We start from the raw sequence: 106,070 nt of genomic DNA, 5'->3' as shown, positions 1-106,070 counted from the left end.
GACTGATGTCCTGGTGCAGCCAAGCCCGTGACAAAAACTCCTCCAGACCTCGGAGAGGCTGGATTTCCCTGGAAGTGTTCAACTTAAGCTTAGCAGGGAGAGGTGTAGGACAGCAGATGGCAAGGGACAACATGCTGATTGCATTGCTTTGCTGAATGAGAGCCACAAAAAGCTGAATGCTGACCACAGCTTCTCTTAAGAGAGCTCGAAGGACTTGCCTTGGCACCATGAGCAAAAGATGAACTCTTGTATTCTCAAGAGCCCACCAAAGTCACTCAATCAAGCGCTTCTTCAGCTGGACAGGGGAGAGAAAATTTAATGAAAGGCTCGTGGGTGGGATATCATCAGGGAGAGATCACTTGCCCATCACCATCATGGGCCAGAGTAGAAAAAGGAGAAGTAAAACTAAATCTTAAAAACACCTTCTCCCACCCTTCCCTTCTTCCCAGTCTTAATTGTATTTCTGATCCTCTAACAACTCCTTGCAGTGACACAGAGGGATGGGGAATAGGGATTATGGTCACTTCATCACATGTTTCTGCAGCTGCTTCCTGTTCTCATACCAGGATTAGGAATCATCTTCCTCTCACAGAAGCATTATGAATATGAAACTTCTAATCATGTAAGTACAAATACAGATGTCAGACATTCTCTGTATAAAGTGAACGTCAATGAGCACGTTTGGGGAACTGTGTGCCAGAAATAAATGTCATGCAGCTGTCACTGCATACAGCAAATGTTCTGAGTTTTGCAAACTATTCCCCTAGCAGCACTAGGTGGACGGGGAGCCTTCCCAATCACTTAAATTATGAGAGATTTGGAGTGATACCATTTTCTATACATAACAAAATTTTCATGTTTACCAGAATCTAAAAAAAACCTTTTAGTTTTAGAATTCCAGTTCTGTTACACTTGTAAATATCACAGAAACACTTCCCACTTGCAAAGTGAAAATGATAATGAAATGATAAATGAAAATACTAAAGAAGATCAATAGCTACTGTCTCCAGTGTGCTTTGTTTTGTGTATTCTTCTTGCTGCTACAATTAAGGATTTCTTGTCATTATCACTTTGTGTGTCACTATGGTTTTCTATAATTTATTGTGGAGAAAAGAGGGAAAGACATTTCATTCATTATTACAAATCTCTTTTAGGTGTGTTAATGTGCTTTATATGAAGTGATTATGCTGACAACATCAGCTTTTGGACCGTAACTTTTTATGCAGATAACTTGCTCTGCCTTAACTAGTATATGTCCTCTTGGGGCAGAATCAGAATTGCATTGCTTTGTCCAAACTTTCTGAAAGACCATGCCTGACATCTCAAGTGGCTGCAAATGAAACATTTTCCTTCTCTCACCTGCCTCCTTAACAGGTATTTGCTATGGAGCTGAAGAATGCAGACAGCATGTTCTTGTGTCTGATGGTGCTCCCATCCACAAATTTCTTGGCCAAGCTACCTCACTGAACTGTAAAAGACACCTGTGTTGAAGTCTGCAACTCAGGTCAACAGCAAGACCCTGGATTGTTTTTATCTGTCTGACATAATTTTGTACAGTATTGCTGTCACATTTCTACACTTGCAGCTAGCCACCACTGGTGTGCAAATACTGTAAAATTCTCAGAAACTTTACCAGTATTGTAAGCTATTTTAAAGGTATCCTTGTTTAAATTGGATCAGGGACACGGAGAGAGTGCTCTGACATGAAACTCTTCTCTACCCCTTAAGCAGTCTATGCTTATACTTTACCATAGCAAAACAGCAACCAATGACAGCAGTACTTTTTCCTTTGATTTTATGAAAATGGTAGCAGAAAATTCTAATTCACAAGCAAATAAGGTGGAGAGATATGTCAGTGCAATATGAGTAAATAATTTTCTCCCTGCAATGCAGAAATGCTCCGTATTATTACTTTAACATGACAAGCTTGCTTTTGTTAAAAACTGATGCACTTTATCTGAAAAAAGAATAAAAAAGAAAACCAATCTTCAATCACAACAATATAGATGTATTTATTTTTAGCTATGTCTTTGTCTTATATCCCTACTGAAATTTAAAGGAAAACTATTGAACCAAAGCACAAGTCAGTAGAATAAATCAATATGATAAATTAATTTTTATAAATCATTTTGTGCTTCTTCATGTGATGTCTTATTCAGACTCTAGATCCAAATAGAAACTGTGATTCCAAGGCCTAGAGAGAGTTTAGAAATTACTAACAATTAAAGTAGCTCACAGTGTATTGCTGACCATCCTGTCTCCTCAGATAGTTAATCTTTGATGCCTTGTGCAGAGCAGAAGATGAAGCAGCATGTTTCTTATCACATACAACTGCTCAAACACACATCAGTCCATAATGTTAGGTTCCTCATACACTTGGATGAAGTCAAAGCACAAAATTGCAACCAGGGAACTGCTAAAGCACTCATCTCAGGGAAGCACAGTCTTTTACAGTATGCTGCAGCTCTCTCTGGCAAAAATTCAAGTTAGAATCTGGCAATATCTGAAGCTCTGCTAGAACAATTACAGTGAATCCCACGTTCCTGCTATTAGAAAGCAAATCCTGCCTTCAGTTCCAATTTCAAAGTTCCCCTGCTTTTCACACTGCCTTATTCTTCTAGTTAAAGATGGCAAGGATAAGAAACAGAGAAGTTGTTTTTCATTCTTTTTTTTTCCTGCTTGCCTCTTGCTTAGTTTCCAAAAGGGATTTGCACAGTACATGGCCTTTACACATTCTCCTGTCCTCTCTAAATCTATTAACACAAATCTGCTGGGTTCCCCCCCCCCCCCCCTTTCTTCCTTTGCAAATCAATTTTTTGTGCACAACAGCCCTTTCTGAGGACTTGTTTGTGTGTGCCATCCATCTTTTCACCTTCCTTTATGTATTTCCTCTCTGGTCTCATGGCCTCTAAATTCTCACCCACATTAGATTTCCTAATTTACCAATACAGAAATAACTCCTTGACTCATAAGTAATGACATGCTCAAGTCCTTGAAAATCCTAACACTTTATATTTCCCATTCAAATCCTCTCCTCAGTTATTTATCTCTGGGCTTCTTACAGGCATCACAGTTTGGAAGATTTTGACATAAAGCCCTTTAATAAGGAGACCATCTGGTAACTAGCCTGATGCTGGTTTTCATTTATCTAAGAACCAGTCCCTAGCAGTTCCTACGTGACCCTTTTGTCTTCATCCCATATTCTGAGGGAGGTTCAGAGGGGGTTTCATTTAGAATTCATCAATGCCTCTCACCAAACTACCACAATGAGAGGATATATTTCCTCTGACCCAACTGTTGAGTATTAAGAATACATTAAAAAAGAAAAAAGTAATTATTTATCTTGATTTCTTCTTGAGTCTCAGGCTGTATCTGGCAAGGTTGTAAATTAGAAGGTATTCTGAAGTGAAAAACATTTGCACCAATTCCTTTTAATGAAGAAATGCTGATTATGCAGATGTAGCTTATCTGTATGCTTTAAATTAGAGGAATCACTGAGATTAATCTCTTTCTTTCTGTTGATATCTTGCAGATTAAATAAACACAATTGTGCAGTCTCTGGTGCTGTTCCCATTCTCTCTCATTTCTGTTACAAAACCTGAAAGACATGGAGCCAGCTTGCAGGCCACAGCTAGATTTATCACTCCGATATCCCTGGTAGGAGGTTTGTTAGGATGGCCAGAGTTCTTGCCTCACCTTTGTTCTTTCCAAATAATCCTCTCAGTTTCATCCTGTCTGAGTCAATCCACTTGTTCAGACTGACATGCCAAGTGGTCTCCTGGGAGAACAGGCAGGAGGAAACATAGAGTCTAAAATCACTTCTTGCCCATCTTCCCTGTATAAAAAGCACTTGGCTTTACAAGGCACAAAGACTTCATAATAAGACATTATTCCTGTGTGAACAATCCCTTTCTGAATCCACCCTCTTGGCAGGACACCCTGCAGGGATGTGTTTGTATCTTGCTTGTGTCAGCAGCTCCCTGAGATGCTTCTGAAAGGCAGGGTGAAGGCTTGAAACCACATCATGGGGAAATATTAAATGGAATTTGGCTATGGGACATACTATGGTCTCTCCCATTCTGAAACTTCTAGGACAGAAGAGCTTAAGAAGCACACTAAAAGAAATCCAGTGTCCTTCCACTTAGGGTCTCTTTTCCAGCTTGGTGGTATCCAGCATGGTGGCATATGCTTTGAGATATACTTGCTTAGTGCAGCCTGTGTGTTAGCATCAGCAGAGGCCTGGAGGGGCCTTTGTGCTTCAGAAGGTGAGTGGAAGACAAGCTGGTAGTGTCGCACTTGTCAGAGGGTTTCCTGTCAAGAACAGTGACAAAGACAGTGACTTGGGATGTCAGGCATATTACTCAGTATTTACAGCTATTTCTGGGTCAAGGGCTAAGACAAGAATTGGATATGAAATTGCCCTTCTCTCTAAATAGAGTAGTATAACACAAAGAAAAATGAAAAGCAATTTCAGGAATCGAGGGGTGAAAATTGGAGAGGAGTAAATTGTTCAAGTTGCTGCTGAAAGAGACAATTATGAACACTCTGTGTGGCAGTCAAATTCTCTGTACAATTATCATCACGGTGCTGTAGTGCCTTGGAGCCATTTCCATGGAGCAAGACCTCACTGGTGTCAACAATTTTTTCCCACAAGTGTTCACCTTTTCATAAGAAAAAGACATGCTCTCAACTATTTTTATTCTCCATATTGCAGTGAAAGGAGGAGACTCTCCTGCAATACTCCACATGTACAGTCCAGCTGGGACAGTTTCTGCAGGTCCCTTCAGTTTGCTGTGTGCTGCCCATGTGAGTGTGTGTTGGACTGAGCCACAGCACTGCAGGAGAAGATGACAAAGACAGCTCCAAGGTCTCAAGAGCAGCCAAAGGCTGTGGTTACTCTGTACAGTGTCTCCAACATCACTTTAAGGTATTGCTGCTCTTGCAACAAATGAGCTGATACAATTCTGTGGGACGAGGCTACAACGTGGCCTCTGGAGCTGGCCTACCTTTAATAGCAAAAAATGTGCTTTAATCTCACTTAAAACCAAAACCAACCCATTGCACTGAATTGAAAGTCTGTCTAAGAGTATTTTAGTTTCTATTGCACTGGTCGGATGGAGAGGGACTGATAAATGAAAGCCCAGGGCTTTGATCCCCTGCCCCAGCCAGATGATCTTGAGTCAGTATTTGTGTCTCACTTTTGAAGTAGCTGATCTGAAGCTCCCTGACATGTGCAGCTCCGGACCTCTCCAAGATGAGCAGGCACAAGAAGATGTAGTCATTTCTCCCCAAAGGTGTGTTACCAGTCTCAACAAATCACAGACAGGATGAGTGTTATCCTTGCTGTGAACTTCCTGTCTGATAAAACTCTTTTCAACTTCTCAAAAGAAAAAAAGCCAAACAAACAAAACATGTAAATGCTTCCCAAGAAATGAACTGAACAAGTTATTTCACATGTGTAGCAGCTACCTCACAAAATATTTATTAGTAGAAAAATAGAATTGTTTAGGTTGGACAAGGCCTCTAATCCAAGATCACCAAGTCCAACCACTAACCCAGAACTGCTAAATTGTCACTGGAGAATTTCCCAGACAAAGGATTCACTTTATTACAGTAATGAAACTTGGGTGGGGAGAGTGAAAATGGATGTTCTAAACCACACCCCCCTGGTCTGCTGAACTATGGCCGAAATTATAATCTCTTTTCAAAGAAGCTGAGGAAATTAACAAAATAACTATTGCTCAGGGGCAGACAACTCACAATTTGCTATTGAATATGGAACAAGGGGTGAATCATTGTTCGATCCACCACAGCCTCTTCATTTGTTCTCATTGCAAGCTGAGCTCTCTTTTCCAGTCGAGGCTGTCAGGAGCCTCAACGTCACTGGGGCTCTTTTGTTGCTGCCAGGAGCACTCTTCTTGATGGACAGCAGAAAATCGTCTGGTTTTTCACTTCAGGTGCTCACTGCACAATTGAGGCACTCACAGCACAATTCAGGCAAGAGCAGCTAATAACCTGGGCATTGCTGCTGCATTGATTTTTGGGTGAGGTGTTCTATCATTTCACGGCACTAAATATAGACACAGTTGCTTTAATTTTCTCCTGAGTAAACACAATGAAATTTCTATGAAAGAAATATGCTTTTCCCTGTAATTGCATCATTCTATGTTTGTTTGGTTTTTTTCTGCTGCAATTTCTCCGAGGACTGACATTTTTATTTAAGACAACGAAAATTCCCCGAGTCTAAGTAATGCCTCATAACTGAATGTAAAGGACTGCTCAATAGTCCCAATGGCAACTGAAAACTAGGTGGTTTTAAAAATTACCAGAATGAGAATTAACTGAAACTAAGTACATTTTGACTAGGGTGTGTCCCCTTTCTGTCTTCTTATCAGCATCTTACTGGACATTGTTTTGCTTTAGTATGAGAACTTCTTAATGTGTTGTTATAACTGAGGTGAGAAATTTTCTCCAGCATCACAGTGGAAAAAGACTTTGTATTCTCAGGAAAAAAAGAACATCTTTCCCCTTAGTGAAACCTTGCCTCTTGTTTAAAGAAAACTGCACAGGATCACACTGAGTGGAGAGGATTTAACCTTTTTGAAATAAAAATAAAACATCAAGCTGAGAGTTGAAGGCACGTAGTGAAAGTTAGAAGCATGGAGGTTTATAACACAAGTCAGTTGGAGAGCCACCCACCAGTTTCTTTCAGAGAAAATGTAAAATTCACCATTAAATGGAAAATAAAAACCTCACTATTAAAGGTCAGTTCTTCCCTAAAGTTCATCAAAAATCAGTATCTCCAAGGCATTACTGGTTTTTTAGCCTTTTCATTTTGGCACAGAGATTTAGACAACTGAGCAGAGGTGCCCAGCTGATCATTAAAAGTGGTATATCAAGAAGTAGTTCTCTAGGCTCACTGATGTTTTCTGAGCCTGTGAGGAGCTCTCAGACATACTAATATCTTGAAAGAAATAAGGGTAAACTTTAGTTTTTACCTGCTTCCTTTGAGGAAATACTTACCTTGAACAAGGAGAGGAAATGAAACTAAATTATGCCACCATTTCCCTAACCACTGACTTCAAAATTAAAGTCAGCTCTCAGATATAACTTTCTATGTTTTACTGTTCTTCAGTTTCTGAGATTCTAGAGCGTATTTGTGTCATAGATTCTTTCCTGAAACCGGGACTATTGGAAAATGGTTTTAAATTAAAATTTACAGAACCACCCTATTAATGACATGGAGGGTTACAGAATATGGTATGAAGAATAGCACATAACACTGCAAGAGCTCATCCCGTGCTTTGAATCCTCTTCTTTGTCTGTAACTTTCTGCTGTAGAAAATACATTCCCTGTTCTCACTCCCAAATTGTCCACATCTGTCACTATTCACGTTATGCCACAGTTTTCAGACTTTCTGTTCCCATTCTCAAATACTTCCTAAACTGATTCAGTCACAAGTAGTTGGCTCAGCTCATGGACTATCAATTTTCTGTTTAGATTTAATACACATCTATTAAGCCCATATGCCTGGCTGTGTGCTGAGCGAGTTAGAGAGCACCCACTTGAGATCCTCTGCTGCCTGCCTGGAACAAGTGGTAGCACTGGGATGGAAAGAAACCAATTTGTTGGTGAGAAGAGCACATCACAATCAGAGAAGAGGCTTTCCTTAATGGGGCAAACATGCTCTTTTCTTGCTTCTCCTCTCTCAAGCAGTGTACTTTGCTGCATATAGCCAAGGACTGGAAGTAGCATTAGTCAATCCTGCTGGAACATCTTCTGTATCCATCTGTTTGCTCTGTAAATGGCTCCCTGGAGAGGTTTCACATGCTGCTTTTCCAAATGGTGCCTATGAAAGTCTATCAGTTATCATTCTACTCCTAGTGGTGATCTACAACAGGGTTTTCTTGAGATGCTGTTAACGGTCAGCATAAATTGAACAAATATGCAAATTCAATTTACACATTTAATACCACCATGGAGATGATGATTAAATTACTGTTATCACTTTGAAAACATACTGTCCCATGCAAATAGCTAACAAATTACCCAAGATCTTCACTCAGACCTTGGCCTAAAGAACGTTATTACTTGGCAGCTGTGGACACACTTGGTGTCAGACACATTAATAATGCTCTGATCTCACCCCAAAGAAATTATTTCCCAGATAAACATTTGTTGCACCAGAGGCATAGAAGCCCTGTCAATACTGTTGGCCAACTGCAACTTTCAAGTGCTTGAGCACGTGTTTTTGAATTTCCCTCTGCTCATCCAGGCACATTCTGAGCAGCCAGCATGCTGACATTACGAAGGTCACAGTCTAGCATGGATGCACTGAAGTGGATGCAATTGGGCAAGAAAGTGCCTGGAAGATCACCTGGAGCTGTTCACAGCAGTGGGGAGCACTGGGCTCTGCATGGCTCTGGCGCCTGTGAGCATTTTTGGGCCACATTTCCTTGTTCACTCTCTTAATGCTGGTCTGGACATGCAGGCCTGGGTCTGTGCAAGGGAATTTCAGCCTGGCAGGAGGGATGAGCCTGGATCTCAGTATCCCCCATGTTGAGGATTACATTGAGTGCTCGGTGTGCAGCTGCAGGCTGAGCTCTGGGGAGAAGCCTGAGCCAAGATACTGGGAAACTCCCAAAGGGCACAGAGATGTGTGATTCCAGCCAGGTGCTCAGACACTCAGGGACAGGAAGGAGCCAAGGGTTCCAGACATGACTCTGCTTGGACTGTGAGGGTATAAGAGCCCTGAGGTTTCTTCATTTGGGGTCCTTCCTTGAAGGCACCCAGCTCAGACTGTTATTTTGTTGTGGCATTGTGATTTAAACTATTTTAAGGATTGAAATGTCAGAGACTTTGTTATGAGAAACCTGGGGTCCAGCCAGTAAGGAAACCTTGTCTGACCATGGAGTGTGGAGCTGCCAGAGCAGCTTGGGTGGTACGAGTGTGACTGCTGGAGTGGTTTCTGGGTGGGTGGGCAGGTAAGTTTCCTTAATGCCATTTGCAGGATTGTGTGGTCCTGTTGGTCAAGCAGCACAGGGTTCCAATAAGCTGCTGTGCCATGACATGGTATTTGCTGTGACCTCCACCTGTGAGGCTGGTGAGCTCTGAGAAAGGCGTGGGGAACCCACCTGGGTGCATGGGATGGGACAACCCTGGATGTGCAGACAGACTGGGGAATGAGAGGATGGAAAGCAGAACCACAGAAAGGGACCTGGGGGTCCTGGTCTGTGCCAAGTTGGACATGAGCCAGCAGTGCCCTGGCAGCCAGGAGGGCCAACCCTGTCCTGGGGGCATCAGGCACAGCACGGCCAGCTGGGCAAGGGAGGGGATTGTTCTGCTCTGCTCTGCTCTGGGGCAGCCTCACCTCCAGGGCTGGGGGCAGTTCTGGGTGCCACAATATGACAGATACAAAGCTGTTAGAGAGTGCCCAAAGGAGGGCAATGAAGATGGTGAGGGGACTGGAGAAGCCATCTGAGGAGTGGCTGAGGTCACTTGGTGTGTTCAGCCTGGAGGAGACGGAGGAGAGACCTCATCACGGTCTGCAGCTTCCTTGTGAGGGGAAGAGCAGTGGCAGGCACTGATCTGTTCTCTGCGGTGAGCAGTGACGGACCTGAGGGAACTGGCGTGCAGCTCAGTCAGGGGAGGTTTAAGTTAGATATTGAGGAAAGGTTCTTCACCCAGAGGGTGTTTGGGCACTGGAACAGGCTGCCCAGGGAATGGTCACAGCACCAGCCTGGCAGAGTTCAAGAAGTATTTGGACAATGCTCTGAGGAACATGGTATGATTCTTGGGGATGGTCCCGTGCAGGAGCTGGACATTGATGATTCCTGTGGGTCCCTTCCAACTCAGGATGTTCTATGATTCCACAACCCTGGCATGAGCCGAGTGCGTCGCGACGGACGCCGGCGAGAACAGAGGGGCTGAGGGACCGAGCCGGCACCAGAACCCGGCTCCGGGCAGGTGCCTGCCGTGCCCCGCTGTCTCCCCGTGTCCCGCGTCCCCAGCCGTCCCCGCTGTCCCCGCCGTGCCCGGCTGTCCCCACTGTCCCCGCCGTGGCCCGCAGCCCCGCCGGGAGGAGCCGCAGCCGCCCCCCACGCGCCACTCCCCGGGACGCCGTTCACGACAGTGTCGCGGCGGGGCTGCCGTACGGCCGCCGCGCGGTTTCCGGCAGGCCGTGCGGGTGGCGTACGGGCCGGAGGGCGAGCGGAGCCGGGAGCAGCGGGAGCGGGAGGCGCCGCTGGCACAGGTGGGGTCACCGGCCCGGCCCAGCCTTGCCCCGGGGCTGCTCAGCACACCCCCGTTCCCCGGGCTTGGGACTGGGTGCGCTGCGGGGTCGGTGCGCTCCTGAAGCTGCCCGGGCCGCGGCAGGCGGAGGCGGGGAAGCCGTGGGGAGAGAGAGCCCCTCCTGTGCCCGGGGGAGCTCGGCTGAGGCACCCACAGTGGCAGGACGCAGTCTGGAATTTCTGCGTGACAGCCACCTGATTTTACTGCTTGTGGTATTGATCCTCTTGGTGTTTCACTTATTATGTATTTCTGTGCTTACACCTTTGGAAAGAGCCGGAGTCTTTACGTTCTCTCTTCAGATTTTTTTATACATTTGTAAGATGACCCTACCCTCACTTCCCGGCCTTCTCTAGGCTGAACAGGCCCAGTCTCAGCCTTTCCTTAAATGAGCCATAAAAGGCGACTCCTTCTCCTTGTCGTGTGGCCTGTCTTTCTTTCAGAGCCTGTATCCCTCCATTGCAACCTTCTGGTCATGGAATGGTAACAACTTGAAGTTGTGTTAAGAAGTGGGAGCCTGACTTTGTAGGATCAATTACTTGCCTAATGATATGTTGCTGTACTGTAAGACAAGAATTAGGAGGCTCCCACTCAAAGGTGCTTTGGAAGAGATGCTGTGACTTGGAGAGCCGTGCTAATCGTGATGCATGTTGTTCAAAACCTGCCTGTTTTTGGTATTTGTGGTGATTCTTGTTGTGACTTGTAGGTAGAGTGAATGCTGAAGTTACAAACGGCGCATCACTTAAGTGACGTGGCTTGTTTTGGGGTTTAAGGGGGGATAACTAGAGAAGTGTAAGAGAAAGACAGAGTATGGAAAGAGAATGAGGTTGTGATGATGGGGTTTTGACAAAAGGAAGGCCAGGGTAAGCAGCAGCCAAATCTTCCTGTGCAAAGATAGTGCAAGAAAAAAAGTAGTGGGAAAATGGTCTGGATAGCCTGATGCTTACACAGCAGTGATGCCTTTTCTTTTTCTCAAGGCAAAGCAGAAGGACAGAGGATTTTATGTAATACATCATGTGGGCATCTCCTTTGTACAGTTATGGAACCATTTCTTGGCAATAAAAGTTTTCTTCTGTGATTTACCCCCTTTTGACAAGCAGTTGAAGAAAAATTCTTTCAGCTTAGTAATAGTGAATCACACTACCCTGCAAAAGTTTGTTGATGTTGTTAAGATGTCTGTTGCTCTAACTTGAACTGCTGTATGTGTCTAATAGTGCTCCTTTGCTCAGCTCAACCTCTTGGATGTCCAGAAAATACCCTTAGCAGCAAGCAAAGCTTTCGCGGGGCACTATTATCCTGTTTATCTTTCCATCTCAGCTGGTGCCACTTGTACAGCAAGCTGCCTGGGCCAGTGCCACTGGATTAGAATCCTAGAACAGCCCTGGCTGGAAAGATTTGAAGGATCACTTGGTCGAACCCCTTGTGGGAAAGGGAGCCTAGGTGAGATTATTTAGTCCTCTGTTCAGTCATGTCTTGAAAAACTCCAGTGATGGGGTTGAGGAAACTCTCCTGGCTGACCATTCAGGAAGCACAGTCTCCCACCTGGGATGCACTCCCACCACCCAAGGCTGTCACTGCTGGAACTGAAGCCCTTTGTGGAGGGCAACTCCAGTGTGGGCCAGCGTGTGCTCTGCTTGATTCCCTATACACAGCACTCACACTCAGTCAGACAAGTTTCCCTTACCAGCTGGACCCCAGGTTTTCCATGGAAGAGTCAGAGACATCTGAATCCTTACAACAATTAAATCATGGTGCAAAACACAAGGCCAGTTTGAGCTGGGTGCCTGCAGGGAGGGACCCTGAACAGCTGAATCCCTGAGCTGCTAGACCCTTGCAGTGTACGTGTGCCACAGTCTGGGCTGCTCCTGCTGAGTCCTTGGCTCCTGCAGTGTCTCTGGGTGCCTGCTCTCCTGGCTGGCCCCTGCGGTCTCTGCTGTGCACAGGGGCAGCACCACTTCACAGCCTTTTTGCCCAGGGCACAGCTTGTCTTTGGCACAGTTCCTGTAGTTGCTAGAAAGTTTGGTATCTTGGGCAGGGGGGGCTGCACTTCTGACTCCACTGTCAGGATATGTCTCAAAGAGTGCTGCACTTCAGCACCAGGCTATGCTGTTAGGATGTGTCTCAAAGAGTTCTTTGATGATATTGTAGCTTCATAGGCCCTAACTCTCAGTGTTAGTGTATTCCTGTAGGTTTAGATTCTGCTCATCAGCCTTGCTGAAGAATGTTAGAGAAAGTGATTTGGAGTTTTTAGAATGAAACAAAATTTGATATTTTTTCTTATTGCTAAGCTGTAGTGTATTAAAAGGTATGCATGTAGGATCTTTGTTGAATTCTGTAATTTTCTTTGTCTTGAGCAAGAAACAGACCATCATTGTATTGTTCAGCGTATTTTTAAAATGCCATGAATACAAGTTACTCCTACATGAACATCTTTAAAATGCATCTGCAATATTTGTGTAAAGAAAACCCAGTGCACAACCCTAATTTTGTGGAGTAAGGCAAACACATTTTCCTTGTACAGCAGTGGGCTCAGTGTTGGCTTTTACCATTCACAGCTTAGAACTGGGGAATAAATAGCTATATAAAGATGCTACATCTTTGCTTAGACAAAAGCTGATCAAATGTTAGAACCACTGTGAGATGAATAAAGAACAAAGAAAGTGGTTGCACAGGCTTGTTACCCATTTCTGTGCAATTAAAAATAGTTTATGCAGCCCTGGTCCCAGCATCTCAAGAAGAACCAAACAACCTTTTAGAAGGTGGGAAGAAAGGTGCAGAGATGATGATGGTGTGGACTGGCAAAGGACTCTAGAGGTTTTGAGACAAGGAAAGATAGGCTGAAAATAAAGTTAATACAAGAAAGTTCTGTAAAATTGTTAAATTATATGGAGAAGGGAATAGAAAGTGCTATCTGCTGGTTCTTTCAGGTTAAGAACTAGGTTGTACTAAGAATTTTGCAGGTAGCCAGCTTAAAGCAGACAAAAGAAGTGAACTTTCAGATGATGCACAGAGAAATTCTGGAGTCTCTTGTATGGTGTGTTGCAAATACCAGCACTGCACTTCATCCAGACAAGAATGGCCTAAAATGCAAAGTATATGTTGGAAGCTGTAGATTGAAAAGTTGTTGAGCCTCAAATTGCTGGAGGATGCAGGGATATTTTGGAGATGGCTCACTTTGAACTTAAGCCTGTATACATGTCAGCTTCCTTGGGCATTGCTGGACATTTTTTAGTTGGGATACTAGTTTAGATTCTTAGTTCTGAGAATGTCAGAGCGCTGAGAAATCCAGTACAGGTAAACAGAATGGAGTATAATTTGTGAAATACTAGCCAGCATGATTCTTCTAGTCCATTTTTTGTGGAGTGTAGGAATGGATCTGGAGACAGTGACATTGTTTTCTACAGAAGTTAACCATTAGAGATGCTTGATCCCTATATGGCTGATGAGAAACCTTCCTGATGGGACTTTTCAGCTTCTTACTGAAAGTCACAGTATGGAGTCTGTGTTATATTTCCACTTTGTTATGTTTTCACTTCCAAGCAACCTAAAGTGAAGTCAGATTCTTTGATTTTCAGATATTCTCTTGGGTGCATTGGGGTAATACTGAAACTTAAATTAATGATCAAATGGTTTTCTTTGCTGTTGCTTGTGGAATTGCTGTGTTCATCATCTTATGAATGTCCTTGAACTATTTATTTTCGTTCCAGTAAGATCAAAAAGTTGAAGTGAGGAGAGGAGATACTGAAGTTTGGGAGTTTCCCCCCACACCCCCTTTTCTATACCAAAGTTTTAGAATGTGCCAGCAAAAGTGTATCATAAGCATTTTATCCTATACAAGCCCATGTGGGCCAAAGGAAGCTGTAGAGATTCCTTTATTACTTATTTGGCTGATAGGGAAATTTAAGAATGAAAGTAGTTTTTTTTTTTAAACTCATTTAATGTTTCCTCTTCCCATTTATGGACCAAATAATCTAATATAGCTATGTAAAAGGGCAATATTTTTAAGACTTCCCCTGTAGATACTCTGTTATTTCTGTGAAAAGTCAATTTAGCATTTTATAATGTGAAAGCCTGAGGATGTCATAGTTGCCATGTCAATACTCTGCTGTCTGATTTTCAGAAATGGACTTGTTGCTGCCTGTGTGAGAGCGGATTAATGTCCTAAGTGTATTGACTTTCTCTGCCTTTCTTTGATTCTGGCTGGGCTGCCTGCTGCAGTGGCTGTTCAGGGAGGGGATTGTCCTGCTCTGCTCTGCTCTGCTCTGGGGCAGCCTCACCTCCAGTGCTGGGGGCAGTTCTGGGTGCCACCATATAGGAAAGACATTAAACTATGGGAGAGGGTCCAAAGGAGGGCAGAAAATACAGTGAAGGGCTTGGAGGATGCAGGCCTATGAGGACTGACTGAGGTCACTTGGCTGCTTCGCTGCAGAGGAGACTCGGGGGAGACCTTGTCATGGTCTGCAGCTTCCCTGTGAGGGGAAGAGGAGGGGCAGGCACTGATCTCTGCTCTATGATGAGGGAATGGCCTGGAGTTTTGTCAGGGGAAGTTTAGGTTGGATGTCAGGAAAAGGTTCTTCACCCAGAGGGTGTTTGGGCACTGGAACAGGCTGCCCAGGGAATGGTCACAGCACCAGCCTGACAGAGTTCTAGAAGCGTTCAAGAAGCTCTCAAGCTCATGGTGTGATTCTTGGGGTGTCCTTTGCAGGGGCAGGAGTTGGACATTGATGATCTCTGTGGGTCCCTTCCAACTCAGGATATTCCATGATTCTATGAATGGAACTGGGAGAAAACTATTGCGACACTTATTCTCAATGTGTTTTGTTTGTCTTAGAAAAGCAGCAAGAGATTATCAGGATTTAATCACAGCTGGCTATTGCAGTCAAGACAGTTACTTGGTGATTGTAATTCTGGAATCCTTTTACTTTGGGAAAGACACTTGGAAAGCTGTGTAGTCTTTGCTTCTGGTAATCTGAGGAATTTGCAGAAATAACTGTAGATCTGTTTCTGGAAAGATCAGATGTTCAGCCAACTCACCTTAAGGAGCTTTTTGTTATGAAACATGGAGCTTGCACTTGTTTCTATGAACCAAAATGCCACACAATTCTTTGATCAAGATTTCTCTTTTAAATATTGGAAATGTCTTCTTTTATTTGTGTAGTCTTTAATTTGTCTGTTTTCCAAACTGCACTGATAAAACCCAGTGGCTGATAGTGTTTATGATAATGATCAGTAATCAAATAATTAAGTGTTGACATGCAAATCATTAGAAAGCTCCAGAAACAGCATCTTGTTTTGATGAACATGATAGTTCATGGCACTGCTATTTTTGTTTAAAAGTTTACAGCAAGAAAATAGTCAGATGGGCGTTGTGGTAAGTGCAGAGATGTATATTTTCCTAGACATGAACACTTCTTATCAAGACTTCAAAATTTGGATTACTCTTGTATCTGTTTTTTCATATGGTATTTTTGTATTTTAGGGTTGCTCTTCTGTTACTTGAGGCTTTTTCCATGGACTTTGAGTCTTTCACTCTTTGGCCTCTGAGGGTGATGTGATTTGGCTATTCCTTGTGCAGAAAATCCTGCCTTTTAGTTTTTAAGGATTACTGACAGATTGGAAGTTGAGTGTAGATAAATAAGACCTCGGCCAAATAATGTATATTACTGAAACAATGAAAATAAATTGATAGCATAAACCAAGTTCATTGCATAAACAAGAAATTGTGTGTTTAGTTTTACTTATTTATATTTTTGAAAATACTTTATATTTCTGAAAAAATTGATTTGATATTTGCAAGCCATTATTTTTGGAAATATCTTATTTGATGTTTTTGATTAGACTTTTCCCTTTAATTTTTTGGTTTACATTTTTTGTTTTATTTTCTTAGGAAATACAACTTAAAATTAAAGAAAAGCAAACAACAAACAGTACGTAACAGTATCACTGAGTTCACAGTATTAGAGCTCTAAAGAAGCTGTGAAATCAGCAGGTTTTGCTGGTGAAGTACGATCAGGTATTTCCTCCTAAAAGCCTAACAGGTGGCTTTTTGCAGTGATCAGTATTTGCTGAGGTGATGGAGTGCTTGGCAGTATTTCACACTGCAGTTTTCAGTGGAAAATTACAGAAATCTCTCCTTAGGGAGAAATTAGGAGCAAAACATGTCTCTATTAGGGGTTATAGTTGCTTCTGTGCTGTAATAGTAAGCACCTCCTTTCTGTTCTTTCCCTTTTAAATCTTCGTGAAGTGTTAAATATCCAGCTCTATCTGCCAAAGAAAATAAACACTTCAGCACTTCAGTCTATGGTATTAGAAGAGTAATGGCACTGAGAAATGAATACTGCCTTTCACAAAAGATTTTTGGATTCTTGTCAGAGCACCTCCATGCATTTTTGCAAGCAACATCTTTGAACAGACTGGTCGTTTTTGAAGGTCAATGATGAAGACAGATATCACATTAACAAGAAATACCTATTTATGGTTTCCTAGCAGTAATAGCTTCTAGTTATCTGTTGTGTCTGCACGTGTACCAGCAGAGCCTCTGCTGCCTCCCAGATGTTTCTGACTGAAGGCTGACATCTTCTGTAGCCTGCTCTTTAAATCACATCTGACTTTTGATTATTGATCACAAGAAGCTTAAATGATTGAAGTGATAGTCGCTTCAGTGACCTTTATCTGTGCCTTTTGGCAGGTGAAGATGACAAGAGTGGTGACATTTCCAGTCGGCAAAGCTGTGTCTGGAGGAGGTGGTGACACAGGCAGCTCTCTGAATCAGTTGCAAGTTCCCAAGCTGGGCTGGAAGCTAAGCTCTTCCTTGTGTTTCCACTATTGTCCTCCTTGGGAGGTCTTTGTGGATGTAGCAATAATTGGAATATTGAGACTCAAAAAATAATCTAAGCATTCACCAAAATAAGTGTGTTATTCAGACAGAGTATAAATTGGTATAAAAGCATCAGAGCTGCAAAGAAGGGTATGTTCAAGTTCCCTGGAGGTAAGCACTCGTGTAACCAGGGCTCTCTGTCCCTGAGCTTTGGGGTGATGGAAAGTAATGGAGTGGTAATGCATGGCATAGCAACCTTTCTGATACTTGATTATCAAAACAGTTAAAATAGTGGGGTAGTTTGTATGACAGCATGGGAGATGATCCTGAAATGAGAAAGAAAAGCTCATTGTACATATTTTGAGTGCCTTATCTTGATGTCTGAAGGACTGGCTAGGTGTTAGATTTTTTGAACTTTCTTAACAGAAAGCTTTTGCTGAAAAGGAGTTTTTTCCACAATTCTTTTTCCCCAAGTGCACTTTGCCCCTTTGTTCCTTGAGCCTTGATGACCTTGCTAGAGGGGCAGCTTGTAAGCCTGTTCTGCAGGAAGCTGCACCGTCCTTTTGGTGGGATTTATTTTGTGTCAGGGTGGTCCTGGAAGTGGCTTTGCCTGAGACTGGAGTGCAGGAACAGGCCTGGGTGGGTAAAGTGGTGGGAACATGTGAGGGGCAGTGCAGAGAGGGGAGGTGTGGCATGGAGCCCTGCCCTTCAGTGGCAGGTGGCCAGGACAGCAGCTTAGCTGGTGCTCTCTATTGAATGTTTTTGTCAAACTGTAATGATCTGATCTGCTGTAGATTTTCTTCTGATTGCTTGTGGAGGAAAAGGGAGTCTTTCGTCTTTTGGATGAAGAAGTTGACTATTGAGTCTTGGGAATTATAATTTAAAGAACTAGAGGTTGACCACAGTTATAGGTGGAAAATTGCAAGGTTTTTGTAATGGTATGGAAAACTTTCTCTGGACTTCATGAGAGCTGAAACAGTAAATAGAGTTGAGGTCAGGAAGGAGTGTTGCTTAGGGTTTCTGTGAGCTGGGAAGGGAATTTTTACCTCATCCTTCCATCCCTTCTGGACATCCTTGAGGGACTGCTGTGCAACAAGCTGCATTTATTGTGTGACCTATAACTTGGCTGTTGGCAGTGCCTTTGATCATTTCTGCTTCTTCCTGGTGTTGCATGATGTAATTTTTATAGCTTTTGGGTTTTGCATCTGCAGTGTATTACAGGCTGCTTTGGAGCAAACTTTATTCATTTAGTAGATCATGTTGTCAGCTACTGGGCGGGCTGGCCTTAATGACCCGCTTGATGGAAACCAGAGAGCACTTTCCTTGAACTTGGTTTCCTCCCACATTCAGCTGGATCTGTGAAATTCAAACCCCTTTCGCCTACTTGTGGTAAAGTCTGTAAAATTTGGCTCTCTTCAACCATGGCAAGCATTGCTGACATAGTGCTGCAGAATAATTACTGTTTTTGTAATAACAGACCTTGCAGAGTTGCCTTGCCAGCCTTAGACTTCACCTTTTTTGTTGCAAAGGAGACCATGGGCAATATTATTAGGGTGTTGCAGAAGTGTGTAGTGTAGCATGATGCTTGTCCTTCTTTGACAGGTTGTTGCTTGTAAAGTGTGTACATGCACAGGCATTTGCATAATTAAAGCATTACTTTTGAAACAGAGGTAATTCAGAAGCACATCATCCACTATTTATGGGGAAAAAACTGAAAAATATTGCTGTGGTGACCTAAAATGTACCTCATTTGTAAAGGGGGAAATTATAAATTATTGGGTATTCCTGCGGTATTGTAAGTATTAATGAACCTTAATGTGAATTAAATGCTTGGACTCCTCTGGGTTGACAGATGTGAAACTATTAGAGTTGGTCCTCATAGGTAGAATGGTAAATCTGACAGAAGAATTAATTAGTTTTTCTTTCTTTTTTACATTTTATGACATGCTAGTAAGCCCTGCAGCTTTTGAAAAGAAAAGTAGAATATGAAGGTAAGTTTTGAAGCTAATAAAGTAGTGTAGGCAGATTTCCCGACTCACTTCTACTTGAAGTAATTGTGTGTGTGTGAGGGGAAAGTATAATGAACAATAAAAAATTGAGTATTATAATTTGAGGGAGCTAGATTGTAGAAACAAATATTTATAGGGTATTGCTGCTAACTTTCTAGTCTTAGAAATTTTAACTTCTTTCATAATTTTTAGATGTCTAGGCAATGTTCTTTTTTTTATTTTTTCTTTTTTTTCCTTCTTTCTTTTTATTTGATCTTGCATAAATATATTGTTAAGAATCTTCTATTTTGTATCCTTGTTTAGGAGACACAGACTTCCATCTGATGCTTTTGTTTCTGTCTTTCTCTTTTTAACAGCACGGTGGTCAATCAATAAGATGAATGTGCCACTACACATTCATCTTGCCCAATCCTGTTTAGTTTAGTATTCAGGAGACAGCAATCTGTAGTCTGATGATGATTTCTAGTCAATCTGTGTTCCAAATGAGTATTTGTGTACTGTAGCCAAAATGATGATCCACCTCTTTCATTAGAATGATGTATCTCAGTTACTTAAATACTCGCCTTCATTTATTCTGTTTATTTTTAGATCTAATAAAAAGTATAAAAGCTCAGTTTGTGCCTTACTTTATAACATTACCTCATTTTATTTGTAACTTCGGCAGCATGAAGAAAATACTAATGTTATTTAAAATATACTTGTTATTGTAGGAAATGATAAGAGGCTAAATCTTCCATGACAGACAGAGAACATCTACAATGAAGAAATGTTTACAAGCTGATCTTGAGTGGTCTTTATTGTGGCATTTATAGATTTATGGGCTGGAGAACTGCAAAAAGGGTGGAAGGGAGCTGTTGACTCCAGCTGCAGTTCTTTCTCAACCAAAAGTGAAATGGAATATGTAGGAAAAGCCTGCCTATTTTTTTCCAGTCTACATCTTGGCAACTAGTTTTGTGTTGCTTGTGGAGTGAACAAGCTTGGACTCAGGGGTTTTTTTTTTCCCATCTAGAACTACATGCAGCTTCCCTTTATCTCCAGTGTTTCATCTCTGTCCAGTTATAAGTTCAAGTTTGGAGTCTGTGGCTTGTAGACATTTTGTGAGTTGCAAAGCTGAGGTTATTTTCCTTTACTTGTCCAAAAATGTGGCATGTTTAGTTACTTTGTTTTAGTCAGATGAATATGTTTTTAAGACGAAAGAGCCATCATTGTCTACATGGACTAGAAGAGAATATGTCAGTCTGATATATTTCTGCATGAATTTTCAAGGGTCTTGTCCCAGATGTTGTAGGGTGGCCAGGGTTACCTCTCTGTATGATGTAGAAGTTGCAGGAAACACACCTGCATTTTTTGGATTCCTGGGTGGTTTTAGTGATGCTGTGTTGTACTTAACATCTATTTCACTCTCGCTGCATTGTAGTCCTGCTCATTCTTTTGTTATTTTGTTTACTTGTAAACTAGAAAATGTTTTGATGTTGGAACAGATGTCTGAATTCCTTTTAACTCCTTCTTTATGCCTGCCTTTTGAATTTTAAGAGGTAGTATTCACCTTTGTAGACTGTCAGCTTCATTCTAGAGATGGAAGTCTCAGTCTTGACCTCTTTTTTCAAGCTGATTTACACTATTTTGTGTTTGTTTTACAATATTCCCTTGTTTAAAATCAAGAAGTCTGGGTAGCAGCCGTGCTTTGCTTGCATTTAATTGCATTAGAAAGTTTATCATATGGATAAACTGCTAAGAAAGTAGGCAGTGAAAAGTTTAAAAGGGTGTTTTGTTTGGGCACAGATAAGAAGTGGGCTTTTTTTTTTTTTTAATTCATTGTGTTGTGCCACTTTGAAAAACACAGCAGCAATCTTGTCTTGTGAGTTAGCACTTTTTAAAAAATCCCCTTTTAGTCTTATTTTTTTAGCATGTATTTCTGTTCTTTTGAACCCTTATAGTGTATTTGTCATCTTCCTGCAAACATTGTTTTCTGTCAGGACAAAAGCTGCAGATTTTCTTCTTGGCTATATCAAAAAAGAGAAACTGCCCTGTGGTAGTGTGGTTAGTGTCTTGTGCAGTGCCCAGGCTTGGATGTGGAGAACTAATAGCTGGCCAGGAGGAAAAACCTCAATTGTTGTCCAATTTCCTGAGACTTTTTAATTTTTTTGCTTTTAATATTGGTCTTTCTTAAACTTGTCTGTGTTCTCTTGGCTTATGTTTGACAACACTTTCTGATAAAAGTTGGTGTTTTAAGATAAGAATTTCAAACTCTAGCTTTAGTTTTTGTTTTGATTTTAATTATTTTAAAAGAAAGTAGTCAAATAAGTAAAAACCCAAAAGCATGTTGAAATTTGCAAGACTTATCTAACACAAAATTAGGGCTGTAATAATGTAAAATCTTTCCTCCTGTTTAATCAGGGTAGGGTGATATATGGCATATATAAATAAAGATAAAGAATTTATATATTATAAAGATAAAGAATTTACTAAAGACAAGTTATACTTAAGTAAACTTCCTTCTGAAAGTCATGTTTGTGCTGAACATAACAGAGTGAACTTCAGAGGCTGAAAAAATAATTATTTTAACGATGTGGTTTGTAAAAATCCTTTTTAGGAATTGAAACTGTTTGCAGTGATGGTTATTTTTTCAGAAGATGTAGTAAAAGTATTTCTAGTTTTATCTCTGTAACTACAAAGGGAGTAACATTCTGAAACCTGAAATGCCTGAAATGCAGTTCTCAACATTGTGTGTGGAAAAGCTACTGAGCTCCACGTGATTATTTTTCTTCTCTGTTCATCTTAGGCCAAAATTAGTTCTGAGAAGAAGGAGAGCTGCAAGCTGCTAAAAGGTCTGTGAGGTGAAGATACATTGGTGCCTGCTGATGTGAATGAACATATGGAGCCACTGGAAAAGGTGATGAAATTGTAAATAATTAAATTGGGTTGTTGCCTTTACAGAATGTTTGTATGAGCAGAAGACTTGGTGGACTTTAAGACAATCTTTAAACACATCCCAATTTCTAATTTCTTTATGCTTTGATATTAGCTTTTTTTAAAGGAAGACATTATCTTTTATTTGCCAGGAGGAAAAAATTCTGTAATTCAATTTCAGCTTTAATTTCTACCAAAAGCAGAAAAGGAAGTGCTACCAGACAATAGTAGTCCCATGGGAAGAAGTCTGGAGGATTCAAGGCTTCATAGCAACCTCATTTGTGTTCATTCACAGGAGAAACCTTAATGGAGCCTGTGAATATCACATCCTTTTAATGTGCAGATATTTCAACAATGGAAAGATGTGTATTGATAATGTAGTGATACCTGAAGAAATAGGTTTGACCAAAGTAAATGTAGTGTAGTAGGTATTATCTGTTTAGTTGCAGTGAAAAAGATACTGAGAGGGAGAAGAAAAATTGATCATAGATGTGAAGTATGCCCTCCCTGCCCCGACCACTCCAGCCCTTCCCCCATAGAAGAGAGAGAGGGTAGTAAAAATGAAAGGTATTTATGTGTATTTCATCTTTTTTCAGTGAGGTTTGGTAAGTAGGTTTTGATTATTTTTATTGCATATGGATGATTTGGTTTACTGGATCTCATTTACAAACATTTACTTGTAGGAACATTCTGTGCAGAAAAAAAAGAAAAAGGATAAACATTCCAAAAAAGCTAAGAAGGAAAAGAAGAAAAGTAAGAAACAGAAATCTGAAAAGAAGGATGACTTACTTGATAGTTCTTCCGTAAGTAAAAAATTCTAAAATAGCTCAAATTACAGTCTTAAAACTTGAATCTTTTTAGTCCCTGTGTGCATGCATGGTTGGTAAAATTAAGGCTCATTCTTATCATTTTCTGTTGGGAAAAATTGCAACAAAATTTTTCTATTTTCATGTACTGAGTATTTAATCAACTTAAAATAGGCTGTTATGTGAGTGCTTGTGAATTTTATGGTATTAAATTCACTCATTAGGATCTAAGGGATTTGTAGCTTTTCAGCAGAGAGAAAATAAAAATCAAAATCCTCATTCTGATATGGAGAGGAAAAAATTTCATAGATACCCTGTAGTGTCTGGTATATGATAGAAAGATGTGTCTAAAATTGGAAATAATTGACTTTGATTTTAAGCATGAATTACCTCTGCCTTTTTCCACAGATGTTCAACCATGGACACTCCCAACAACATGGGAGTTGTACATGGGGCTGAAGGACTTGTACATTTGAATCTCTTTCTTCCATGTAAGGACATGCCTTCACATTGAAGGGCACTCTGGAAAACAGTTCAGAGACTGCATTTGAAATCTGGGTGCTGCCTTCTGGCCACATTGTGGAAAACATCTTCCCAGCATTTTTGGTACAAGTCAGGTGGCACTGTTGTAATTTTCAGAGTCGCTTTTATGGAGTGAAGGAACGTCCATTATAATGGGACTTATTTTTCAGAGATAAACAATAGTATCAGTGTGGGAAGTAACCAAAGGCACAAATGTCCCACATTCTCCATGGGTGTCACCAAAACCCTTCAGATCACAGCAGGGACTCCTAGGATGCAACACAGTCCCAGCTGTAACTTCCATCCAAAGTCTTTTACTCCTAAGACAGGTTCATGTGAATAGCAGAGAAACTCTGTTCACTGCAGCCCTATTGGATTCAAGTGAAAAATCTCTGCACGCTGTTTGCAAATGCAAGTGTAGGAAGTGGGATACAAAATAGCAGGCAATAGCATGTACCATGATTTAGATTGTGCTGTGTAACTGATCTAACTTTTTAAATGTAATGCATGTAGATTTTTTAAAAATTTTTTTTTTGTTATGTCCTAAACCCTATTGGTTTTGGTTTTGTTTTTATTCTGACTGTTTTACTTTTAGTAGAGTTATGCAAATAAGCTGCCAGTATGAGGTTGTGTTGCATGCTTATGAAGTGAAATATTTTGATCATGATGGAGCAATCTCCTATGGGAATATTAATATTCTGGTTTTATTCTCAGTATTTTTAAATATTAAACAATATCATGTTAGTAATGCTAATCAGCATTAATTTTGATTATTGATATAATTGCTAAGTATTGCATATTATCAAGTAGTGTGTTAAGCTATTATTTTTATTCTTTACATTAAACTCTCTTCTTAGGATTCTTCAGTTGAATGGGTTGAGTCAAATGTGTCACAGTCAGATGACACAGAAGAGGCTTGGAAGGTCAACAAGCAGCAAGATACTGCAAAAGAACCTTCCCTGCAGGTGGGCAGGCTCACATCTACTCCAGATATAAATTCAGCTTGTGAGACATGCTTCGATTTCTTGGGAGCTCTTTTGCAGAGTGTTGAGCAAAACCTGTTTTACAGACCAATGTCTTTGTTTAGCTGGGTGATGCTACTTTTCATTGATTAGAAGATTTCTCTACCTAATAGTTCTGAGTGTTTAATAAGGCACTACTCTTAATGTTGCCCAGTACCAACTCCTATGAGGATTTTTTGAAGCTCTTACAAGTTACTTTGATTTTCTTGAAGACATCATCTTAAAGGTCTTAACTAGACATGTTACTTTTTACTTCACAATTTTAGTGGCTGTTCTACAATTGAATAAATTGGCATGGACATTCACATTTGTTGATGCACATTGCTTGCTGATGTGGACATAGATATTATGGAATCACTTGGAGATAGATATTTTTTCAGTTCCTTCTCTTTCTTGAAAGAGATCTGAGAAATATAATGTTGAGTTTCACCTCTGAAATTCTCTGGCATGTTGTCTAACATAATTTTTAAATAAGAGACAAAGTGACATATGGCATCTGTTTGGACTGACAGCTGAGTCTTGAACTCTGTTGAAGATAGGAAGATTCTTCTGCAAGGCCATGTTTCAAAATAGATGTAATCTGGTCATTTTGGTTGCTACACCAGAATTACAGAAATGCCTGAAATACTTGCCTTTATAGAGTAATTGCTTACCATGTGTATGTCACTGCTTGCTTTTGAGGCTTCAGGTTTTAACCTGTATAAAGGTAGTGGATGTATCTAGGCTTTTAATATGATGCTTTTCTTTAGTCTAGTCCTCATTTTTAAAATCTCTTTGATCAGGCTTAGGTTCTGTAAATGCAGTTTTCTAGCTGTTATCATGGGTACAGTTCACAGAATTTAGATGTATAGCTGTTAAGTTTGAGGGTGCAGTTAGTGCCTGGATATCTGAGGTGTGAACTATGCTCAGATAATGATTGCAGATTTTGTATACACTAGAAGAGATGTAAGAGATCATGAGATTAGAGCTAGCTAAATGAGATGTACGGTATTTGTTTATTCTAATGATTAGCAGACTAAAAATATTAATGTTTACTAATGTCTTAAATGCCATTGTAAATATGTATTTCATGTTACAGGGAGACATGAAACTTGTTTAAATATTAAAAAATTTGAAGATTAGAGTTCTTAAAATCATATTTGCTTTTCATTGAAGTATTTAATATGTGTTTGTAGGACCTATACTGTTTATTGTCAACAACATTTGTCAGTAGCTGCACTGCTTTGGTTTGGCACATAAACCATGTTTTTGTTGGAATTATGAACACTGATTCTTTGTGTTTATTTTAAAGAGAGAAGAATGGATGAATTTAAACTTCATGTCATTGAAAACAACGTCAGTAGCAGCTGTCAAAGGTGAAAGACACAAAGAAAAAGTATTGGAACGGCAGAAAGCTCAAGAGCTTGAGCAGGTAGGAGGAATTAATATCTTAATCTTTTTCTGCCTTTTACTAAATTTTGTGTGATGAATAGAGTAATGAATTGGTTCAAATATGTAAGTCTTTATTGTTATTAAAACTAATGCCTTATGTGATAATGATCTTAATTAAATTGGTCTGTTTGGATGGAAAGCTTAATACATCAGGCTTGTGGAGAAAAGCCTTTTAACTTCTAGGTAAGGATAAAGCTACATTTGTTAGTACTAAGTTCTGTTAGTAACAATGACAGACTGTTGGTCTGGCCTTCTCCTTGGTGTGTGAAAGGGGCACCATTGTTTAGTGTTGTAAAAGCTTATTTAAGTTACTGTATTTAAGTGTAGGGTACAGAGGCTTGTTTTCTCCTAAAGAAAGAACTCGGAGCAGTTGTTGTGCCTTTCATGTCTCAGTTGTTGGTGAACACATGGGTGATTCAGGGTCTGGCTGGAGAAAGGGCTGCTGTCATTGAATTACCTCTTTTTACATACAGTTGATGGCTCCTTCATTTGTTCATTTACCTTGTTAAATGCTATGTAGTCTGATCTGAAAACATAGTGATGCATCACTAGCTAATATTTCTTTGTCCTCATGTCTCACAGCAGGCTCTTTCTTGCCATTAGGTTTCCCTGTTAGCTGTGTTGTGCTTGGGAACCAGACTGACCTGGATCACTGTTTTTGTGTAGTAGGCAGTGCCTTGGTTATTGTCTTTGGACAAGGGATAAATATTTAAATATTTTTCTCTACAATTTTTTTCCTGAACACTATTTCAGGAGGACCCTTTAGTGTGGACATCTTAAATCACTGGAATGTCAGCCTGTATTATATGGTTAACAACAATTGAGATGTATTCTTAGTCTTAGAACAGAATGATTTTTATAGACTCTCGCACCCAACTACTTGCTGTCCATGTAGGTTTATACTCCTCTGTTTTCTGTGCCTGAGTGTCTGCTTTTTCTTTGGTACACCAAACAGTGTGTACAACAGATGCTTAGACCATGAAAGTGGTGATGGTGGTGAATTGTGTGACTTCACATACAAGTCTCTCAAAATGTATAGATCTTCTATAAAATACAAACCATATGCTATGCAAACATTTAAATTATTTCTGTTTTAGGCCGTGTTGTCTGAGAGAGAGCTCAATCCCTATTGGAAAGATGGTGGTACAGGTTTGCCACCAGAGAAGGATGAAGAGGCTTCAGTTAAGAAAGGTTAAGAGCAACTCTTTTAGTAATAATCTTGAATTTCTTTCTCCAATTTCTGGGCTCTGTGTTGCTAACAAATTGCTCCTAATGTTGTTACTTCTGTTGTAACAGGATTATTAATAATATATATATTATTAATAATATAGGTAATAAAGTAAAATTTGGATGAAAATTCCATAGTGAATATTGGGTTAGTATCATAGAATATGTGTTTTGCAGAATTTCTGTTCACTGGGTTTTTATCTTGAGTGGTTTGACCTTCAATATCCTTACCAAATTCACCATTTTGAACTAATTAAAGAAAAGTATGATTTAACCAAGACAAGATAAATTGTTGTCAACTCATTTGGTTCCTTTCATTCCATTGCACAAATTACAGTTTTAAAGAATTCACCCACAGAAGTCTGAGTCACATCAAAATGAAGTACATTACAGATGCAGTTGGTGAAAAATAGTATTTCTGTAGTCTTTTCACTTTTTTCCTTACCCCAGGGCTATCCTGCTCATTTTCAGCAAACAGTAACAAAAACCTTTTTCATAATGTCATGAAACATTTATTATGTGGTGAGAATGATCCTTGTATTCTGTCAACAGAGAAGAGTGGTGTCTGCTTTTTGAGAGCCTTTCCCTGTGAACCATTAGCATGAAGGTAATGGTTTCTGGGACAGAAACTTCCAGGTTTCTGTCCCAGAACCATTAGCTTCATGCCCACTTTTAGGAGTCACAGATATCAGAGATCTGTAAGAGTTGGCAGGCATCAGTGAGTGTGTGTTTAGAATGTCAAGACCACTACTAGCTTCTCACATGGGAAGCAGTGGGTTACTCATTCAGTTTCTGAGAAAGGGAATTCACTTGTTTGCGTGTAAGGGGTATGCCCAAGAGTGGACACAGGATGTGAGAGTGACAGGAAGGTTCTTTAATGTCATAAAGAAACTCTACAGCTTCTCATATGTCACTCCTGTATTGGAAACTGCTTGTGATAAACTAGAGAAACTTAAACTAAATGAGTGGTATTGTTGAGGTATAACCAGCATTAACTTATGAAAATAGGTATTTGTATATGAATTCTGTTTTTCTTTTGCACTCCTTCAATTTTTACAATAAGTTTAGGTGAAGCTTTAATGTCACATACAGAATAAGGTCAAATAGGAATAATTACTTGAGATATTAAACTACAACCTCTTGTTGTTTTCTACTTTAGTTACAGTGGTAGAAGATGCTGGATTAAGTTGGCTGCGAAAATCATACCAAAGGATGAAGGAGCAGGCTGAGAGAGAGAAGCGAAATTTGGATGAAATTGTAGCTGAGAGATATGGGGTAAGGATCTTCAGTTAAATTTTCTTCATATTAATAGATGCTTGGAAAGGATTACTTTCATATGAAGGCGCAAGTACTTAATGTATAGAGTAAAACATGTGAAAAGAAGCAAGAAAAAACAGCCCCTGAAGGTTCTCTCAGGTGATAAAACCTTTTATATATTTTTCTTATTAAATGTTTTTAATATATGGGATCTTATAGCAAATTTGAAATACTTACACAATATCCCATTGCCTTAAAAGTGGTAAGACTTTTTTGTTTTTTCTTTTAGTCAGTGGAGGTATTTCAGTCACGATTAGAAGAAGCTGAAAAAGCTGCATCCAAAAAGGAAAATTATCATAGAAGTGGAAGATGGAAGAAGACTGACTATTCAGAAAGTGAGAAAGAGAAGCAAGACAAGAAAGAGCAGCGTATTGAAAAGGTGACACGAGATGAAGATGATAGAGACAGGCACATGTCTGGGAGCTATTCCAGGGAGGAGTATGGCAAGGGGTGGGCACAGGAAGACAGGGGTTACAGAAGAGATGTGTCAAGAGCAGACCAGGAATGTGGACACAGTAGCATGGACTCAGTCCCAAGGGGCTACAGCTCCAAAGCAGAAAAATACTCCAGTGAAAAACGAAATCAGGAGAGAAGTTCATCTCTAAGCAACTTGAAACACAAATTTTTGAAACCCTCTGAAGATGATTTAACGTCTTACAGTGCATCCAGAGACTCTAAGTTAAAGCAGTTCTCTTCCAAGGAGGACTCAGCTCATAGCTCTTTGAGCAGCCGTTTCCAGAAACCTGGTGAGGATACTGCACTGTGGACCAAAAGACACAGAGAAGATAGCAATGAGAAATTAAAATCTGATCAAAAATCATCAGGTACTAGGGAACAAATTGATGGCAAAAGTTGGAAAAGAGCTCCAAGTGATGAAAAAGAGAAGTTGCGACAGGAACACGCAAGTGATACCCCTGAGAAGAAACAGATTTTATCTGACAGTAAAACATCATCCTCTAGGTATTTTATGAACATCTTCACTTGGTTTTTATTTTCTGTATTTTCATGGCAAAATATAACGAAAGCTTTATCTCCTTTTTGACATGATAAGCACTGATTATATCAGATCTCTTTAGTTTCAAGGAGGGTCTTAGCCTCCAGCTAAGGCCAGCTAGAAGAAGTAAGTTCAGCAGAAGTAGTGAACATCCCCTACCTGATCTGTCTCCTCAGCACATTTGAGAATTGATAATGATAGGCTATTTTCTGCTTCTTTCTAATGTTAGTTCACACTGCGGTAAAATTGGCCTCTTAGGCAGAAAAACCTCCAAAGTATCTTAACGGTCATTGAATTTATAAAATACAAACTTAAAATGGTAGAAAATGCTGACTACAAACTGAGATAATTAATACAGCAGGGATAGGTTAGCCACTCATGAGATGATCTCATATGCTAAAGTAGAAGCATATGAAAAATAGTAGAAGCTGTTTAATAGAAGGTGTGTTTTCTGTGGTGAGGGGGAAGCATTAATAGGACTGGGAAAGGAAACACAAACTTGGCAGGCAGCAGGAATTTAGTTTTCCATGACTTGCTATTGTGAAAGACAATGGAGAGTAGTAAGGAGAGGTGGTCAGAATCAAAAGGTGTAGAGAACTGACCTCTTGCTCTGCTCGTGGCCTCCTGTTCTCCAGTATTAGCAGCTTGCCGGTTCTTCCAGTGATCTGACTAGTGTGGTTGTTACTATGAATCTTTTCTTTCAGATTGTTCCAGTAATTCACACGTGCATGCACGTGGATGAAAAGAGATATATAGGGATAGAAGTGTATAAATGTATAAATATATATATATATATATGTGAATATATAAAAAATGGCTATTAAGAGTTCCTCTTGAGTTCAGTGAAATACTTCAAGTGTATTGGAGTTCATCAGCAAGCAGGAGTTGAACCTCAAGGAGTGGAGGGTTTCAGCTTTCTCTGACAGTGCTCTAATCTTTGCAAACGGGGGAGTTGGTGAGTTCTGAGAGGGGTCCCACTCAGTGCAATGCTGGCACAGCCCTCTGTGGGCTAGGAGAGCTCAGGGGGCCTCACACAGCTCTGCTGTTGGGGGAGTCACAGTGTGCTGGGCTGCAGTCATCAGGAGATTTACATCCTGGCCACAGTCTGGCACAGTCACTGGAATTTTGAAAGTTCCAGTAGCAATGGTACAGTTCCACTGAGGCTGTGGTTCAGGTGAGTAATGATCAGAGGCTGCCAGCGGCTGACTGAGTGTTTCTGCCTTTGTTCCTCACTGTGGCAGGCACCAGGAGTTCTGGGTGCAGACAGTGTGCTCCTACCTTAGCCTGGCAAGAGTTCCTGCTGCAGTCAAGGGATACTTCATTGGTCCCCAAATGCCAAAGCATAATGGAAATTCCTGGGATTGCAGAATGGCCTGAGAAGGAGAGGGCTAGGCACAATGTGGAGGAAAATTCACCACCACATTACTGTGGAAAAAATAAATTCCATCCCATCGAGCCAGACCTAGAAGAACATTGCCTCAGTATTGTTTTCTTCAAAGAAGCAGCAGCTACTCCTTCCAGTCTTTTTTTTTTGTTTTTTGTTTTTTGTTTTTTTTGTGAAGGAATGGTGATTCACTTTTTTTAGCTGCAGGTACAAAAACAGTACCTTTTTTTAAACTGCAACATTTACTAAGTGCAATGGTAATTGTAACTGGACAAAGCTGCAAATTTTGGGAAATGAGATTGTGTACGGAAGTAGTTTACTTGCTCAAGTTCAAAGAATTCAATTATTATGATAAAAAAGATAGTTCTTTTCCTCACAGAAGAGAACTAGATGTAGAAACTGTTCAGCTGATATTTTCTTTTGCATGTGTTTTCCATTCTGGTGCTGTTAAACCCAATTGTCCATCTTTGATATTTTAATTATATTTCTTAGCCAATGCAATTACTAAGCTGACTCATTGGTAAACTGGGGATTACTTAGGCCTGCAGAACCATATAGCCTGTGCTTATTGACATAACTTATTTCCAAGTTCTTCTAAGATGACTTCTTAACTCTTGAGACTCTGTGTGTTTTGAAATAGTAAATAACCTGTCCTCCTGTTTTCAGCAGTCAGAAGTAATTTTTTTTGGTATTGTATTTCGTAGAAAATTCTGGCTTTTGGAACATTTCAGGTTTGGACTTGTGCAGCAGATACCTGTTGAGAGTAATTTATAAGCTGCTGCTTTCCTTTTCTTCTTAAAGTTTCAATTCTTGTAATACATGTACTCTTTTGGTAATGTTGTCAGTCACAAAAAGTAAATCTTTGAGGTGAAGGCTTGAATTAATAGGTGTTGCTGGTTCAGTTCCTCATCTTTCATGCTGAAAGTATGGCTTTTAAATTTTATCTTTTCTAAGGCACAGAGGAAGTCTCTTCAGCCTATAAATCAAAGTGTTTTGGACAGTTATGACACAGGTTAATTAAAAGTGCTGATTGGATGTCCAAGGGATCTCCCCAGAGGAAAAGTCCATCAGCTAGTGTTTGCTGGAAGTCACACTTAATAATGTGACTGCTTCAGAGTTTAATTTGAGACAAGATAAAAAGCAAATCAAAGCAATGTCTCAAGTCTCAGAAAGTTCAGACAGTGATTCAAGCACTAGCACCATTAAAAAAAGGATATATGAATTAATAAACACCTTTTGTTCGTTTTCTGAAGTAGTCTGCCTTGCTTTGAAGGATACAGCTAAGGAACAGTGGGAACCTAATCTTTGCATGCTTTGTTTCTGGTGAAATTAAAGTAAATTCTGCTGAATTTTGGGGGCTTGGATTGGGCATGTTGAAAATGAAGAATGAAAAGCAACTCTAGTAATTTTGTCAGGACTGGAGAGATCTGATGCTTAAAGAGGACACCATCTTCAAAGATTTCTCCCTCTTCAATTTCTACAGGGTTTAGCCATATCAATTTGTATTCTGAGAGTATTCTGTCTCTAACAGCAGGAACCGCTATCATAACTGTACTCTTATGTATCTTTTGTGTTAGGTATTTTACTTTTAGAGTTAATTGGTTTTAGTCTTTCCTAGGGTCAGAGAACAAGAGCCAAGCTTCCTTGATGCTTCTTTGCAGTATTTTTAGGAATCCGTACTTAATAAATATAATAAAAATAATAAGTCGTATAAAAATAAAAAGTTGTATGCTAAGTTTTTAATACCAACATTAGGGTACAATACTCTTTATTACCAGCTGTGGCTTCTCTAGAGGGACTTCTTATTTTTAAAAGGTACCTGTTAATTTTCTATGGCAACTCTTCTGTATCAGCTATAAAATATTCAGATGCAAAGATTGTACTGTGAGCAGATAAATATGGGAAAATAAGTAATCTTCAAGAGGTGGAAGGCCGTTTGACAAGCATAATAACTCAGAAATGGGTGATTTTGCAGAAGCTGAGAAGTAAAAGCATGGCCAAAGCTGGAAAGAAGAATTAGAATAGGTGAAAATAACACTTTCTTCTCTCTCTCTCCCTTGGTTTTTTTTCCTTCTTATACCTGCTCCTGACCCTTGACTGTTTTTTCATGCTGGGAGAATGTTCACAGATAGTGCTTTTCATTTGAGTTGTTCTCAAAAGTTAGAGGAAACAAGCCTCATAAAAATTTGATTCAAGGTCTTTGGTTTCAGAGTCCTTGGCAACTTCAGTCTGTATATACATTTTTATAATACATCGTTTTCAATTATTTTGCCAGTAGACACATATGTACAAGTACAGTAGCTTATCATACTGAATTACACAGGTGAATACTGCCCTGTTTTTCTGTGGCTTTAGTGCAGCTGCTGTTTTCCAGATCATCAAAGGATGAGCCGCCTCAGGTCCTCAGTGAGGAGGAGATGAACAGACTGGGAGCGAGGATTGTGAAAGCAGAACTCATGGGAGACACGGTAATGGCTCTGAAAAACTGTCATGATTTACTGCAGCTTTTCTTCAAAGCTCACAGCAATTTAATTGTTTGGGTGTGTTTTTTAAAAGGGTACTGATTCAAGCAAATAAAGACTTGCAAAATTTGGTAGGATTTGAAGGTACTGCTATTACAGTAATTTCTGCTTTAAATGCAGTATAGAGGATTCAGGACCCCAGGCTTTTTAGGATAAGCAGCATATCTAAACCAGTTGTTCTCTGCCCTTTTTATAGTATTTATTCTCTTTTCATAAAAAAAGGAGCAGGTGAAAACTACAGAGCTCCCTCTCTGTCTTTGTTATAAGGTAAACAGTGTCTGGAGCTTTGCTTTTTTCATCAGCTTTGTCTCACGTAGATGCTTGTGGTCCATAGCTCTGCTGTATAAGCGAGCTTATTAATTGTGATGTGGAAATTGTAAAACTGAAAGGAATAGCATATGCCATGGCAGCCAGCTCTGCACTGAGAACAGCTGTGGAATGCTTTGTGGTCCTGCTCTGATTGAGGTTGGTCTATGGAGCTGGGAGAAACAGCTGCATATTTATGTGTAAACATTTTATTTCAGCCAGCTACCTGAAGGAACAAGATTTTCACTCTTCAGCAACACAAAATTTGGAGGTTTTTGTATTTTATGTATTACATTAAACATGGCTATAATGAGTTAATTCCCTTCAGTAGTACTGTCTGGAAGCTTCAGTTATAACAAGGTCAGAGTCTGTTAGTTTTTAAGCTGTGTTTTTCAAGTGCTTGGCTCTGAATAGCTGCTCTTAAGGAACTATTTTCATATTTTTTAGAAGCAAATGCTATCACTGTGGGCTTTTGTATTTATTTTTTAAGATAAATTTTTACTGCACCTGTTTAGTTTGCCTCTTGTGACATAATATTTGCACCAATATTTGCATCTTTAAGAAATAATAAATAAATATTTATTTATAGTAATATATAAAACATGTTAAGTCTCCAAGTGGTAATTTAATATTTCTTTAGAGCTATTGATTCTTTGATTTGTGGAAAGTTTTAGTATGTTTTGTCATTATTGCTGGATTAGGACATGGTGTTGATCCTTGTTAAAGCCCCTATCAGATAATTCAGATTTTGTTAGGAGAAAGTGTCCATTTTACAAATATTTTCTTTTCCAACCAATTTTATGTTACGAATTATTTTCTCACAGGCTTTAGACATAGATGTGGGTATGTAGCTTTAAACATTTGAACAGCTGTACCTTACCTAGAAATTGTGTCCCTTTTAAGTGTTATTATCATCAAAAGGTGAATTAAAAGTTACTTAAAGCAATGTATTTCCTACTAAGGTACAGTGTGAATGATTTAAATAGATGTGTTCATATGTTAATCTCTAGATTTCTTAGTTAATACTAAAAAACATACACTAGTGAGGAAAAATATGTTTATGAAAGTAATTATGATAGGTTTGTGAGGGACTGGTGTCTAAGCTGTCTATAAGCCATCTATACACTAATTGCTAAAGCACTGTGGAGGGGAAGGTTTTCCAAAGACTGATGGAAAGCAGCAAAAATTTGTAAACTTCTTTTTCTGATACTGCTTAGCTTCAGTAGCATTGCCTAAACAAAACTTTGGCACAAATCCATCTTTTCAACCTGATGGGAACTGAATGCAAGTGATTTGATGAAAAATATACACATATTCTGTGGGGACAGTGTAATTAATTTAATGTTGGATCATTTTGTTTTGTTTTGACCCAAATCATGTAGCAGAAACCAGTACTACAATTTATTATTATTTTTATAGATACAATTTTCTATATATGCACTCTGAATCAACCTAGTTAAAAAAAACCCTAAAACCAAACAACAGCAATTTAAATAATAAAATAGCTAATATAATATATATCATATGTAATAGCCTTGTGGCATTTTAAATATTTTTCATGGTCTTTCTCTAATCAGATTGAAAATGCAGCTTGTTTAAGCAAGTTCATCCCCACACACCAGAACAGATGGTTATGTAACAGCATGTTCTGGTGGCTGGAGCTCGATGTTGGCCATGTGGGCCAAATGAATTCTGAATCTATTTTTGTTACTGGTTTTCTGCCTGGTGTTGATCAAATGACTTAATTTTGGGTGGCAGGTATGGGCATGATTGTTGGAGTCCAGTCAGCGTAAGTGACAGAGGGGTTAGAGTATAGTTCTATTCTTTACAGGTTGATAGGCTGGCAATTCCGACCAATTCAAGATATTCTGGAATACTTCTATTTAGTTAAGAGTCAGATGGTTAAGGGAGCACAGGAGCATCAAAACCAATTTGCACAAGACTGTAAACTGCTCTTATTTTCTACCTCTTGTACATTTTATTCTCAAGATAAGGTCTGAAGTGCAGATGTTGGACATGGAGTGTAGAGAGCTGTGAAACTTCATAGCAAAAATTTCTGAGAGCTATTTCCCTAGACCCACAGAGCTGATGTATGTGTGTAAAGGTGTGTATGTGTGTGTGTGTACAAGAAAAAAAATAAGCATATGATGTGTTCAGGCTTCCTTATTCAGCTTCCTATACATAAAGTAATACGTATGCTTAGTTATGCAAAGCATTTATTAGTAGAACTTAATAATGCTTAAGAATACATTTTCTGGTCTTTTTATGGCAATGCTTGTTCCTATACTTCAGATGCCTCTATTCTGATCATTTTTTCATGTTGTATCCTATAAAGAGTTGTGTGAATTATATTGACATTTTCTTTACTATTTTGTGGTATTAGAGTTTAAAATGTTATATCAAAACACAAAAACATGAAATGAATAGTTCATTTTGATATAAAATATGAAAAAAAATTAGATAAACTAAAGGAGTGCTATCACTTTTGTTGAAGGATTTAGCTTCAGAACTTCAAGCAAAACTTGACAGTGCTCGCAAGTTGAGAGAGACTCAGGGACAGATTCCAGCAAAGGCTGGCAGAGAGGTAAGTGGGAAAATATTTTCTTTTCTTTGCACTAATGTTATATGTATGATACAGGTAGCAGCTGAATTAGAGAACATCAGATGTACTCAGGAACATTAGAAAGTGTGACTGAGGTGAGTGACTGTCCAAATTGAATTGTACTTTTTGTTGATAAACAAAACTTTGTCCATGGTGCTTTAGCAAATTCAATTTTTTTTTTTTACTCATAATATTTCCTCAGCAAGGATATATATCTTCCATTAAAAATGAAACTGATATGTGCTGGCTGCTACATGACTGCTGTCTCTGAAGAAGCTGGCACTTCAAATGTTATTCCTTCTGAGGGGTGGTATTTAAGAAATGTAAGAAGGCTTTTCTGTACCAACATTGATATAAGGAAACAAGGCTAATACCTTAAGTTATGAGTTATCTGTCCTCATGTTGGAGAGGAAATTTTCAGACAAAAACTCATGTTCTTGTTCAGTTTTACCCCAGTTCCACAGTAAAAACTCAGGTGCTAGTGAGTTGAGTTTTAAAAGTCACTAAAATTTTTTTTCCTAAAAGGCTTCATGTGAGACCTCTTACACCAACTAGTATTTGTCCAGTCTTTAGAAGACAAATTAAACTGAATTACAGTGTGTGGTCTCTGCCTGACTACCTTGTGATGATAGTATTTAAGTCTCACACCTGAATTCACAACAATTCAAAATTACAAAAGCTCTGTGTAGGTAGATTCTGCTTCATTGCAGTGCAGTTCTTTGGCATGTTTTTCATATGTGTAAAAAAACCCCTAAATAAAGCAGACTGGAGTTGGGTAATTACACAGGAAAAAATCCATTCAGATTTTAAAATTGGGAAGTAAAGATCATGTTGTGGGTGAGCCTCACAAATGCTGCTGGACACCTATTCCTTAGGTACTGAGTTATTGATAACAATTTTGGTCAGGTCTGGTCTTCAACCATATTCTGATTTTTATCTTAATTTTTAATTAGAGTGTTTTTACAACTAACAGTCATTGCAAAAATATTTACCAGATGTAAATATTTATGAGTATCCTTGGCCTGTGCCTCTTTCCCACTCCTTTTAGTCTGTATTAGGTGGTGTTTGAGTGTCAGAAGTCCATCAGAGCTTACAGTTGCTCTGTCCTAAGCCCTGTCGTTGTGATGCCAGGCTGTTTTTACTGATTTTACAGCTTTGAATTGGTTTTGACTAGTGGGACACAAGCAGGATGTGTTTGGTACTCCTGTGTGCCAAGGGCCAGCTAAGTCACCTTGTGTGTCAGTAGCCCAGATGTTCAGAACCCATCCCATAGCACAAGGGAAGCTGCTTTGGGAAGGAGTGTTTGGCTCTGCATGACCCTGCCTTCCTGTGGCACAGACCACCCAAGTGCCAGCCTCAGCCAGTTCACACAGGTGTGCTCCAGGTGAGGTACCTGAAGCAGTTGCCACAGAAATGGTTTTCCAAACAGATATCCTATTGATCCCAAAGCTTGACAGCTGTGCCTGCATTACCAGTAACAAACATGAAACATTTTATCTCAGGCAGGTCTGTCTGTGCTTCTGCAGAGCAGCACGGCCAGTGTCGTGCTGGGTGGACCTGAAGTGTGTCTTTGCCTTATTGCAGTTTCTGTTGAGAGAGCTGGGGAGATAAATCAGGAAGCAGTGAAGCCAATTTTGAATGCATCTCCCTAGGAAGTTTTTTTCTTAATTAAGTGGACACGGATCAATTTCCCAATTCTGTTCCCTGTGTGACTGAGTGAAGACTTACCGTAGTATAAGGGGGTGTATGAATGGCTGGGGTTTGTACAGAGGACAGGATCAATTCTTTTGATAGTGGTGCTGGTTTATTCTGCCATAAAGTGATCAAGAAACTACAGACTGAAGGGACTATAAAGTGTTAGCTTAAATCCTATTTTAATTTTATATAATTTTATTTTGTTTATAAGTGGGAGTAGAGGCAAATATAGCTTTTACAGTGAGACTTAGTGACTAGTTTTGTAATTTTTTTGACTTAGACAAGAATTCTACCCCAAGCAATCTCAAAAATGTGGTTGTGAAGTACAGTTTTCAAAAACTGTTGTTTGGAGTTTAAAAACATTGTGTTTCTCAGCTGATATACTTCACTAAGTCTCAGCTTGGATAGAAACCCTCCTTCACTGCAGGCTGCCTTAAATATGTAACCCTATGAATTTTAGCATGAATACAGTTAAATTATCTGTTAATGGAATTCGGGATTTTAATGGGTATTGTAGTTAAATGCTTGAGCCACATTTAGATTGTGCTTGTTTTATCTTTGAGTAGGAGGCAACCTTCAGGGTCGATGGAAATCAAAAAACTTTTGATTTCATTTGGGATAGAATGAAATTATGCTTATTTTCAGATGCTTATTGTCTAATTTGTCATGGGCATTTTGAGAAAGCAAAGCTGCAATTTGAGTCCTGGTGAAACTCTGTAAAGAGAAGGCTGCTGTATCATAGGGTGTCTGAGTTGGGATAGGTGATGAAAATGATACCAATTGAATGTAAGGAGACAGCAGAAAATGGTGGAGACTTCAACATTTACAAAACAACTTCCATGTGTTCATAGTTTGCCACTTAAATACAGTTTGCATTTCTGTTCTGAAAGTGCTACACAACCCTAGATGTTATTGCAATGATTATGAGGATGTCACCTCTGCCATTGTCAGTACCTGTCACAACTGATGTAATTTATACTTTTATTCAGTATTTTTATTTAACAAACTGTATCTGGAACAGTGGTACTCCTATGGAGCACATAATTTGCAGTGGGTTTTGCTACTATAAAAATTGGAATGCATGGATTTAAATGAAGAATAGGCAGAATATACAATATATCCTTTGGAAGGTGCTTATCATGAACATCTGGTCCAGCAACATGGTGGTGGATGAATATAGTATAAGAGTATGCATCTTTTAAAAGTGTTTTCAATCCCAAATGAAGTATGGCTTAGAAGAAAAGCTTCTCAACCCAAAGCTTTTTTCTGTATTCCATAGAACATAATTAGTATGCAGGAAACAGAAAGTAGTTTCTGCTGAGCAAACGCTAGAGACAGTTTTCAATAATGATGAATTGCATTTGAAAGACAAAAATCAATACAAAATTGAATGAAAGCTGGAAGGTGGTACTTTAAGCAGAATAACATGGTAGAGTATAGAGTCACTGATTATTTAAAAGAAGAGAGTTCTGAAAAATAGAAACAGCTATAGGCTTTTCTGTTATGCATTTGAGAATATGTAGGGAAAATATGAATTATTTAATCACAGAAAATCTTCATCTGAATAACTGAATTTTCTGTGGAAGTCCTTCAGCCTTTGGTCTAGTATGAGTGTTTTTCTACTGAAGAGTATTCAATGCTTCTGTGAAGCCTCTTGGGCATAGAAGACATCCGTAGAGTAAGACTTGAATTTTGGCAGGCACAGCATTTCACTTTACAGTGGCTGACATGGTGCTGCTTTAAAGGAGGAAACCTTTTCTAGGCTACCTGTTGTATCTGTGAGAGTAACTCCTGGCCATTGCTTGTACATCTCAGGAGGAGAAGATTTATAGTTAGAAGGAAGGAAGGAAAAGTTAATTTGGTGAGTTTTATGGCATAAGTAGGACTCATCTTTTACTGAATATATTTCATAATATTAAGAATTCCATGTACTTCAAGCACTTCTGCTATTTTTAATTATTCTTCTTGAGTATAAATAATAAGGTTGATTATGTTTCCAACACCTCCTGTCTGAACACAAATTTTGATGTATTGAAGTTCTGATGTTTAATTTGGATTCCTGAAAGTCATTAGACTCCAGACTGAGGGAGAATAGTGGGGAAACTAGCTCACTATAAATAATATTTTTTAAAATTCTTTTTGAAGAACTAACACTGGTTTTTAGAAAAGAAACTGAATAAAACAGCTTGGCTTAAATCTCAAATCCTACTGTCTGAAGGGGGTTTACAGAGAAGCCAGAGAGGGACTCTTTGTTAGGAGCTGTAGTGACAGGACAAAGAGTAATGGGTGCAAAGTGAAAGAGGTAAAATTTGGGTTAGATATTAGAAAGAATTTTTTTACTGTGAGGATGGTGAGGTGCTGGAACAGGCTGTCCAGTGAGGTTGTGGATGCCCCGGTCCTGACAGTGTTCCAAGGCCAGGTTGGACAAGGCCTTGAGCAACATGGACTGGTGAGAGGTCCTGCCTATGGCAGGGGGTTGGGACTAGAGGATCTTTAATGTCCCTTCCAAACCCTTAATATTCTCTGATCCTATAAAATTGCATCCATTGCATCCCATTGTTTATAGTTCTGCCTTAGGAGAGACAGGATGGAACATGCTGGATCTTTACCCAGTGAAATGATTTGCTGCACAGTTACTATCCTGAGACAAGTAAACCATCTGGCACCTGAGACGAATCAGATGTGGAACAAACCTGAAATAATGTTCTCTTGGTTTCAGTAATGATAATGGGGAAAACAAGAATGTATGTTTATTTTTCATATGTTTTCAAGATTGACCTGTTCAAAAATAGCTTAAAAATAGCAGTGATTCTTTGGAGAAATAGACAGTTATCTCAAAGTCAGGTGGTATGTGTGGACATGTGTGTTTCTGCATATTTGTGTATACATGTAAAATTTAGATAGCGATTAGTACTTCAGAGTAGGAAGTGAAAGAAAGAAGGAAAGGAATGCTTCTGATGTGTGGGGGTTTTTATTTAAAAAGAAACCAAGCCAATGCTAAACAAACAGTAAGCAAAAGCCAAATCACCCTGAAAATTAATGTTCAAAATTGCAGGTGTACCAGGTTGTTAAATTTTAGGTTTGGGAATTGAGACTGTAAACACAGTTTTTTTTCTGCAATGAAAATATTTGGTTGTCAAAATTTACCTGTAAGATGTTTTCATAACTTTCATTCTGACTTAAACCAATGCAGAATTTAAATACAGCTGTAGGATAGACTTACCATATATAAAGAATGCTTTAAAAATAATTTTAAATTGCTTGGCATAGAAGTATTGCTGAGACACTTGTGCAAAAACTAGAAGGCTGGGGATTAATGATCCTCACTAAATGCACAGTAAAAATCTGAGATTTTATTTGAAACTTCAGATGGTGGGGAGATAAAGCAACAGATGGCTCATGGCCTGTTTACTCTCAGATGTTTTCAGCTCATCATATTTCCTGATTCCTGCTGTTCCATCACACTTGAATCTTGTCTGGAAGATGGCTGTGCCTTTCTTTCTTCAGCAAAAGTTTGTGTTTTCCCTACAGACTTGACTAGCTCTAAATGTAGCACAGAATAATGAAAGGGGTATGAGGTGCAGAACAGCTTTCATATCATTAGTGCATACGTTTAAAAAATAATAGGTGTATGCTGTTATTGATTAGTTTATTTCCTGAACATTCTTGTTGATGTCAGTAAGAGTGTATTACACAATTATTTAAGACAAATGCATATTAAGTCAAAGTGGTTTATCTTCCTGAATGTAATTCGTAGGAATGTGGCTTTTGCAATTAAAACATGTTGGAAAAATTGTATTAGTAAGTAAATTATGTAAAATGTCATTTCAGAGCACCTAAAAAGTATAAAATGACAGAATAGGTAAAACTTCTTAGAATTCAAACTGAGAATACAAAAACTTCCAAGTATGCTTTAACAGCAGAGAAAAACCATATCCAAGTGCCATGCACTTGTAACTGATGGTGCCATTTTTTCTGGCTGTATTTTCTGCCACACCATGTTAAATTTCTGCATATTTTTACTGCTGTATTTACCATTTAACTGTGTTAAATCAGTTGATAAGATGAAATAGAAATCTGTGGACTTAAGAACCAACATGCTTCAATACTTCTCTTTTTTTTATGGTTGGAGTATATATGTTTTGTGTCAGATGTTCTCGCTGTAAAAACAAGCCATGTAGTCACTACAGTTTTCACAAATTTTCTTACATCTCATACCTACAGTGGCTCATTGATGTGGCTAAGTGACTAATCATTTCAAAGTGTAGCTAACAATTTAGAGTATCAAACTGAATATTTAGAGCTTTGTTTAAGGTTGTATTTTCAAGACTATGTGGCTTCCTGAAATCCAGGATATTATTTTAAAATCAGACTTAATTGCTTTAGTTTTCTCCATTTCTAGGTGCATCAATGGACAGACACATTACAAGCTGCTGTAAGTTATATGTTACTAGTTGCAGTTTTACTTCGACAGGCTGGCAGTATGGCTTAATTAATTTGACTCTAGATTTGTGTCTGTGGCCATTCTACTCAAGAGATGATATTCTGATCACCTTGTCTTAAAGACGCTCTAAGAAAATAAGTACTGAGCAGAAATAGAAGGATTTCTGCATGCAGGGCTAATGTCAGAGACATTCATTGTAAAAGGAGATTAATGAAGATTAATAAACTGCTTATTCTGAGTAATAAACAGTTTAGCCAAAATAACCTTTTTGTAATATAAGGACAAAGAATTGCTGAATTTTAAGGGGCAACTGACTTTATATCAATAAGAACAAATGAAGTTTTTTACTTACTGTGTTAGTAACCAGTGTCACTCACTGGCAGAAAAAAAGGATGGAGACCTAATCCTTTTCCATGGTTTGGAATTTTTGGATTTTTGTTTAGTCCAGTGCTTTACACACAAACCAAGCACTGCCTGATAGGATAGTTCACCTTCTGTAGGATAGTTGCAACCTGCAACACAGATTTTCTAATGCTTCTCTTCACTGTTAAACACAAGGGCCTAATTATGGCAATGCAACTTTCTGATCTTGTAAAGCCTTTTAAAAATCCCATTACTGTGTTAGCACCTTTTGAATGTGTAATAGTGACTCATTAATATATTTATGAAGTCTTGAAGTACTAAATTTTTAACCTAATTTTTAGAAGTTTGCTTTTGCTTTCCTTCCTCATGCTGCTAATTCTCTTAGTCTTATCTTTTTTCTACTTTAAGAAACCCAAATCAAAGATACAACATATATGCAGTGGACTGCTGTTATAGGCCTCTGACCATTTTAATTTCATCCTCCTGTGAGATGCAAACCTTAGTCTTGCCATAGAGAATGGTTAAACTACTGATTTTTATAAGCATTACATTGAAGGCTACAATGCCACTATTCACAGCAAATGTTAGAGCCTGAAGGGGAGCTTAGATGCTTTGAAGCCTGTTACTTGGGGACTCCAGGTTGGGAATAAAATGAATCCTAAACATAAGACATAGTCCCCTTAGGACTAGCCAGCACTGAAGGAGGCAGACACTCTTCCTACATGGGATTTACCCATCCTTGTGGTAACTGGTGGTTATGTGTGACTGCAAGCTGAGAGCCTAAGGGAAGGGTAACTGGAATGGGAGGAGAAGGAACAAAGGAAGCAAACAGGAGACAGTAGATGGGAGAAATAGCTGAGTCCAGCACTCTGAGAAATGCTAGATATCTTTTGGACACTTACTATAACATGAGGACAGACTTTTCCAGTAGAGGAATAAGACAATATCCAAAGCACTTCCATTCACCAGAGACTGTAGGGGAAAGGAAACAGGTGGCATGCTTAATGCAGCACCTGATTTAACAAAGCTAGCATTTGGTTGTAGAGGCTAGTTCCTTGCTCAAGACTGTTCCTTTGTTATTCCTTTATTATTCTGTGCTTGTACCACTTGAATGTAAATCTCAGTAAACATGTGCAGAAAGCTTTCAAATCATGCAGCATCCAGCTTTTTGTTGGCTCAGTAATTAAAAATATTTTTTTTAACTTTATTTGTTCCCTACTGTACAATACACTGACTATTAAAATATATTTTATTCCCAATAGCTATTAGCATTGAAAACTGAGTGGATCTTGTCTCAGATGCTTGGCCTGACTACTTCATTTGTTCACCTCACTACTTCATTTGCTCCTCAAATTAAGCTGTGCACCTGATGTGGCAGAGGATTTCCACTTCCTCCTGCTGGATTATGGAATAGGAATAATATCTGGAGAGTTCAAAATTCTTATTGAGATGGGTACCGGGTACCCTATTGATTTATGTATTTAATTCAAATCTTTTATCTTTCAAAAACAGACTTGTCTGCTTGTTTTGTTCAGTTGAGTCTTAATTGCTGTGTAGCAGTTTGTACATTTGGTGAGAACAACTGTGTACTTTGCATATTTAATTGGCCTGAAGTAAAAAGTCATGTTCCTTAATTAATAGCAACAAACAATTCCTCTCTCACTCAGGAAATAGACCCTATTTTTATTCATTTCAGACTGTACACTATATTGTTGGTTTAGCAGTCATCACAAGATTTAGGGATAGTGACTGAGCCTCTTCTCCAGTTTCAATTTTAACATTTAAGAATAGGTATATTAAAAATACTTTAATATATGTTTTAAACTTATTGTTGCACTTAACAGAAATATTATTTATCTGATCATAATTATTAATGAGTATTTATTATGTCACAGTGGCCACATTATGTTACCATATACTATGTCATATAGTCATGGGAATACAGGTGTAAAGAAAATATCAATAGATAAAAAGAGAACATTAAGTAACTTTTGCAGTTAGATTGATATCCACACTCCTTAAAAAGTCTGTTACTTCTGTGAGTGGTGGATTGTTCCTGCAAAGGGTCTTTCTCAGTATGGTGTAATTGTTCAAGTGTAGAGGAAGTCTAGTTTTTATTTTGCTTGTGTGAACTTATCCATTACAAATGTTGGATACATTGCCCCAGAATTCCCAGGATCAGCCTTTGGCACATTTTAAAGCTTTTTATTATATTTGATGCTTTCCATTATTTTTGTACTAAGACCTATTAAAGGGATATAATATATGCTGAAGGATGTGGACATTGTATGTTACAATTCTTTTTTCGAAGCTCTAGTGAAAATCATTACTTCATGGCAGCTTACTAAAAAAACCTCCTTTTACTGATATTTCAGTTTAAAGATGATTTCTAAAGTTCTAGGGTTTTTTTTCTTTCATTTCAAAAAGTGCTGTTGAATAAAATACAATTAATTAATATATTATTCAAATGTCATCTTCTGATAATGCTGTCACCACTTGAGCATCTTTTTCTACCAGAAAGCTTTTTGTTTCTGATGTGTATAGAAATAACTTCACTAATTATTGTTAGTAAGATTCTACTAAAAATCCATTTTTTGTGTGAATACAATTAACTTTTATGCTATATTTTTAAGTCACTTCTATTTAGATAGGGTTTTGAGGTTTGAAGGATGTTTTTACCTCTAATAACATCTTTAATCTTCTGAATAATCACGTTTGGCTTGCGTCCATTGAATTCATTTTGGTTCCTAGTATGCTTTTGCTGTTAGTCTCTAACATGACTTCACATTGGTTTTCATGCTGTCCATAATTATTTTATCCTTTTATCTGCTTCCTTTAATCTCTCTTTGAAGGACCACTTTGATTTCTTTGTACTTTGTATTCTAAAGGTAAAAATTACTATAATTTTTTGACTTTTTTTTTTCCCTCTGGAATATTGAATCTGAATACATTATAGTCAGTATTACATGCTTTGTGTCAGGACTCAGGACTCTGGAAATTAGGGACAAAAAACCTCAAAGCCTCATAAAGCAGACAAAACCTTGCCAGCTATAGGGTTCTGACCCAAATAATTCAGTATGTATTATATCTATCACTCCCCTCTCTATTCCCTGTCCCTGTCCTAACTCAATCCAGATTCTCTGCTGCTGCTTGTATGTTAGTGTGTAAGCATGCAGAAATGGGAAGAAAAGATAAAGTGCAAATGTTGCTTGTATCTAATATTTTAGAGCCCTTCTTCAAAGACGAAGAAAGTCTGACACATAGAACACCTTGTGAATTCCATCAACTTTTGGGAAAATAACAGCCTGCACATCAACGACATCCTTTTTGAAATGTCTGTGTTAAGAATTTTAGTGAAGACAAATTTGGGGATGGCTGTCATTAAAAGGAATTAAATATTTGTAAGTTGGTATAAGAATCTGGTATTTACTGTTCTTTGCAGTTGTTGAAGCACTGCTGTTGTAATGACTGTTGGTTTTAATGATCTGTGTATTTTAAAAGTCATGTATACAGTGAGGTTAAAGTTTAGAGACTGGGAATGGAAAAGTTCATCCTTTCCTTGTCTCAGTAAAACAAACGTGTGGGGAAGGAGAGACCTGAAGTTAGCATCTTTTTGGAGACATTATGTGGGCAGCAGGTAAAAGGAGCTGAATGACTGGAAAGATGCTCCTGGCAGAGGATTTCACATGAGCAGGACCCTTCAGAAGTGGCTACTTGGTAGATTATTCACTGAGAACTGTAAAGGGTCTGCTATGTGGATTTGATTAGTCCTCTTGGGAGAGCTCTGTATCCCTGCTTGGCCATGTGGATAGGGTGAGTTTTTCCTCTACAAAGGTCTGTGCAATTTCAGACTTATTAGCAATGCTCTGGATTTTTGAGATTTCACTGCAATATCTGTGGTTATGTGTTCAACCTCCAACCTTGTAAAGTCACCCAAGTTTTAAAGGAATTGTGGCATTGTAGAAGTTTGCTGTGATACATTCTTATTGATGTTGTCATCTTTGCTTTCTGTATCTGCTGTGAATACGGTTTTATGGCATGGTAAAACCTGGTCCCCCCAGTCTGGCTGTTTGTGTCTCAGTCAGCTGTGACCTTTATATCTCATGACATGTGTGGGGTGAATGCACACAGCCTTTTTCTCCCATTGGAATGAACCACCTTTTCTCCCCCTACCAATAGGGACAAAAGCCCTTACATTGTGAAAAAGGAATACTTGAGGTACAGATTACACACAAATAAAATGTATCTGGCTGATGCTGGAAATAAGTCATGTTGTATTCTCTGAAAATATCATTATTGTTATTGGAGCCAAAGTTGTGCTGGACATCCTGGTTTGCTTTGCAAAATGAGATTTGCCTTTGGTGTTACAGAAGAGAGAGGTCTGGCTTACCTAGGCAGCTTTTTGGTCCATAACTTCTACCTTCATATGACTTTCCTTGGAAAAATGTAATTAAGCTGTTGAAGTATACTTCAGTATCTACTGATTTACCAGACTTTATTTGGGTTTCTGGGACAAGCTTTCCTTAGGCAAGCATGGCAGGTGGAAGGCAGTTTGGTAGAAAATAGCTTGAAATGGAGATTAATGAAGTTGTTTATAAGATTTGACAAAGGCTGTCCTAATACCATCTGATTAAGTAGTGGCCCCATTATGTGCTCTAATTTAATCAACTGATTTACCTAAACATCTTTGGAGTACAATCAGGAAGTTCACAGGCTTTTTAATTATTTAAAATTTATTCTTAATATTTTAGAAAGCAAAATACTTACTTTTTGGTGAAGAATTTCTGCCTTTTTTTCCCCTCTCTGTGTTTGTATATATCTATCCCCTATATCTATATAGGGCCCCCCTATCAAGTGGGGGCCCTATAAAGAACCTTTCATGAAGACAAGTTCTATAACTTTTTGGGGAACAGAGGTGAGGGTGTTTGTTCTCCACACTCCCAATCTAGAGTGGTAAAAGAAGTGGTAATGGGCTGTAGGTTTTTAGATGGTTTTCAGGAATACAGCATTATAATGATGGTGGTGTTTATTAATTCAGTATTATCTCTTTAACTCTTTCAGAAGCATTGTGTGTCTATCTGTATGAGATAAAGCTTTATGTGAAAAAAGCAAGAATACAAACTTAGTTCTTTCAGAAAGAAAAGCTCTGCATTTAATTTATTGAATGTATTTTTAATACTTTTTTCTCTCTTTGAATGTGAAAAGAATACCTCACTAAGGTGAAACTGTCTACTTTGAATTATACTGAACACACAAAATGTAAAGAATCTGTTGCTTAATCTTTAGGATTTTAAACACTTATTTCATGTGGATTAGGTATCTCTTTTGGCTTGTCTGTACCATCTGTTTTAAAATATGTCTTAAAACCTGACACAGGCTTCAAGCCGTCAAGAAGATGAAGAAGTGGTCCTTGTGAGAGCAGATGGAAGTGGAAGGGCATGGCCTGTGATGGGAACAACAGAGCCACTGGAGCCAAAAGGAGGACGAAGAAAGCACCAGATGGTAAGTTTTACAAATCTGAGTACTGAACTGCACCTCTTGACTGATTTTGTAGTTTTACTTTTATATTGCCATAATTAATGAGTATCTTATTAGAATGTCAGTAGGTAGTTTAAAAGTTCCTTTTGGAAGATTGTCGCAGACATCTTTTATGAAAAATCCTTTCTTAGGGTTTTCCCTTCTGAGAAGCTGCAGTTTCAGCAACAAAATGTAAACAATGATTATCTGCTGCTGTGGAATGCAACAGGTGCATCTGTGATTGGCCCATCTTGGATGTTTATAATTAATGGCCAATCAAGGACTGAGCTATCTCGGACAGCGTCCGAGAGAGCTGCCTTTTGTTATCATTCTTTTCTTGTCTGTTCTTAACTTAGCTAGCTTCTGAGGAAACCTTTCCTTCTATTTCTTTCTAGTGTACTTAAAATGTAATATATATATATCTCATAAAATAATAAATCAAGCCTTCTGAACATGGAGTCAACATTCTCATCTCTCCCTTCACCTGAAAACCCCTGTGACCATTGTCACAGAAGTTGATTGTAATTAAGAATTAAAGTACATATATTCAGTTTATTTTCAGATTGCATTTCCCAAGGGATCACTTTAGGGCTTATCTAAATGCATGTTCAGGGAAAAGTTATCACAGTCTCTTTAGTTTATATTACATAAAGTTATGTAAATAACAAAGATTAGCAGAGCTGAATATTTCCAAATTAAGAAAGATTTTGCTGAGGTACTCAGGTCTCAGGGGCTAATTTCACTTCAGTTCCAACAAAAAATATGACTACTTATGACAATAATAATTATGACCTAATCTTTGTAACAAAGTGCTTTGGAGAACAATAAGAAACTTGGAAGCTGGAGCAGTGTTTTATTCTAAGGATAATTACTTCTAACAGTAAATATAGTAGCAGTTTGATCTTTTTGAGATAAGAGGAGGTGACACTACCTCATAATTCTAGCAAGCATGCTTGATTAGTAGGACAGATCAGTTTGATACACTGCTGTGGAGAAGTGAAAGACAGAGGAGGGTGAGGAATTTGTTGTCATCGTCCCGTTGTTTCCATTTTGGAAAATGCTGTCCTGCTTTATGTTAATGACCACTTCCTGTACTCCTTTGGAATTTAGTCTAATCCTATCCTAAGGGACATCTCTGTTCCTTTGTGCACTCTAAGGTGGCAACATTTCCGAGAGATACCATTCACACAAGTTTTCGGTACTGTCTGTGATTACTGTGTTTCAGTAATCTGTGACTTTACAAAAGTTTTAGAGTTGTCAATAATGAAAATTAGTTTTTAGGATATTTCATTTTTATGAGCTAATGAACTGTTTCAGTGAAGTACTGTCTATCTTTCCTGAGTGTTAATGTTGTTGCTCTGATACCTTAAGGATGTTAAGGATATAGTGACGTTGGGAAGAGGCTATATTTTTATTTAGACATACTGATGCAATTGAAGAAAGGGAAAGATGTTTTTCTCCTTAGATAAAATGGAGCTGTTAGCCCCAATGTTTCAGATCTGCATGCCTTGATTCATGAGTCTTTAAACTTGTTGAAATTTTTAGGGTCTGAATTGTGTAGCTGATCTTTTCTGATTAGGTTAATATTTATTTTTAATGTGTTTGCTTCCAGATGCCTACTCATGTAGATAAAGAGAGAGTAAGGTATTTTCAGGATGATGATAGTATGAACCTGAAGGATTTGGTCAAAAATGAGAAGATGAGAACAGCAGAGGATCAAAACTCACTGTTCATGCGTATGGCATCAAAGGTAAGGTGCTGTGTGTATGACTTTTTAATTAAGCATGCTATTATTAGAAATATCAGGGAGGACGTGAGGCCTGAGTAAAGGGAAGGCCTGAAGGAAGATGAGATTTTTTTATGGCTACAGAATTATGCAGGACTGTCAAAAATAGGGGCCATTGTAAATTGTAGAATTACCAAGTACAAAGCGAGGAATTTTCTAACATTGTGAAACATCTGAATGGATTCTTAAGATTCACTTTACAGTGTTGCTGGAGAGACGTACATATTTTAGTGATGTGAGTCACCTGTCCTATTTTAAATGGTCTCTGAAAGGCATTATGGGTATAACAGGAATTAAAATGTCTAGTTCAGACACAGGAGATTATTCCATAGAACTCTCAAAGAAAAAGGAAGAGATCCCATCACAGGCATTGAGGCAGTCAATTCAGATGACAGACAGCGTTGATGAAGGCAAAATGTTGATAATGTTGAAGCTGAGTGAGGCCATGACTGTACATATACAAGAGGATGTTGATGCCTGATTTGAGAGTTGTTGTGAGTCTGCAAACATTGTCTCAGTGCTGGTGTGATTAAAAGGACAATCAGAATTTTGGAGGTTATGAAAAGGGAGTATTTAGCATTTTAAAGCATGTAGTGAACACATCATGCACCCATATCTTGAATGCTGCCCAAACTGTTAAAGCATACCCTGTATTCAGGAGCACAGAGCAGTGGCCATTTGAAGAAAACCTAAGTAAAGAGAATTTCTTCAGCTTGGGGGGAATGGGTGGATGGGTAAGGGAAGGCAGCTTCTAGACTAGAACTATTAGCATAAAAGTTTAATAGAATACAACTATTTTTGTTTCTCATATGGGCTGTGGCCACAGAACAGATAACATGAAGGAGTGGTTTGAGATTTTTTTTCAGTGAAGAAGGTAATTGTAGAACTTGTGTTGTAGAGCATGAAATGCAATGGAGGCCTTGATTGTGAGTTGGAGAAAAAAAATATAGCAACTTAGTGAAATACAGTTTCATTGTTAAATATTGAATAGGGAGATCTAGATAGGTTTTGGCTCAGGATCTCCACAGTAAATGCTGAGAACTGCAAATGTGTAGCAGAAGAGTCAATTCTACCAACTTTCCCCCATACGTCTTCTCCATTGCTGGAGATTGATTTTGCAACATGAAATGGCCACACTAGGTGAGAAAGCAACTGTTTCATTCTAACAGCTTTTTTCCCTTTTTTTTTTTGTTTTATTTTTGGTTTCTTGTTTTGTTTTTGTTTGGTTTTTTGAAGGATAGGATTTATTAATAACGTTACAAGAATGTATTGTGTTTCCTAGCCTATACAAATACTTCATTGCAGTTTTGGAAGGCTCTGAATTCCTACTGATTTCAGTGAGCTTTGGATCAAATGCTAAGTAATGTTTCTTTTTTGTTATTGGGCGAAGATGTACTATATCACATTGTTTTATTAGAACACGTTTCTTGACTGACCTTTAAAGATTCAGCCATACTATTTATTTACTGGCTAAGTGTATTGGAGCATATGCTCAAAGTAGATATCTTGTCAAAGCCATTACTGTTGCAATGTCCATATTTTAATTCATGGTACTGTAGTCTTTCAGTCCTATGCAATGTCACATTTAGGTTTTGAAGGTATTTTTGTTCAACTTTCTTAAAAAGAAGCATCTCAGATGCCAATTTTTCTTCTCTGTTAAGATCTGAAATGCTTTTGGTAGTTTCTGTGCAGGTGATTCCCAGATCCTGTAACCACAAAATGTGATGGTCTTCCCCAGATGATGTTTGTTCCTTGATCTTAGGTTAAGAAACTGGCTCCTAGGCCTCTCTGAGGTTTCCATGTCATTCTATGTCTATAGAAAGCATTCTTATTCACAGTACAAAATCAGTGTTAACCACTGAAGTGTTGGCAGCAGTCTGAAAAATTTGAGTGGGATCTCAGAGATTCTAGATGATTATTTATGTCCTTTATCAACCTATACTACATGGAGTATCTGCATTATGATCTGGGGCTCAATAAGTTAGTGTTCAAAATTCTTGCATTTCTCCTCAGTAGTTTCAGCAAGGTGTTTTATTCCAGCAGGAAGTCTAGCAAACAAACCTCTTTTGCCAGTTTTATTTTTGATAACATAGTACACAAATTTGACACATACAAATTACTTTCTCTTTCTGCCTTCGTTTGAGAAATGATAAAATTATCCACAAAAATTAATCTGTCATGTTGCAGAGGAGTGGTGGGAGGAAACTGCTGCAAGTCTACAAATGATGTCCTGCCTTGGATGGGAGAAGGGAGATTGTGTCTCTTAAATTCTGTTCAATAATTTCATTCATCTAACCACTGTGAATTGCCTAGGGAACTATTATTTCCTTCAGAGATTTTCCCAGGGCTTCTATCACTTTCCCAGACTATGCCCAAAAGAAACTTGCAGCCCCACGGCTGTTGAGGATGGAGGAAATAGGTGCTGCTCTCACAAATGGGAACAGAATGAGAACTCAGACCAGCCTGTTTTCTGGCTTTTACACAGCTGAGTGCTCTGCTCTAGATCAGTGCTACTTTCCCGATATCTAGTGCTTTAACAGGGTTTCAAATGAAATACAGGCTAGTTGTTACTGAAGATAATAACATAATTGCAGTTTTGTAGAGAGATGGGGATGTTGAAATAGAAGGGTATAATTCATGAAAGGATTTATTTTCTTGAATGGGACTTGAAAGAAATATTAGTGCGTAGACCCAAAGTCTCTCTTCATGAAACCTCTGTCTAATCCCATTGGCAGGTGAAGGTCTGTATATTATCTCATGCCAGACTCCCCCTCAGATTGACAGAGTAAACATCTGCAGTGTTCAACCCATACTTCTACTTATTAAATCCTTTTCCCACCTCTCCTTTTTTCAAGAGCTCAATGAGATGAGATGGAGGGATTTTGCTGTCTCCTTGCTATTTGTTTACCTGTTGAGTCTTTGTTCTAAATTTAGATTCTGACTTATCATTGCCCTCTTGTCCATTCTTATTTTTGTAGTCATGGTTCTAAGACAACCCTACTGTGCTTGAGGCTTTTGCCTCCTGTTCCCCTTCAGTCTCTTTTGGAAGGTGGCTGATGTGGGTGTCACTTACCCCAGAGGTTTGAAATGCTGCCTTTCCCACAGCTGCCCCTTGCATGCTATTATGTCAAATTTATGAATACCATGAAAAAGGCCCAAATCTTTAATTTACAGTGGTGGGAAAAAAAACCTTTTTAAAACCCAACACTAATCTTTTTGATATATGGAGAAAAAGCAGGCCTAGAGTTTGATTTGTTCATGTTTTGCTGTTGTGTCTCAATGAAAAAACGACTCATTAAAATCACTATTTCTACTTTTTATTTTCTTCACCTCTGAAAGTGGTTTTGGTTCTCACTGTTGTAGAAGCATATCTTGAGGATATAAAGAAGTCAATAAAACATTTGAAAACTGTTTTTTTCTGACATTTCTAGAGTACAAAATATGTGTGCAGTCTTAGATTTTCACTACTGATAGCTTTAAGTACCCTGTTTGTAGTTTCTTTAGCCTTTGACTGTTGTAAGTGGCTCAATTTTCCCAAATTCATGCTGTTAAGACTTATGTAATCCTTTCACTCATGTCAATAAATGCTTGTGGGTGTTTAGAGACTGATTCCTGGAACATAACCTCAAGAGAAATTACCTTGTATTTGTATGTATTAATTCTACTAAAGCATTTTTTTTTCTTTTTATATTTTACTTCAAGAAAGAGAGAACAATTAATTTGAGTTGTTCATCAGGATATTTTAATTTTGGCCAGAAACTAATTTTAGTTTAAAATACGTGCAGTAATTCCTAAGAGGAATTCAGCATTGAAAAATTAAATGCTTTACTAGTAATGCTGACCTTCCTTTATGGATTCAGCCGAGTGATATTCTGCTATTAGAGGCTTGCAAAAAGGAAATTTGCATGTTGCCTTTCCTTGCTTCTCTATAAGTCTGTAAAATGGAAAATTACTTTCAGCCTAATCATTTTTGCTTGCTGTGCAAATCTACCTGTTCGCACTTTTGCATTTCCATCATCATAAACCAAAATAATAGTCTTGAAAAAGCCTTAGAAGAAGCTAAAGTGAAAAATGCAAAATGTTGCTGCCGCTGCTACTATTATGTAAAGAACCTTTTTCTTCTTCTTCTTCACATGGTGAAGCAATTTTAGCACAATATTTAATAGATATGATAAAGCCAGCAAAGCTCTGGTACCCTGTTGCTTTTTACATTTACTTAAAGACCATGTGCCTGGTTTATTGTAAAGTTATTGCGATAACCCGAGAGAAATAACTTTCAACACCTTGTTCTGCTATATTTCAATTCAATTCACTAAATACCCTTCTGTGTATATTGTGTGGACACAAAAAAGCTGTTTCTGCATGTGGAAACAAATCAACAGCAGTGACAGCTGCATTAGGGAAGAAAACCTGGGAAGAGTAAGAACTGTGTAAATGTAGCCCATATTAAATTACTGCATAAGCATTTAGGATTCTGCCAGAACTATGTTAAAATTACAAGATATGTTGCAATTGAAGACTTTTGCAGGACATTCTTTCCTAGACATAAAATGACCAGGAATAACTGTAAAGTGAAATGCTAATAAGAATTTTAAAAGTAGAATTCTATGACTGAAGGTATTTTTGTTTAGTTTACATTTTATGCCATTAAATTTATATAAAATTTTATCCATCCTAATAACTACTTATAGGAAAATCTATAGTTTTCATTTTATACAGCAGGAACAAAAAGGAGGTTGGTCCCTAGACACTGAGCAGTCCTCTGTCATCTGTTTTTTGCTTGACTTCTGCTGCTCAGAGGTAATCCTGAGCTACCTTGCTCACCAGCATGGTGGTTAGTCTTTTCTTGTCAGTGACACAGGCCTTAAAAGAGCTCTGTTTGATGTCTTAAAATCCTTTGATATTATGTGATTAAAATATTCTTTAATTCAGTGTGGTGGTAGGTTTTGAAAATGCCTATTCACTGAATTATATGATGAATTAAACCTACAAATTTAAATGTCTGTGTTCACAGGGAGACTGGAATTGTAATAAGGTTTTACATGATAAAATTCTGCCTTTGTTTGTCTTAAGCAAATACTATTTGCAATCAGAAAAACTTTTCTGAGGTGATTTTGTTGTTCAGAATAGGTGCTAAATGCTGAATAAATTTAAATGTGATGAGATGTATTCTTATGTCACTCAGGTTTGTATTCTAAAATAATAGATTATTCTTCTTTGCAGCTTCCTGAAATACATTATGATACAACATTCCACAAATATTAGCTCTGTCATTTAAAGACGTCAGTGTTGTCATGACAATTTAAACCCAAACTGATACATTTTATACAATCTATAGACTTTTTTTTTGGACAAATTTTTCAAGCAGATGCACTTTTATTAGCTTATATGGAAGTAACTCCAGCTATGATTGCGTTAGCAAGGAAACAGGAAAAGCAGAAGTTCAATAGTTGCATACAAATTGAAGCAAGAAAATAAGCAGAAAAGAAACAGTACAAAAAAGCTGAAAATAACCCACACTGGAACTACACAGGTATCTTTTGTTCCTCTGCTAATTGTGTTTAATAGAATTTCCAATTTCATCCACAAATTTCAAAGGAAATTTGAAGTGGGGGAAAAAGTATACTTGAGGTATTATACAGGTATAATCTCGATCATTGGGAGTTCTGTCTCATAGGTTTCCTTTCAGTATCACAATGATATGAAATTCTTTAGCAGGGCTTTTTATTTGAAGGAGCCACCCAAAAAGCAAGTAGTAGCAGCAGAGGGAGCAATAAGAGACACAATGTGCAGCACACTCGAGATGGAGTGTGTAGGGAGCCCCTATATAAGACTGCAGGGGTTTTACTGTGGAATAAGAAAAAAAGAATTTATTTAAAATAAAGCTAAGAGATATGGTTCCAGTGGCCTGAGCATAGGTTGGCAGAAAAATTAGGCTGACCCTGTAGTATACCTTGCACAGATTTGCAAGAGTTACTTCAGGAAGTAGCCCCATGCCATGGTGTCTGATGGCTTCACTAACATAGCAAATTAAAAAGGGCTTCAATTATTTAGTAAACAGAACGTTATATAATGAAATAATTCATGTAATTTATTCATATTATTCATGGTAATTATCATGATAAGGATTTAATCAGAAAATACAACACTGTAATTTTTCCCCCTCTCAAATCATTCTAATTTATGCATAGTCAGATGCTGATTTCTTTCTAAACTCCTGTGCTGAATGGTTAGAGATCTCACCCCTTTTCCTGGGTTTTAGCCACATTTGCACTGTATTTGAGCTGTCCAAATGAAAGCCCAGAGGGCTCCTGTGAGAAGTTTGGATGCCTTCCCTGACTGCTGTTTAAATGTTTGTGTATTACAGGCCTCTCTCAGCCAGGGCAAGCACAATTGTGATTCTTCTGTGTTGGTGAAATGAAAACTGCATCGTGGTTGTGGAAAATCAGATGGATGGTAGCAATGACATAGTTGCACAATTATGCTGTGAGATGTGGGAGGCCATGTCATTTTGCCTCGTGCTAAGAGTCCTAAAGATGCCTTTGTGTCCTCTGGTTAATCAGTGCTTGCCTAAAGAGAAGGGAAGGCTGGAAAAAAAGAGGATGTATATGAAGGAAGAATGTGGGAGATAAGCCCAGAATAAAGCAAAGTGAAGTAGGAAAAAGAAGACTGGGGATTGTAGAGGTGATCTGTCTTATGAAAATATCAATTTAGCACAGCTCTGGGCTTTAATCAGTCTGGTAGGAACAAGGACTTCAGGTGCATTTCCTTTCTTAGCTTTAGGTAATTCAGTGATGTGTTGGAGGACATCCCAACTTTAAACTAATAGATCAGAATGACTTCCTGCATCTTTCTGATCTCTGTGCAGCACCTGAGCAGCAAGGGCAATACCAAACTATATCAATCATGGCAAGAGAACTAAATGCACAACATACAAAAGCATTGGCTTTCATGGTTGGCAGGTGTGATGCTGCACCTATGATTCAGAGCAGCAGCTTTCCAGCAACTCTAATACATCAGCATAGTTCCTTCTTTGGATGTGTACTAGCTCTGTCTTTTGTATGGAAGAATATATGTATGAAAGAAATTGGTTTTTAAATGATTACTTGCTTTCCTTCTGGCATTTTAGAGAATGATTTCTTCTTATTTATTCAATTCCCTTTTAACTTCTTTTTGAGAGATTTAGTTATAGCCAAGTAATACAATTGGCAGAACTCACTGGGCACCTTGTTGTACAAATAGAAGTATAAATATTTTAAAAGAGGAATGGAGCACCTCTCCTATGAAGACAGGCTTAGGGAAGTTGAGGTTGTTTAGCCTGGAGAAGAGAAGGCTCCAGGGAGACCTTATAACACTTCCAGTACGTAAAGGGGGACTAGAAATCACACAGGCAGATACAACAGGGGTTAATGGCCCCAAACAGAAAGAGGGTAGATTTAGTTTATTTATTTGGGAGAAATTCCTTACTTTGAGGGAAATCAGGCACTGGGACAGGTTGCCAGTGAAGTTGTAGATGCCCCATCCCTGGAGCGTCTAAGACCAGACTGGATGGGGCCCTGAGCAGCTTGGCTTAGAGGAAGGTATCTCTTCAAAGTCTCTTTCAAACTAAACTATTGTATTGGTTCCATGATCTGTTGGTCATGACTGTGCCAGAACAAACAAAATCTGGATTTTAGACAGCGCCTACTATATAAAAGTTTGCTACTTTCTGTGTAAGAATGTTGCTTTGGATCCCAGATATCATGTTGTATTCAGCAATTTATCCATCTTGAAGAGAGGCATCTTCTATCCAGGATGTTTAATAAGATGAATATTTATTCTATCACAAGGGATTCTGTGGAGTATTTTGAAAAGTACTGTTATTTAAAAGAGGTTGTGGAGGTTGTGTGTAACAAACCAGGAATTTCCTTGGCTACTTCTAAGTGCAAGCAGAGCAGAGTAGTAGTGATATTCTCTGCTCCACATGATACTCCTGATAGCCAAAATGTTGTGATTTCCACTCTTCCTTTCCTTTCTAGTCTGCCAGCTGTCATGTTTCCTGTGTATTTCCATTCTCATGGCAGAATTTTGATTTAAATAAAAATCCCAAACTTAATGTTTAGTAATAACAAAATGCTGCTATTCTCCAAGCAGTGCTTCGGCTGCAGGTCTGACTTTACCTTATTAATGCCTTTATGACAGAAAAACAGAGACATGAATTTAGACACCCAAACCACTACATTTTTTTTTTTAAATCTCAGAAATCTTCTTTTTCTGTTAAATGTAGAATTACAGCAAGGCAGAAGAAGAATGGAGTTAAACTCTTGAACTGTTGATTTTAGTCTGCAGTGGCTTCCAGTAGGAAATGCACATAAGCAGCTAAGTGTATTATAGCTGAATAAAGTAATATTAAGAAGGCTCCTCCTCAATTGTTTGATAAGAAGAATACTGAACATATTTAAAACAAGGTTTTGGTCTGTGTTAGAGGACTGCAGTATTTGGAAAAAGCAAGAACTTTTGTCATTTTTGGGGAAAGTTAAAAGTCAGTTATGTACTGTGTCCTTTTTTTTTTTTTTAGTATCAGATTATCTACAGAAACTGTGTCTGGGATATTTGGAAGTATTTCTTAATTTGGAGACTGTGCCTCAGTTATGAAGGCATGCCTTCCAAATGCCTCCAGTTAACATTAGTTCTTTTCTAGGGCTACCCTAGTCAGAATCCTAAAATATATTAAGATTTGTTGTGGCATGCAACAGGTGCACTCAGAAAGACTTAGTATTGAAGGCAAAGACTGTTTTCTTCCCAAAATGGCTTAGTCCTGTTCCCTTGGTAAGAATAAGTGTTGAAATATTTTCACAGAATGTGAATATGAAGTGCAGAGTCACGATCTAGTTATTTCACAAAAGATGATTTAATGCTAGTTGTAAAAGGAGAGGAGGAGGAGACAGGAGAGGATAAAATATGTTTTAAAAATTATATATGAAATTTGCATCTATTTAAAGATAGCCAAAGTTATGCCAAGATAATACTGAAATACCTAACCTTTAATTTGAAATGGAATATAGTAATATACTCTTCTCACTGCTGTCACATATCTATATTTTAATATCTGTGTATGACTGCTCTCAGGAGAGGTACCTGATTATTCCATCTGCAGCAGATGCCATATGAAAAGAAGAAATGCTACTGCTTGTGTACTTTATGCTTTTTTCAAGGAAGGAAGCTCTTTTTCAAAGAGCTAAGAATTTTTTCTTGCTACTTTACAAATAAGTGCAATTTTTCTGCATATCTTTTCAGCTCATGGAGAAAACAGACAGAGAGTACTACACTCTGGATGACATGTTTGTTTCCAAAGCAGCCAAGAGAGCACGCAGTGGGGAAGAGGAGGAAGTACAAAGAAGAAAAGCAATCCGTGAGCACCAGCAACTCGCTGCATGCATGGAAAAGTGCCCCTACTGCTTTGATAGCAGTGAACTTTCTAAACATCTTATTATTGCAATTGGCAGCAAGGTAAGAAAATAGCAATTTAACACAAGCATGGAAATAAAAGAGAAATTATGCCAGAGTGTTTAAAATTAGAAATGAAATTGCTTCTATGGAAGGATTTATTGTTCTGCATCTTACTTTCCTTGCTCTTTCAGTTGATTCTGCAACTTCATCAAGGGTGAGGAGGAAAAAGATATAAATCTGTCATGAATTTTAAAGCTAATCTTTGATGTCAGGACTTCACATTTGTAGAAGACAAGAGTAATAGTGAAAGATCTCTGTGCAGAGATTAGACTGTCGGTGGATTTGTGGAAGATTAAATCACACTTCAGGAAATTTGAACTGGTGAAGAACTGTGTCTTGATATCAAAGAAAACTAGGTGGAGAATTCAATTTTTATGCTTAGAATCCTTTGAAATAGACAGAAGTTTGGTTTGGAAACCTTTCTTGTTCTGTTAATGCTTTTGAAAATTGCATAAATATTTGGATTTATAACATCTGAAATACTTCAATATAGCCTTTTTTGTAGTTTTTTTACTACAGTTTTTCTTTATCAGTGATGTTTTCATTTGATCTGAAACTCTTTATAGGTAAAGAGTTACACAGCTGGTACAGGTATACAGAGTTATACAGCTGAGAGGTATACAGCTGATACAGTGCTGTGTTTTGGATTTAGGAAGACTGTAATGTTAATAAGACACTGATGTTTTCAGTTGTTGCTAAGTAGTGCTCAGGGACTCTTCTGCTTCTCGTACTGCCCTGCCAGTGAGCAGGTGGGGAGGGCACAAGGAGTTGGGAGGGGACATGGCCAGGACAGCTGACCCTAACTGACCTTAGGGATGTTCCAGACCATATGACATCATGCTCAGTCAATAAATTCAGGGTCAAGTTGGCCAGGGGCCAGTTCAGTGGCTGAGCAATAGTTGGTGGGTGGTGAACAATTGCACTGTGCATTGCTTGGTTTGTACCTTGTTGTTACTATCATCATCATTATTTAATTTTCTGTCCTTTTAAACTGCCTTTATCTCAACCCACAAATTCTACTTTTTTTCTTGATTCTCTCCCTCTGTCCCACTGGGAACAGGGAGTGAGTGAACAACTGTGTGATGTCTAGTTGCCTGCCAGGTTATACCATGACAAGGAATATGCATAATAGCTATATATCTATATCTATATCTGTATATCTATATCTATATATATCTATATCTATATCCCTCTGCATATTATTAAAAATGCATAAAGCCATATATCTGTATTAAAAATACTGGAGTGCACTAAATAGTGTGAATTCATAGCAGCTATGATACCAGTTGGTTTATAAGGGTGATAATACGGGTGGAACTGCTCTCAGGATACTGGTTTGATTGATTTACTGGTAGATAATGGGCCCTTTTAAAAAGTACTAAAGTTGCTAATACTTTTCTGTAGTCAGTAGCTAATGGCTTCTGTTGGTTTGAATTTAGCAAATGATGAATTTCTTAACTTCAGCAATGGGAAGGTTTTTAATGCTGGAAAACTGGGCACTTGAGTTTTTGTTTGCTTTTCCTAGGTGTACTTGTCTCTACCAAGCAGCCAGTCCCTTACTGAAGGTCACTGCCTGATAGCCCCTCTACAGCACCATACTGCAGCCACTCTTTTGGATGAAGACATCTGGGAAGAAATCCAGGTCTGCTCAGAAACTGTCTCCTGTTCTAACCCTTTTGTAAAATAATTTTGTTGTGGATAATAGCATCCTTGTCATAAGCACATATTTTCATAATTTGCAGTCTGGCAGGTCTGTTCTGATTCCACTTAGGGGCAGAACCTTCTGACATTGTGGATGAAAATTAGTGGTCAAATATTAACAGGAAAGAGAGGCAGGGTAAGTACCGAAGCAAATTTTATGAGCACTAGAAGAAGTTTCCTGGAATGCTGCAGAATGTGCGTCCTTGGAGATCTATGAAACCATGTCAGAGGAATGTCTATTGGAAATGAAGAAGGTACAGCTGATCCCTTACAGAAAATAGAATAACTGACTTCATAGGATTTTCTTGGGAGTGCAAAGGAAAAGAAAAGAATTGTCAGAGCAGGCAGATCACTTAAAATTAAATACAAATATGTTGTTTACATATCTTCAGTTTTTAATCTGTTTTTGGGTGGATATTAGTTAAGAGAGAAATACCTTACTCTTAAAATAAATGAGATCCCTGTTCAAATCCAACTTTCTGTCCTTTTTGAAAAGAATTATTGAAATAAAGCACCAAGCATGATGGGTTGTGCTTTCCAAGTCTCTTATGAAGACATTTTGAAGATGTGGAGTTCTGTTTTCTTTGGAGATGGTAAATCAAGGGAGGGATGTAACAAGCTTCTGCCTAAGAGAATGACTATGTTTGTCAATCCCCTATTCTGCTATCAGGATTATTACAAGGGGAAAACAATTTGCCACCTCTTATATTGAAATATTGGAGACTATATCAGACTAGAGAAAGGTTTCATTGTTGTAGCTGCGAGATTTAGAGACTTAAAACCAGCATAATTTATAAGTTTGTAATAATTTAAATAATGTTGGTCTTGCCTCAAGTCTGGCAGATGGATTCTCTGACTTTTCAAATTTGCCCCCACATTGATTCTCATGTCTGATGTTGTTTCATATAGTAAATTATGCTCCCTTCCAGCCAGAAAGAAAGGGAGTTCTCTTACATATGACAGAAATGCCTAGGAAAGTTGGATAAGAAACAAATAAGTGCAACAAGTAGGGTCAGGAGGAACAAAAGAGCATGCGAAAAAGTGATAAATATGTTTATCCTCGATCTTCTGTTTACCCCAAGCTCTTAACTAAACAATTACGATTTTTTAAATTGTATGAGAAAGAAAATAGGATAATGAAAAGATAAGCAAATGCAGTCCCTGTATTCAACACTAGTGTTTTACTTGTTAGAAAAGGCATGTAGTTGATAAAACCATTATCCTTTGATCCTGTGAATATATTCATAGAGAGAATATAGATATTCTGAGATATTTCTTTGCAGCGAAGTATTTTGGAAAGTGATGGATACATGATTATTTTCTTTCCCCAACATATATGTGCTACAGAAGAAGGAGTCTGGAAAACACCAGCAAGAGTATAAGCAGACAGTCAATGACTGAAGTAACTTTCTGATGCAAGAGACATATTTTTTATTACTGTTGAAGGGCAGAAAAATTGAGTATTCACAAAAAGTTGTGTGAAGTATGTGTTTTAGCTATTTTTGCTGTTTGGGTTTTTTTAGGATATATTGGACTAAAGCAAAAAGAGTTCCTTTATGCTGTATGCCTTCAAGCTCTTGAATTTAATGTATTGTGTAGTTTTGACACCGATGTGCTCACTTGCCAAAGCAAATATGCATGGAATATTTTTAATATGAAAAGATACAAATCTTTACACATCCAGTGTTGACTGAACTGTTGCATGTATTAATGTTGTGTGCACCCAAGCATAGGCCAAGCCTTCTTATTTCCCCTTATGGATGGTTTTCTCCTTTCCAGTGCTAATTATTCTTGATGCTTTGGCCTGCTCAGAATTTGGAGGAAAAGTCCAATGTATTTAAAAACAAGAAAATCCAGCTGGGGAAAGTTAGCTAACATCTGCTGGTATTCGAGGTTTTTTGGTGGATTTTGCATTTCAGTTAACACTGCAGGGTAGCAGCTGTAAGTCGTAGTATTTGTCAGCCTTTGGTGTCTCACCACATTGCTTGCTTCAGTGTGTTTCTGAAGTGGAGTTCTGGTGGCTGGAGTGACAAGGAGAAGACAAAAAGTTGTTAATCCAGAGTAGCCTGTCACTCTGTGCTGTAGAGGCCCATATCACTCATGGCACACTGGGCAGTGTCTTCTGGCTGTAATTCATCAGTTGCTTTAGGGGAATGATGGCAGCATTCTTCTGTCACTGCATGGAGAAGCTCATTAGTGAGGAAAAATTCAGGGCACAAGGGCCTGCTTTGAAGAGCTTAAATGCCCAGTTTAGATATATATTTGGCCATGTTTCTTAGACTTTTAGTTTGATTTATACTGAACAAGATGGCAAAAGGATGGAGAGTTCAATTTCTAGTCCCATTGCATTAAAAACCTGGTAGTGATTGGCTTTCCTTCTTTTTTACTTCAGTACTTTATTTTTACAGTAAATTATGATGTTGCTGATGTGTATTTGTTTATGTATGTTTGAGTCATCATTCTCCATTTACATTAAGATAAGGAATCTTAAACCTTTGGCTGGGATTTGCCTTTTAATGGTGCTGTTTCTACTTCTGAGCATTGTTAATTGGGAAAAAATAACAGTGCAACAAGGACTACCTATGAATTATGTGAGTCTTAGGGCTATGATACCTTGGTCTATGAGGATCCTACAGTTTCAGTGATTTCTTGACTTACACTGGAAATGGTATAAAAGCACACATAAGACAAAAATCTTCATTTTTAAAAAGCATTTTTCAAGATCTTGAGAAACTTTCAGAAACATTCACCCTATGAGAAAGTTAGATCTTTTGTGCACTTGAAAATGAGTTTGAATGACTCTTAGAAATCATCCCTTGTTCTTGATAATGTGTTCATCATCTGAACATTGTAAGCTGTAGAATGATGCTTTTGCATATCGTGGATGCAAATGCCAGCTGTCAAGAGCCAGGGAGCAGCCAGAGCCAGCTGCTCTGCAGGAACCAAGTCAGGGGCTCAAGGCAATGGGCAAGGCAGTTAGGGGAGGTCATCTCATGACAGGACACGCTCCCATGGTACCAGGCCAGGAGTGTTCCTGTGCTAGTAGGCAAGGTCCTCCATGGCCCCGTGATGGCCAGGCAGGTTTACAGTGAGGACTTAGGTCTGAGATGAAGTCAGGGCCAAGAACTGCCAGGTACCTGCACAAGCATTCCTGAAATGGCTCAGGCAAGAACCAGAAGAGACAGCCTGGACTTAATTGCAGCTCCTGAGTGACTGGGGGCCAGGTCCACACTTCTCACCTCTTTAATAACTCTTTAATACCCCTTCTCTTTCTGCTGGACCTAATCCAGTTCACAACTGAAGTGCATCAGAGCTTCCCACCTACATAGGCAGCCAGAGACCCAGCAGGTAGGGCCCAGCCCCTGCAGTGCCTCTTGGCTGTGTGCAGGACCCTGACACTGGAGCTATCGGAATTGTTACCTGAAATACACTTTGAGTGGGTGCAGCACCTCCTCCCTCTGACAGGGAGCTGGAAAATGTAGCTTGAGTCCACACATAGTGAGTATTACATTTGGTTTGCTTCCATACTGTGAAGATGGTGGATCTATTTTTTGAGGCAATTATTAGTATTTTACTTAAAGATCAAGCATGCCTAGTGAAAATACTTTCATTTTTAAATTTTTTTTTGTTGAACTGTATAATTGGAAGGAGTAGTAAAAGCGTAATCGTAACTATAGTCTGTAAAAGCCAGGTCATTACCTTCTTAGGAATTGCAAGCTTGGGACCTACTATTAAAGCCATGTTGTTTTATGGAGCACTACAGTTAAGAAGTTAGAAGTTCAACATGGTTTCAGTTTCAGCTATAAAAATATGTGATATTTATTAAAACTAAGCTTGTAGTGTTAATTATATTGCGTGTTTCAAAATAGTTTCCTAGGCTTCTGATGTTTTTATCATAGGAAATATAGTTAATCTTAAATTAGTAAATAATAAAGAATAAATAATTTTCCTAGTATGATTGTTATTGTTTTCCATTTTATTGTTAGTTTATTACAAATATAATAAGCTAGTGAAATAGTACATTCTATCTGAAAGTTCTGCAAAGTCAGTTTAAATAACACTTTTTTTTTTCCCTTTAAACAGATGTTCCGAAATGCATTGGTGAGAATGTTTGAAGCTAAAGACTTGGACTGTGTGTTCCTAGAAACAAACATGAGTATGAAGAAGAGGTATCATATGGTATATGAATGCATTCCTCTTCCAAAAGAAGTAGGAGATATGGCTCCAATCTACTTCAAGGTACATAAAAATGTTTTTTTTATGAAGTAATTGGAATGATTATATCATAATTCATCTATTTCTGAAAACAAAATTATATTCAAGTGCTGTTTTTGAAAATATATGTTCTTTGATCCTTCTTCTGGACCATTCTTTGCTAATATTCCTTGATCTTAAAATAAGCAGTGTGAAATAATTCAGTTTTTCAAGTAATCAATGGAAGAGTTTTTTTTCAAGTAGTCAGTGGAAGAGCTGTTTTTCACTTAGCATTTCTCCCAAGTCTCACTGCACTGAAAATACTAGAAGATGAGAGAATTGTAGCCTCTTGAAGTGCTTTAAGGATTGCAGTACTTCTTACTTGAGTCTTGTACTATAAACTTAAAGCACAATATTTGTGACTTGGCAAGCATTAAATGAGAAAATAATGTCACCTATTTTAAGAAATACCAATGTAGATAGTATTTCATCTCCATTTTATTTCAGTAAGCCCAAATTTTACATGTGTCTTAAGCCTCTGATGAACATTCTACAGCAGGATAAATATTTCTTCTACAGCTTTTCTGGTCTCTTTACCCTGACCTTTTCAGGGTAGCTTCTGCCTGGAACTGTCCTTTCAGCTTTCAGCAACTGACTCATTATTTGCCCTTCATAAGTAAATTATTTTATTTGATTTTTGAAATACTATTTATGCTTTCTGGAAATAATGTGATTAGGTTTTGATGAAGTGGGGCAGCAGTATGGTGAACAACAATAGAGTAACTTTTACCACATTTGAAACCTTTCACCTGTCAGATCTGACTGCTGTGCTTCAGGTGCTGGTATAACTTGTGTTTTCTTTGAATACTCAAGGAAAGAGAAGGAACAAGATTTAATGCAATGTCATTTATTTTGGAAGTATCTACCATTAAAATGCACTTCAAATGAAATTTAAAGGTACCTACCCTACAATATACCCAGTTCCATACTATGGGGAGTATAGAGTCAGCTGTGGGTTTTTAAGGACAATCATCCTTCTAAGCTGGATTCTTCTCTTAGTGTTTAAAATAGAAAAAGGCTAATTTAGTGTAATGAATTCATAAGAGGTTTTGTATGGGGTAAGTAAAAAGAGAATGTGACCTTTTCTTTGAAACTTGTGTCAAGCAAAACTCAAATTAAAATAAAGAAACAGAGGATCTCAATTGGGTGGATCTGAAGATACTATATAATGTCTTTATAAAATAGCTTGTGGAAATGAGACAAGTTACCAAAAATAAAGTTACTTTGTTAAGAAGTATTGTTACTTGCCCTACTGCAATGTACTTCACTACAGTTAGTTCTTTATTTGCTGTATGAAGGACTGTTTTCACCTTTAGATGAAATAATTTTACAGAAAGCTATAATGGAGTCTGATGAAGAGTGGTCCATGAACAAGAAGTTAATTGATCTTTCTTCAAAAGACATTCGGAAATCTGTAAGTAATGAAGTGTTTTGTATCCTGAATTTACCATTAAATTCTTCTAACATTTTTCCATTATTAACTGTTTCAAAGAGAGAAGAAAGGGACCACAATTAGATTAGTGCATCAGAGGATGGCATAGGTATGAGGAGAATTACCAGTCTGCACTCTTAACATTAGGGAAGAGACATTAGGGAAAAGATTCCCATTTATTTCAACAATTGGTGGACTAAGCTGCCAGCATTACTTGAGAACAAAGCTGACACTTTGAGGACATGTACTGGCATAATCTTCTTGATTAACTTTAAGAATTAAGGTAGATCAAAGATTTGCAAATTACTTTCCTGAAACAAATATGATTTGTCCTTTTCATTAACCTAGAACAGCTGTTTGTGTTGCTGAGTTTATGAAATGAAAATATAAATAGCATTATGAATCTTTTTTTTTGTAAAACAAGGGAACAGTACCCTCTCTGTCTCCTGGATACTGAGATGAAACATCTTTATATAAACAAATCTGAAAGGAATAATGCTGGATTGGTTAGCTTCAAAGATTGTTCTGTCATTTTAATATTGAGCTGGAAGATGTGTGTTATATAGCCTTACATTTTTGTGACTATTATATATTTATTGAAGGTAGGCCAGTTTTCAGATTAAGTCAGGACAGTTCTTTACAGTAATACAATGTAGCTGAATTGTTACACAGTTGTGTGATTTTAACATTGTTGGGTAAGAAATGTCTGTAGGCTTCAGAAAGATCGAAGGGTGTGGCTTAGAGACTGAGCTGAGGTTTGGGAATTTAGGGAGTTGTATTGGGAGATGGTGGTACCTGGCTAGAAGGTCAGACATGGCTGAGACATCACCTAGTGGGGGGATTGTGTGCAGAAATTGTGAGAAATAAGACAAAGCTGACTTTTTCTTTAAGGTATCACCTGCCAACCCTTTTTTCCTTATTTAATGATTTTTTAAAGTCCATTTAAAGTGTTAAATGTTTCTTGCTTTGCTACATTGCTCCTCTGTGTTAAGTCTTAATTATTTTTAGAGTCTGTATTTCAAGCAATAGATTGAACACTCCTCCAGAAAGTTGTATGGTTATTTGGACTGTAGCAGAGGAAATGCTTATGAATTGGAAGCTTTGCAAATCTTACCAGTATAGGAATGTCCTCAGCAATTAAAGGAGTGAAAAATAACCTGTTGCAGTGAAACAGCAGAAATTATTTGCAGTACTGTAGCAATAAATGGATCCACTTCTGTTAGACTGGAGGGTCTTTGTTGTGGCAGATATCCAGCATCTCTCCTGCAGGCTGACAGAATTATTGTCTGATTTGGCAAACTAAGGATAATATCTGTCCATTCACATAGAGGGGGTTTCTGGTAATCTGTTGTTCAAAAAGATGTTTCCCCTTCTCCCTGAGAGTCAGTTTTTTTTCAGGGTAAATATTTCCTGTTACCATAGAAATGTTGACCAAAGTCAACATCTTTAATAAATGCAGCTTGCTAGTGGTTATCTTAAAATTTTTGTTAAACTTATGTAATTCATAGATGTGGAGGCAGGGAGGCATTTGCCCACTGTGCACACTGCTGCCTGGTGTCCCCATCTCTTACCTGCTATTCCAGCTGTGGCCTCTGGAGGTTCTGCCATCCAGTCATCCTCTCTTCAGTGTCTTTTTGTCCAGTTGCTGTAAACTGTGCTTTTCCCTTACCTGTTTGCTTTACTTTTTCTCTATTGCAGTTTTATCCTACATGTAGTTGGTTTGAGAAGTAGTTTAAAATAACACATGGTACTATAAAACTGCAAAACCATGTTCAAACTCATTCTCCTCTGGGGAGGTTGACTAAATGCCAGCAATGTTTGTTAAACATCTGAAAACGTGACTTTGCATGTGTAGGTTCCTAAAGGGTTGCCATACTTTTCTGTGGACTTTGGCCTTCAGGGAGGATTTGCTCATGTGATTGAAGATCAACACAGTTTCCCTCATTACTTTGGAAAGGTATTGTTATGTAGAAGATTAATTTACCAATTATAGTCTGTTTTGGAAAATTTAAGTAATTAAAGCAAGATGTTGCCAGAACAATTACTTTGATGTTCCCTATCTGAGTTTATTATCTGTCTTTTCTTGATGAGTCATTGTAACTTGGCTGGTTTAATGAAGTAGATGATTTTTTCACTAGCTGATAGTGAGATTGTGATTCTAAACTGGTGTTTCTTTAAATTTGATCTGAACTGCTGATATTTGAAATGATGGGTATATAATCTTATAGATGGAAGATACTTACATCTACTTAAAAATTTTCATGGCCATAGTATTGATACATAGGTGCACTGGCACCTGCTTGTATAAATTACTGTGCATACACATACAGACAACTACTAAAATCCTCATGTGGTTAAACTGCTACTCATGGTATGTATAGTGTAAAATATATGTACAGGGAGAGCTGTAATAAACTCTTCTTGTCTTTACTATATCACAGAAAACATATTTTAAAGAGTTGGTGTTGCAAAATCATGGGAGAAATTGGGGGAGAAATACAACACTAGAAACAGCACAGTGGGCAGCTTTCTTTCTCTGAACTTACCTTAATCACAAATGCACTAATGCATTAACAGTCTTGTAATGTTAGGATATTTAAGCAGTACATCAACGTGCTGTGCTTACAAGAATTTTGCTGAGGCAACCATCCAACAACTGCAGTTCTATGTTTAAATTGGTATATTTTTCAGAATTTTAAGTTTTAATTAGCACTTGAAGAAAATGGACAATCTCATAATTTGAAAAGACATATTTCTTCATTCCATGATAAGATAGTGTTAAGTAGTATGGTAATTTTGCATTTATCATTATCTATCTTACTTTTACTTGCAAAGGAAATTATTGGTGGCATGCTGGACTTGGAACCACGACTCTGGAGAAAAGGAATCAGACAGAACTTTGAGGAGCAGCGGAAAAAGGTGTTGCAGTTTGCACAGTGGTGGAAACCATATGACTTCACCAAAAAGAAAGAATGAGAACAACCTGAAGTCAAGGACTATATAAGCCATGAATTACCCTAAAGGATACTTCAAATGTTAGGAATAACACCAGTGTGTTATGAGTGGCTAATGTATTTTAAAATATAGGATATTGTTTAATTCCTCATGATCTGTTTCAGTTTTGGACACTGGATCACATGTACCTGCAAGCCTGAAAAACCATATTTGTACAGTGAGTTTACTTTTTCCTTTCTCAGCTGAGCCAGAGGGATAATATCCATGTGGCCATTTGAGTTCTTAAAAATGTAACTTTTGCTTTTGGAGGTTTTATAATATTTGAGACAACTGATTTTTTTTATATTGTATTAAGCCAGTGCTTAATTATCATAGTGAACTTTTGTCAAAAATGGTGTACATTTTAAGAACATTTTGATTAATACAAATACATTGCTACAGAAGTAAATTGTACAGAAAATAGTCTTCTGATTTTGTGTCCTTGTGGTCTTTAAATTGAGGTCATTGCACTAAGACAAACATTCACAAAGAATGTGATTGATAAACCTGCTGTTGCCCCCACACACAAGAATGAATGCAATTTTTTGTACTTTCTTTCAATATGAAGTAGTGTTTTTCAAGCACAAAGGATAATGAGACAGTCCATAGCTGATGGCAAATGACAGCTTTAATACTTACAGTTACTTTTGGTAATAGTGAAAGAAGAATCTCAAGGGAAAATGCTCTCTGATGGCCAGCAAAGAAGAAAATCATCACAGGGATCTCCCCAGGTGACTCTTCTCCCCTGGGTGTCCCCTCTCATGCCACAGGTGGTTTTTGGTAATACTTTGCCCTAATAGTTTTCATCATGACCAGCTCAAAATCCCTGCTTGTGATGCTGTTAGAGCTGGTTGAAGCACGCTGTGACCAGAGGCAAGAGTTGCATGTTAGTTGATTGTTAAGTGTGGATGTCACTAGGAAATGCCTGCATCTGCTTCAAGGACCACTTCCACCATTTATTTTTTTTAGATTTTGTTTTTTTCTTTTGTGTAAAAGATATGAAATGAGGGTAGGGAAGTGTGAGGTGGGGAAAGGATGATTCTTGGATCAGTGTCCACCACTTCCTATGGAAACCCTAACATAGCAGGCTTGGACTCTGCAGGTAGGGAGCTGGGAGAACAAGGACAACAGGAGACAAGGACAGAAGGACATGGATAGAAACAATACAGCAGCACAAGGGAAGGGATGCAGACTTGTGAACAGGAGGCTGCAGTGCTCCAGGGAAAGGCTGCAAACAGTGGAAGGTGGAAGGCCTTTGGCATAGGAGAGGTTAAGGCTTTGTGTAAGTGCCTCAGTGTGCTTCCTGTTCTTTTCCTTCTGAACTATTGCTCTGTACAGCTCTGTTAACTATTGTGAACTGCTCAGATTAAGAAATGGATACTAAATATTACAGGGTTGAATAGGTGTTTATTTATAGTCCCTTGGTGGTCTTTGGCAGCTTTGCTGATGGGGTGCTTTCCTTGTTCTTGCCCCACTGCCACATTTTGACAAGTATGTATGGTAGAGATAGGAATCTGCTGTGTTGTGAATTTTCTGTAGGATCTTTGTCAATTGGTGCCACTGCAAGAGAAGTAACTTAAAAGCTTTGATGATGATTGTAGTGATCTAATTCCTGATTTACACTGTGTTCCCCAGCAAGCTGTGGATAAAGGGACAGTTCTACTCTTCTCCTTAGGCTGTTGGGAAGATCGCTTAGCAAATAGGATGTGAAATGGTAACTGCTAGTAGTTGCTTAGAATGTAGCAATGCTGAACCAAATTTAGCTAAAGCACAGTCTTTGGTGGTATAAAGCATGACTAAAAATTGCTTTCTCTGAAAGCATATGTAGCTTCCAGTCTCATCTGCTTCCTGGGATGATAGCTGGAAGCAGCAGAGGTGACTGTCTTTTAAGGCTGTGGAAAAGTCTTTATCCAATGCTGTACTGGAAATGGAATTCTTCTTACATCACTTCTCTCGGAATTTGTGTTCCTCAAGGGAAGTGCTGTGTTTCACAAAGAATATCCAACTTGTGTGTAGAGAAATCCTCTGACTCGTGGTCCATGCATATTTTATTATTCTGCTTTCAGCAAAACTACAAAACTACTGGTATTGTTTGGAAAGGACTCTGAAATATGGGATAAGAGTAACTCAAGCTAGTGATACAGGAAAATGTTTCTTACCCTTTTAGAAGTTTTCAAAATGGGAGGCTGTGTTTACCACATACGCTGAGGAGAATATCTTGTCGTAATTGGTCACAGACCAGAAAAGTGTATTGTCAGGTTAAGCTGTTCCTCCTCATAAGTATCTCTAAATATTCATGAGGCTGTGACAGTAAACAGCTTGTTAGGGCACTTTTGGAAGGCATGGTGTGCTTAGACTTCAGTCCTTATTCTTATAAATACTAAAAAATTTTAAATGGGCCTCTTTCATCTGGAAGAATACCCAAGTTCTTTAGCAGTAAGAGATAGAAAATATTAATTCAGATGTCTTTAGGGAAAGCAGGGAGTGGAAGCTTGATTTCTTATGTTATAAATGTGCTTCTATGTACTCTTTTGTGTGACCAAGGAAGAGAAGGATTTTCTTTCTTCAAGTGAATCTACGGGTGTGATTTAACAGGTGTTGGATTGTATTCATGTCTTGCCCTGTTTTACAAGAAGATTGTGTAATAGGTGCTGCTACTCTTCTGAAAGGAAAATGTGTTAAAATGTGTAGTAATTCTCATGGTGTTCACCATTCTCTTGGTATCTCATGAAAGAAGAAAACTTTTGCTGGATCCCCTGAGAGTTCTTTCTTAGGTTGAAATTTCTTCAGCATTTCCTGTTGTCTGCATTTGTCATTTTATCATTAAAGTATGTTTTTCTAAGTGACTACAGATGAAAAGTCATGGAAACAGGCTGCTATACTCTTGCTTTAAGTGTAGCTGTTTTGCAAACTGGATCTTTAATATCCTGGGTAAACTAGGACTAGATACTAGAGTACAAAGCATCTTTACCTACAAGCATCTTTACCCTCCCTGGCTCCTGGGTGTGACCCAAACACTGTACACAGAGGCACATCTCACACATTGGTTATGTTAGAGAAAGCAGTCTGAGCTCATCATGTGTGGGTAGTTGTAAAAGTGCTCAAGCATGTGCCTTTGTACACACGGTCTGAGGGCAGCAGGCAGCCTGAAATTGCTCTGATGAGCCAACTTTTAAGTTCTGTATTTGAACTGAAAATGCATCAATGAATTATTTTTAAATTTTTAGCTTTTGTAAAGCAAGTACCCTAGAGCATACGTGCAGTAAAAACAAATTTAGCAAAAACCCACAAGCACAATTAACATTTTAGAATAAAGTTGAAAGTTTTCTTGGGCCACTATTTTTGAGGTAATGTTTTTATTCAGGATTTTCTGGTTTGCAGTTTCTGGCCATTGATGCACAGCTATTGGTCACCTCCAAATCTGGAATGAAAGATAGATACAGTTTGGTTTTGAGACCAAACAAGATGACTTTTCCAAGTCTGTCCCAGCTCTTTCTTCTATGGTTTTAAGATGTTATTTGGTTCTGATATTTTATGTGAAAATGTTTTGGAACAGCATTGTAAGACAAGATATGAGCAGCAAACAGCTGATAAATATTTTATGGAGCATAAACACACAGTTGCCACTGTACAGCTTCCCCTTGCCTGTTGTCCCAGGTTGTAGGGCTTCATTTGGGAATGCCAAGTGATCTCGTGTCTCTAGATGGTTTCATAGCCGGTTTCAGCTGTGGGCTTTGTAGTTGTTTGAAAGCATTACAGCTCTTCCAACTCTTCCTATATTCTCCCTTTTAGTGTAGAACAACTCTTAGAATGTTTGACCACAGTTCAGGAGGCCAGTGAGATGAAAGACAACAACAAACAGTCATAATGGCTTTATGGATTGTGATATCTCCAGGTGGAACTGGGTGTGTAGGCTTTTAGTTCAGAGTTAACATGGGCAAATTGAATCAGAAATGGCAACATTATGATCTTTTTCAGTCTCTTGCTGTTCTTTCCTGGCTGCCATTGCACGACTTAGATTTTCATTTTCTTATCCAAGCTGCTCTTACATTAGGTAACTCAGCAACACTTGCTAGGACTTAGTAAGAACTTGCGAGGAATGGCTGGGTCAGCCTCTTAGCCACTAAGACTGACCAGTCTGTACTACAATACTGGGTCTTCGCCTGAATCACTCTTTCCAGTGGCTGGCAGTGAGGGTTTGCTAGTGTTATGTAGTGGAAAAGGTGCAAAGCCTGGTGTGGCTTTTATACTCCTGTTTGTTATACACCAGCACTCCAGGTCTCTGTGTAACTGTGTGTTGGGATATGCACTGATTACATTTAGGGAACAAGTGCTGAGGCTTCACGGGATTTCACTACAGCTACACTGGGCTGTACACCATGTCAGAGTATGTCTTTTACCACGAAGAGAAGGTAGTTTTAAGTGTGTAAAAGAAATTACTATTTTACTTGTTTATGTACTTCATCCACTATTACTGGATTTATAATATATATTAAGTACTCCTTAAGCCTTTCATAAGTGGTTTGTGGCATCCATAGAATAAGAGGAGGACAGGAGATAATTTTATCTAGCTGATCCAAAGGGAAATTCAGGTACATTTGTGATATTGGCATTCCTGATCTGTTTTTCATAATGAAACATTTGTTTTCTTATATTTAATCTGATTTGTCCATGATTCAAGTTCAGTATTTATTGTCTTGTCTGTTACAGATGTGTGAAAAGTGATTTCATTCTTCAGAGGCTGCTTTTGCATATCTGAGGACTGCAGTTAGGCTGTCTCCAAATTCTTGTCTTCAGGTTAAACTGTGCATTTTCTTTCAATGTTTTCCTGTAGGTTATGTTTTTCTATTCTCATTCTTTTGTGCTCTAGGGTCTCTCTGGTTCATTAAGATGGGATGTGATGGAAGTCTCGAGAGTGGATATGATACCTCAGAGAGTTGTTATCACTGTGTCTGAAACGAGAGGTTGCTGCTATTCTTGGTGGAATATCCTTCTATTTACAGACACACACACACCCACACCCACACCCAGTGCAGTTTGCCTGTTTGAGGAGACTACAACATAGTGAAGCCCACGACTGCCTGCAAACTTCAGATCCTCTCCTGCTCTCAAGTCAACAGTTTGCTATTATTGCAAATTACACCCAAGTCTGTGTTCTTGCTCTTATTGTTATTGACTTAATTTCCTTTTTATAGACCTTTTTTATTTTCATTTTGATGAGACAATTTTGAATTCTACTTCTGCTTTTAAATTATTTTTTACACCCTCTTGAGTCATGTGCAAAGTTAAGGAGCAACTCTGTATTGCAACAGCTAGCAGTTGTGCCACATCCATGTTCACCCTGCACTATTTGTGTGCGCTGGCTAAACTGTTTCCCTGCTGTCACTTGGACTGTTGCTTGCTGCAACTTCTGATCCCATTATTCTTGCTACAGATGTGTCTGCTGTGGGCACCTCAAGTACCAAATGAAATAGGAAGCGTTGCTTTAGTAGAGTCAGGATCTAGTATCATCTGTAAAAGGTGAGATGGAAATGAGTAATTATCCAGGATTATATTCTGGTTTTCCTTTGGAAAAAAATGGCCTGAAATTCAGACTTTGCTGTTACACCTTTCTCATTCAGGTAATTTGCTTGGCTGGGTCCCTTCCCAGCTCTTGCACACTCAGAGCACTGAGGGAGCAGAGGGAGAAACAGGAGATGTTGTGAAAACACTGCTCAGCCATATGAGAAACTTTAGTGTCCTGTCAGCATTGTTTTGGTCACAGATCTAATTCACAGCACCAAGCAAGCTGTGCCCTCTGCTATTGGCAGAACAGGGCCACTACTCATCAGGACTTTTCAGAGGCTTGGTTGAAATTATGTGCCATGAGTTCTTGCTGTGATTTACAGTCAGATTGGTTGAATTTAAAAGTATATACTACTGTTTATTCCTGAAAACTCAGAGGAAAATATTTTCTGTAATGAAAACATAGATTCAGGGTTTTAAAAGCCCTGAACAACTTGATAGGCTTCAGAAGGCAGAGTGGAAAGAGAATGTGGCCATTATCTCTTTTTACAAACAGCACATGGCTTCTTGAGAGGTTCCTGTTCACCAGCTCCCCACTTTTATTGAAGTGTAGTCTTCTGTGGAAAGCTTTTGAATTATTTTCTCTTTAGAGCAAAAAATACTTTGGCCAGTATTAGAACAGAAACAGATGATATGGAATTCATCTGACATTGGTGTGAGTACTTCTTGTCTCTGTATATAGCTGTCTGCAAGATTGTGGGTAAATAGCATTTTATGTTTCCTATCAAATAAAAAACTTCAAAAAACTTTGTTTTAAGGTGGAAAAAAAAAAGAATAGCATCCTCCAAGGAAATCTTAATCCGCAGGACTTTGATCTTCAGAGCTCCTTACAAGCATGAACTTTGTGGTCTGAAGGTTTTGACAGACACAGCTCCCTCCCTCTGACAGCTATGAATCTATTGATTGTCTCTTTGGACCAAGTGAATTTCCCCCAAGCCTTTGCACATGCCCTGCCCCAACCCAGCACGTGGGATTTGGGTTGCTTAGGGCACCTAGAAAACCCTCACAGATTCCATCTCCTTTTGTATCCCTGGGATCCCATCAACTTCAGTTGGACACATCATTCTTGAAATGCTCTTTGTCCGTGAACACAGTTTTAAATGATTTATGATTGCACAGTCTTTTATTTTTAGCTTCTGTGCAAAGCCTCCAAATCAAATCTTGATGGGAACTGCTGTCTGTGATGATTTTATTGTCTTCATTTCCACTAATGAAAAACAAGTAGAGTCTTGAATTAAACTGTGTGGTCGTCTTCCTTTTAGTGTATTTTTTACACAAATCAAACAGGAATACAGGTAGATGAGAGCAGTAATATAATTCTGGCATATTAAATAATTACCTTAAAAAAAGTCAGTGAATCTCTTCCTAACAAAACAGCACTGCTAGAAAGCTTGGGTAGTTTTTTTAATGTTGGGAAGTGGGGACATGCAGGAGGATTGTGAGGGCGCACAAGAGGTTGTGAGCTGGGTGGTGCAGTTGGCACAACAGAAGGATGGGATGCTGTCCTGTGGGGCTGGACCAGCTTGAGAAGTGGGCCCGTGAGAACCTCATGAGGTTCAACAAGTCTAAGTGCTACTTCTGGGTCAGGGCAATCCCAGATATAAGAACAGTCTGGGAAAAGAAGTCACAGAGAGCAGCCTGGCCAAGAAGGATGTGGTGGTGCCGATGGATAAGAAACTGGATACAACCTGTCATTGTGTGCTCACATCCCAGAAAGCCTGTTGTACCCTGGGATGTTGCAAAAATAGTGTGGCAAGCAGGGTGAGGGAGGTGATTCTGCCCCTCTGCTCTGCTCTGGTTTTTATCATCATGTGATTCCTCAGTTCTGATGCTACTGGCTCTGTAGTGTTTCACATGTCTACATTATTTGGGCAATAAAATTGTGATGTTTCATTTTCTTAAGTTACCCTATATGCATTACTTGGTTTATGCAGACATCTTTGTGCAACTTCTGGTTGAGTGTTTTTGCTTCACAGAAGATTTCTGGCTATGCAGTTTTCATGGCTTGTTTTTGTTTTGCTGGCTTTTGTTTTCTCCTGTAACACACTGACTGCAATATGTCTTTCAGGGTGCCAACCAGAGTGCTTCTCCTGCATGGAATTGTGCTGAGCTCCTCTGTATATGACTGACTCTCAGTTCAGTAGGCTAGTTCTCCTGATCCTGGGGAGTTCTTAGAGACCTGTGCTGCTCCCTTTCCTAATGGCTGGTGTCTTGGAGAGAGGGTTTGTTTATTGGAGATGGGCTGTGTGGTTATTGATTGTCTCCCCCTCATGAAAGGAGTCTGTTGTGCAAGAGGACAGGTCTTGGGCAATAATCTAAGAACTATCACTCTCACCTTCTCAGGAACCGTGTTTCACATCTGGATCAGCTTATTAAGGATATTTACTAATGAAGCCCCAGTAAGGTGACACAGCAGCCAATTATTTTTTGCACTGAGTTCCCACTTGTTTAATGGCTGACAGCAGGACCTTTTAAAACTGCAGGCCTGACAACTTTGTAATAATCAGTTATTTCAGTTTAGTCTTTAACAGCATGTTTAAATCCCAACCTGAATCCCCAAATATAATCACATTACAGACCAATTATTCTGCTCGCTGAGTCACTTTGTCAGTTTGACAGCATGCCTGGCAGAAAATTTCGATTCCTTTCAATTCTTTGATTAAAGAAATGAATTAATTCAGAGTTTTATTTTGTTTGGAGATATGGAAGTCTGACTCTCCCACTGATTCATAGTCACCATTTGAAGCTGGAGAGTTCTCTTTTGTGGTAAATGTAGTGAGTAGTCGCAATTCTGGGCAAAATCTTTGTTTTTGCCATGATGTAGTGCAGATTCCTGTATTTGAAGGCCTACTCCTTTCTTTTTTGCTTGTATTGACCAGAGGTTGACTGTATTTCACTCTAGCAGCCATGAATGGCCAGTGAGACAAGTAGTCGTGAATAGGTAGTGGATCCATACAAAGGATGTCTTCCTGATGGATTAGCATTTTAAAAAAATATACAAAGAATATAAAGATGTGTAGGGAGTTTGGAACTGGGAAAGAATCCTTTTGAACAAGTAGGTCTTCAAGCTGGAAGTTAGCAAATAAATATTCATAGTGTTTGACCTTCAGAATATTTGGTTGGCTTAAAAAAGTTGGGTATCTGCAGCCTGCAGTGAAGACTGAGAACTGTTAACAAAATCATACTATTATAGTTCTCTGTTTGATATATCTTCCTGCTCATTATAATGGGAAAGGAATAGTGTTAGTTTTGGCATTTTGAAACCGTTTCTCAAATGCCACAAACATGTTATGACTTGGAATTTACAAACGTCGTACTGCTATCTGCATGCTGCAGACCAAATCAGCTGCTGTGCTGACTGTTGCCCAGTCACATAATTAGGCCATGAATGTCATACAGCATTAACAAAAACCCCACCCAGGGCAGAGGAAAGTTCATACTTTTCATCCCTGTGCTGCTAATGAGGAGTGACCTACAGGAAGGTTAGGGCTGGGGTGGAGTTCCTTCACAGTGTGCAGTCCCTGCTGGGCAGATGTGGGCAGCACAGTGTTTGATGGGAGGAATGATAATCCACTCAAAATTAGGAAAAGGAAAGATATTAGAGAGCTATGTTAGGGCATAACAGGGATGTGTAGGGATACAATCAGAAGGACTGAAATGTGAAGTGGATCCAGCAACTTTTAGGCTTATGGAAGACAAGGAAAAAAAAAAACATTTAACACCTGCACTAAGAGGAAGGCAATGATACTATGGCATCATTGCTGAGTTAGGAAGACTCTCAAATAACTGATGGTGCAAAAGAGACATGAAGTAATTTTGGCTTTTAACTTTTTAAAAAAGAATAATTTTGACCTGACTCTGAACACAATTAAATTTTCAAAGGGAAAAATAGTTGTCAGCAGTAAGGAAAGAAGAGGTGGAACAAAATATTCAGTAACTTACATGTGTATAAAAAAATTTTTTTTTGACAGCAAGAAACTATAAAAAACTCAGCAAGAAACTATCGGGATGCTGTAGAATATTTGGGGAAATGTGATAATGCTATTAATAAATATTTACAGATACATTCAAATATGGTATGTGTAAGTTGCATAGACCTATATCCCATAGCTTTGTTCCTGATCTCAAGGACTTTTGAAGGGGGTGGGGGGAAGAAGCAAGGAAGCTTTCAAAGAGAATACATTTTTTAATGTTCTCTTCATGAGAATTTTCATACTTCCTTTAAAAGTTACCTTTCCATCTAAGCAAAGCTTTCCATATTTCTACTTTGAGTTTTCTGTCATTATGCAGTCTAAATAAAATTCATCTTTGAAAAATTTCTTTCAGATAGAGCTTTACTGCCAAGAAAGAGAGTATAATTTTCACTTTTCTCTTGGGAGTTAGTGCAGCAGAAAGGTTGTTTTGAAATGCATGAAACCTGCTCTTTGTGCTGGATAATTTTGCACCCTCCAGTGGCTGTGAAGCTTCTTTTTTAGTCCTGAATTCCCTGAAGTAGACAGAACACACTGCTGCAGGAAGCAAAATGTTCAGATTCTGAAAGCCATCTGTGTGCTTTTTTTCTATAATCAAATAATCCACAGCTGTTTCCAAAAGGATATATTCCATTAACTCTGTGCTTTTATGAAAATTTTATTCTTCTTTCCACTGTACTCTACCACAGCTGGGGAAAAAAATGTAAATCTCACGTGTGACATTCTGTTTATGTTTAATAACTGCCATAGGCAGGCAGGAGTCCTGCAGCATTTTCTTGTCACCTTTGGCAAGTTTTGTAGTATCACAGAAAAGTGGCCCTTGAGAATTAAAAAAAATGAGCTCTGATTCCACGTCTGCATTTCTTCCTTCTGTTGGGACAGGAGAGGATTCCTGAGAGGATGAAGTACTGGCACCGTTTGTATATTCTGTCCAAGGTAGACATCAGTAGTGAGTTTCTCAGTACCTCAGTGGTTACCTGGGTTTGTTCCCACTAAATCACAGACCTGCTTGATACTCTGTCCATATGTGGAAAGAAATATCTTTCAAATTTCCATCATTATCCTCTGGAAGAGACCCTGATATGCAACTGGAGAACTGTAGATGTATTTCGAGCAAGACCCCTTATCCCTCTTGAATTTAGTTTTTACACTGAACAATTTACCTCTTGCCCTCTGAGAAGCCACCAAAGGCAGTGCTACCCATGCTGGCAGGTAATCCTCAGCCTTCAATTCTCTGTAATGCATCAGGATTTGCTTGGAATTTACTTCTCCAGTTTCACTAAGGTATGTTTCAAAAAGTGTAGGGGTTTTTCTACTCAGCAGTGAGATGCAAGGAGTAGAATAGATCTCAGCTTAAGTTTGGGGCGGGGGGTGTGTGATTTGCCACCAGTATGGGGAAGGTGTCTGAGCTCCTGTTACAGTCAGTGTAGTGAACAGAGCTGAGGGTGATTCAGTCTCCTCAGAGTGAGTGGTGTTCTTGGGATGAGTCAGTGGACTCCAAGCCTGTCCTGTCCTGCCTGGCTCTCCATGGGCTGTGATGGCAGCTTGGGCACCTGCCTCACACAGAGGCACCTGCACTGTAGAAACCCAAATTCAAGAAGGGTGGATTGTAGCCTGTGTTTTTATGTAGAAAATCGCTGTCATTAATTTTTGCTCTTATATAGGAGTTATATCCTTTAGAATGTAACTTTTCTCCTGGGGGTCTTGCAGCAGCCATCAGAACACTATTGAATTTTCTTGCTCTGAGACATTAGGCAAATTGTGTCTTATTAAAGGTGAGAAAGTTTAATATGTTTCACAAATTGAATGTTAGATGTTTGGTAATTTATTTTAATGTTCTAATGAGGGATGAGGTATGCAGGGAGAATTGAGCTCTCCTCTGTCTCTGGCCACAGGATTTTAACTGAGGCCAGTCCCCCAGAAATGAGGGTAAGTTTTCATATAAAACGGTAGTTATAATTCAGAATTCAAAGGAATTGGACAAGGTCTCAGAGGACTTGCAGAAGAAAAATGTTTTTCTAAAATCAGACTAAAGAGAACCTAGGGACCTGCACTCTTTTAACCCATACCTTGGAACTGGGAAAAAAAGCAAGTAAACCTCTAATGGTTGATCTTTGTTGGTAAGAAAAAAACAAACAAAAAAGATTTTGAAAATTCCTCAAGGCTTTTTTGTTTGAATGGCCTACAGGGAAAGCAGTAGATTTGACACATTTGGAATTTTTATGATTCTGTAACTCATGTGTGATTCTTCCATAATCAACCTAGAAGGATAATGAAACCCTGGAAATGTTGGTACATTCCACTATTCAATTCACATCTTTGGATAGCACTGTGATCCAGATGATCAGTGTGATGCTGTTAAATGTCATGTGGTTGTTAGGTTTAGGAAATATGGTTTTTATAGCTTTCGCACAATCCTGAAAATGTGAAGAACAACAAGGAGGTTATTTTGGCAGAATGGGAATTACTTTCAGTTTGTACTTGAATCCTCAATCAGGATGAAGGACCTCTTAAAAACATTTTGCTCAAGATGAAATGAAGCATTGTAGCAACACGTGATGCTTCTGAAGTGTAGTTTTGCTTCCTTTCACGTAAAAACAAGATGGTAAAATAGAAGAGGTGATAGAAAATAATGAAAGATGTAGTTTGGACAGAAGCAGTCAGATGCCTCTTCTTATTGTCTCCCTGCCCTTAATGAAAAGAACATGATTTTTTTTTCCTTTCCCCAATTAGGTCAAATTTAAACATGCCAGTTGTGTTCGGCTGGATTCCAGTTCTCAAGTTCTTCTTGCACAAATGGTGGTACATATGCTCTCCCTCTGACTGGATAAGCCCCTGTGTTTAATTTTTTGCTGACTTTTATGAACCATTTTATTTAATGATTTCAGTTGTTTGGGGTTTTTTTTTTTTTTTTTTGCTTTCCCTGGGACAGGCCCTTGAACAGGTGAGATCTCTTCCTTCACACCATGGTGGGTAATATGGCACTTTCAAATAATCAGAAATCCCAGGGACACAATAGCTCTGGTCTCTGTACCCATTCTGAGCGCAGCAAAAAAGAGGAGTTGCTGGTGTGAGCTCTGAGCTCTCATGCTGACAGTGAACCTGTTATTTCAGACAGGACATGTATCTTTGGAGGATCTGGTGTTCCTTGTGGCTCATGTTTCTGGACACACTGCAGGAGCATCAGGAAATGGAAAATTCAGTAAAAGTAACATACAGCTGTAAAGGTCAAAAGTTTGATTATGGATTCATGACAGCTTACATTTGCAAAATGGTCTCTCTTTTTTAAAAATTATTGCTTGAGGCGCTGGAAAGAGTCCCTAGCTCCAGACTAAACAGCCCAAGAAGTGGCATCTATCCTCCAAAGTTCCCCAAGCAAAGAGTAGCACAGATATTTTCCTAAGCTTGAGAAGATTATACAATTGTTTTGTGGATCTTGACTGCCACTGTGATTGCTATTGCAGCAGATGAAGTTTCCTCTATCCTTGTGTTTTGTTGTTTTGTTTTGTTTTTTTAATGACTTTATTCTGGTGGGATGGCTCGAGACTTTAGGAATGATATGGTATTTCTGACTTTACTCATTCCTGGTAATATCGATTTCCAACCTCTAACTCAGTTTTCTGTTAGCATGATGAGTTTATTGTCTAATAGCTATTTTTTTGCTGAAACAAAAGTTATTTGAAGAACAGAGAAAATAACACACTATTTGATTACTACCTGGTTCTCCAAGAGGATGAGACAAGAAATGCTGTGATTATACAGAGCAAGAGCAGTTTCTGTCCCAAATACACCATAATCTATGGGGAAGGAAAGACTCTCAGCCTGTTATTGAGAGATGGGAAACTGAGGTACAAAAAGATATCTTTTCCTGTTATGCTACAGCTATGATGCTTGTATTCAAGATGTTTGTTGTGTATTTTCAAGTCTTTCACATTTGTTCTGATGTGTACATAACAACTTTTAACTACCTGTATCAAAAGCTTTATACCTAGAAATTATATTTCCTCCTTTGGTGAGACAGAGACAATTGGAATTCAAGCCAATACAATCCAGTTAATAAAAAAAACTTTAGTTGTTGATAAATGGACCAGTCAAAAACCTACAAACTTACTCAGGCACAGCCTTGAAGGCATCAGCCTCAGCTTTGTCACTGATGGAGAGAGAAAACATGATTATTGCAAGTGTGTTCAGAATTTAAGGGGGATTTTGGGTTTATGTGAAGCTTATGGGATTTCAGAAGAGGTTTGTGGGATTATGTAAAATTTATTACAGGAAGTTTAGGGGAGGGGAAGGGATCAGGGTAAATGGGTGAGAAGCATGAGGCAATGAGAAAAAGGGATAAAAATGGCTCAACACACTGAACCCTGTGGCTGCCTAGCATTCCTGTCCTATCTTTGTATAAAATCCTTTCCCCAAACCATTCTTTCTTTGTAATCTTCCTGGGCTGTTTGTGAGAACTGTGAGGTCCAAGTGTCAGCATCTGGAGAAGGACTGAGGAGGTCCAGTTGTCAGCATCTGTGCATGAGATACCTAAATACCAGTAACTGGAAAAATCTGTGTCCTGCTCCTACGACTGCTAACCATAAAAGAAAAAATCTCGTGTAAAGGTTGCGTCTCATTTCCATGAGCTACGGAAAACATGCTTTCCTAAAACTCCCACAGCACCAAATGTAATGACTCATTGCCTCTGTTTATTCCTTAATTACAAAGTTCCTATGTGGGGGTCTCAATTTACGACAACACATCTCACTGGCATGACTTTGATAATGACTCTGCTCCGTGGCATGTTTGAGATCAAGCATGGAATTAGGCTGAGGGAAAAATGTTTCCAGTGGGGTTTCCAGTGATGGATGCCTCCACCATCCCCAGCTCCAGCACCTACTGACTCAGAGCTGAAGAGAAAATGACTAGAAAATTCAGAGGGAACTGCTGTACCTGCCAAGAGAGTGAAGCAAGAAAACGGTAAGATTTACGGGAGAAACTGGTGATTTTTGTGGTGGTACAGGCTGAGCCACATAAACAAAATGACCACCTCCAGGTTCATATTCCATCATTACACACTTCCCACAGTGCTGCTGGACACAGACTTGAAAATGATGCTGTTTTACTCTGTAATTTGGATGCCAGAAGGAATTGTAGTTATCCAGCTGACTGATGTCCAGCTTTTATCTGAAATTTGCTAATAAAATACCCTTGTTTTCCTGACTGCTCCTACCTGTGGCAGAGCCTTGATTAATTGCACTGGTGGTGATAATGCTTCTGTGCTAGGAAGTCCTGCCAACATGAAGAGAAGCTAATCCCAAAAGAGAAAGGCACAAAAGGGGAAACTGCTCCAGGAATGCTAGCAAAGTTGATCAGAGAGGATGAAGGAGGAACTCTGCTGGCCCTGAAAATATGCTGGGTGAGGATGCTGAGAGTGCTTGGAGAAAGTACAAAAATGGGGTTTGAAAATAATGAGGAAAACAAAACATTGGAAGAGCAATTGAGACAAGAAGCTTGGAGCAAATATTTTTCCTCTTATTTTCACCCCAATCAATATGAAAATTAGGAGAGACAAAAGTGTTTTCAAGAGGTCTGAGTCATCTCTGCGAACGTGGGGGAGAAGTATTCTGCAAAGTCCTCTCTCCTCTTCAGCGTGTGCTTCTGGGAATCAGTCTGCCTAACTGAGGTGGCTTTAGGCCTTGCAGAGAAAACTGGAATTGCACTACATTTACTTGCTGCCTTAGTACAAGAAGAAAGAAATGTGTTGGGGGTAGTTGCTGAGCTTGCAAGCACCCACTTTTGATGATTTTGGTTTCAAAGGTGGCATGTATTACCGCTGAATAAATAAAGTTTATCCTAATTAATCTGGACCTACAGATCACAGTGTCTCTGAAATACATTTTCCCCATTAATTAGTGATTTTAACAGAGTGGTTAGGTACAAAAAGTCTGCACTTCCCTGGCAGGGGATTTGCTCTAGCTGCCTTTAATGTGTTTTTCTGAAAGAAAATCAAATCTGATTTTCTTTTAAAAAATCTTCATTTGACCAATCATTCTTTGTGAAACAACTAAAAGAAATTTCTTTAGATGCTTAAATTAAGGATATAGGAAGAAATAACTGAAACACATTCAACCTGAGGAGCTGGAAATGACTTTTCCACCAGCCTTTTAACCAAACTGGTATGGGTTGCCGAACACATGAGCTGCAGCTCAGCAATAAAGATTTCCTGGCAAGTCCAGGGATAATACTGGCTCTTGATTTGCTTTTTCTGTGCTGTCAGGACAACATCACCCAACAAAGACTTGTACTTATTTATTAATTATGCTTTTCTATTGAGGAACCTCAGCACAATTTGACCCCTAACAAAATTTGTTCCTCCTGTGTGAAGGAATGACTCAGGTTTATAGCTGTTGGGCCTGACTAAAAGTATATTGCTCACTTTGTATGAAAATTAGTGCTGGAGACATATGACACTGTAATGGCTGCTCTACAGCCAATTTGTCATCTTTGTCTTTATATACCATTATTAATCTTGTATTTTTTGAGAGACTTCCAACTCACTTATTGAAATTTGCATCAACTTAATGTTCAACCTTCAAGATGTTGCCTAATTTTCTTAGAAGAATTATCCAGGAGTACAAAAAGATGCAGATTCTTAGTCAAAGGCCGGTTCTCCTGAGACACAACATTTCTTCCTCTTGGCATTATCTGAGTTTGCATGAAAAGCCTTGGGGAAGGAGTCAAACCCTTTGTTGCAGGGTCTAGATGTCCTCTTACAGTAGACATCCTATGTACAATATAAGATTATGCTTGGCCCAAACAGCTTAAAGCCCAAAGAAAATGAGGCCCAAACTGATGAAAGAAGTTGGGGAAAACTGACATTGATGGATAGCAGGACAAACGTTTCCTTCCCAGCTGTAGATCTTGAGTTGGACAGGGTGCTGGGCCATCTTGGTGCTCCTTGAGGTCCCTTTCCAACCTGGTATTCTGCGATTTTATGACTTTTCAGCCCAAGAAAATTACACTAACACTGGAATGGTTTTATGTTCTTTCTCCCTGTTGCAGGTAGTGGGACATGGCATCTGAAAGTGCTACAAGGAGCAGAAAGAAAGATCTGTAATAAAGGCATCAGTTTAGGTTTAAAATGGGTTCTATACCAAAGTGGAAGACACAAAATGACACTAAGTACTTTTTAGACCTGTTACCTTATTACAGATGACAGAGGTGCATTTAGATAAAGCTGTATAAGCAGACAAGCAATATTTAGAGAGGAAGGGCAATTGGGTGCTTAGATAGTAGTTGTTTTTTGCCAGACCATTGTGATGGAATGGCAAAAATTACCTGCATAATGAGACTCTGGTAGATGCAGTACAAGGGTACAAATACAAGGCACAGATATTAGCAAGATGATGAAATTGTTCTTGTAAAACCAGATGTGAGACTTGAAAGCACCATGAGAACAGCAAATGGTGCTGCTCATATAATCAATTTTCTATTTTTTTTACTATAGTTGAAAATAATTCTAGAGAGAAGAAGAATGACAGGAGATTTTTTTCCCCTACTTTTAAGATACTCTCTGCAAACACTGTGGTGAAGCTGAGCAGAAGAAGGAAATCTCCAATAGAGCAGTAAGTGTTAGAAATTGTGTATCTGAGCTCATGGCTGAGGATGAATGCTATTTTTTGCTAAAAAAGCAAAGAGAAGGTATAAAATATCAAGGGATAGAAAAGAAAAAAGGGAAAAACATTAATACCAAAGAAATGACAGCTGACGCTGGTTTGCATCAGTAGAGATTATAGCCCGTCTTTTACTAATGCACTTTCCAGAGGTAAAGAGTTACATCAATTTATCTTGAAATGACACTTGCAAAGAGCATAGTGTCCATTATAATCTCATTTAATAAACTGCTAGGCCACCTAAACATGCTTTCTATCTGAATTATCCACTGGAAGCATGTGCTTCAGCAATTCATTAACCTTCCTTCTAATTATGTGGGTATAGGCAGCACTCTGCTATGGCCCTGCAGAACCACAGCACAAGAAAATTTGTTCTTTTGCTCAAAGTACATGTTTGTTACTGAAAAGGGCACAGGAAGGTCAGAGGGATGTACTCTTCCTTGGATTTACTGGAATTGTTACTTACTTGTTCAGAATTAGCCATTACTTCAGTACAGATTTTATTACAGGTCAAAGACACACTTGTGGAAGCAAAACCAAATCTCCTACTAAAATAAAAAATAAGTGATAAAATCAGATACAGTATTTCTACTTCAAGGAAAATATAAATAAGTACTTCATTAAAGATGTTCTAGAGGAAATAAGCTGGCTTGGAAGAGTTCTGAACTTTGGGGACATTTGCTCAGTGTGGAGCCAAGTTCAACCTTTGCAGTTTTTCTGAAGGGAATGTGGTGGTCCCAGAGAATGAGAATGCTGATAAGCACCAGAGATCTCCTAGACTACAACATTTCATATGCAGTTCAGAGGGGAGTCCAACCCTTGCTGCTTTCAGGGAAGAAACAAACTTCCCAGGAGACTTTTGGGGCTGACCTGTTCCAGAGGTAGTGTGTTTGAAATGCTCAGTGCCTAGAGGTGAGTTCCTGATGTGTGACATGAACATTTTTCAAAGCTTTGAATACTGCATTTTCCCAGTTTTAGTAGTCATTATTTCAGCTGTGTCATGTGACAGCAATGTCCAAAGGCTGCTAATGCACCAGGGCAAACCTTGCAGTGAGAATGGGGACAATCCAAATATTCCGTGTCTTCTTTCAGTGCTCTTGGGAGAAACATCAGGAAGATGTCCAAGGTGTTTTTCATCCTTCTCTATTTCATTACTCACGCTCATTCTCTCACTCCAGGCAGGGTGCTGCAGGTGTTGTGACAGCTGGGGGACAGGACTGTGGCTTCTAAGAAATGCACTGTCACCTCACTTGGCACGTGAAGAGGATGCCTGCTGATGTGTGTGCTTGAGTTGCAGCAAAGATTAGAGCGTGGACCTTCCCTCTGCTCCCTGGCTGCACAAATGCCAAATGCCTCAGGAGCCCTGGTCCATTGCTGTGGTTTTTATGTATGGAGTCTGCCACCAGAACAGACAGTAAAAGTGAGACAGAGCCCTTTGATAGAACAGGGGCTATCAGCTGTCTGCTTAAGGCCAACATGCCAGTATCATCACAGGAATGCTCCTGTTGGGCGCATGTCTGAGCTGTGGAAAGACTCTCATGGTTTGTATTTCACTCACTGGAGTGTAAATTACATCATTGAATTGTCTTTACTGCCTGCTCCCTTACCAAAGGTTTTAGCTCAAGGTTATCCCCTGATATCCTTCTTTACTGTAGTGAATCTCCATTGGCACTTCTCTGGCTGAATCAGTCCATATTGGACAAGGAATTTCTGAGGAGGAAAGCTGTTGTTTTGGGTAGAACAAGCCCACCATCCCTGCCCATATGTGTAAAAGGTGAGCCCTGGGAGTTATTTTATTGCTATTCCTCACCCCCCAGATGCTCAAATCCATCCATATGTGAGTAACTGGTGTTACTTCATTACCAGCTGCTGCTGCACATCACCTGTACCTTTTGAGGAAGTGTGGCTGTGAATATCTTTACATGCAATTTTGAGCACTGTGCATGTTCTCCTCAGTGCCTGGGGAAAAGTGGGTGCTGCTGGCTGTTTTCCACCACAGATGCCTAAAGGCAAAACAGGAATGTAGTGAGGGATGTAAGATTAAACATCCCAACCAGCTCTTGCTGGTGCATCAGGTGAGTAATTGCACAAGAAGCAAGATGATTATAGAAGAGCCCTGGATTTCCATCTGGTATTCCATTCAGGTTTTCCTGAGAGAAGAGTGGTCACATGCTGGTGTGAGTGCACAGGAAATGAGTGCTTGACATGTGCCTTGCCACTTTGAGGTGGGCTGTGACAAACCCTGAGGTTCACTGCTGCAGATTAGTGACACACACAGCAGAAAATATGATATTAGCCAAATAATTAATTTGAAGGAGTAATGGACAGGGATATCTCTTCCAGCATTTCACTGTTAGGTATCCTCTGCCTGGAAAATGGGATATTTATTACTCAAGAGGATCTGCCAGGGCATTTGGATTCAGCCCAATCAAATGTTTTTGTTATGATGGGGAGGGCGAAGACCTGAGTGGGAAGACCATGAAATGACTTTAAAGAGTGGCTTTCTTGCAGGAACCTCCCTGTTGACAGAAACTCTTTCATGTTTAATGCCATGTAAAGTGTTGTGTACAGCAACTTGCTTAAGTGAATGAATAATGAGTAATATGAAAGTGATGTAATAGTGCAAAAATAACATAAAAACCCTTGAGACATTCATGACAAGAATTCCACCTTTTTGTCTCAGTGTATTTCAAAGTGCCCTAGGGGAACCTTTTTTCCAGAAGAAAAGCTGAGTTGTGCATTTTCCTTTTATATCCAATTGTAGAGAGATTCCTGTAACAAAAATGGAACTGTCTCCAGAGTGCCTTTATCTCTTAAAATTGGAAATCATCCATGAGGATGTGTGACCTTGTTGTCAGATCACATATTCAGTATTTCTATTTTGATTTTAAATCTGGTACTCCCCTGATATAATTGGTGGCTCTGTGGTGCTTACCAGTTAGGTGTGGAATAAGCAAAGCATGTGGGAACTGACCAAACTGGCAATAAAAATATAACTGCTTGGACTTTCAAACCCGTTTTCAAAAACTTGGCAGAAAGGGTTAAATATGCTTGTAAATGTACCTCTTGTAAGGCTTTTCCTGGCTGCATGCCAAGTGACAAGAAGTCTCTTTGGATGCATAAGGGCAGATGATAGTACAGTTGATGCTTCAGAAACCTCTGGAACATCTGGGATCCCAGCAGGGATTAAGCCTTGGCTCACAGGTGGTACTGAGGAGCATTCACAGTCTTCCTGAGCAAGACTTTCTTATCAGAGAGAATACTGCAGCAAACAAATTTCAAATACATGATCATGGGCAAAGTCTATGACATTTACAGAGCTGAGGATATTCTCCTTCCCTCCTACGTCTTCCTCAGATTTCTGCCTCCTCTTTGCGCTCCTGGGACAGAGGAAAGTGTTTGCTGAAATATTTGCAATTCTCTCTGGAACTCTCCTAATCCTTGCTGTTTATTCCTTTCCTCCTTCAGTCCTTCCTGCACATGTGCACCACAATGCTGGTCTCCCCCAACTAGTTCCTGCATAATGCCCTGTGAGAGCTGGGTTTGGGGCTAATCCCTGCCCCATACTTGTTATGTCCTCACCCTCAAGGAATTGCCTACAGCCCCAGGAAGCAACACAAAATATGAACTCCAGAGAAGAGTTGAGCAGGAGGTTTGGATGCTGAAGAAGATGGTGGTGGGTTCAGGAAAAATACCTGTGCAATGGTATATTTCTGACTGCAATCCATGTGAAGTACTCTAGCCTTTGAAACAAAAATCCTTGGAGGGCCTCTTCTGCACGGGGCACCTGGAGATGTGCTGAGAAGGCTGGAAGGAGAGGCATGGAGCTGGGACCACAAGCTGCATGGTATATTTGAACTCATTTGTGGATGGATGGATGGATGGATGGATGGATGGATGGATGGATGGATGTCTGATGGATGGATGGATGTCTGATAGTGATCCCTGCATATCCTAAGCATTATAATGGAAATAGGATGAGAAGTTCCCCTTCCCCTCCCTTGAAACCACAGTTTCTGTCAGGGCAGATGATCCCTCTTCTACTTCAATGTTCAGCCCTTACAGTCCAACCTCCTGCCTTACCAACAGGTGTGGGAATCCCCTGTGCTCCCTCACAGGAATTTTGTAGGTTATAAATTTGTTACCAAGCTAAATCACAATAATTACAAAGACCCTTCTTATGAAGTGCTGTAGCCATGGGACCTGGCTACCCTTGACATAATAAGACAGAAAAAAAGTACACTTCCCTTGGTGCAAGGACAGATTCAAGGTTTAATGCTGTGGAGCTTTGTAGATGCTGGCATTAGGTGGGGAGCCAGGCTTACTCACAGCAGAACACTCTCATGTCATTGAGAGCTGTGTCATCCCACTTTCCCTGGGGTTTCTCCACCTTTGTTTGGAGCCCACAGATGGCCCCAGAGGTGCAGTTGCTGCTCCATGGGCCGAAGTGCCCTCCAGGAAGCCCCCAGCCCTCCAGGTCGGTGTCGTTGGAGCAGGCGAACCTCACATTGTTGACGGCCGTGTTGTCCCACAGGTACCGCCACCGCTCCACGCGCAGCGAGAACGACACCAGCTTGTTGCTGGAGCAGAGCTGGGCCTCCGTCCAGTTCCCCCACCTGCCAGAGGGAAAAACAACTGATTGAGGCCTGCCCAGCCCCTGCTGTGCTGCAATCAACACCATGACCTGCCCGGCAGTCCCGGGGCAAGGGACGTACATGGGGGTGGCAGGTTTCTGGGACCACCTGCTTCACCCTCCTTCCCCATCATCCCTGGATGCCCAGCCACCACCTGCTCCAGTCTGCCCTGTTCCTGCAGAACCCCTTGGCAACTTCAGGTGCTTGCTATGTCCCTGCTACTCAATGTGCTTTCCAAAGTAAGCATTTGAGGAAAAGGAGAAAGTATTGCTTTAAGATCTGTAATTTCTGATCTTTCTTTCATTTTGCAAAGCACTGTTCCTTTCCCTGGAACCAGACCTTTGCCCTGAAACCTTCACACTTTGTGGCCAAGGGGAACTCGCCCACGTCCTCAAGAGGGATGCTGAGCCACCTTCCAGGGGGTGTGGCTGTCTGTGGAGAAACCATTGCACTGGTTTCCCTTCAAGCTGCCCAGGAGCTGCTGCCCGGGAGGAGGATGAGGGAGTGAAGGCTGCTCACCCCCCCACGGAGGACTCGATGACTGTGCCGTCCGTGCAGTGTAGGCGGACGCCGTTCAGAGCCGTGTCATCACCAAACAGCCAAAATCCCTGGAAGGGCTGCACCTTGGAAAAGGGGAAGAAAAACGGAGAGGGCACCCTTTTAAAAGAGGATGAGGGATGGCAGGAGGCTTTGGGGACAGAGTAAGAACATCAGTGCAGCTGAGCAGGGCTGTGAGGCAGTTCCATGACATTTCTCAGGAAGCCAATTTTGCTGTTGCCCACCTCTGTTTTTCTCCAAGCAGTGGAGCGGGTACTCTGGAAACAGGAGTGCTTGGTGGCTGCTGTCCCAGCCCATGCCCACCCTCCCACCCCGTGCTGTGATACCCAGACCAGGCATGCTGGCAGGTGGGACTTGCCTCTGGGAACAGGCTGTACCAACCTCAGGAATTTTCTTACCCACGAGACCCCTCTGCTAAGGAGTCACCTACTGGCAGGAGCCTGGAGAGATTCTCTGCGCTAGAAATTTCTTGCTGAGAAGCCTGCGTGCTGCAGACACAGCACAAACTGCTGTGATGGGACAGAGTGCTGTGGCCAGCCCTGCTACGATCAGAACAAAATGACATTGTCTCACAGCAGGTTTTGTTCCCCATGCTGAAGAAGTAGTCAAAGCCTACCTTCAGTGCAAATCCCTTTGCGTGGCCTCTGGGGCAGAATTGCTTGTGTCCCCACGAGCCCCAGGGACCTCCGTTTGGCACGGTGAGGACAGACCCATAGTGCCGAGCCTCTGCGCCCCGGGGGCAGCAGGAGCCCAGCAGGCAGAGGATGGCTGGGATGAGCAGCTGCATCGCAGGGAATCAGCTCAGCTCCCTGCCTCGCTACATGGAGGGGCTGGCCCAGGGCAATTTATTGGCCAGGGGAGTGGGGAGTGCCAGCAAAGCTCCCGGGGAGCGCTCCTTGTTGCTATGTGCTGCTCCTGCTGCCTGCCTGCCCTCTCTGGGGAGGCCTCCTGGGCTGCCCTGGATGGGGGACTGCAGGGTTCTGAAAACTTGAGGATGCAAAGGAAGGAAAGTTATTCCAGCCTCAATTACCAAAGAATGGAATGGCCTGCTTCTGTAAGAGCCCCTTAGTGCAAGGGAAGGGGGAATGTTGCTCTGATGTTACCCCTTGGATGGAATTGTAAAGGACCTCAGGTACTGACAGCACCCAACAGGAGCCAACGAAGACAGAAATCTCTTAAATCTCTTTCTGTGTTATTGTATCTCATAGGCAGCAGGGGCGTGTCAGAAAGAAAAGAAACACAAATGAAGGGCGGTGTGATCAGGGTCCTGCTCAGGAGAATGGGTAGCTCATGGATATCTTGCCATGCCTGGTGGCATAGAATTTTCTAAGCTGAGGGGTTGAATAAGTGATATTATCAGCCCTCTCCATTAACCATGATAAGGCTTTTGGGATATATGGAAAGTTAGGGTTGAGCAGTGTCAAAGATACCTACAACTGTACATGAATCTTAAAGAAAGCAGTGAAGAGAAACTAGGTGGAGAAGGAAACTCCAAGATGACTGATACAAAAAAAACTAGAGATGTTTTACAGTTTGTAGTTATATTCACAGAGCTGAATCTTTCTCTGTTGGAGTCCCACTTATTGACGGGGCTTGTTTTCTCTGTCTTCTGCTTTCACACATCTTCTCCTGTTTCCTCTCTAACAGTCTGAGCTGTCCTGCCACTGCAGGTGGCAGAAGAGAGATCCTGGTTGCAAAAAGACCCTGCTAAGCTGATTTTTTGTTATTCCTTTTGGCTGTGTGGGGAGGAGATGGCAGAGACAGTGCCACTGGGTCAGTGGTTCTGGGATATTGCAGCAGGAAGCAGTGAAAACTATTCACACAAGTAATTAACTGCCTGTGGGAGAAAGTGAACACTGGCTGCATTTCTATAACTTCACAGTGGGAAGCAAGAAAACAAACAAGGAACTAATCTCAGCCTTATATTTCCTCTCCTGTCTCTCATTAATTTTTAACTCTTCAAGAGTGAGGAATCTTCGTGGGTCAAAGAACTTTCCGTCCCCTCCTCTCTCACCTCTTTCCCTACAGAAATCTTTCTCAGCTCTAGGAGGAAGGAATGGACTGAAATAAAAATGATGGGATCAGTATCAGCAGCTGAGTTTGTGCTGTTGGAGTGCAGGGACAATGAGTACTTTTGGGTGGATCTGCTGATACACTGAACTTCCCTAAACATCCAGTGATGCCTCTAACATCCCTGCTAATTAACAGCTTATTATCCAGGGAAGGTCTTGCTCTTCACCCACTGCTTCTTTTTCAGTTAACCTGCAGTTTGCTAATCAGGCAGGAAAAGTACCAGCTCGCAAGTCTAGGATGGGTGGGTTTTTAATTATGTAACTTTGGAAAGCTGGAGTTTGAACCCAGAGACTCTGGCAACTTCTCTGCTGGTAAGCTATGGCAGCTAGTGGTAGGGTCATATGTGACATGTCCTTTCTTCTTTTGTTCAAGCTATTGGAAGGCCAGGATAGTGTTTGTTAGACTCAGCAACTGAAGACATGATGGCCAGAGCAGAGTGAAGATCAGCTCTGTAATTTTGCAAGCATATAAGCCAAAAGGAAATATCTATTTTTTTTTTGACAACTTAAGTCCTCCACCCTATGACAAAAAAGAGCAGAGTTACAACGAAGACAAAATTGTTTGGAAATAGTGCAGGCACTCAAAAGAATCAGAAAATCAGCACAACAGTAAGAGGTAATCACACAGCCAAAACATCAAGATTAAAGAATGAAGTGCTTGCAGTAGCCTTATTGACATTGCATGTACACATTTACATTGTAGATAGGTAAGTACAGGTTAGGTGAATCCCCCTTTCCCTAGGGCAGAAGGTATTTTGTCATTTACTGCCCATTCATAAGATGGTGAGGCTCTCCAGGAGCTGTGTTCTCAGCTGACCTTCTCTAGAACATAAGCATTCTTAGATGGTGGTGAGAAACAGCCATTTTACATTGTGTGTGGGCTGAAAACATTCCTGCAATGGCCTTTGTAATTTCATTGGAGATAAAACCGGTTAAACTCTTCCCACATCAGTAAACTAAAGATAGTTCTTTTATCAAAGACCTAGTATCAAGAATTCTTCAGTGCTGCAGTCAGCCTTTGAAGCTGACTGACACTGAACTCCTGTGGCTGTCATGTCAGCTTAAAAGCAGATGCAGTGCCTCAAAAGGTCTCTGCTCCCTTTGGTCCTCCATGGGCTGCAGGTGCTCAGCTGCTTCACCACGGGCTGCAGGGAATGTCAGCTCCAGTGTCCTGAGCACCTCCTGCCCTTCCCCTGCCCTGACCTCCGTGTCAGCAGGGCTGCTCCTCTCGCATGTTCTTACTCCTCTCTCCAGCTGCTGTGCAGGATTTCTACCCTTCCTGAAATATATTTCATATTCAGCCCCCAGCATCGCTGATGGGCTCAGCTCTGGTGAATGTGTCCTGGGGCTGGCTGGCATTGGCTCTGGCTGACATGGGTGCAGCCACGGGCATCTTCTCACAGAAGCTACCCCTGTGGTTTCCCAACAAAGACTGCCACAGCTCACAGATGCAGCACAGACTGGCTGATCCCACTGTAGCATCTAAGCTGGAATAAGAGGCCTGTAGTTATTTGTTGCCACATTTCTCTTCACAGAGAAAAGCAAGGCACAATTCTCCCCAAGAATATTTCTGGGTTCCACATTCCCTGAACATCAGAGAAAGAAAACACAATTCTTATCTCATTTGCTGTGCCTGTGTTTGTGCAAGAGTAGAATGCAATATGGAGATTGTTTACCCAAAGTGGTGGTGTTTTGTTTCCTTGGCTATCAGAGCCAAGTGTGTGTGTTTGTGTGTGGGGACTGTCAGCTGACAGTCATGGGATTCTGTGCAGTTGTGTGCAGAGCTGAGTGCTTGGCAGATTCAGTTTAGATATAAAGTAATGTAGTATAGAATAATATAGTATAATAAAGTAATTAATTAACCTTCTGATAAGATGGAGTCTTCCCAATCATTCCTCCCTGCCACGGGGGTCATCCTGTTTCTATAGTTACTCCCATCACCTTTGGAGCAAAGTTTTAAAATTGACCTCATGTTTGCCCATGTTTAACTTACCAGTAATTTTAAATGACACATCCATCACTGCTGTGATGTTAGCTCTTCCAGTTTAGAGACATAGATCTCCTGAGTACTTATCATCAGTCTTAGTCATTCATTGCTATTCACAGTGTGACTTTTTAAATCTCTCTTCTGAAGTAATTTTGATTTCTACCTAATCTTTCTTAAGAACCCTAACCCCTGAGAATGGCTGGAGCCATTTGAAAACGAAGTTTCTTCCACTAGGAGCACTGAGCAAATAAATAATTTTAAAATGGCCGTATCTGCTGGCCCTACAGATTTTCTGACAAGGTCCTGAATCTTTGATGTGAAGAAACATTAATAGCATTTATTCCCTTTGCCATTTGTTCTCCAAAGTGCTTTTTGTCTGCCATTTTTTCACATGCAATCTACCACCAGATGTGTTACTTCTATTATTTCCATCTGGCTGCAATATTAGCACTCACTGTCTCCTGCAGCCTCCTTTACCTTGTGGTATAACACTGACAATTTTCTTTTACTCTTTCCCAAGTAAATGTTAATTCCTTGTGTTTCCTGGTCCTGTACTTCCAGCATCACAACCTTCAGGCTGCTCCTGCTGTCAGTCAGGCTGCAAGCCCATGGGTTTCCTTGGGAAGCTGCTTTTGGGTGGGAAGAATGGAGAAGGATCCTGTGCAGGGTCTGCATGTGTGGTTTTTCAGTGAGCAAAGGGAACAGAGAGCCAGGAGCACTCCTGAGGACCTGGCAAAAGCATTGTCTCAGCCCTGAGGTACAGAGAGAGAGAGGCATCCTGCACCTCTGACAGTGCCCCACAGCCAGCCTGGAGAGATTACCAGGAGAGTTTTTGAAGATCTGAAGTGAGGATGGGGGGGGTTGGGGAGTAGATATGCAAAAGTGAATTAAAATTAACTGAGAATGAAGTGTTTCTCTTTGTGTATGAAATCTGCCAAGAAATTCCTTCCAGGTGGTGAGCCCTGGGAACTTTATCACTGGCAAAGTTTTGTTGGTGTTTCATTCCAAGCAAAGCCATAGCTCTCCTGGCATGATGTACTGCTGCCAGATCTTGCTGACTTTCAAGACTGAAAATAAACAAATTTGACAAAAGAATTTTTTTTTTTTGTGAGGAAAAAATCTTCAAAACTTGACTGGATGTGACCGTCAGAATCTTTATCTTTCTTTTAAGTTGTCCCTCCTTTGAGCAGGGCACTCAGGTTCTGTGGAAAAGCCATGTCTGCTGAGATGTTGTTTGGGACTGCACTGGTGTGAAACTAGATATATGGCAGTGTTACTGCCATAACTGTGACAGCCACATCCTTCTCTGGACTTGTACTCTGAGTTAATTCTGAACACATTTCTTGCCTGATTTATGCTCTTCCTCACAATTTACAGAGTCACTTCTCTACTTTAATCAATTTCCAGACATTATCTCATCCCTTCTCTTTCCTAAACCACACAGATTTATCCTTTTGAGCTCTTCCTTTGCATTTCCTTCTGGTATTTTCTGTTGCTTTGGATATTTGGATAGCTAAATCCCCATTACTCTTGTCTTCAAAGTCCCAAAACTCTTCTTTAATAACTTCTTGTAGCTGTTATACTCCAAGGGCCCATTTGCTGATTGCAAACACAGAGGAAGAAAAAAAAACAGAGCACCTCATAAGAAAAATACCTCAAGCACAAATGAATTGTGAGACAGGATATTGAAAGTACAAGGGCAGAAGGTAGATCATGGGAGAGGAGAAGGGTTCTTTATTGTCATTGCAAATCCCTTGGTACAGCCAAGGAGGAGCAGCCCCTTTGGAGCCTCCGTGGGCGCAGCAGGGACAGGGCTGTGCTGCTGGGCTCCATTTCCCTGAGCACACAGGGACAGAGCCAGCAGAAGGTTTGCACATGAACAGTTCATCTTGATCCTACAGAAAGAGCAGTCACTGGGTAGCTCCTGGCTTTGGGAATGAGAGAACTTCTACTGCAGCACCAGAGGGTAATAGAGCCCCTGTGTCACTGCCCCTGTGCCATCTGAGTGGCTGTCAGGGTGGGACAGCCACTGCTCAGTGCAGCAGCAGGACAGGAAAGCTGGCAGAGATTGCTGAGGCCCTGGGAGAGTTGGGCAGCCCTTTTGAGTTATAGGAGAAACAGACAGACTGCTCCTAAGTTACATCCTCAGCTGGCCAAGCAAAGGTGCAGCCAGAGGGCTTTTCTTGTTTCATGGCCCTGTTTATGGTGCCATGGCTTCTGCCTGCTGACCCCTGCCTCCAGCAGTGCCCTGCTTTGGTGATCCCCCTGGCCCATTGATTGTCTTTGCCCCAGGCACGGCATGCACCATCCTCTTCATCTCTCAGCTCCTCTCTGGGACACACTGGCACATGGCAGGTGGTCTCAATTTGAATTTGGTGGCTGTGTGACACACCCACAGCACTGGGACACACATTTGTGACTTGCTATGGCTCTGACTGCTAAATGAAGCAGATGACATGCATTATGTGTTACCTTTTCTCCCCTCAGATGGGAAATGAGTAATAATCTGAGTTTAGCTTTGTTTTCTCCTCTCTCTTGCCTGACCAAATCCAATTTCCACAGAAAAGTTTAATGAAGAATGAGCAGGGTGGCCTCTGGGAAGAAATTCATGAGCAGGGAAATGCCAGGCCAGGCCATTATTAATGGTGGTCTCTAAAATAAATAACAAGCTTATTAACTTTGCAGGCCACAGCAAGCTGGAATAGGCTGCAAGTACTTAGGGAGACACAGCTTGAGCTTGACAAATGGTCTTGTCAAATTGGAGAAATAGTTTGAGAAAAATAAGATGCGATTCTGTTCTAGGGACAGGGGTGAGCTCCCACCTTACTTCTGCAGAAGTAAGCAGCTGCATGAATTAAACCACCTGCATTGACATCACTCTGCAGAGCAGGGTCTGGGTCATAAAGGATCAGAGGCAATGCATGAGTCAGCGGTGTCAGGTGGTCTCCATGCTCAGAAATGGGAACCAAATTACCGCCTAGGGGACAAATGGAGTGAGTTTTCTTCTCAGCAAGTGTGGGCCCCCAGCGGGGCTGCTCTACTCCACTGAGGGCACTGAATTCCAGCAGGACATGGCCTGGCTGGATAGAGTCCAACAAAACCCATCAGTAGTCTGGAAAATCTGTGCATAACGAGCATGAGGGCTGGGACTGTGTGACTGGGCTGTGGGTGACAGGGAGAGGGGTTCTTGGGAACAGCCCTTCTGTCAGGATCTGCAGCCACTGCTGCCCTGGGAGCGTGTGGGAAGGACAATGCAGGGACCCCAGGGTAGAAAGTCTACCCCAGGGTTTTCTGTCTTCTCCCTCACTGGGCTCCCTCCATGCCATGTAGAGCCAGGCTGGGTGGCAGCTGCAAGGGACCAGGGGGAGGCTGGTGGCTGTGCAGGGACTCCTGCTCAAGGAGGGGACGCAAGGACTAGGTTGGGGAGGTAAGCATTGCTCCAAGGACTTAGAAACCATACTACAGTAGGAGTGCAGTCTCCTGGGCTCTGCAGGGAGCTTAACAAGTCCCCAGGCACTGCAAACAGCTCACAGCTGCTGTGGGAGAGGACAGCATAAGAGCCAGCAACAGTGCAGAATACTGCTGTACAGTGGGAGTGGACTGGACTCTGTCTGTCTGAAACAAACACTAATGGATGAGTACTGCAGCAGGCTAAGGTTGGCCAAGGAGTATCCTTAATAACAATAATTAAGCCTAGGGAGGCTGCAAGATTATCCCTGGAGGATTTTTTGGGAAAGTTTGAGCAGAATTGCATCAGTGGTGCCCAGTGTGCAGTGATAGCTTTGGAGTAGGAATGCTCCAGAAGACCTCCTGAGCATCTTTCCAGACCAGTTTGCTCTGATCAAACAACTAATTCTGCAAGCCAGGAGCCCATCCTGACCTTCAGCTGCTGAGCTGTGGCAGAGCCCCCAGGAGCTGCTCTCTGCTCTGGAGACTCACTGGGCACGTAGCTTGTCCTGGGGCTGGTGGGCACCCAGGTGGGCACAGCCTGATGGGGAGCAGTGCAGCTCTCGTGGGCACGGCCCAGGGTGCACCACAGGGTGAGGTATTGGCACAGCCTGAGGTGTTGGCAGCTGGAGGTGAGAGGGAAGGCACAGGGGTGGGAGGGGGATGCCAATTCTCCCCCTCAGCCATGCAGGATCATGTCACACTTGCCTGTAGGCTTGCTGGGAGCAGCTTTCCCTGGGGCCTCGCTCAGCTGCTTGCCTCTGCATCACTGGGGTGCTCCCAGGCACCCGAGCCTCTGTCTGTGCCTCAGAGAGGGGAGTGTGAAATGCCAAGTGACAGGAGACCGCAGGAGCTTCACACCAGTAAATGGGTGAAGGCTGCTGCCAGAAACACCATTACAAAGTGTTTATTTTCTCTCTATTTCCAGGATAAAATTGGGGAAACATCAAGAAACGAGCGAAAGCAGTGGAACAGCTGGGATCTGTTTACACAAACTGTTAAAGGAGAATGTAAGTAACCAGGCCACATATACATTACAGCATATGCTGTGTTTATTAGATTAAGTATATGAAAATATCTGTTAAATCACATATTATTGCATGTATAATGCTTTACTGTGAGTGTAAGTCCATCCTGAATTTCCCATCCCCTCTGCAACTGGCCAGCAGACTGGAAGTCCTAAATAATCTTCAACCTTTATTAATACAAGCTGGACTAGAGCTGCAGATAAGAAACTGTGGGACATCAAATTCCTGCTGCCTGGGGAGTCCTTTTCCTGACCAGCAATGTGAGCCTAGCAAAGGGCAAATATCCCCCAAGCAGCACTGAAGAAAACAAAGAAATAAATCCTGCCTAGCGCTGACATAAAATGAATACCATGGAGCCAGTTTTCTGGGTTACTGGCACTTTCCTCCAGCTACAGCATTGTTCATGGAGTTGGGTGGGTGAGCCTGCCTGAGCACTGGCACAGGTCTGGCTTGGGTTGTGGTTAGGAAACACCTCATCAGACTGGCACCTGCTCTTTTTTAATGAAGGGATGGGGAGGTGAAAGGACATTTGTGGGTCAAACAGGGAAAAGGAGAGTAGAAGCAGGGGTTTACTTGAGTAAACTCTCCCTCTCAAAAAGATCCAGCCCTAAAAAACCAATCCCATTTGAGCTTCTCTCCTATTGCCAGGCATGGACTACCCACTTAAGGGAATGATTCAGAGAACAGGACTCCCATTGTGTGCTTTGGGATATGTTCACGTTTTTGCAACAGTTTTGTGGGACCAGGAAACCTTTCCAGTCTGTGTCCCCCTGGTGTAGCAGCAGCAAAAACCTGCTATGGTGGAGCAGGGACAGCAGATCTCCAATGCAGCAGTAGCAGCCAGAGCCCTTGCAGCAGCTGAGACATCAACACTGCTCTCCTCTGCAAAGGTGCAGTGTATTCCACTTGGAGCTTGTTGGGGTCTCGGAGCTGGATTTTGCTGTGCTGATAAGGAGATTTGAGCCGTCCCTGATTTGTTTTGTCAAGGCATGTTCATTTCCTGATGTTCTAAGAAGGCATTTTCACTGGCTAGCGTTTGAATTCTGTGATACCTCCGGGTGATGCTCAGGTGGACACACCATGGTTGGTGTGGTTTCAATACCAATCCACAAAGTTGGCTGTTTTCTGAGTATTTCTTTCTCATCCAGGCTTTAAAGCTGAAGTCCTGCTTTGCCCTTGTCTCCCCTCTCACTGGCTTGTTGTCCCCAGGCTAGAGCAGAGTGTTCATTTCTTGCAGCAGCACAGAACATCACAGCTCCCAGCATCACGGGAGGGAAGAGCCCAGGCTTGATTTGCATTAATTTATGCACAAAGGCTTCCTTTTGTCTGAGGTACTTTTAGCTAATAGATCACTCACTGGCCAGAGCCAAGGTCTAATTGCATGATAAAATTGTGCAGATGTGGCCACAAAAGAGACTCATGCTGTTAATGGAGTGTTTTTCCACAGAGACTTGACCCAGTTTGGAGAGAAAATTGTGGGGGTATTTTTTGAGATTTCTTTTTTTTGTTTGTTTTTTATTTTTTGTAACTGCATCTCATGGAGGGATACAGTTAAAATAAAGAAGACATCAGCCTCAGTGGTGAAGCTACTGTGGCCAAGCTGGTTGGACCAGAATTTCAAGAAACTTTGCTCTTCTATACCTGACTGTGGGTGAAAAAGGGACAAAATGACCAAAGCATTGAGGAAATCCCCCAAAGCAGATGTTACTCAAGTGAAGTGTGCAGATACCATTTGTAGTGTTCAAAGCCCTTCAAAGACTGAGTGCAATCTTACTTGGAGGAATAGGTGAAAATGAGGGAAACAGAAGCTGACCTCTAGGGCATTTGTATGGGAGGTTAACAGGGTTTGTGTCTTCATGGTTACCCCTGTTTTTGTGAAAGATTTTCTTGAGAAATGTCCATAAATTTTCAAGAAAGGGAAGAAATCCATATTCCAGCTGCATAAAATTACTGAAAAACTGGACATTCTGAGGGAAACCTAGATATGAGATATTTTTCGCATGTAGCCTAGGAACTGTGGACTGCTGCAGTCACTGCAGGTGGTGGTACAGTAGAAAATCATGTTCTGGGATCAAGGAGGGTTTTCAGAGGGATTTAAAGACATGTGGGTGTCTGGCATAAAACATTCCTGGCAGCAAAGGAGGCTTTTAGCTGTAGTACAAGTCCAATGCATCCACTGAAGTGATAGTGGGGGTTTCCCCTGGTTGCTCAAGGGTCTTCTTAGGAGCAGGGATGACAAAAATGTGCTTTGTGCTCCTGTTCCCTGTGAGCAGCAGGAGAAAAGGAGACCAAGCCCCTGGGTGTGCTGGTGTCTGTGAGCTGTGGCCTGGTGGCAGCACAGCCACTGCTCCTTGGCAGAGCTGAGCGGGTCTGCAGTGACCTGTCCTGGCTGTCACTGACACCGGGCCCTGGAAGGGTGGGCAGCTCCAGAGCAGCGCTTTCCATCAGCAGCTTCCCTCTGCTCCCTCCACTGCCTGGCAGCCCTAAGGGGGAGCCCTGTGGGGGCTTCCAGCAGTCCTGAGGAGAGGGGTAGAACCTGGGGTAACCCCAAATGAACAGAGGATTAAGTACTCTGCCAAGGAATGCTTCTGTGCTTGCGAAACCTGGAGTGTTGCACACAGGCAGCTCTTAGAGGCAGGGCAAGCACAGTTTCCCTGCAAGCAGTGTACAGCTGCATTTTCCTCACCTGGAGGAAATAAAAAAGTCACAGAGTTTTATCTGAGTACAAAAGAAAAGGGACCATAGCATAGAAAATAGCAGAGAGGGAGATTTTTCATCAAGGCATGCACTTTTTTTTCCCCTGAAATAAGAAAGCAAGCAAGAGCCCCAGAGAGAAGCTGAAGGGCCAGGTGTGCTTGCTCAGGCAGTGACACACCAGCAGCCAGGGACACCCAGACCTGCTGTTGAGTGCAGCCCACACAAACCTGAAGCAGTGAAGAGAACCACTGAGAAAGGGCTTTGACCTGCAGGTGATGCCATAAAAAGAGTAAAAAGAAGCTGCCTGCTTTCTCCTCTCCCTCTGCTATTCCTGAGGTCCTTCCTCAAGGGGGCAGGGACCACCTGGTGTTCCATTGGCCCTTGTGCTCAATGTGAGGGTCTCTCCCCTGTCCAGTATGTCATGAGGCATGGGCACTGGGAGAAGAAATAGACAACAGCAGTGTCAGGGTTTCAAGGACATGCCAAAACCAGCATGACTGGCAAGTGCATTTAGGCACACTCTTTGGAACAGTGAGATAACGAAGCAGAGCCCAGCATGGCCATGATGAGTCTTCCAAAAGGTCTTGTGCCTGTGGCAGCAAAGAGAAAGAAAGAGCTGGGTGAGCTTCCTGTAGGAGACCTGCATGTGGGCAAGGCCCTCTACGGATCGGCTGCAGTGGTAGGCTGTGGTGGGGACCGAACAATATTAAACTTGCCAAAGAACTTAACCCTTTCTTATTACATGCATATAAATTTACAAAGATGCATAAAGATGAGGTCTCATTACATGCACCCATGCTCCCTGTGAGAAGTTGTCAGGACAGGTGATTCTCATGGATAATGCCACAGAAATTTCAAGCCTGTTCAGAGTCTGCCCACTCCCGTGAGTGTGGGGCTTACCTCTGCTCTGAGGTGAGTCTGCAGAGGAAGGGATCAGGAACCTTGTGCCCATTGGCTCAGCTAGGAGGAGAGTGATACAAACCAGCTGGATTCAGTGCAAGTTACAGAGGGTAGGGATGAGGGAAAGTGGCTTCTGAAAAAAATAAATTAATTGCATATATGAATCATTTGAGTCTTTCAGAAGCAGCAGAGGATTCAGAGGAAACTGTGGAGGGGAGGAATGACAGCTGTCCTGACCAGGTTCCTTTCCAATGATTTTCAGTGGATTGTAGCTTTGCCACATTGGAGAGGCTTGTGGTGAAACTTCTTGTGCTATGTACTCTTCTATTCAACTTGTGCTTCAGGCCTCTCTTAGAAGAAGACTATTGCAATGTTGTAAAATGTCAAAATTTCAGCAACAGGTGTTTTTGGAACAATGTGAAGCCTGGCAGTGTATCCATCATATGAATTCCCTCTCCACATTACTTTGTCATCTCTTACTGGCATGAACATTGAATACAATAAAACAACTTTTCACCTCTGCAGATGAGCCTTGGCAGCAATTGCATTAATTGGATGGTTATTCCATCCCTGCTAGGTAAACTCCAGCCCTGAGCAGAGGAGGAGTACTGCAGCAATGGTTGCACACCTTCACCTGCCTTGGTGCTGGACAGAAAGGAGACACACAGCCTCCCCTGTTCCTGAAATCTACCTGAGCTGTACACAGGCAGTATAGCTTCAGCAATTCCCAAATTAAATACAGAGGGGCCAGAAATCACACATGGGGAGCGTGGGAAAAAAAAGGCATACATAGAACGGGAAGTAGGAGCTGGGGTTAGGGAAAACCATTGCTTTTTCTAGGATACAGGATTCCCTCATGTCCAACATCTCTTCCGTAGCAATTTTTCTCAATCCCCAACACTTGGCTGCAAGCCAGCACCTCAGGTAAGGAGGTAGGGGAGCTACAGTAAGCCTTTGGAAGAGAAGCTTCCCCTTACCCAGCAAGCACTTTGGTCCCAGCCAATACTGCCTTCTCCAGGTGGGCTTCCATGAATTCACAAGGCTGGGGGAAGAGGTGGGAGAGGGCTCTGTGTCCCACAGTGCACTGCAGGCATGTGAATGATACTCTGTCCTGGACTGACAGTGTCTCCCTTGCCTCCTACCCGTGGCTGTTCTGGCCTCTCCTTGCTTTGTCCGTGTTCAGCACCTCGGTACCAGGACAGAGAGCTCTGCCTCCTCTGTCTGCCTCTCCAACACCCTTTCTATCTCCTCAGGACTGTCCTACTCTCTGCAACCCTCAACATCTCCCAGGACAGCATGAGCTAGTGGGATGTGGCACACGTGCCCCATTTAGTGCTACAATTTTAGTCATGCTGGGATAATTGTTCCTCTTTTCCTTTCCAAGGCTTTGGGCAGGGGACAAAGCAGCAAACCTTGCAAAGGGGACTGGATCTCAGCACCAGGATCAGGTGCAGGGGGTCAGGGTCTAGATATGGTCAGTCTGGGTCACCAAGACAGGGCTTGTGCACCTAAACCCCCTAAACCCGTGTCCTGATGGTGAATGCTGCCTTGGGCATCTCTGTCATGACCCCCTTGGTGGTTCAAGGTCGATTATTTCACTTACTTGTAAATGAATTCCTCATCATTGATTGTTGTCTGAATTGTTTACAATGAGACTCTGTGGTCTCAAATTTAGACCAGCGTTTTCTACAAGCAGTTGTATCTTTGCCTTGAACTATTAT

The 106,070-nt window shown here is 40.0% G+C and overlaps 2 protein-coding genes across 2 annotated transcripts; one reads left to right on the top strand and one right to left on the bottom strand.

The window, feature by feature from the left end:
- The first annotated feature begins 10,163 nt into the window (after positions 1-10,163).
- On the top strand, positions 10,164-70,228 carry CWF19L2 (CWF19 like cell cycle control factor 2). Its single transcript, XM_058825277.1, has 18 exons — positions 10,164-10,253; positions 21,897-22,007; positions 22,708-22,827; positions 24,210-24,317; positions 25,666-25,785; positions 26,903-26,996; positions 28,192-28,307; positions 28,579-29,309; positions 33,102-33,195; positions 36,050-36,139; positions 48,036-48,161; positions 49,789-49,926; positions 59,239-59,451; positions 60,977-61,093; positions 65,236-65,391; positions 66,740-66,820; positions 68,694-68,795; positions 69,674-70,228. The coding sequence occupies exons 2-18, from the start codon at positions 21,990-21,992 to the stop codon at positions 69,812-69,814; spliced, it is 2,565 nt and encodes an 854-aa protein (XP_058681260.1). The 5' UTR covers positions 10,164-10,253; positions 21,897-21,989; the 3' UTR covers positions 69,815-70,228.
- Positions 70,229-91,347: 21,119 nt separating this feature from the next.
- On the bottom strand, positions 91,348-93,005 carry LOC131554844 (vitelline membrane outer layer protein 1-like). The gene is made up of 3 exons (XM_058800434.1): positions 92,835-93,005; positions 92,180-92,283; positions 91,348-91,642 (listed from the first exon to the last, which is right to left on the bottom strand). Exons 1-3 carry the CDS (start codon positions 93,003-93,005, stop codon positions 91,348-91,350), a joined length of 570 nt encoding a protein of 189 aa, XP_058656417.1.
- Positions 93,006-106,070: the final 13,065 nt, after the last annotated feature.

Source organism: Ammospiza caudacuta, chromosome 2, assembly GCF_027887145.1.
Source record: "Ammospiza caudacuta isolate bAmmCau1 chromosome 2, bAmmCau1.pri, whole genome shotgun sequence".
Lineage (NCBI taxonomy): Eukaryota > Metazoa > Chordata > Aves > Passeriformes > Passerellidae > Ammospiza > Ammospiza caudacuta.
Note: the sequence above shows the minus strand (reverse complement) of the source record. Positions and strands in the feature narration are given on the sequence as shown.

Excerpts from the sequence above, each read along its gene's own strand:
- CWF19L2 (XM_058825277.1), top strand. Across the intron at positions 33,196-36,049 it reads CAGAACTCATGGGAGACACG|GATTTAGCTTCAGAACTTCA; the intron begins GTAATGGCTCTG and ends CTTTTGTTGAAG. Across the intron at positions 65,392-66,739 it reads TGGCTCCAATCTACTTCAAG|AAAGCTATAATGGAGTCTGA; the intron begins GTACATAAAAAT and ends ATAATTTTACAG.
- LOC131554844 (XM_058800434.1), bottom strand. The coding sequence starts at position 93,005 with ATGCAGCTGCTCATCCCAGCCATCCTCTGCCTGCTGGGCTCCTGCTGC. Across the intron at positions 92,284-92,834 it reads CAAAGGGATTTGCACTGAAG|GTGCAGCCCTTCCAGGGATT; the intron begins GTAGGCTTTGAC and ends CCCTTTTCCAAG. Across the intron at positions 91,643-92,179 it reads ATCGAGTCCTCCGTGGGGGG|GTGGGGGAACTGGACGGAGG; the intron begins GTGAGCAGCCTT and ends TCCCTCTGGCAG.